General features: G+C 44.6%; 6 protein-coding genes across 14 annotated transcripts in view; 5 read left to right on the top strand and 1 right to left on the bottom strand.

The window, feature by feature from the left end:
- The window catches only part of LOC311609949 (uncharacterized protein), a 16430-nt gene extending 2102 nt beyond the window's left edge, over nt 1-14328 (top strand). The window contains exons 2-4 of the mRNA XM_084860750.1: nt 5143-5237; nt 9113-9239; nt 11471-14328. Coding sequence (XP_084716876.1) covers nt 5143-5237; nt 9113-9239; nt 11471-13002 — 1754 coding nt within the window. The 3' untranslated portion in view covers nt 13003-14328. The remainder of the gene's footprint in view (nt 1-5142; nt 5238-9112; nt 9240-11470) is intronic.
- A 13811-nt stretch (nt 14329-28139) lies between these two features.
- Nucleotides 28140-42941, top strand: LOC311609944 (uncharacterized protein). 3 transcript variants are annotated; one of them, XM_084860736.1, is made up of 6 exons: nt 28140-28303; nt 31857-31918; nt 33339-33465; nt 34738-34839; nt 40447-40740; nt 41107-42941. In XM_084860736.1, exons 2-6 carry the CDS (start codon nt 31859-31861, stop codon nt 42546-42548), a joined length of 2025 nt encoding a protein of 674 aa, XP_084716862.1. In that variant the 5' UTR covers nt 28140-28303; nt 31857-31858; the 3' UTR covers nt 42549-42941. The 3 variants fall into 3 exon arrangements, with proteins under 3 accessions (XP_084716862.1, XP_084716863.1, XP_084716864.1); XM_084860737.1 differs by lacking the exon at nt 28140-28303 and adding an exon at nt 28345-28519; XM_084860738.1 differs by lacking the exons at nt 28140-28303; nt 31857-31918 and having other exon boundaries at nt 33355-33465; nt 34636-34839.
- Nucleotides 42942-47896: 4955 nt separating this feature from the next.
- LOC311609945 (uncharacterized protein) lies at nt 47897-61094 on the top strand. 5 transcript variants are annotated; one of them, XM_084860742.1, is made up of 4 exons: nt 47897-48047; nt 51396-51440; nt 57136-57288; nt 58713-61094. In XM_084860742.1, the coding sequence occupies exon 4, from the start codon at nt 58811-58813 to the stop codon at nt 60593-60595; it is 1785 nt and encodes a 594-aa protein (XP_084716868.1). In that variant the 5' UTR covers nt 47897-48047; nt 51396-51440; nt 57136-57288; nt 58713-58810; the 3' UTR covers nt 60596-61094. The 5 variants fall into 5 exon arrangements, with proteins under 5 accessions (XP_084716868.1, XP_084716869.1, XP_084716865.1 ...); XM_084860739.1 differs by having other exon boundaries at nt 47898-48047; nt 57136-57262; XM_084860741.1 differs by having other exon boundaries at nt 48034-48051; nt 57136-57262.
- A 4375-nt stretch (nt 61095-65469) lies between these two features.
- On the top strand, nt 65470-97791 carry ZNF112 (zinc finger protein 112). 3 transcript variants are annotated; one of them, XM_084860702.1, is made up of 6 exons: nt 65470-65564; nt 71502-71553; nt 73454-73483; nt 77647-77773; nt 83910-84005; nt 93477-97791. In XM_084860702.1, the coding sequence occupies exons 3-6, from the start codon at nt 73469-73471 to the stop codon at nt 95951-95953; spliced, it is 2715 nt and encodes a 904-aa protein (XP_084716828.1). In that variant the 5' UTR covers nt 65470-65564; nt 71502-71553; nt 73454-73468; the 3' UTR covers nt 95954-97791. The 3 variants fall into 3 exon arrangements, with proteins under 3 accessions (XP_084716828.1, XP_084716829.1, XP_084716830.1); XM_084860703.1 differs by lacking the exon at nt 65470-65564 and adding an exon at nt 70129-70385; XM_084860704.1 differs by lacking the exons at nt 65470-65564; nt 71502-71553; nt 73454-73483; nt 77647-77773 and adding an exon at nt 81777-82701.
- Nucleotides 97792-101446: 3655 nt separating this feature from the next.
- Nucleotides 101447-118174, top strand: ZNF235 (zinc finger protein 235). Its single transcript, XM_084860730.1, has 5 exons — nt 101447-101516; nt 103776-103824; nt 106898-107024; nt 107916-108041; nt 113360-118174. The coding sequence occupies exons 2-5, from the start codon at nt 103810-103812 to the stop codon at nt 115324-115326; spliced, it is 2235 nt and encodes a 744-aa protein (XP_084716856.1). The 5' UTR covers nt 101447-101516; nt 103776-103809; the 3' UTR covers nt 115327-118174.
- A 4927-nt stretch (nt 118175-123101) lies between these two features.
- On the bottom strand, nt 123102-142355 carry LOC311609946 (uncharacterized protein). The gene is made up of 4 exons (XM_084860744.1): nt 142258-142355; nt 132606-132650; nt 128951-129077; nt 123102-126083 (listed from the first exon to the last, which is right to left on the bottom strand). Exons 1-4 carry the CDS (start codon nt 142300-142302, stop codon nt 124279-124281), a joined length of 2022 nt encoding a protein of 673 aa, XP_084716870.1. The 5' UTR covers nt 142303-142355; the 3' UTR covers nt 123102-124278.
- Nucleotides 142356-142659: the final 304 nt, after the last annotated feature.

A 142659-nucleotide genomic window follows, 5' to 3' on the forward strand; every position in this document is an offset into this window, starting at 1 on the left:
CTCATATTCCAAAATGTTGATTTAATTCTAGAATCCTCTATGTTACTGTTGAATCCTTGTAAATTATTCTTTTTTCAGATAGTATATGTTTAATTTCTGACTGGTCCTTTTTCATATCTTTAAAATTATCACTAAGATCCTTGAAATTCTCATTAAGTTCCTTGAAAGTCTTGAACCTCTCATTAAGATCCTTGAGCAAACTTATGATCGTTGTTTTGAACTCTGTATCTAGTTGTTTGCTTGCTCCCATTTCATTTTGTTCTTTTTCTGGAGATTTCTTCTATTCTTTCATTTGTCACATATTTCTTTATGCCACATTTTGGCTGCTTCCTTGTGTTTGTTTCTGTGTATTAATTTGAGTTGCTATGTCTCCTGGAATTGGTAGATTGGCCATGTGTAATAGGTGTCCTGTAGGGCCCAGTAACTCAGCCTCCCCAGAACCTGAGCTGGCCCTTTAGGTGTGCTACTGTGTGAGTTGTGTGCACAGTCTTGTAGTTGAGTCTTGATTGCAAGGAGTTGACTTCCAGGCCAATTGGCTGTGAGGACCAGCTGCGACTAAAGTGGAAGAGCCATTGTGCAGGAGACACTCTTATGGAGCAGGACTTGCTTTGGTGGGGCTTTGGTGTTCACTGAGTTTTCCCCTTGAGTGTGTGATGTGTAGAGTTGTAATTTGGTATGGTCTGAAGCTGTCCACCAGGTACACTGGCTCTGGGGCCTTCTGGGAGGTGCAAAGTCAGCCACTGCCTCGGAACACCCAGCAGGAGCTACAGAGGGATCTGCAGGTGGCTGCTATTTGTATTAGTATTGGGCTTGGAGGTGCCAGGCTAGGCCAAACTGAAACAAGGCAGGCTGGTGCTAGTACCAAGTTTTGAGCATGTTATTGATAGATATGGGGCATGTTGACACAAGCTGCTTCTTGAGAGATTTTAGGAAAGTCTGAAGCCTGAACCAGAACAGGCCATTCAGATGGGAAAGCCACTGCAAAGAACTTGGGTGGGGCTGCAAGTTGGATGGGGCAGGGTGTCAGGGAATCACCAGGGTGGAGTGAAGAGTGTGAGCCTCACTGATGGAAACTCAAATATGGCTGTCAGTCAGCTCTGGAATGAGGGAGGTCCCAGCATAGGAACAATGACCCCTTCGAGCACCCCTGTCTGGGGAAAAAGCTGCCCCCATGTTCCTGCCCCACTGCCAGACAATCTGGTTCTTCCCCATATGTCCCTGGTTTGCCTAGTGCTGTTGCCCAGCGCTGGAGCTCAGAGGGAGCAGGCCTGTGTATCTTCAGTGCTGGCCCTTTAAGAGCAACTGCCTGGGTCTCCCGTAGTCTCCATATCACTCAGCTACAATCCCTGGTGGTTTTTACACCCCAAAGATACAGGGACTTCTCTTCCTAGCCCTGGAACCCTGGGTGGGTGTTTGGTGTAGGGCTGGGACCCCTTGCTCTTCACGGGAGACCTCCTCAGCCAATATATCTATCCCTCCCGAGTAAAAAACAAACAAACAAAAAGACACCACATGTGTCTCGGACCAGCCTGTTTTGTGCCTCCGCCCCTCCTACCAGTCTTGATGCACTTTCTTCTTTACTTTTCTAGTTGTAGGACTTCCATTCAGCCAGATTTCAGGGGGTTCTGAATAATGGTGGTTCTGTATTTTAATTGTAACTTTGAAGTGGTTGTGGGAGGATGTGAGTACCAGCATTTACTTACACCACCAACTTAGTTCTCTCTGCTTATTCTCACATATAGTTAATTCTCGTTCTCACATCTCAGACCAACCACTAGTTTACTTCTGTCTCTGTATTTTTCAACCTTTTATTTAAATGGGATACTACAATATGTGGTCTTTTGAGACTGGCTCTTTAACATATAATGTTTCAAGATCATGTTGTAGTACAGTGGTTGGCAAACTGCGGCTCACAAGCCACATGCGGCTCGTTGGCCCCTCGAGTTTTTAGCAAAGGCCAGCTTAGGAGTATCCTAATTAAGTTAATAACAATGTACCTACCTATATAGTTTGAGTTTTAAAAAGTTGGCTCTCAAATTTCAGTCATTGATACTGTTGATATTTGGCTCTGTTGACTAATAAGTTTGTCGACCACTGTTGTAGTATATATCATAATTTCATTCCTTTTTTTGCCCATGAATATTTTATTGTGGATATACTACACTTTCTCTATCCATTCACCCACATAGGTATACATTTTAGTTGTTTCCTGTTTGGGTTTCTTATGAATAACAGTTTTATAAACACTTAGGTGTAAGTTTTTGCGTGGAGATATGTTTTCATTCCTCTTGGATAGATATCTAGAAGTGGAATTGCTTGATGATTGGTAACTTTAGGAATAACTTTTTGAGAAACTGCCCAAACTGTTTTTCACAAATCTTTTCCAGAATCTTGTGTTTCTTATCAGATACTAGAAACTTTTTTTTTTTTTTTTTTTTTTTTTTAGAAAACAGTTGTCTATGGTAATTTAAAAATGACTGATAAAATTTCACATTATTAGAGAAGACAGTGAGGCAGAGTCAACAGATTTTTCAGAAGTTATGAGTGACCTTCACAGAAAAGAACAATCATTTCAGAAGTACAGATACTATACAATGTCTTTTGGTAATGATCACATTATATAACAATTTTACATTTAAAATACCATCTTTTTTAAAGGAAAACAAGATGGTGGCATAGGTAAACACCTAAATTTCTGCCTTGCGCAATAATTTCAAAACTACAGCTAAAAGACAAAACGGACATTATCCAGAACCCCAGGAAAGCTGGCTGAGTGGAAATTCTACAACTAAAAGGAAAGAGAAAAGCACACTGAGACTCAGAGGAGCTGCAGAAGGCAGAGTTACTGAGACACACATGCATTGAGTACGCATCTGACTTTCTCAAGCAGGAAGGAGACAAAAGCTCCTGACTGTGCTGAATTCCAGTTCCTGGCAAGACTCTGGGGACCCATACTCATTTGGGGAGAAACTGGACTGTCTGGCAGCTGGCAAAACTCAAGGGCGGCTTTCTCTCAGAGATGCTTGCAGTGATTACTGTAGGACATTAAGACAGGGACCTCTTAGGGCAAGGCTGTCTGCTCGGCCCTGAGACTGCGCCCTGAGACTCCACCCCATCCAAGCTGAGCACAGAGGCTTTTGCAAGTCTTGTCTCATAAGGGTGTCTCCAGCACAGAAGTTCTACCAGCATAGACACAGCTGATCCTCATAGCCAATTGGCCTGGAGGTCTATTCCTCCCAGTGATATTAACAACAATCAAGGCTTAACTACAACAAGACTGTGCACACAGTCTACAAAGGGGTGCACCAAGAGTGTCACCTCAGGTAACTGGAGAGGCTGAGCCACTGGGCCCTATAGGACACCTAGCACACAAAGCCATTCTATCAACTAGGGAAGCAGCGAAAATGCGGAGACAAAGAAACATCACAAATGAAAGAAATGGAGGAAAGCAAAGGATTGGATATAGTTCAAAACCATGGTTATAAAGTTTTTCAAGCATTTCCTAGAAAAGGCTGATAAATTTAGCCAGACCCTTAAGGATATGAAAAAGGACCAACTAGAAATTAAGTATACACTGACTGAAATAAAAAATACTATACAGAGATCTAACAGCAGACTAGAGGATCATAAGAATCAAATCAAAGATTTGAAATACAAAGAAGCAAAAACACTCAAGCAGAAAAGCAAAAAGAAAAAAGGATCCAAAAATATGAAGATAGTGTAAGGAGCTTCTGGGACAACTTCAAGCATACCAACATCAGAATTATGGGGGTGCCAGAAGAAGAGAGAGAGCAAAATATTGAAAAATGATTTGAAGAAATAATGACCGAAAACTTCCCCCACCTGGTGAAAGAAATAGACTTACAAGTCCAGGTAGCGCACAGAACCCCAAACAAAAGGAATCGAAGGAGGACTACATCAAAACACATCATAATTAAAATTCCAAGAGCAAAAGACAAAGAGAGAATTTTTTTTTTAAGTTTTCAATCAAGCTTTTAATGAAAAGATCAAAGAGAGAATATTAAAAACAGCAAGAGAAAAACAGTTAGTTACCTACAAGAGAGCACCCATATGATTGTCAGCTGATTTCTCAACAGAAACTATGTAAGCCAGATGGGAGTGGCAAGAAATATTCAAAGTGATGAACAGCAAGAACCTACAACCAGCAAAGCTATCATGCAGAATTGAAGGTCAGCTAAAGAGCTTCACAGATAAGAAAAAGCTACAGGAGTTCATCACCACCAAATCAATATTATATGAAATGCTGAAGGGTATTCTTTAAGAAGAGGAAGAAGAAAAAAGGTAAAGATAAAAATTGTGAACAACAGATACATATCCATAAACAAGTGAATCTAAAAATCAAGTAAATAAAAAATCTGATGAACAGAATAAACTGGTGAATGTAATAGGATCAGGGGTATAGAAAGGGAGTGGACTGACAATTCTCGGGGGGAAAGGGGTGTGTGGAGTGCGGGAAGAGACTGGACAAAAATCGTACACTATGGATAAGGACAGTGTTGGGGTGGAAAGGGCAGAGGGTGGGGTGGGAACCAGGTGGAGGGGAGCTATGAGGGAAAAAAGGAACAATTGTAATAATCTGAATAATAAAGATTTATTAATTTTAAAAAAGGTTAATAAAGGCATCTTTTCTATAAATTTGAAAAAAAAATACATCTTTTTTACTACAGCTATAAAATTACGAAATCCTTTTAGTATTTAAAGTGCTTTCCAGCTCTGAAGAGTTCAATTAAATTGGAACTAATATTCTCTCAGTTGTATATATGGCACAGTTGAGGAAAAGAGATGTTATTAATTTGCCCAAGACAACCCATCTCAGTGAGGTGCTGAACTAGGATTTGAACCCATATATTGCTGCCCCAGGGATGATCCTTCCTCTGGACATTCTATTGTCTCAGTTTGTATCATACCAGAATCTCATTGGTGACCTTGGGTACCACAAGGCAGTGTTGGAGATGGTGTCAGTGTGTGTGTGGAGCGGGAATGGAGGCTGTGCTGAGATTTCGCCAAGCCGTGACAGAGCAGCCACCTCCAGAAAGGGGCTCCTTGGCTAATACACAGTGAGTGTTGATGGAGCTGAGCAGCACCCTGGCCAGCCTTTCATGTCCTTTTCTGTCTTTTCAGACACTCCCAGGCACGGGTCTGCCTGCCAGGACTCCATATCTCAGTCAGGAGCCTACATTTGCAGACGTAAGAAGAAAAGAATGACCACATTTAAGGTGCATATGGTTCACCCTTTTTACTGTTAAAATTCAGTCTCACTACTCAGATCATGTGCTTTTCCCTTTCTTGAGATGACTCAAGGAGAACACCAGGCATTTAAAGACCTGTTTACTTTGTATTTGCTTTTAGTGTTGGTCTTATTTTGTCATGTTTCATTTTACTTCAAAAATGTTTGGACAAATTAATAGAAATGACCACAAGTTCTCCAGCTTTATTACTTTGCTGCTGGGACATTAACCATTTTTTCTGCATATTCTCTTCCTCTTGTAGCCATAGCTTAATTAATATGCACAATTACATCTAATATTAAATAGGGCTTTTTAATGTCACATAACATTTACTTTTTATGATTAGTATTTCTACTATTGACATACTTTTTAATTTTTAACTACTTACCACTCATAGACATTAAGGTGGTTTAGGAGTTTCGTCGTTTTAAGTAACATTGCAGTGACGATTTTCCTACCTGCAACTTTTTTCCTCCAAAACAATTAATTCTCCAAATAACATGCCTATGTTTTGTCCTCAACATACTAGGAGCTTAATGTTGAAAAAGTACATTGATACATGCCCCTCTGAATTTTATAGATAGAATATTCAAATCTGTCATAGCACAGTAGGCACAAATATTGTTGGAGATTTTCACTCAGGAGGGGCTAGATTCTATCCTTCCTATGTCTGAGTCAGATCCTACATGTCTTTTACTTACTCATCTACTCTTCTTTATATATATATATATATATATATATATATATATATATATATATTTTACATATTGATTTTTTTATTTATCAATTTAGTTTTGTAAACAAAGACTGCAACATCTGTGACAGCAGCAACAAAAATATCTAGTATGATAAGTGACTGGAATTATTTCCATCATCTCTTTGCACCATTCAAGTTTTCCTCTTGTGTTCATAGAGCACATTGTTCATGAGTTTTTATGGATGAGACAGAAGAAATGCAAAGCTCTCATGAGCTTAGAGCTGGGTAAAATCCTCTTGCTGCTGCTGCCCAGTATCATGACAAAGTAGAGTTCAAATTATCAGTAGCCAGAGAGCTCCCATAGACTGCCAGTTGATTTTACAACAGAAGCTTTGCAGGCCATAACCCATGGACAAAGACAACAGTGTGGAGAAGGCTGGGTGGAGGGGGTAAAGGAAAGGGAAAAGGGGGCATCTGTAAACTAAAATATATTTTTATTGGTTTCAGAGAGGAAGGGAGAGGGAGAGAGAGAGAGAGAAACATCAATGATGAGTGATTTCCTACTGGGGATCAAGCCCACATCTTGGGCATATGCCCAGGGAATGGAAGTGACCACTGAGCCACACCAGCTGGGCTATTAATCTGCATTTATTCCTGCATATAATAATTCTTTTTTCAAAGTAATATATAACCTTATGTTTGTGTGTATGTTTTTAAATAATAGACTATTTTTTTATGGCAGTTTTGCATTCACATTAAAATCCAGCAGAAGATACACAGATTTCCCTATACCTCCTGCCCTCACACATGCACAGCCTCACCTATTTTTTTTTCCTGTTAATGCTCACCTGAGGATATTTTCCCATTGATTATTTTATAAAGAGAGTGGAATCGAGGGAAGAGGAGAGGGAGGGAGGGAGGGAGGAAAGGAGGAAGGAAAAGAGCGAGAGAAAAAAGCATTGATGTGAGAGAGACATCAGTTGGTTGATTACCACAAGCATTGAGATGGGGGCCAGGGAAGGAACCTGCAGCCCAGGTACATGCTCTGGGCTGGGAATCAAGCCCTTGTCCCTTCAGTCTGCAGACCGACATTCTAATCACTGAGCCACACTGGCCAGGGCCTCTCCCATTTGTAACATTCCCCACCAGATTTGTACATTTGTTAGAGTTGATAGAACCTGCATTGTCACCAGGAACCAGACTTTACATTAGGGTTCCCTCTTTTTTATTGATTTCAGAGAGGGATAGAAATATCAGTGATGAGGGAGAATTATTGATTAGCTGCTTCCTGCAAGGTCCCTACCGGATGTGCCATGACCAGGAATAGAACCGTGACCTCGTGGTTCATAGGTCAATGCTCAGCCACGGAGCCACGCTGGCCAGGCGTAGGGTTCTCTCTCTGTGTACACTCTGCAGGTTTGGACAGATATGTTGTGGCGTGTCCCCGCCATTGTACTCTCGTACACAGTAGCTTCGTGTTCTGAAATCCCAGTCCTTCTCTTCCTCCAGCCCCTGGCAACCCCTGACCTTTTCACAGGCTGCATAACTTTACCTCTTCTAGAATGTCATGTCATAAGTAACCTTTCAAACTGGCTTCTTTTACTTAGCAACATGCATTAAAATTACCTCCACGTCTTTCTGTGGCTTAATCGCTCATTTCTTTTTAGCACTAAATCATACTCTAGTCTGGATGTACCACAGTTTATCCAATCACCACCTGAAGGGTATTTTGGTTGCCTCCAGTTATATCCTAAGGTATAACCGTGGTTAAAGATGTCCACTCTTGCCCTGGATGGTGTGGTTCCGTTGGTTGAGCATGGTCCTGGGCACCAAAAGGTTGCTGGTTCGATTCCTGGTCAGGCCACATGGCCAAGTTGCTGGCTCCATACCCAGTAAGGGAGATGGAGGAGTGGGGTGCAGGAAGTAGCTGACCGATGTTTCACTCTCACGTGGATGTTTCTCTTTCTCCCTCTCCCCTCCTATCTCTTTAAAAATGAATTTAAAAATATATATAGAAATATATATTTAACTTTAGAAGACGTTTATTAAAGCTCGGGACAATGAAACAAAGGAAAGGCTGGGGAAATGAGTGTAGGCTGGTCTGCTTTGGCTCACTAAGACGTCAGAGAAAGGGGGCCGTGGGGACAGGCTCAGGGGGTTTGCCGGAGATGAACTCAGTGCCCGTTGCTGCCCTGGTTGCAAGCCTCACCGGCTCCCTTAGAGTTGAGGAGACGCACACCTTTCTCCCGACTCCGGCAGCCGAGGCCTGCAGAGGGGCCGCCTCCTGGGCCGGAGGGGAGAGGTCGAGCCCGGACTCCATCCTGAGCCTCCTGGCAGGGGTGCACGTGGCCCCGCAGCCCCTCACGTTCCCCACGTCTCGGGCTGAGACCCACGGTGGTCCGGGAGCTGTGGGTCACACGAGACGAGCTGCAGGAAGATGCTGGGGCGGAAACTGGAGCCCAGGCAGTGGGTTCCCAGATCCTCCCTGCAGTGGCTGCGCCTGGATAAAAATATTTTTTTAAAATGCCTCGTCTTGCCCTGGCCAGATAGCCCGGTCGGTTAGAGTATTGTGCCAATGGACCAAGGTTGCGAGTTTGATCTCTGGCCAGGACACATACAAGAGGCAACCAGTGAATGCATAAGTAAGTGTAACGACAATTTGGTGTTTCTCTCTCAAATCAATAAAAAAAGTAAAAGTCCAGTCTTGCTGGATATGCCAGGCACTTACTCCTTCGAGCTACTGGATAAGGAGGCTCTTTTTATTTTATTTTATTTTATTTTATTTTATTGATTTTTACAGACAGGAAGGAAGAAGGATAGAGAGCTAGAAATGTCGAGGAGAGAGAAACATCGACCAGCTGCCTCTTGCACACCCCCTACCCGGGATGTGCCCGCAGCCAAGGTACATGCCCTTGACCGGAATCGAACCCGGGACCTCTCAGTCAGCAGGCCGACGCTCTATCCACTGAGCCAAACCAGTTTCGGCTGGATAAGGAGGTTCTTGACTTCATGTTTCACTTAAATAGGTAGAAACTGAGAAACCTGCTTAAGTCGCACAGGAAATCAAGCAAGGGTCAAGGAATGTTAGCCATTCTCTTTGGAAGAACACACAGGCAGATAGCATCTGCTCGGTGCTGGTTGAGTTGACATGCGTTTGGTGCCGTAGGAGGAAGTGACCTTCCAGGACGTGGCTGTGATCTTCACGGAGGAGGAGCTGGAGCTGCTGGACGCTGCCCAGAAGAAGCTGTACCGGGACGTGATGCTGGAGAACTTGCGGAACCTGGTCTCCGTGGGTGAGGACGGGGCTGTGACGGAACGTCAGCTCCCAGGAGTAGCTGTGCATCCTTGGGTGTTCAAAGCTTTGGAGCCCTTGTAATGGTCCCCTGAGTTCTGGGGCCTGACTTTTCTAATATGTAGTGGACACAGCGAGTGAATTATTTTGGTTTTTACCAACAGGCAAGTTTGTGTTTTGTTAAGGAATTATAAATGCACAGTATACTGCTCTGTCTTATCAATTTTTGACTCTATCATGAGTTTTAAAACCAAATGAGACCTATTCTCAAAAAAAAAAAAAAAAAAAAAAAAAATTTTTAATCCTCACCCAAGGATATGTTTTTATTGATTTTTAGACAGAAAGAGAAACATTGGTCGGTTGCTTCCCACATGCACCCCGATCTGGGATTGAACCCAAAACCTAGATATGGGCCCTGACTGGGACTCGAGCCTGCAACCTTTTGGTGTACAGGACGATGCTCCAACCAACTGAGCCATCCACAGGGCCCTACTCTCAGTTTTTGTGTTTTTTGTGGGGTTTTTTTTTTTTAGAAATTTTAAATATATATTTTATTGATTTTTTAAATCAATAAAGAGTTGATTGAGTTAGAAACATCGATGAGAGAGAAACATCGACCAGCTGCCTCCTGCACAACCCCCACCGGGGATGTGCCTGCAACCAAGGTACATGCCCTTGACTGGAATCAAACCTGGGACCCTTCAGTCTGCAGGCCAACGCTCTATCCACTGAGCCAAACCAGTTAGGGCATGTATGGATCTTTTTAAAATTTTATCTTGACAGTATGTTTGCTAAAGCTGGGGACAGTGGAACAAAAGAACGACAAGATAGAAGCAGCAGGAGAGAGCCAAGGCAGTGCTGGAGGGAAGAAATGAGCCACAGTGGGGCTGCTGTCAGCTCACTGAAAAGTCAGGGAAAGGGGGCCTCGAAAGCAGGGTCCGGGGGTGAGCCCAGGATGAGCTGCTGCTGTCGTTGTGCCTCTGTCGCCAGTCTTGTGGGGACCGTTAGGGTTTAGGAGAGAAAGTACAGATGCACACCTGGGAGGGAAGAAGGCAGGGGTGCTCCGGAGATAGCCCGCCTATATGGGTCTTGACAAATGGCATTTCTTCAAAGTGGTCATTTAAAAAAACGTTTGAAAAACTCTGCTTCTGATTACTGGGAGAGTATGCCGTGGGAACCTAATTTTCCAGGAACATTTACCTAGAATGTTTTGGTGTTAAGCATGTGACTTTGGCCCTAACTGGTTTGGCTCAGTGAATAGAGCGTTGGCCTGCAGACTGAAGGGTTCCAGGTTCAATTTCGGTCAAGGGTATGTACCTTGGTTGTGGGCATATCCCCAGTATGGCGTGTGCAGGAGGCAGCTGATCAATTTTCTCTCTCATCTATGTTTCTAACTGTCTATCCCTCTCCCTTCCTCTCTGTAAAAAATCAGTAAAATATATATTTTTAAAAGGTGTGAAATTACACAGGGTATTGCCAGTCAGGGAACCTCACCTAAGCCTCAGTGTGATGGTTTCCATCACATGGTCATTATACCTGGAATAGTTTTTTGAGGTTATTCTGGCTCTTGATTCACACCACCAGGTAATGGAAAGCTTTATCAACAATCACATTCTGATCTTTCTGGTGTTGTTAGCCTCATTCCAAAATCATATTGTTATACCAGCCAGTGTGGCCCCAGACCCTCATATCTTTCCAGTCATGGCATTTCACATGCTTAGAGCTTCTCTCTCAGAAATGGAAGGCAAACACCAGGTCCCTTTTTGGCTAAGATATGTAATGTAAGGATGTGTATAATGTAAATCCAAATATATAATACAAAGTATTGAATATGTTACTGCTTTTCCTTAAAATTTGATTCATACTTCATTGTGTATATATTTGCTTCATAATTTTCTATTGAAGACTTTACACTGATTATAAAATTCAATAGAAACAGCAGCTGATTAACATGTATCATATTACTATATTTGTTATGAAATCTTTGATTTTAAGTTATACCTATATACATAGGAAACTTGGTGTGGTTCTAAATTTGTTTCATTGATGCTTAGTGGAGAAGAACCTGCTGGACCACTACTTAGTTTCTGTAAACCAGATACCATGACACATATCCAAAGGACAGTGAATACTCTGGATTTATTGAAATCTCATGCTCCACCTTATGTGTGAAATCTTGAAGACCGTGTACAAAGTCTTCAATTATCCACATCTTTAAATTCTCTCTTATAGGAGGCAAGATCCAATCTGAGGTGGACACCGTTCCAGATCCAGAACAACATGAAGAACTTTCCTGCTGGAAAATATGGCAACAAATTGCAAGTGACCTAATCAGGAGTCAAGACTCCATGATCGAGAGTTCTCAGTTCCCTAACCATAAAGATTCAACCAGCCAGGATGGGGCAGGACTGTCTATAACTCACACAGGCCAGACACCTCACTCGGGAAATGAATGTAACAGATTCTTTTGTGATGTCTTCAACTCTGACCTTCCTCAACAAATACACACAGGAGGGAAGTCTCATACTTGTGGGGAGTGTGGGAAAAGCTTCTTTTACAGCTCAGCATTCCGCATACATCAGAGAGTTCACTTGGGAGAGAAATGCTATAAGTGTGATAAGTGTGGTAAGGAATTCAGTCAGAGCTCACGTCTGCAAACCCATCAGCGAGTCCACACTGTAGAAAAGCCATTTAAATGTGAGCAGTGTGGGAAAGGCTTCAGTCGTAAGGCAACACTTAGTGACCACTGCAAACTGCACTCGGGGGAGAAACCTTATAAGTGTGAGGAATGTGGGCGGACCTTCCTTCATGCTTACCATCTTTACAACCACCAGAGAGTCCACACTGGGGAGAAACCGTTCAAATGTGACATATGTGGGAAGAACTTCCGTCAGAGGTCAGCGCTTAACAGCCATTGCGTGGTCCACACGGGAGAGAAGCCGTACAAATGTGACGAGTGCGGGAAGTGCTTCAGCTGGTGCTCACATCTTCATACCCACAAGAACATTCACACGGGACAGAAATCGTACAAGTGTGACAAGTGTGGAAAGGGCTTCTACTCCAAGGCAGATCTTTATTACCATCAGAGGATTCACACAGAAGAGAAACCCTATAATTGTGAGGAATGTGGGAAGAGCTACCGATGGGCCTCCCATCTTCTGGCCCATCAGCGAGTCCACAGTGGAGAAAAACCATTCCGATGTGAAGTGTGTGGGAAGAGATTCGGTCGGAAGGCATACCTACAAGCTCACCTGAAAGTCCACACAAGGGAAAAGCCATTCAAGTGTGAGGAGTGTGGGAAGAGCTACCAGACAAGCTTGGATCTTGAAGTGCATCGGAGCATCCACACCGGAGAGAGACCCTACACATGCTGGGTGTGTGGTAAGCACTTGAGCAGGGCCTCACACCTTAAACTTCATCTGAGACTCCACACTGGAGAGAAGCCATTCAAATGTGATGAGTGCGGTAAACTTTTCACTCAGCTTTCACATCTACAGTCTCATCAGAAAGTTCACACAAAAGTGAAGCCTTACAAGTGTGAGGTATGCAGTAAGCGCTTCAAGTCAAGGTCATACTTTAGAATTCATTCCAGAAGCCATGCCGGTGATAAACTTCATCCATTCTCAGAAGAAGGAAAACCTTTGTTTCATAAAGGGAATGTTTCAGCCAGGGCTCAACATATCCCAATGGTTCTGAGACTACACAAGCGCAGTGAGGGCATGAGGGCAGGGAGCGTGTTTGCTGCTGAACCTACACAACCTTAACATTGATGAGCACTTGCCAAAACCGGTTTGGCTCAGTGAATAGAGCTTCGGCCTGAGGACTGAAAGGTCCCAGGTTCGATTCCGGTTAAGGGCATGTACATTGGGTGCGGACACATCCCCAATAGGGGTGTGCAAGAGGCAGCTGGTTGATGTTCCTCTCTCATTGATGTTTCTAGCTCTCTCTCTCCCTCTCTGTAAAAAAATCAATAAAATATATTTTAAAAAAACAAAACATTGATGAGCACTTTGTATATATATTCAGCTCTCGTTTGTTAAATCAGTCAAGGGAAGGAAATATATAACGTTTAAAAACTGTATCTGGAAGAGGAAACCTGCAAAAAACAATTCGGGGAAACAAGCATGAGTTGGAATACAGAAATACCCCGGGCCCTGCATACCACAGCATTGTTTTGGTAGTACCCTTGCAGTTGGCTCCTGGCCTACCCTCTGCCTCTGTTCTGAGGTTGGGTTCTTATTATTTGGGTTTCTGTCTGGTGTTCCGTTAGTATATGTAGTATAAATTCATCTTTTGGTTTTTCTTATAGTCCAGACAGTTATAACTTTGCAATACCTGGCTACTGCACATGCCCCAATTGACATTTCTCAACGGTGTTAAGGCACGGGTTCAAAGTAACCCATTAAAAGGGTCAGATTTAGCACCAGTGATAATAGTTTTCATAATCTTGGATTCATTGAATTTTAAGTCTTTGTTTTTCCATGCATACTTTGATATGATTGCCTTTTAATTGTAGTATGTATTTCTTTATTTCCTTTTATTTATTTTTTTTGGTGGGGGGGGGGCGGAGGAGGGAGTAGGGGTTAATCCTCACCTGAGGATATTTCTTTTGTCAAACTTCTCCGGTGGGGGCTATGCCAGATTTGAAGGACATTTAGTATCTCAGCTTCCTATATTCTTCCCTCATCCCCATGAAATAAATACCAGAAAAAGTTGCTGGATTTGGTAATTTCATCAAATTACTGGCATAGGAATGCCATTTACATGCTTTTCTTTTTTGGTAAAAACACATCTTTGGAAAATATAACAACGTGTAATTTAGATGTCATAGTTTAAGAATTTGAGATGATGAGATTCAAATAATGAAAAATGGATACCATATCAGTAATGCCACACAATTTTTAGAATGGAAGTAACAAGTGTTCGTCAGTAAAAATTTGTTTAAATTATATATTTCCAAAATAACTTGGAGTCATTAGAGTGATGGCAAGGACATGTAATAACAGAAGAAGAACAATATGAGCTTTGTGAACTCAAACTGTGGAATTAAGTTCATGTGTGTGTGGATAAAAATAAAACGTGGAAAGTGATACTCGTAGTAATGGTCTTCTTTAGCAAGGAGTATTTGGCGGTATTTCCATTTTTAATTTTAATTTCTCAATGAGCATCAATTTGATCAAACTGGTAAATTATGTATAATGGAATTTGAAAAATGATTAATATGAATCATTTACAGTTATGGACTCCTAATAAGATTGTGCTATATTTATATTACCGTATAAGATCAAAATTAAGGAATAGGACTACATCAATATTCAAAATTTTTTTCTGGTTATTTGAATACACAAATAAGTTAATGCATGTGACACATCTTTAGGTATAAGCCAGGGAACCCGTAAATACTGGCGATAGATATAAAGGATACACATTTTGTGGAGGTTAAAAAGAATTCTGTACTTTTTTTAAATTTATGTTTTTTCTTGTTTTTTTATTTTTTTTATTTTAGAGAGAGAGAGAGAAACATCGATGTGAGAATAGTACATCTATCAGTGGCCTCCTGCACACCCTTTACCAGGTATCAAGCCCACAACCCTGTCATGTGCCCTGACTGGGAATCGAATCAGCAACCTTTGGTGCGTGAGACAACACCCAACCAACTGAACACCAGCCATTCAGTACTTACAGCCTAGCCAACGTGGCTCTGGTTGAGGGTCGACCTATGATCCAGGATGTCACTGTTTAATTCCTGGTCAGGGCACATACCTGAATGAAGAATAAAACCGGCTAGGGCTGTAGTATAGACATTTGACAAAATTTTTATCATACCTTTCTAATGCTTTTTTCCTCGTATGTTTTAACAATGATAATTTCCAAACACTGCCAAGAAAGAATAAACTAATGAACTTCCATATAATTTCATAATTTCATATGGTTGCCTGTTGCCCTCACTGGTTTGGCTCAGTAGATAGAGCATTGGCCTGCGGACTAAAAGGTCCCAGGTTCGATTCCAGTAACGGGCATGTACCTTGGTTGCGGGTACATCCCCAGTAGCAGGTGTGCAAGAGGCAGCTGGTCGATGTTTCTCTCTATCCCTCTCCTTTCCTCTCTGTAAAAACAAAATCAATAAAAATATATATTTAAAAAAAATAGTGTTTCCTGTTAAGTATTACTAGAAAATATTAGCTAACATACTATTCTATAATCCTGAATTTATTTTGTTCTGGTTTTCATTTAAAATCCTTATGTAATATTTTTGGACTCAGGGAAGGGCCACACAGACTGGCGGTGTATGTAGTTGATTTCCCCCCAAGTTTCAAAGTCCAATTTTATGCCTTAAGTTGTACATTTGTTTATAAACGTCTTAAATTTTTTTTTTTTTTAAATATATTTTATTGATTTTTTTATAGGGAGGAAGAGAGAGGGATAGAGAGCTAGAAACATCGATGAGAGAGAAACATCGATCAGCTGCCTCTTGCACACCCCCTACTATAGATGTACCCGCAACCCAGGTACGTGCCCCCGACCGGAATCAAACCTGGGACTTTTTTTTTTAATATATTTTATTGATTTTTTACAGAGAGGAAGGGAGAGGAATAGAGAGCCAGAAACATCGATGAGAGAGAATCATCATCATCGATCAGCTGCCTCATCTTAAAATTTTTTATAATACTTCTTTTTAAAATATATTTTAGTGGTTTTTTACAGAGTGGAAGGGAGTGGGATAGAGAGAAACATAGATCAGCTGCCTCCTGCACAGTCTCCCCCACCACCGGTTATGTGCCCGCAACTAAGGTACATTCACCTTCTGTTGTAATGGACTTTTTTATTTACAACTAAAGTTTTCCCAAACTCTATTTTGAAAGAGACAACCCAAAAGCTTCAGAAGGAACCAGGGATAGGTTCTTCTGCTTTCTTTTAAAACCAAGGAATTTTGCCACCTTTGGTTTTTTGGTGGGATTCATTATTCATTCAACATACATTTGCTGCATACTTACCCTGTTTCCCCGAAAATAAGACAGTGTCTTTTATTAATTTCTGCTCCCAAAGATGCGCTAGGCTTATTTTCAGGGGATGTCTTATTTTTCCATGAAGAAGAATACGGTACACATTTATTGTTAAATGAAAATAAAGGAAATTTATTACCTGTATACGGTATGGTAATACGGTAGTTGTCAACACAAACCAGACAATCTGTGAATCCTACAGTATCAAGAATTTACTCATTTATTCAATGACAATCATGTCATCATCTTCTGGAACATCATCATAACAATCCAATTCCTGAATTTCTTGTGAGTCCATTTCTTTCAGAATCAGGGGACCAAATCTCTCATGTTTAGCCTAGGGGGGGCCTTATTTTTGGGGGGATGTCTTATATTTCACTCAGAAGGAAACCTGTAAGTAGGTCTTATTTTCAGAGGGTGTCTTATTTTCAGGGAAACACGGTACTATGCTCTAGGCATGGTTATGTGCTCTGGGAAATGGGTTCAGTGTCAAGAGGCCGCTAATTGAGGTTTGGTTGTGTAGGAGGAAGTGACCTTCCAGGACGTGGCTGTGGTCTTCACGGAGGAGGAGCTGGGGCTGCTGGACGCTGCCCAGAGGAAGCTGTACTGGGACTGACGCTGGAGAACTTCCGGAACCTGGTCTCCGTGGGTGAGGACAGACCCTCGGTGCTCAGTGTCAGCTCCCAGAATTGGCTTGTGTCCTCGGGCATTCAAGGCACTGTGGATCTCCTACACAACCAAACCTCAGCCAGCGGCCTCCTGACAAAAGATAGCACTGGGAAAGTAGGATGGGCAGGAAATGGTCTCAGATTTTGAGCAACTTAAGTCAATGTGTAGACCTCCCAGCCCTTCTCTTCCAACTTCACACACTGATTCTCAGCCTCAGCAGAAGTACAGCAGTGAACACAGTCTTCTTATTTTTAAAAATATATATATTTTAGTGATTTTTTACAGAGAGGGAGAAGAGAGAGAGAGAGAGAGAGAGAGAGAGAGAGAGAGAGAGAGAGTTAGAAACATCAATGAGAGAGAATCATCGATCAGCTGCCTATTGCATACCCCCTACTGGGGATGGTGCCCGCAACCAAGGTATCGAACCCGGAATCGAACCCGGGACCTTTCAGTCCACAGGCTGACGCTCTATCCACTGAGCCAAACTGGTTTCGGCACAGTCCTCATATTTTTATTTTGTGTTCTCATTGGGTCTATTTAAAAGTAACCTCCAAGAACCCTAAATATGGCCCTGGCTGGTTTGACTCAGTGGATAGAGTGTCAGCCTGTGGACTAACGGGTCCCAGGTTTGATTCCAGCCAAGGGTACATGTCCTGGTTGCAGGCTTGATCAAAAGTAGGTGGTGTGCAGGAGGCAGCTAATCAATGATTCTCATCATTGATCTCTCTCTCTCTCTCTCTCTCTCTCTCTCTCTCTCTCTCTCTCTCTTCCTCTCTGAGATCAATAAAACATATTTTTAAAAAAGAATCGAAATATGCATCCCAGACTACATGTAATTTACTTTTAGGTGAATATTGCCAGTTGTCCCCAGAAGTGTTTAGTTTAGTAACTTAGTCCAAACATATAGCACCTGCCTTCTTCCTTTCTCACACATGAATCCTGGATGCTATGACTTTTTTTAAAGCAAAATGTCCTGTGTTACCTCAAGGCACATAACCTCTCTCAAAACTACTTTTTAAAAAAGTATTGATTTTTAGCCGAGACCGGTTTGGCTCAATGGACAGAGCGTCGGCTTGGGGACTGAAGGGACCCGGGTTCGATTCCGGTCAAGGGCATGTACCTTGGTTGCGGGCGCATCCCCAGTAGGGGGTGTGCAAGAGGCACCTGATCGATGACTCTCTCTCATCAATGTTTCTAGCTTTCTATCTCTCTCCCTTCCTCTCTGTACAAAATCAATAAAATATATTTTTTAAAAAAGTATTGATTTTTAGAGAGAAAGAGAGAGAGAGAGAGAAACACTGATTTGTTGTTCCACTTGTTTATGCATTCACTGGCTGTCTCTCATATATGCCCTGACCTGGAATTGAACCCAAAACCTTGGTGTATGGGGATGATGATATAGCCAACTGAGGTACCCAGCCAGAGCCATCTCTGGACATTTTAAACTAATGTTCCTTATTACTTTAGTCAAACTAGTTATTACACGAGAGAGAAAAATGACCACTAAATAAAATACACACAGGCCTGACTGAGGCATGGGGAAGATGCTCTTCCTGTGTGAAAACCTCTGATAATGTTTGTGTGAAGCAGCAGTGAGGGTTTGCTATGCGATGCTTATATTTGGATATTCCACCTAGAAAACAGCCAACTTGCCCGGGCTTGTGTGCCTACGTTGGTTGAGTCTCGTTTGGTGGCAGCCGATCAGTGATTCTCTCTCATCATTGATGTTTCTATCTCTCTCTCCCTCTCCCTTCCTCTCTGAAATAAATAAAAATATTTTTTAAAAAGAAGAGGAAGAAGCCGAAGCCGGTTTGGCTCAGTGGTAGAGTGTCGGTCTGCGGACTGAAAGGTCCCAGGTTCGATTCCGGTCAAGAGTATGTACATTGGTTGCGGGCACATCCCCGATAGGGGGTGTGCAAGAGGCAGCTGGTCGATGTTTCTCTCTCGTTGACGTTTCTAGCTCTCTATCTCCCTTCCTCTCTGTAAAAAATCAATAAAATATATATTAAAAAAAAAAAAAGAAGAGGAAGAAGAAAAAATATATGAACAACAAAATGGCAACAAATACATATCTATCAATAACTGAATCTAAGAATAAAAATAAATGAATAAGAAATCTAACGAACAGAATAAACTGGTGAATAAAACAGAATCAGAGGCATGAAAATGGAACAGACTAACAATTCTCAGAGGGAACAGGGGTAGGCAGGTGGGAAGAGATTAAACAAAGATCTTATATCCATAAGTGCATTACCTATGGATATAGACAATAGGGTGGTAAAGGCCTGGGGTGGGGCGGGAACTGGGTGGGAGGGAGCAATGGGGGGGTGGGGACATCTGTAATAATCTCAACAATAAAGATTTAAAAAATAGATAACAAGAAAAAAGAGAAGATGACGGCGGAAGAATCCAAGATGGCTGCTCGGGTAGGCAACTAGCCGCAGCCGCACACAACAATTTTAATAAAATACAACTAAAATATAAAATGGACATTACCCAGAACTACAGGAAAGTCGACTGACTGGAAATCCTACAACAAGAAGCAAGGAGAAAACCAGAAGGAAGCACGGAGGAGCTGTAAAAGCCTAAGGTACGGAGACACGCGGCGCGCGCGGAGAGGACGGAGCCGGAGAGGAGGGAGGCCGAGTGCCTGGCGGGCGTTCCCTAGCGGAAAGGAGATAAAACTCCGACTGTGCTGGGCCCCTGACTGCTCTGAACCCCAGTTCTGGGCCAGACCCCGGGGACTCAGGCTCAGCCATAGGGAGCTGGGCTGTAAGGCGGAACCCCGGGGTAGAGGAGAAAGGAGGTCCTGGAGGCGCGCACACTGCCCCCAGAGAAGGGACGGTCGGCTGTGCCGAGGGATTGCCCTGATGGGAAGGAGACTGGGGCTCCAGACTGCTGTGAACGCCACCTCCAACTCCACTTCCAACTGAACTGAACCCCAATACCGGGCTCATTGTGGGAGAGCATAGACTGTTTGGCAGCAGGCGAAAATCGAGGGCACCTTTCTCTCAGAGGCGCCGGCAGCGAGCACTGAAGGACCCGCATAGGGCGGGGCTGACGGAAGCCAAAGCTGCAGGCTCCACCCTGAAACCCTGTCCCATCTGTAACTGCGAAATGCGACAACAAAATAGATCACAAACGAAAGAAATGGAGGACAAAAAGCGTCTGGATATAGAGTTCAAATCTACGCTTATAAGGTTTTTCAAGAATTTCCTAGAAAAGATGGATAAGGCCTATGAGGATATGAAAAGAGATCAACTAGAATTAATAAGGAGTCAACAAGAAATGATAAGGGATCAACAAGAAATAAAGAATACATTGTCTGAAATAAAAAATATTCTACAGAGTCCTAAAAACAGAAGGGAAGATCGCAAGAATCAAGTCAAAGATTTGGAACATAAAGAGCCAGAAGACACTCCTCCACAGAAGCTAGAAGGCAAGAGAATCCAGAAAATTGAAGATAATGTAAGAAACCTCTGGGACAACTTCAAGCGAACCAACATCAGAATTATGGGGATTCCAGAAGATGAGAGAGAGCAAGATATCGAAAACATACTGAAAGAAATAGTGACAGAAAACTTCCCCCACCTGGTGAAAGAATTTGACTTACAAGTCCAGGAAGCGCACAGAACTCCAAACAAAAGGAATCCAAAGAGGACCACACCGAGACACATCATTATTAAAATTCCAAGAGCAAAAGATAAAGAGAGAATATTAAAAGAAGCAAGAGCAAAGAAGGTAGTTACCTATAAAGGAGCACCTATACGATTGTCAGCTGACTTCTCAACAGAAACCATGCAGGCCAGAAGGGAATGGCAAGAAATATTCAAGGTGATGAATAGCAAGAACCTACAGCCAAAAATAAGCTACCCAGCAAAGCTATCACTCAGAATTGAAGGTCAGATAAAGAGCTTCACTAATAAAAAAAAGCTAAAGGAGTTCATCACCACCAAACCAGAATTATATGAATTGCTGAAGGGGGTTCCTTCAGAAGAGAAAGTAAACAAAGATAAAAATTATGAACAACAAATACGTAATTATCAACAAGTGAATCTAAAAACCAAGGAAATTAAAAAAAATCTGATGAACAATATTAACTGTTGAATATAATAGAATCAGAGGTATGGAAGGGGAGTGAACTGACGATTCTTGGGGAAAAGGGGAGAGGGGGGCGTGGGAAGAGACTGAACATAAACTGTGCACCTATGGATGAGGACAATGGGGAGAGGGGAAAGGGCAGAGGGTGGGGTGGGAACCTGGTGGAGGAGAGCAATGGTGGGGGGAGGGAAGGAACATTTGTAATAATATGAAAAATAAAAACTTATTTAAAAAAAAAAAAAAAAGACATAGCTTTCAGTTATCATGGGAAGGTGGGATAGGTAAAAACAAAAAATTAAAAGGTATGTCAATTCAAGGGGAATGTGAAATAACCCTAAAAAAGAAACATTATATAAAACTAGTGGGAAGAAAAACCCAACTTAAAATTAGATGTACGTCATGAATATAAACACAGCTAGGATTGCACATGAGGAAAAGTATATTAGAAAATGAAAACAGCAGATCTGTTAGCAGGGAAACAGTAAAGTGGGAGAACTGTTCATTTTTAGTAATTTTTCTGTTCTGAAAAATAAATAATAAAACAAAAACTGAAAACAAATGCAAAGTAAACTCAAAACCCTAGAGCACAAAATGTCCTCAAATACCTGTTCTTCTTCTTGAGCTGTCCCAAGAAAAACGTGACAAATTGGTAATGAGGTGGAATTTTATTTTATTTTTAAATTTAATTCAATCAGCCGAAGCCGGTTTGGCTCAGTGGTAGAGCGTCGGTCTGCAGACTGAAAGGTCCCAGGTTCAATTCCGGGCAAGGGCATGTACCTTGGTTGCGGGCACATTCCTGGTAGTGGGTGTGCAGGAGGCAGCTGGTTGATGTTTCTCTCTCATCGATGTTTCTGGCTCTCTATTCCTCTCTCTTCCTCTCTGTAAAAAATCAATAAAATATATTTTTTAAAAATCAATTAAATATATATATTTTTAAAATTTAATTCAGTCTTCACCTGAGGATGTTTTCCCACTGATTTTTAGAGAGAGTGGAAGAGAGAGGGAAAGACAGAAATATCGATGTGAGAGAAACACATCAATTGGTTGCCTCCTGCATGCACCCCGACCAGGGCCCAGGCCGGGGAGGAGCCTGCAACCCAGGTATGTGCCCTTGACTGGAATCGACCCCTGGACTCTTTGGTCCACAGGCCGATGCTCTATCTACTGAGCCAAACCGGCTAGGGCATAAGGTAGAATTTTAAAAGTGAGAAAGGCATGTCCTACTCACCTTAAATTTGGTCATTTTTTCTCCTACTTCTGGAGGTATACAGAGTTCTGAGTAATACAGATCCCAGGAAGGCAGAACTGTGCCTGGCCGGGCCTGCAAAAGTATCATGAAAGGTGGCCCACATGCTGCTCACCTACATGGATGATTGTTGTGAATTAACATGTGAATATTTATAGCAGCATTATTTATAAATAACCTAAAACTGGGAACAACTGAAACGTTGACCTTTCTACTTAATAAAAGAGTAACATGTTAATTGACCGTACATTCGTGACACTCACCAGCCAATCAGGAGTGAGTATGCAAATTAACCCAGAAAAGATACTAGGTTAATTTGCATACACAGGCACTGAGCAGTCGGGAGGGATGCTGTGTTCCGCACCACCCCAGCTGCTCCGGGCCTCTGGGCAGCATGGGACGGCAGAACGGTGGCTCTGGGCCTGAGTGGAAAGACTCCTCCAGCCAGAACAAAGGCAGTGCCAGCAGCCAGGGGAAAGAAGGCCCATTCTTGCACAGCCTTCCAGCTGCTGGCAGGGGCCTTTCTTCATTTTGCGCCGCCTCCTGGTGATCTTAGTATGTCATAGCAAGTGATTGAACTCCTGATCTCCCGGTCGAACTCCCGAGGAGACACTTTGCAAGTTAGCCTTTTATATATATAGATGCAGTCACTGGCAGAAAGCTATAGTCCTCAGTGGGTCTGAGGGAATGAGTTGGTGAGCTTGAAATTGGGATGGAATGCAGGCGTGCGACCAGATGTCTTTAGGGCAGTTTCAGTTCTCTATGTGGTCTGACTACTGGTGTCCAGCAAGTTTTTTCTGGTCTTTTGTTTTACTGTGGTGGGAGTCGAACCCAAACCCTTTGGTGTGCAGCTCAATACTCTAATCATTGAGCCAAACAAGCCAGGGCTAATGGCATTTTTTATTTTTATTAAAGGCTAGTGCCCCGATGCACAGATTCATGCACATTGAAATTAATTAGAAGGTGGCTGGCAGGGCAGGACTGGGCAAGATGGGCTGGACATGCCCTGGAGCCAACTTTTGGCAATCACTCTCCAGCCTGGGGTGGTTCCATGATTTGAAGGGTGTCTGCAGAGTGAAGGGAGTCTCTCTGGCAGGTGGGGTCCCTCAGCCTGGCCTGCGAGGATTGGGCCAAAATTGACTGACAGCCACCGAGGGGTCCCGGATTGCGAGAGGACAGTTCTCCGGTGAGACACCCCAGAATCAAACTCCCCTCTTTCTGGTTCCGGGGTGTGTCACCCAAGAACCACAGTTGCCAAGTCACTGCAGCTTGGCAGTTCCTGTGTTGAGCATCTGCCCCTTAGTGGTTAGTGTGCATCATACCTACTGGATGGTTAGATGGTCATATAGCCTTTTATATAGATGTTTTTATTTATTTTAGGGAGAGATAGAAACATGGAACAGCTGCCTCTTGCACACCACACCACAATCTGGGCATGAAACTAAACTGGGAGTTGAATTGGTGACTGCTTGGTTCTTGGGTCAGTGCTCAACTATTAAGCCACACCAGCTGGGCTTAGAAATTAGTACTATAAAGAGCCGGGAAGTAAGTAAAAGACTATATGATTTGTCACAATTACTTAGTTCTGCCATTTTATAACAATAGTGGTCATGGCTGTTTCAATACAATTTTATTTACAAATAAAGTGGTGGCCAGATTTGACCCAGGAACTATAGTTGCCGATTCCTGGATTAAATTCTAAAAGAAGATTGGAATGTAGCCCTGAGCTGGGGCCGTATAAGTGTATTGATGGTGCTAAAACATGAAACTAAACTTCTTTGATGTTTACTAATATGTACAAAGAAAAAAAGCATATGGTGGCTTAATGGGTGTTTATTAGGTGCCACCAGACGTGTTGATTTGCTCCAGCAATAAAACCACATTTGGAGCTGCAACTAGACTCAATTCCTAATTAAGTTTACAATAATCCCATGTCATCATCCAAGATTCACCTGTATTCTGCACAGGTCAAATGAGTGAATTGTATGGGGATGGGATAGAAATCATGACTACTTCAACTTCCAATATACCGTTAGTGGCATTAATCTCTGTAACCCCTTTAGGAATATGGTACTGCTTTTGGCTTTCTATTTTGATATATGTGAGGCAGTTCTAGTGCTTACTTGTCCTTTCTTACCAAATAGCCATTATTCTGTGGGGCAGGGAACTAATATGAAGATTCCTCCAGTTGTTGAATATTTCTATTACAACTCTGCATTCTGGAACTTGGGGAAACAACCATGGATGGGTTCAGGGATCCGGTCAGACCACTACACAGTGGCCTGAGCAAAAACATCCATTATTTGTCTTTTATAAGCTCCTCTACTAACTGGTGGACTACAGTGCCATTTTGGGGGATTCCAGAAAACTTCAGTTCTAGTGTCCAGTAATAACTTCATATTCCAGTTATTTTACTTACCCAGTGCATCCCTCCATAAAATATGGATGTAAGTAACTTTGAGGAAGCCATCATAGACTCAATGTCCCATTGGCTCGGTCCTGTGCAGCCCTTCTCTTTTTTTTTTTTTTTTTTTTTTTATTAGCATCACAATGCGGTCTTATTTAATTTCATGATTGAATATGAAATAGATACAATTAATAATTAAAAATGGTAATTGTTTAAATGGAAGTTACGTTTACTTCATTATAAATATGCCCTGTAAATTTAGAAACAAATAGAATCTACATTAATATTAGACTAAATTCAACAAAAGAGCAAGTCTTCATTTTGGCCTTTAATTCCTATAAATATAGACCAAATAATGCATTGAGATACAGTTGCATGGGCAAGAAGTTCAGAAACAAGTAAGGAAGACAGAAAAGGACATACATAGTGAATGAATCAATCTCTAGTATAAACTAATTAGGGGCTCATTGCAGGAAGATTCCTGCAATAGGGCTTCCTGCTGTGGTCTCTGCCACCCTGCCTATTTCCCTCCCTTCTCCCCTGCCCCGCCTCCTTCCCTTCCTTCTCCCCCACCTGCCTGCTTCCCTCCATTCTCCACCACCCTGCTTGCTTGCTTCTCCTCAGTTTTGCTCCCTTCTGCAGTGCTTGGCTTTTTTTTTTTTTTTTTTTTTAATATATTTTATTGATTTTTTTATTTTTGCCCCCCACCCTCCCTCCCACACATCCCCTCCCTCCCCAGAGTTTTGTGTCCATTGGTTATACTTATATGCATGTATAAAAGTCCTTCGGTTGATCTATTATCTCCCCCAGATCTTCCTCCCCTCCCCGCTGTAATTTGACAGTCTACTTGTTGATTTACTGTCTCTATATCTATCTTTTGGTTCATCAGTTTATAATGCTCTTTGTTATCCACAAATGAGTGAGGTCATGTGGTGTTTCTCTTTCATTGATTGGCTTATTTCACTCAGCATGATGTTCTCCAGTTCCATCCAGTTTGCTGCAAATGATGAGAATTCCTTATTTTTTATGGCCGCATAGTATTCCATTGTGTAGATGTACCATGGTTTTTGGATCCAATCATCTGCTGACGGACACTTAGGCTGTTTCCAAATTCTGGCTATTGTAGATTGTGCTGCTATGAACATAGGGGTGCATATATCCTTTCTGATTGGTGTTTCTAGTTTCTTGGGATATATTCCTAGAAGTGGAATTACTGGGTCAAATGGGAGTTCCATTTTCAGTTTTTTGAGGAAACTCCACACTGTTCTCCACAGTGGTTGCACCAGTCTACATTCCCACCAGCAGTGCACGAGGGTTCCTTTTTCTCCGCAACCTCGCCAACAGTTGTCTTTGTTGATTTGTTGATGTTGGCCATTTGCATCTCTCGGACAATTAGTGACTTTGAGCATGTTTTCATGTGCCTTTTGGCCTTCCTTCTGTCTTCTTTTGAAAATGTTCTATTTAGGTCCATTGCCCATTTTTTAATTGGATTATTTATCTTCCTTTTATTTAGTTGTATAAGCTGTTTGTAGATGTTGGAGATTAAACCTTTATCAGTGGTATCATTTGCAAATATGTTCTCCCACACTGTGGGCTTTCTTGTTGTTTTGTTGATGGTTTCTTTTGCTGTAAAAAAGCTTTTTATTTTGATGTAGTCCCATTTGTTTATTTTCTCTTTAGCTTCCATTGCCCTAGGGGTAGTATCAGTGAAGAAGTTCTTTTGGCATACGTCTGAGATTTTGCTGCCTGTGGATGCTTCTAGTATTTTTATGGTTTCCCGTCTGATGTTTAAGTCCTGTATCCATTTTGAGTTTATTTTTGTGAATGGTGTAAGTTGGTGATCTAGTTTCATTCTTTTGCATGTGTCTGTCCAATTTTCCCAACACCATTTATTGAAGAAACTGTCTTGACTCCATTGTATATTCGTGCCTCCTTTGTCAAATATTAGTTGAGCATAGTGATTTGGGTTGATATCTGGGTTCTCAATTAGATTCCATTGATCTATATGTCTGTTCTTGTGCCAGTACCAGGCTGTTTTGAGAACAGTGGCTTTGTAATATAGTTTGAAGTCTGGTATTGAGATCCCTCCTACTTTACTCTTCTTTCTCAGGATTGCTGTGGCTATTCGGGGTCTTTTATTGTTCCAAATGAACTTTTGGAGAGTTCTTTCTAGGTCGGTGAAATATGTCGTTGGTATTTTAATGGGGAGTGCATTGAACCTATAGATTGCTTTAGGAAGTATGGACATTTTGATGATGTTGATCCTACCAATCCATGAACATGGTATGTTCTTCCATCTCCTTACATCTTCCTCTATCTCTTTTTTCAGTGTCGTGTAGTTTTCCCCATATAGGTCCTTTACTTCCTTAGTTAAAGTTATTCCTAGGTATCTTAATTTTTTTGGTGCGATGGTAAATGGAATTGCTTTTTTAGTCTCTGTTTCTGCAGTTTCTCTGTTGGTGTATAGAAAAGCCATGGATTTCTTGGCATTAATTTTGTATCCTGCTACATTACCAAATTCATTTATTAAGTCAATTAGTTTTTTAATGGAGTCTTTTGGGTTTTTTATGTACAATATCATGTCATCGGCAAATAAGGATAACTTTACTTCTTCTTTTCCAATTTGGATGCCTTTTATTTCCTCCTCTTGTCTAATTGCAATGGCTAGTACTTCCAGTACTATGTCAAACAGGAGTGGCGAGAGTGGGCATCCCTGTCTTGTTCCTGTTCTTAGAGGGAATGGTTTTAGTTTTTGCCCATTGAGTATAATGTTGGCTGTGGGTTTATCATATATAGCTTTTATTATGTTGAGGTATGATCCTTGTACTCCCACCTTGTTAAGAGTTTTTATCAGAAAAGCAGCCCTTCTCTTTTGATATCCCATTCCCTATCCCCTTTCCTTAAAGAAACTTGATTTTTCTTTATCCACTCTCTGATATGGCTATTTAGCCTGACCACGCACCATCCTCCCGATTAGCCATTCATAGTTTTGTCAGTGAGAAAAAGCTAAATTCTCCTGTCCTCAAGGAACTGCTTTCAGGCCTGCAATATAGGGAGAAGCCATTACAGGGATTTCTGGAAGTTGTAGACCGGTAATCCCAAGAGCTTGGTGATTTTTTATTTTTATTTTTAAAAATATATTTTATTGACTTCTAACAGAGAGGAAGAGAGAGGGAAAGAGTTAGAAACATAGATCAGCTGCCTCCTGCACACCCCCCCACTGGGGATGTGCCTGCAACAAAGGTACATGCCCTTGATCAGAATCGACCCTGGAACCTTTCAGTCCGCAGGCCGACGCGCTATCCACTGAGCCAAACCGTTTTCAGCTATTTTTATTTTTTAAATGGCATTAATAGGGCAGGGGTGGGAGACTTCGATATTCCTCCCGTGGCGGTTCTGGGAAATGTATTCCCCAGCCCTGTCGGGAGACCACGGGCTTCTGGGAAATGTAGTTCCGGCGGCGCCGTGTAGTCGGAGGCACTTCCGGCGGGAAGGCAAGGTCACCCCCTCCGTGTTTTCCGTCCGGGGGTGAGCGTGGACCGGGGGCTGCCCGGGCGGCGGTCTCGGGGCGGGGAGTCGGGGCCGCCCCGGAGGCGAAGAGGCTGAGGGCGGAGGCTCTCCTGCCCCGCGAACCGTCGGTAAGAAGCGGGGCGAGTTGTTCGGTCTGCGCCCTGCGCCCCCCTCTGGAGTAGAGCGGGGAGAGCACGGCCCGGGAGGGCTGTGATTAAGGAGACTAACGTGTCCGCAGCTCAGGCTTGGTGGCTTTGGTGGCGGTACAGGCCATTCCCTCCCAGTGGAGGGACAGCGAAGGCCGGGGTCCTCTGTCCTCCCCGTCCGCCTCCTGCCGGACCCGAGTGAGATTTCATCTGTTTCAGGAGCCGCGACTCTCCCCACGCGAGTGCCTGCACATGCCCTCCGGGGAGGCAGACGTGACCTCACAGCCCCCCTCAGCCTTTCCTTCACCCTGAATTCGCAAGGGGGGGAGCAAGGGCCTTCGGGGCCCCTCACAGCACCGCCCCGCCCCGCCACACACCCAGGACTTGCCTGGCCTGTCACCTCCGTTTCCAGTTAGAAAGTTTCCTTCACTCAGCAAATTACAGCTAGGAAAACGTTCAGATATTTGTTGAATCAATCTGAGGATGCTCAGTTTGCTTCTTAATGTGTACGTGTGTATTACTACCACACACATTTTAAAAATGCATTTGTATTTTAAATTAAGTACGCCTCACATTTATTTTGTTCGCTTGTCCTCAGTTTATTTCCTTTTATTTGCTCTCAAGGGGTTTTGAAATCATGGGCTTGGGTTACTTTTTTTTTTAAATTGATTTTCTTTTAAAAAAAATATTTTATTGCCGGCACCGGTTTGGCTCAGTGGATAGAGTGTCGGCCTGCGGACTGAAAGGTCCCGGATTTGATTCCTGTCAAAGGCACGTACCTTGGTTGCTGGCACATCCCCAGTGGGGGGGTGTGCAAGAGGCAGCTGGTCGGTGTTTCTCTCTCATCGACGTTTCTAACTCTCTGTCCCTCTCAATTCCTCTCTGTGTAAAATCAATAAAATATATTTTAATATATATATATATATATTTTATTGATTTTTTTTACAGCGAGGAAGAGAGAGGGATAGAGAGTTAGAAACATCAGTGAGAAACATCAAAACAGATCAACTGCCTCCTGCACATGGAATCAAACGCGGGACCCTTCGGTCTGCAGACAGATGCTCTATCCACTGAGCTATTTAAAAAAATAATTTTTAAAAATTATCTCACTCTTACCAATACTAAATTAGCATGGTTTTTCATGCTGAAAAATATAGAGTAAAAGTGTACTTAAAATTTGATGAGGCTGTCCACCACCACCTTTTTTTTAACTGTTGGCTGAGTTAAAAAGGTTATATATATATTTTTTAAAAATATATATTTTATTGATATTTTATAGAGAGGAAGAGAGAGGGATAGAGAGTTAGAAACATCAATGAGAGAGAATCATCGATCAGCTGCCTCCTGCACACCCCTATTGGGGATGTGCCCTCAACCAAGTACATGCCCTTGACCGGATCAAACCCAGGACCTTTCAGTCTGCAGGCTGACGCTCTATCCACTGAGCCAAACCGGTTTCGGCAAAAAAAGGTTATATTTTTTTTATTATAACCACTCTTCAAATTTGTCTAATAATTTTTGAGCATTTAAAGATGATATTAACAGCCGAAACCGGGTTGGCTCAGTGGTAGAGCATCGGTCGGCGGACTGAAAGGTCCCAGGTTGGATTCCGGTCAGGGACATGTGGTTGCGGGCACATCCCTGGTAGGGGGTGTGCAAGAGGCAGCTGGACAATGTTTCTCTCTCATCAATGTTTCTAGCTCTCTATCTCCCTTCCTTTCTGTAAAATAATCAATAAAATATATTTTTTAAAATAAAATAAAATAAAATAAAAATGATATTAACAAATATATTTACAATTCATTTTTTTTTAATTTTTTTATTTTTTTTACCATTGCTTCTTTCGGATTCATTTAGTCATAAATTTTCATCAGTGATGTTCAGCTAAACTGTCATTGGTTGTTTCTCCCTCATAAATAATCATTTAGGTGAGTGTAGAATTTAAGGTTGACTGTTATTTCCTGCATTTTTAAATTTATTTTTTAAAATATATGTTTTGTTGTTTTTTACAGAGAGGAAGGGAGAGGGATAGTTAGAAACTTCAATGAGAGAGAAACATCTAGAGAGCTCTCACCAGCTGAGCTCCCCAGCCAGGGCTAAACTGCATTTTTGACTTACGATATTTTCAGGTTTATAGAGTTTATCGGGACATAGCTGCAACTAAGCCGAGGACATCTGTACAGTTGATGATGCAACGTGTTATCTGCCCTTTTTGTAGCTACAAGATTCCTGGTTCTTAGAACTTTCCATCTGTTCATTTAGTCTTGGGAACTACTGCATGAGATGGATATAATGTACGATTCTTATCCTATCATAGTGCAGATATATAATAGATATAAGTGAGGTACTGAGAGGTTTGGTTTTGCTTTGTTAACATACTTTGCTGTTACACAGATGGTAAGTATCGTTTCCAGGATTTAAACCTAGGCCCCTAAATGTATAACACAGTGGTTCCCAGCGTGGGCGCAGGTAGCTCTCGGCGGGGAGCAATTGACTTTTAAGGGGGCAAGTGGAGAATGAGTTATTAACAGTGAAGTTTTTATATTTCCTATGGTACTAGGGGCCTCATATACAGTACGTGAATATATACTGTACTGTGACATATTGATGCATTTCAGTTCTCTATTATATGTTTTGAAACTTTATTTGCTATTTTTTTTCTCATCACTTCATATTGTTTTTTTAAACGATTTCTTAGTGAGTTCTTCAATTGTCCTTTTGTTCTTTTATTTTTCTCTTTCATGGATGCCTGGTTCTTTGGAAGCTTGTTTAGACCAAGTTGATGGCCTTTTAGATTTCCTCCAAGTGAATAGGAGCTCACTTTTTTTTTTCTTTTTGTAAAAAAAGGAGTTCACTTTTTGAATAATAATAATATGTCATGGGGGGGGGGGGGCTTCAGGATTTTAGAGGTGCTTAGGTGGGGCATGGCCAAAAGAAGGTTGGGAACCACTGGTATAACACAATTTGAGCTTGCTATAGCAACAAAGTCTATTTTTAAAAAAATATATCTTTATTGGCCGAAACTGGTTTGGCTCAATGGATAGAGCGTCAGTCTGTGGACTGAAGGGTCCCAGGTTTGATTCCAGTCAAGGGCATGTACCTTGGTTGCGGGCACATCCCTAGTAGGGGATGTGCAGGAGGCGGCTGGTTGATGTTTCTCATTGATGTTTCTAGCTCTCTATCCCTCTTCCTTCCTCTCTGTGGAAAATCAATAATATATATATATATATATATATATATATATATATATATTTTTTTTTTTTAAAGAAAATATATATATATGTATATATATTAAAAGAAAAAAATATATATATATATATTGATTCCAGAGAGTAAGAGAGAGGGAGAGAGAGAGAAAGAAAAGCATCAATGATGAGAATCATTGATTAGTTGCCTCCTGCACACCCCCTACTGGGGATCAGGCCCACAACTGGGGTATGTGCCCTTATGGAGAATTGAACCTCTTGGTTCATAGGTCGATGCTCAACCACTGAGCCACACCAGCCAGGCTCATGGCTTCTTTGTTCTTCCCCAGTTATGCCTTCTCAGGACTCTGACGTTCCCCGGAAGGAGCAGGAGAAAATGACCAGGTTCCCGGTAAGTAAGGCATTCCTTTTCGTCTCCTAAGATGTGATTTTGTTTCTCAGAGATTAGGCACATTTTTTTTCTCTTCCTTGGAAAGGTTCATGGAAATCAACCAATCTTGAGTGCATGTTGTGTGTCAGACTCTGTATGTGTGAGTGTGCGGGGGTGTGTGTGTGTGTGTGTGTTGTTTGTTTTATTTTATCTTTATTATTTCACAAAATAATCTGAAAAAGATAATACAAATCTGAAATAGACAAAAACAATTTCCATTGTTACTACCCTGTTTTACAAACTAGTAGTTTTCACTTTCCCATATCCCTTTCTCACGTGCACTCATTTGCAAAATTAGAATTAACATGATATACTTGCACATATTAGATAAAGGCTTTCTGTTGACAATTCTTATTAGGGTTAGTAAGGTAAACTCAAAGCAATATGAACAAAAGAAATGAATAGAAGTGCCACACAAAAAATAAAGTAAGTTTTATGTAGAAAATAATGATCACTAATAACTAAATGTGTGTAAATGTTAATAAAAACTTTACTTCACTTAGGTTGTCAAAATTTTTTTTAAGGAATTAATGTCCTATTTGTCCAGAGTCTAGAGATTCAGACATTTGTATTCTCACATGAAAGGTGACTTGGGAAAACCTTTAGAGAGGGAAATCTGCTGTTTGCCATTCTGCTTTCAAATTTGTAACTTCATATTCTATGACTTTGCAGTCGCTACTTCTTAGCTAAGATCTCTGTAAAAGGATCTTTGCAGCATTGGTTATAAATAAAAAATCAGTAATTATATATTTGTATTGATGAAAGGTAAATCATCACAACAATCGCCACCAAAAAAAAAAATATCAAAAAACAAAGACCAATGGTCAGTTCTAAGGAATACTATACTCTGCAATCCCAAAATGGAATGGAAGTCTATAACGGTACCAGTTGTTCAAACTTATTTAGTATTCATTATGTGCCAGGCACCATTTTAACTACTTTACATATATTCACTCATCTAATCCTTTCAAACATCTTGCAATGTAGACACCATTGTAGAGAAGAGGAAGTGGAGATTGTTAGAGGTTAAAGAATTCCTCCAGCATCTTGTAATTAACACCTTGGCATTTGAACTCCTTCATCACAGCCAGCTCCTTCATCAGCTGTGTCTTCAAAACACAGAGGAAGAGCTGTAAGCGATAGCCCTGTCTTGGAGGATTGCTGAAGGCCGGTGAACTTTGCAAACGTTAAAAACTGACAGATCCCAAGATTTGTAGGGAGACAGGGAGAGGTAGTGAGAGAGGGAACTGCTGACTAGAAACTGCCTGGGGTCCTCCATCTCTGAAACCATTTTTGTGGTAACCTGCTTTAACTTGTCGATGCTGCTGCTTTCCGTGGGCCTTTTACGGAAGATTTAGGTGGAATGTGTTCGGTGCCGTAGGAGGCGGTGACCTTCCAGGACGTGGCTGTGGTCTTCACGGAGGAGGAGCTGGGGCTGCTGGACGCTGCCCAGAGGAAGCTGTACCGGGACGTGACGCTGGAGAACTTCCGGAACCTGGTCTCCGTGGGTGAGGACGGGCCCTCTGCCACTGAATCTCAGCCCCTTTGAGAGTCTCTGTGTCCTCAGTTGTTCAGAGCATTGGACGTTTTGAAATAGTTCCCTGATCTTGAAGACAGTTTTCCTAACCCCTGGGGTTACAGGCAAAGTTTGTCTGGTCTTCCTGCTCAGGGAAAATCCTTGTCACCCTCCCTCCTCCGCGCCAAGGACATTTGGCAATGTCTGGAGACAGTTTGGGTTGTCATGGCTGGGGGAGGGGCGCTAGCAATGCTGCTAAACCGCTTTCAATGCCCAGGACAGCCCCACGGCAGAGAATTAGCCAGTCCAAATGATCAGCTTGCCTGGGCTGAGAAGCCCTATTTTAAATGAATTATAAATGGGCAGCTTCGCTTCTGTATTTGTCCTTCGAATACTTTGTCTTTCAAATTATGGTTGTGACTCATTGATAGGTCATGGAATCAACTTAGCACATTGCACAGGGGTGGGCAAAAGGAAGTGTACAACTGAGTGACATTCTTTTGATTTAAGGTTTTTCCGTTCGAGCAACTGTACACGTACTTTTGCCCACCCCTATACTGGCATTACTTTTTCCCCCCATGAAATAGTTCCTGTCCTTATTCTATTTTATTCTATCAGTGTTCTTTATCAAGACCTGCCTGCTCACATTGCAGCCTATACTGTGTCCATTGGCAGTGAGTGGTGTGAGCATGTGAGAAATTCAATGGAAACAGACAATGGTTCAATCTAATTTTAGCTAAATACTAGAGGCCCAGTGCATGAAATTCGTGCACTTGGGAGAGAGGTTTCCCTCAGCCCGACCTGCACCCTCTCTCAGTCCTCAGTCCGGAAGCCCTTGGGGGATGTCCGACTGCAGTGGAGGCAGGAGAGGTTCCCACTACTGCTGCTGCACCTGCCAGCCATGAGCCTGGCTCAGGACTTCTGACTGAGCGGCGCTCCCCTTGTGGGAGCACACTGACTACCAGGGGATAGCTCCTGCATTGATCATCTGCCCCCTGGTGGTCAGTGTGCATCATAGCGACTGACAGTTCTGCTGCTCCGTGGATTTGCGTATTAGCCTTTTATATAGGATAGACATGAACCAGGTCATGACCTCATGACCTAAATTTCTTTATTATTATAGATCATGATAAAAAAAGTTCTTTAAAATACCACTTTACAGGTTCTGAGGATTATGAAATTTGAACATAAATATATTTTAGCTCTCTGCACATCTTAAATATATATATCTGCCTTTTCATGGGACATCTTCCCTTCAAACCAGGTAAGGCAACCCAGTTGGAGGAAGAAGAAAACCCTTGGATGATGGAAAGAGAAACTCTAAAAAATGGGAATTCCAGCGAGCACCACATGGCTGTTCTGTCAGGTACCGGCGAATCTGCTCACTGCCTCTGCGATTACCACTCCTCTGAGAGTGCCATCATCTCTCGCCTGGACTGTGACAATAGTCTCCGCGCGAGCAGAAGGGATAGATGCAGAGGGTGAGGTCTCGGAGGGTCCCCTCCTGCTCCCTCTTCTAAGACGCTTAAGATTACTTTGGACCCATCCAGATAACCCAGGATAACCTCCCTCTCAAGAGCCTTAATTTAATCATATCTAAATATTAACCTGTTAACCGAGCGGGACCTATAAATACGTCAAACATAAACAATATTGGGAACAGGTAGGACGTATGAATACGTCCTTGAAATATATGTTGCGTCCTGAGAGGGATGGTATATATTTTTTTTTTTTTTTTTTTTTTTTTTCAAATCAATCTTTATTGTTCATATTATTACAAAGGTTCCTCATTTCTTCCCCCCTCCACCAGGTTCCCACCCCACCCTCCGCCCCCTCCCCATCCCCCATTGTCCTCATCCATAGGTGCACAGTTTATGTTCAGTCTCTTCCTCCCTCCCTTTCCCCGATAGTAAATCCCTTTTCAGATAGTAAATCTGTTACTTAGCATTATCTCATATCAATAATACCTCCACATGCCCAATGATACACTTCACACAAAAGACATTTCCAAATAGGTCAACCAGCCTCATCCAGGCCCCACCCAAGGCACTCACAGATCAACACCCCAGCGCTATACTAACTCAACACATCCAGATCTAAGCCTTCATCACTTGATTCAGCAGACCCTCAAGTTCCCGCAAAAGTTTCCAGCCATGTCTGAGAGGCAGCCGTGGGCAGGTACAGGCGAGGAGCGTGCTGTTTCGGGCCTGGCTGCTCCGGGCCTGGCCTCTGTTGCTCTGGTTCGTTCCACAACCAGCTGCTCCGGGTCTGGTCACTGCCGCTCCCGACCTAGTTGCTCTGGACTTGGCTGTTGCTGCTACAGGCCTGGCCGCACCCGACCCGGCTGCTCTGGGACCGGTTGCTCCGGTCCCGGCCGCTCCGGGCCTGGCCGCTCCCAGCCTGACAGCCGCTGCTCCGGGCCTGGCTGCTCCCAGCCTGGCAGCCATTGCTCCTGGCCTGGCCGCACCAGACCCGGCTGCTCCGGGCCTGGCCGCTCCCAGCCTGGCAGCCGCTGCTCCTGGCCTGGCCGCACCAGACCCGGCTGCTCCGGGCCTGGCCGCTCCCAGCCTGGCAGCCGCTGCTCCTGGCCTGGCCGCACCAGACCCGGCTGCTCCGGGCCTGGCCGCTCCCAGCCTGGCAGCCGCTGCTCCGGGCCTGGCCGCACAAGACCCGGCTGCTCCGGGCCTGGCCGCTCCCAGCCTGGCAGTCGCTGCTCCGGGCCTGGCCGCACCAGACCCGGCTGCTCCGGGCCTGGACGCTCCCAGCCTGGCAGCTGCTGCTCCGGGCCTGGCCGCTCCCAGCCTGGCAGCCGCTGCTCCTGGCCTGGCCGCACCAGACCCGGCTGCTCCGGGCCTGGCCGCTCCCAGCCTGGCAGCCGCTGCTCCAGGCCTGGCCGCACCAGACCCGGCTGCTCCGGGCCTGGCCGCTCCCAGCCTGGCAGCCGCTTCTCCAGGCCTGGCCACTCCCAGCCTGGCAGCCGCTGCTCCGGGCCTGGCCGCACCAGACCCGGCTGCTCCGGGCCTGGCCGCTCCCAGCCTGGCAGCCGCTGCTCCGGGCCTGGCCGCACCAGACCCGGCTGCTCCGGGCCTGGCCGCTCCCAGCCTGGCAGCCGCTGCTCCGGGCCTGGCCGCACCAGACCCGGCTGCTCCGGGCCTGGCCGCTCCCAGCCTGGCAGCCGCTGCTCCTGGCCTGGCCGCACCAGACCCGGCTGCTCCGGGCCTGGCCGCTCCCAGCCTGGCAGCCGCTGCTCCGGGCCTGGCCGCACCAGACCCGGCTGCTCCGGGCCTGGCCGCTCCCAGCCTGGCAGCCGCTGCTCCTGGCCTGGCCGCACCAGACCCGGCTGCTCCGGGCCTGGCCGCTCCCAGCCTGGCAGCTGCTGCTCCGGGCCTGGCCGCTCCCAGCCTGGCAGCCGCTGCTCCGGGCCTGGCCGCACCAGACCCGGCTGCTCCGGGCCTGGCCGCTCCCAGCCTGGCAGCCGCTGCTCCGGGCCTGGCCGCACCAGACCCGGCTGCTCCGGGCCTGGCCGCTCCCAGCCTGGCAGCCGCTGCTCCGGGCCTGGCCGCTCCCAGCCTGGCAGCCGCTGCTCCGGGCCTGGCCGCTCCCAGCCTGGCAGCTGCTGCTCCGGGCCTGGCCGCTCCCAGCCTGGCAGCCGCTGCTCCGGGCCTGGCCACACCAGACCCGGCTGCTCCGGACCTGGCTGCTCCCAGCCTGGCAGCTGCTGCTCCGGGCCTGGCCGCTCCTAGCCTGGCAGCCGCTGCTCCAGGCCTGGCCACACCAGACCCAGCTGCTCCGGGCCTGGCCGCTCCCAGCCTGGCCGCCGCTGCTCCGGGCCTGGCCGCACCCGACCCGGCTGCTCCGAGCCTGGCCGCTCCCAGCCTGGATTCTTCGTGGTTGTCTACTGCTGTTCTGGGCCTGGCTGCTCCCAACCCGGCTGCTCTGGTCCGGGCTTCTCCGGGCCCAGCCACTCCGTGTCTGGGTGTTCCTGGACTGGCCACCCTGGGCTTGGCCGCCTCTGCCTCAGGCCTGGCTGCCACTGCCCCAGGTCTGGCTGCTCCAGTGCTGGCCGTTGATGCTCTTGTTCTGGCTGCTGCTGTTCTGGGGCCTGGCCACTGCTGCTCCGGGCCCAGCTGCCACTGCCTTGTGCCTGGCCACTCTAGGCCTGGTCGCCGCTGTTCCAACATTCTGTCCCTTTTTTCTCTTCTTTTTTTTTTTTCTTTTTTTAAAAAAAAACAACAAAACGCATTTATATTGCAATGTTGGCTGGTGCGTTGAGTTCTGACTTAGTCTTTGATTTTTCAAGATCTTCTTTGTATTCTTTCTTAAGTAATTTTACTATCATTTGCTCTCACTTGATTTCTTCACATTGAGAACTTCTTTGGTTTCTTCCTCCTTGTCCTGGGAGCTCAGCAGGTTGGCCTGTGGCACCCCTTTGTTCTCCGCGGGCTCCCACGCTGCTCCAGCCTGTTGCCGGGGTCGGCGCCGCCCAGGAAGCAGCCCCCGTCCTTGGCTCCGTTGCCAGCGCTCAGCAGTCGAAGGCTCAGGGGCACCCCCCCCACTGGGGGCCCCGTCGCCCGGCTCCTTGCTGGCGCCCAGCTGGCCGGTGTCCGGCAGGGGCTCCTGCTCCTCGTGGCGTTCCTCCAGTCTGGAGCTTTCTTTCTCCCTCCCACTAGGGGAGTCCAGGATCAGAGTCAACAGACTGTCCTCTGCGCACAGTGTGCGCGACTCCGGGGGCTCGGCCTTTCGCCGCGCTCCCAGGACTCCACCTCACAGCCCCGTCTCCCCCTGCCCGAGCCTGGGTCCCCAGGGACTGGCCCAGACCTGGAGTTCGGGGAGGTCTGGACTGAGGCTCAGAGCTGCCGCCGGAGGCTTTGTTTCTTCCGGCTAGGGTAATCCAGCATCAGAGTCAACATTCAGTCCTCTGCACGCCATGTGCGCGCGACTCCGGGGGCCCCGCATTTCGCCGTCCCCCGGGATTGTCTCCCCCTGCCGGAGCCTGGGTCCCCAGGGTCTGGCACATAACTTGGGGCTCAGCGCTGCCGGTTCGGGGGTTCCGCCCAGGCTGGGGGTTCTATTTCCTTCCCGCTAGGGAACGCCAGGCAGCACCCAGCCCTCTCCTCCTCTCCGGCTGCGACCTCTCCGCGCGTGCGTGCGTGCGAGCGCGCAGCATGTCTCCATACCTTAGGCTTTTTTTCAGCTCCTCTGATTTTCCTTCTGGTTTTCTCCCTCCTTCCTATTGTAGAGTTTTCAGTCAGTCGACTACCTGTAGCTCTGGGCAATGTCCACTCTACATTTTAGTTGTATTCCTTTGAAATTGTTGTGAGCTGCTGCGGCTAGGTGTATACCCGAGCAGCCATCCTATTTTTTGTAATCTTTATAATTGTTTGTAAAATTTATAATTTTTTAATTTGATGTTTCCATTTTTTTGTTGGTATTCTTTTCTATTTGTTTGTAATTTTGTATTTTCCTTTGTGCTTTATATATAAATAAACGAAAAAAATATATATATTTCATTTATTTTAAGTATAAATAAAAAAATAATAATATAAAATTACGTCCACTGGGCGTGACGTACTGACACGTCCTAGTGAAAGAGTACGCGCCCGTTGTACGGTGCGTAATTAAAAAGGGAACTCCCCGGTTAACAGGTTAACATATCCCCAGGTCCTAGGGATTAGGGTGTGGACATCTTTGAGGGCCATTCAGTTAGCCAGCACTCCCAGAACTGTGCACATACCTGGTGAGACTTTTCTAGCCTGTATCATTAGAATCTAACTTTCCAATAAATTGTTAAGGATTTGGTACCCTTCTCCCCCACCTTAAACATTTTAAGCCAACGGCTTCTAACCATTTTTAGTCATGGTCTTCAATAAGAAATATTTTATGTCTTGACCCAGCATAAATATAATGTATGTGCATATTTACGTATGTGCCTGTAGCTGAAACAAGCATTTCACATAGTTGTGGTACTTGTGATACACTTCTCATGTTTTTGTTCTATTTTAAATATATGTCACAATTATGGAATCGGGTTCACAGTTCACTAATACCTCTCAGCAATTTGAATAATTCTGTTGCAGCCATGATAAAGCAGTAAAGAAAACTGCATGTTTTCCCTGTGACCATTCCATTCTAGTGGGTCTAAACGACAAGAAAAAATTAGGAAGTATATAGTCAACCAGGTAAGTGCTGTGTGGCAAAATAAAGCAGGAAAGGCAGATGGGAAGAATCAAAGGTGTATGGGGGGAGGAGGAATTATTTTGTATTGCTGATAAGGAAGGCCTCACCCAATGGAGTGACAGTTGAGCCGAGACCTGAGGAAACGAGAAACAGCAGGGTACACAGCTCTCCCGAGAAAGCTTCCCAAGGCGAGGAGGCCCCTCCCCCTTGTCAGGATTGCCTTTGAGAGTCTGCCCTGTGCCCTGTTTCTCTCCTCCTCCCACGTTCTTCTCACGCTGTACCAGATTAGTTTTCCCTTTTCCACTTCTCACCGAGACCTGATTTACTGCCAGGTTTAGAACAATGAATGTTACTTGTCCAACCATTTCCCAAATTTACTCTCAGAAGGTAATTTCTACCAGGACCTAAAATCCTGTTGCATGCCTCCAGTCTGAGCTTTTGTAGCCTCACGAGGTAGAATTTCACCACCTCATTAGGATGCTGTGGACCAGGTGAGCAGGCTTTCATTGATGTCACTGTAGGTGGGAATGGGGATTGTCTTCGTTGCTCTGCAGCCACCTGATTGCATTCTTCATTCAGCTCAGGTGTTAAATGTTAGATTTATGGTCTGAATGGGTCACCTTTACACTTAGTGGGTAAGCGTCTGAGGACTCCATTCTTTGCTTCAATTGCACGGAAAAGCAAGAAACGGACAAATGAGAGATGATCCTCCCCCTGATTTGTCCCATGGTCTCAGTGTGAAATGCTGGCATTTCTGAGCAAAGTGTTCACTTTGGAATCCTGCTTTTTCTTACAGGCAGCAAGGATCAAAATGAGCTGGAGATTCTTCAGAAAGTTGCATTAAAGTACCTTTCACATGAAAAGCTCTTCTGGCAGATCTGGAGACAGATCGCAAGTGATTCAACCAAGTGCCTTCAGAGGGAGAGTTCCCAGTCCCCACGCGGCAGTTCTGAGCAGACCCCTGGGAGTGGGAGCGGTGCGGTGAATCGTGAAGGAGGCGGCGCCTGTTGTGTTGAAAATGAAGACCGTTTCCGTGTCGAGGCTGCTCGTGGGAATGTACACCTGAGCGAGTCACAGAACCGGAATGGAGGTAAGCAGAGTCACGTGAAAGATAACCGGCATGCCTGTGAAGCCACGAGGAAACAGCTACTTAGCGATCATGTTAAAATTCACGCAGAACCGAAACCCCGCAAATCTAATGGCCGTGGTAACAGCATGAGCGATGGCGTCAGCCAGCATTCACCCTGCCGGCAGGAGCTGCATCTCTGCAGCGAGGGTGGGGGGGGCTCGCTGCTTCCAAGTCCCCAGACTGCACACCCTGCGGGGAGATGCTTGACTCAGAACTCACCCCCGCAGGCTCATCAGAGGACTCACCCAGGAGAGAAACGCACTAAACGTCCTGACTCCGGAGATTGTGTCAGTAAGAGTTCCTTTCCTTCTCATTCTAATCCTGCAGGAGAAAAGTCCCACAGGTGTGACAGCTGTGGCAAGGGATTCAGTAGCAGCACAGGTCTCGCCATTCACTACAGAAGCCACACCGGAGAGAAACCTTATAAATGCGAAGAGTGCGGTAAATGCTTTAGCCAGAGCTCGAACTTCCAGTGCCACCAGAGAGTCCACACCGACGAAAAGCCATACAAATGCGAAGAGTGTGGCAAGGGCTTCGGCTGGAGCGTGAATCTTCGTGTCCACCAGCGGGTCCACCGGGGGGAAAAGCCCTATGTCTGTAAGGAGTGTGGGAAGGGCTTCACGCAGGCCGCCCATTTTCACATCCATCAGAGGGTCCACACCGGGGAGAAGCCTTACAAGTGTGATGTCTGCGGGAAGGGCTTCAGCCACAACTCCCCACTAATATGCCATCGGAGACTCCACACCGGGGAGAAACCCTACAAGTGCGAGGTGTGTGGGAAAGGCTTCACTCGCAATACAGATCTTCACATCCACGTTCGGGTTCACACAGGAGAGAAGCCCTACAGGTGTAAGGAGTGTGGGAAGGGCTTCAGTCAGGCTTCGAACCTTCAAGTCCATCAGAATGTCCACACTGGGGAGAAACGATTCAAATGTGAGACGTGTGGGAAGAGCTTCAGTCAGTCTTCAAAGCTCCAGACCCACCAGAGAGTCCACACCGGGGAGAAACCCTACAAATGTGATGTGTGTGGCAAGGGCTTCAGTTACAGTTCCAATCTGAAACTGCACCAGGTGATTCACACTGGAGAGAAACCATACAAGTGCGAGGAGTGTGGGAAGGGCTTCAGTTGGAGATCAAATCTTCACGCTCATCAGAAAGTCCACTCGGGAGAGAAGCCCTATAAGTGTAAGGAGTGTGATAAGAGCTTCAGCCAGTCCATAGATTTCCGGGTCCATCAGAGAGTCCACACGGGGGAGAAGCCGTACACGTGTGGCGTGTGCGGGAAGGGCTTCAGTCAGTCCTCCGGCCTCCAGTCTCATCAGAGAGTCCACACGGGGGAGAAGCCGTACACGTGTGATGTCTGCGGCAAGGGCTTCCGGTACAGCTCGCAGTTCATATACCATCAGAGGGGCCACACTGGGGAGAAGCCTTACAGATGTGAGGAGTGCGGGAAAGGCTTTGGGAGGAGCTTGAACCTTCGCCATCACCAGAGGGTGCACACTGGAGAGAAGCCCCACAAGTGTGAGGAGTGTGGGAAGTCCTTTAGCCTCCCCTCCAATCTCAGAGTCCATCTGAGTGTGCACCTGAGGGAGAAGCTCTTCAAATGTGAGGAGTGTGGGAAGGGCTTCAGCCAGAGTTCACGCCTTCAGGCCCACCTGAGAGTTCACACTGGAGAGAAGCCATACAAGTGTGACGTTTGTGGGAAGGACTTCAGTCACCGTTCACGTCTCACGTCCCACCAGAAAGTCCACTCTGGCAAGAATCCCTGAGCATGAGGAATGCGTCCGTGCCTTCGGTCAGGTTGTGCGTCTAGTTTTTGGAGAGTCCGTGCTCGGGATAAAACACTGTAATGTATTGAGAGTGGAAAGGGGTTTCTTCACTTGGAATCTCTTAAGTCCAGGAATAGGACTGATATTCAGGGGAGATACATGTAACCCTCTTGGTACAATCCAATTGATGTAAATGATCTTTCAAAATGAGTACACGCCAAAAAAGAATGTGTGAAAAGGATATTTGCCATATACAAGGTAGTTTGGGGCTATCAGGGAAGGTTTTGGATTATTTTCTCATGAACTTCCAATTTGTATGTACTTACAGTGACCATTATTTTTTTACTAAAGCTTAAAAGTTATGAAAAATGAATAAAGTAACTTACAAAATTACCTGTAGTCAAGGACTCATAATATGAATGCTTTATTTCATACAGTATATTGGATTAAAATTAGGAATATATCCCCAGAGGTGAGTCTTTGTTCTTCCGAAGTGAATTTGTGTCTGCTGCAGATATATATATATATATATATATATATATATATATATATATATATATATGAGCATTAATTGCATTATTGATTATAAAAACACACATAGAAATAATCATTGTCAAAAGTATTTTACAATTCATTGATCCAGAGGAACTCTCTGCAGACATCAAATGGGAGAAGGTAAATTTGTAGTAAAAGATGTTGGATGATGTCCAGAATATATTCATTTGGACAACAAATCTTGGGATTTTCATGTGATCACATTTATTTTTTTTTTTAAAAAAGGTATAGATGCATTAGGTAGATATTCTAGTTACCTCTAAATGGAATTTTGCAATTTTTTGTGTTCCAATAAAACTTTATTATGAATACTGAAATTTGAATTTTAAAAATATATATATTTTATTGATTTTTCACAGAGAGGAAGGAAGAGGGATAGAGAGCTAGAAACGTCCATGAGAGAGAAACATCGACCAGCTGCCTCCTGCACAACCCCCACTGGGGATGTGCCCACAACCAAGGTACATGCCCTTGACTGGAATCGAACCTGGGACCTTTCAGTCCACAGACCGACGCTCCATCCACTGAGCCAAACCGGTTTCGGCTGAAATTTGAATTTATTATATATTTTTAAGATGTCATGAAATATTCTTTTCATTTCCCCCCATCTGTTAAAAATGTAGAATCCATTCTTGGTTATTTTTGTGGGGTATTTTTGTTGTTAATCCTCACATGAGGATATTTTTTTCATTGATTTTTAGAGAAAGTAAGAGAAAAACATTGATGTGAGATACACATGGATTGGCTGCCTCCTGCACATGCCCTGACTGGGGTCAGGGATTAAACCTGAAACCAAGGTATGTGTCCTTGACTGGAAATTGAACCCACAACCCTTCATGCCAGAGCTGATGCTCTAACCACTGAGAACACCATCCAGGGTATATAAACCATTCTTAGTTCATGGGCCATACTCAGTGAGATGGCAGGCTGGATTTGGCACACAAGCTATAGTTTGCCAACTTCTAATGTCGTTGATCATACTTAAAATTTTTTTTTAAATTACAGTTGACATTCAGTATCACAGCAATACAGTATAGTGATTAGACATAAAACTTAAGAAGTGATCCCCAATAAGTCTAGTTTCAGCTGACACCATATGTAGTTATTAAAATACTGGAGGCTCAGTGTGCGAAATTGCGTGCAGTAGCCCGCCACAGCTGGCAGCACCGCTCACCCATCTGCTGCTGCACACTGCACTGGCTGCCCTGCCCACCCACTGCCCACCGTGCTGCGATCAGAGCCTGTGGGCTGCAGGAGTGGGACTGAGAGGTGCTCAGTGCACCTCATGGTGATCAGTCTTTTGGTCATCCTGGTTGTCACGTCACAGACACTGGCTATCTATCTATAGATTATTGACTATAGTAGAGGCCTAGTGCACAAAAATTGAGCTCTGGGGAGGGTGTGTCCCTCAGCCTGGCCTGTGCCCTCTTGCAGTCTGGGACCCCTTGCTCCTTAATGCCCGCCTGCTCGCTGCTCCTTCCACCACCACCGCTGTGCTTGACCCTCAGAAGCCATGACCCTGGCTTCTGAGTGGCATGCCCTCTGTGGGAGTGCACTGACCACCAGGGGGCAGCTCCTGTGTTGAGCCACATGGGCTGGGCTTATTCATTTTTTTTCAGAAAGAATAGTTATGGTGGTTAAGCCCAGCCCATGTGCTCAGTGGGGTCAGTGCGCATCACTGGTCACTCTGCTCGTTTTGTAACGGTCGCATAGGCTTTTATTATATAGATCCCCCATGCTGTACTTCACACCCCAAGACTACTTTGTAACTGCCATTTTGTACGTCTTCCACCCAGTGTCCTAACCCCTGCATTTCTTTAAACATTGTTTTGAAATAATTTAAACCTTCCTGTAAAAATTATATAAAATCTCAAGCTCTCTATTAAGGATTACCCAATTGGTAATGTGTTTGACTCATTATTCTATGCAAGTGAATTTGTACATATATTGATACTTCTGTGTACATGCACATTTTTTAAAAAACACTTCCCTTTCTCTTTTTTTTTGAAATTTATTTTTTGGTAGGTGATGGAATTAAAATCAACTTATGGGATCTTCAAGGTGTATATTGTCTCTGGCAGAATTTAATTATTCTTCATAGGAATACCTAGTTCTTCCTATGCCAGTTACCAAAATTTTTCCTCATTCCCACTACTTTGCAGTACCATGTTTAAAGAAAAGCAGTGATGTATATATAATTATAGTTCTGTTTTGGTTCTCAATTTTCTTTGATCTATTTTTCAATACTTTTGCCAAGCCGAAACCGGTTTGGCTCAATGGATAGAGTGTCGGCTTGGGGACTGAAGGGACCCGGGTTCAATTCCGGTCAAGGGCATGTACCTTGGTTGCAGGCATATCCCCAGTAGGGGATGTGCAAGAGGCAGCTGATCGATGACTCTTTCTCGTCGATGTTTCTAACCCTCTATCTCTCTCCCTTCCTCTCTGTACAAAATCAATAAAATATATTTTAAAAAAAATACTTTTACCAAAACCACAGTACTTCAGTTACTATAGCTTCGCAATGAGTCTTTTTTTTTAAATAAATTTTTATTGATTTCAAAGAGGGAGAGAGAGATAGAAACACCAATGATGAGAGAGAATCATTGATCAGCTGCCTCCTGCACACCCCCTACTGAGGATCAAGCCTGCATGTGCCCTGACGGTGAATCGAACCATGAACTCCTGGTTCATAGGTCGACGCTCAACTACTGAGTCATACCAGCCAGGCTTGCAATGAGTCTTGATATTTAGTAGAGGATGTGTTTTTATCTTGTTCTCTTTTAGGATATCTTGGCAGCTTCCAGGAGATACAAACAGAACCACCCATAAACTATTCTTTCTGGAAAAACAAACAAAAACACACAAATAAGCCCAGCCCATGTGTCTCAGTGGTGTAGTATTCAGTTCCTAATCAGGGCACAGACCCAGGTTGTATGCTCGATCCCCATTAAGGGGTATGTAAGGGGTAGTGATTAATGATTCTATCATCATTGATGTTCCTATATCTCCTCCTTTCTCTGAAATCAATAAAAATATATATATTTTTAAAAAATGAATCAAATTGAGCCTCTAACTCTAATTATTGTTTTATAGGCAATATGGAGAAATATTTGCAATAACATAAATGTAACTGGAGGGCATTATGTTAAGTGAAATAAGCAAGACAGAGAAAGACAAATACTGCCTAGTAGAATTACATGTGGAATCTAAGGGTGAGGTGGGGGGAGGGGGGTGGGGGGTGAGGGAGGGGAGAAGAGTTAGTCAAACTCAGAAACAGTAAAATGGTGGTGGTTGCCTGGGGCGGAGGAAGTGAGGTGCAAACCTTCAGTTATAAGATGATTAAGGTCTGAGGATCTGATGTATTCCATGTTGATTGCAGTTGAAATTTGCTGAGTAGATCGTAAAGGTTATCACCACAAAGTTAGCAATGTGAGTTGATGGATGTGTAAGTTAGATTGTAAGTACATTCACAATGTTCTTACTATACATATATCAATTCATAGCATACACTTTAACAAAAAATTTATTGATTGACTCTAGAGAGTGAGGGGAAGGCAGAGAAACATTGATTTGTTGCTCCACCCATTCATTAGTTGCTCCTTGTATGTGCCCTGACCAGGGATCAAATCTGCAACCTTGGTGTATCAGGGCAAAACCAACTGGACTACCTGGCTGGAGACTAAATATAGGGTGTCCCTCCAAAACGTATACACACACTTTGAATAATTACAAAGGCAGTGCTTATTAAAATACATTCCATTTTCAAAATTGAGCTATCAGTGCTTGCTTTGACAGCATCCATACTAATTTGGAACAATACAGAGAAGATGAGCATGGCCCCTGCGAAAGGATGACATGCAAATCCGTGAAGCGTTCCCTATTTAAAAAACAAATTGAGCTATCAGGTGTTAAAGTGTTAGGATACCTCTTTAACAGTGCCCTAAAAAAGTTGAATTTGTTAGTTACTTGAGTGCGACCCCATACATCCATACCTATTTTTTTAATATATTTTATTGATTTTTGTACAGAGAGGAAGGGAGGGAGATAGAGAGTTAGAAACATCGATGAGAGAGAGTCATCGATCAGCTGCCTCTTGCACACCCTCCACTGAGGATGTGCCCGCAACCAAGGTACATGCTCTTGACCAGAATCGAACCCAGGACCTTTCAGTCCCCAAGCCGACGCTCTATCCATTGAGCCAAACCGGTTTCGGCCATACCTATTTTTTGAATAATCATGGCTCTTGTAGAAAAATAAAACATCCTATCATATTTATGATGTCAAGAGCAGGCTGGATATAGATTATGAGACGTTTTATGGTGAGCTAAAGAAAGAAACATTTTCACAGACATTCTAGGCTTTTCCAACTTACAGCATTTCCTTCACTTTCTTGACTATCTTTTCTTTTGCTTGCCAGAAAGTGAAATGATCTATTTCATTTAAAAATGAATATTTAAAACCAAGACGCATGGGAAATTTTTGGTTTTTGTTCTGTGGGGTGGTGAGAGGTCACTTTCCCTTTTTGTGTGCCCAGCATTTTCGAGTGAATAGCTCACACAAGATAAACCGTCAGAGATTTAGGGCCATCTAGGAGCTACCAAACAGACTTTGACTTTGAGATCCTTTAATTTTTGCCCTGTTCATCCATATTTACTTTTCAGTCACACTTATTAATACTGTGATTTTTTTTTAATTTAGAAAAAAGGAAAGGGGGAAAAAAGTCAAGCTCTCATAGTGCCTAAGCACTGACTGAACTGAACCATCTTAGGTATTTATTTTTTATTTTTATTTTATTTTTTTGGAAGTGGCAACCTAATAGAAGCGCTACCTTGTGGAGGATTCTGGGAAATGTAGTCCAGAGGCGCTGGGCAGTGCGATCCACTTCCGCTCTGGGAGGGAGTAGCTGCAGTGGGATGGGCGCGAGTCGCCACGCTCTCCTAGGAGGTAGGTGAGTGGGTGGGTGAGTGAGTGGGTGAGTGAGTGAGTGGGTGGGTGGATGGCGTGGGCGTGGGTCCCGTAGGTGCCCCCCTGGCCCTTGGGGAATGGAAGCGGCGGGTGGCAGGTTCGCGCGTGGGGTTGGGGGTCGGCCGGGTCGGGAACCTGTGTCAGCGTCTCTGGGCCGATTCCCTCCCCCCCCCTTGCTCTCGCTTACTCCGTACCTTTCCAGTTATAGGATCTTTGTAGAGTTATTGGTTTGTCTGTTTCTCCTGGCCAGAGAGGAGCGGACAGCGGCGTCACCGGACAGGGACCGAGGTGACAGTACTGTCCCACCGGCTGGGCTCAGTCACCCCCCCAGCCAGCGGTGGTGGTGGTGGTGGGGTCTGGATTGGTAAGATTTCACAGCAGGAATCCAGGCGATGCTCAGAGGCTATTTGTTAAAGCTGGGGCAGGTGGCGTTCAGGAGAAAGAAAATAGCAAGTTCACCCGGGAGGAGACGTGACCCAGAGAGAGCTGGGGCCCGCTTCGTTTATCTCCTGGGGTTTAATCTGCTTCCTGGCGGGACTTTTAGGGGAAGCCACAGGGGAGGATCTCAAAAACATATTCAGCCCTAACCGGTTTGGCTCAGTGGATAGAGCGTCGGCCTGCGGACCCAAGGGTCCCAGGTTCGATTCCGGTCAAGGGCATGTACCTTGGTGGCCGACACATCCCTGGTGGGGAGTGTGCAGGAGGCAGCTGATCGATGTTTCTCTCTCATCGATGTTTCTAACTCTCTATCCCTCTCCCTTCCTCTCTGTAATAAATCAATAAAAATTAAAAATAAAAACCCCACCATATTCATCAGCTTTCCCAGGTGTGCACTTTCATGGTCGTGGTCTCCACTGATAGGTCAGCGCCGGGCCTCGGGTCATTCATCATGGCAGCTGGCCCTGGCCTCCCTGGCCTGGTTTTGCAGCTTTTCTGGGCCCGGAGCTGAAGTACAACTGATGCCCTGATGTTCTCACTAGAGAGGGAAGGTCAGGGGGGAGGGCTACACCGATGACCAGCGATAGGAAACATCACCCGTGGCCAGGTCTGGCCCCAGTTCTCCCCGGGGCTTCCCACCGGTGTGACCTCTGTATCTGGCTGTAAATCACTCTGCCGGTTGGTTCAGTTATCTGTTTGTTTTCCCATTCCACTTGCCAAGGAGTTTTCCTAGCTTCTTACTGCCCTGCCTCAGGAGGACCTCCCCAGAGGGCTCCTTGTAAGATTAGGGGAAAGTGAGCCAAGACCGGTTTGGCTCAATGGATAGAGCGTCGGCTTGGGGACTGAAAGGTCCCGGGTTCGATTCCGGTCAAGGGCATGTACCTTGGTTGCGGGCATATCCCCAGTAGGGGGTGTGCAAGAGGCAGCTGATCGATGACTCTCTCTCATCGATGTTTCTAACTCTCTATCTCTCTCACTTCCTCTCTGTACAAAATCAATAAAATATATTAAAAAAAAAAAAAAGATTAGGGGAAAGTGAAAGATGTCAAAGTGCTTAGCAGCGATCCCAGCACAAGCTACTAGAGAGGGGGGCCTGGTTGTTATCAGTCTGTTATTTCTTTCTGAGAAGTGCTCAGTCCCTGAGGCTTCGGTGCTGAGCCTGCGGGCGGTCTGAGCTCCAGCGCCAGCCCCAGCTCCGCTGGCCCTTGTCTGTCCACAGCGGGGAGCGGGGTGCTCCTGGATTGCTAAGGACTTCCCACTCCCCGATCCCGTCTGAAAGGAGGAAGTGGGTCCTCCCAGCTGGTGCCTGGAGGATGTCCTCTGTGACTCATCCTGGAGCAGTGACACAATTGCAATATCTTCCAGCCTCCTTTTCTTTCTTTCTTTCTTTCTTTCTTTCTTTCTTTCTTTCTTTCTTTCTTTCTTTCTTTTTTCTTTCTTTCTTTCTTTTTTTTTTTTTAAATATATTCTACCGATTTTCCACAGAGAAGAAAGGAGAGGTATAGAGCCAGAAACATCGATGAGAGAGAAACCGACCAGCTGCCTCCTACACCCCCATCCCCCATGGGATGTGCCTGCAACCAAGGTACATGCCCTTGACCAGAATCGAACCTGCAGACCGACACTCTATCCACTGAGCAAAACCGGTTTCAGCTAGATTCTAATTATTGAGTTAATTTGTGCTCATCATAGAGAATTCAAGGAATAGCTGAAGGAAGCCAAACGCTACCTATGACCCCACCTGTAGAGATAACTATAAGGATGTTAATGTATTTCTCTTTACTTGTTTCTATGTATGTATATATTCTCCAGGCTTCTCAAAACTTGTATCATAGTTGTCGTCCTTGTGACAACTGTGATCATGAACCTTTTCAAACACAGGTGCAGAGACAATAATATACTAATGAATTATCATGTCTGATCACAGTCTCCAACTATAGTCAGCTTTTGTCCATCTTGTGATATAGTCCTCCCCCGTTTTCACATTTGCTTTGGTGTTTTATTGCCAACTCCACACATGGAGGCTAGAGGGTGTGTGTTGGATTATTATAAATATACGGAGGGCAAGGGAGAGGAGACACAAATGATTCCCAAGTCCTCACCTGGTAACTAGGAGCTACATTCTATAGTTATGTTTCCTACCTGCTTCCTCTAGTGTGATATCAGCTTCATGGGTGGCAGGTGAGACAGCTGGCTGGTGCGTGTGTCAACGGGCAGCTGGACACCAGGGCCAGCAGCCCTGAGAGAGCGTGTTCTGAATTGGATGTTGTAAAGGCTCTGAGAGGTGGATGCACTGCTCTCATTCCCACCACAGTCCTTCTGCCTGAAGTAGGAAGGCCCATGAACATGAGAGCTATCAGGCACTGCATGCTTCTTTGAATGTACTGACAACGCTGTGAGCTAGATAACGGTGCTGTAGATGTGGAACAGGCGCAATGAGCTGGTGCGGTGGTTGGCAAACTTCTGTTCGTGAGCCACATGCAGTTCCCGAGCCACATGCGGCTTGGGAGCCATGGTTTGCTGCTCTGTTGATTAATGAGTTTACTGACCACTGAGCTAGTGGGTGAGAAGGATCAGTAGTGGAATCCTGACAATATGCCCCACCCAGGCTTTTGGCCTCCGAGTCTGCTTCCATTGTCATGGCCAGTACATCCCAGTGCCCTTCATTCCCACGGTACCCGGATGGGAGTGCTGACCTTTGGAGCGTCAGGGACTCTGTGCTGGCTTTACTGCCTGGAGCCGGGCAGGGGTTCCCGGCACCCGGCCCCTGGCTGAGAGGCACTGCTGGGGGCCACAGGAGGGTCCCTTTAAAATTCACACAGAGCGGCCACGTGTGCCAGGGCCCGCGTCTCATGGCTTCTCTCTCCTTTGCCACCTCTGCCTTCCCAGGGTTCTGTGCTTCTCCAGGAGCAGGAGGAAATGGCCATGTCCCAAGTGAGTGGAGTTTTTATTTTCATTTCTTAAAGGTCTCTTCTCAGAGTTTAGACACAGCGTCTTTCTCTCCCTTGGGAAGGATGGAAGACGGGTGTGTGTTATGTGCCAGTGACTATCATTTGTATGGGTTTTATTTTTGTTTTTGTCTTTAGCTTTTGTTTTTACTTTTGGTTTTATCATTTTCATTTTATAAAAGTGCAGAAATTCATAGATATACATTTTTTTAAAATATGTTTTTATTGATTTCAGAGAGGAAGGGAGAGGGAGAGCGATACCAGTAGAAACATCAATGATGAGAGAGAATCATTGGTCGGCTGCCTCCTACATGCCCCACAATGGGATTGAGCCCGCAATCCGGGCATGTGCCCTTGACCGGAATTGAACCTGGAACCCTTCAGTCTTAAGTCTGATGTTCTATCCACTGAGTCATACCAGCTAGGGCTAAAAAATATTTTTTAAAACCACATTACTAGGGGGTGGGAGTGGCTGGGGAGAGGTCAGTGATGGAAAAAGAAGACATATGTAAGACTTTAAACTAGGGGTGTCGAACTCAATCAGAGAAGGGGCCAAAATCTAAAATCCAGCCTAAATCGCGGGCCGAATGGTTTACTGAACAGTCATAAACTGACAATGTCATAAACTGACAGCGGAGTGCAGTGATGACAGCGCGGTGCGGGCCACATTGCAAGGCCTGGCGGGCTGGATTTGGCCCGCGGGCCTTGTGTTTAACACATGTGCTTTAAACAATGAAGAATATTATAAAAAGCCACATTACTACATTGCTACATCAGCTATTTTCCCATGCTATATTTTATATAATTATAACCACAGCACATGTACAATTTTAAATCTTATGTTTTCACTTAATGTTAGTAGCTTTGTTGTGATTTGGCATTATTTTATGTACTTCTTTTAAAAAATATATATATTTTATTGATTTTTTTTACAGAGAGAAAGGGAGAGGGATAGAGAGCAAGAAACATTGGTGAGAGAGAGACATCCAGCAGCTGCCTCTTGCGCACCCCCTACTGGGGATGTGCCTGCAACCAAGGTACATGCCCTTGACCGGAATCAAACCCGGGACCTTTCAATCCTCAGGCCGACCCTCTATCCACTGAGCCACGCCGGTTTCGGCGTATTTTATGTACTTCTTTCAGAAGAGTTTCTATTTTTCGTGTGAACTTCAAAAGCTACAAACATGTATATGCCCCAATGTGCCGCTGAATGAATTCTGTTTTGATTCGTAACATTTTTGCATGGGTTTTAAACTTGAAATATAACTTATTTACAAAAATTAGACATCTTAAGTGTTAGGTTGGTGACGGCGCTATGCCCCGTTTTGAAAGCTGAATTATTACATTGGACCACCACCCAAAACTCGAAATAGATCGTTTACATTATCCCCAGATGTTCTCTCCTGTGTCTCGGGCTGGCTGTGAAAGACCTGAGTTTATTATGTGAACTTACATGTGCATGGGGTGGGGAGAGGGTGGTTGCCAGTGAAGTCTCTGCAACACAGGATTTCCTAGTGCTGGGCTATATAGAGTACAGAACACAGCAACCAGCCATAGCGTTTCACTCTAGGCTCACACCCAGAAATGTTTTCTTTCTTTTTTTTAATTTTATTTTTTAAATATTTTATTGATATTTTACAGAAAGGAAGGGAGAGAGATAGTTAGAAACACCGATGAGAGAATCATCGATTAGCTGCCTCTTGCACACTCCCTACTGGGGATGTGCCCACAACCGAGGTACATGCCCTTGACCGGAATCGAACCTGGAACCTTTCAGTCTGCAGGCCGACGCTCTATCCACTGAGCCAAACCGGTTTCCGCCAGAAACGTTTTCCTTTTGGCCCTTCCTGACCGAGGCCTTGGCCAGGTTCCCAGAGTCCCAGGGTGTACGTTCAGGTGACCTTCATTATGTTCCCACAGGGGGGAGTTGGAGGGGGCCATGCTCTCTGGTACCACAGAATCTTCCGTGTCAGTTTTCTACCCCTCGGAGGCATCTGCTGTCCTGATCTGTCATCACATGATTAGTTTACTTGTTTACAAATTTAATATACTTAATTCGTACGGTATGTACTCTTGTGCCTGGCTTTTTTTCACTCAGCATGTTTTTTGCGATTCCTCTATGTGGTATGCATCACTACAGTATTCCTTTTTATTGTTGAGTTGTATTACATTTTATGAATATATATGACACTTTAAAAAAAAATTTATTTTATTGATTTTTTTCACAGAGAGGGATAGAGAGTTAGAAACATCGATGAGAGAGAATCATCGATCAGCTGCCTCTTTTACACCTCCTACTGGGGATGTGCCCGCAACCAAGGTACATGCCCTTGCCCGGAATCGAACCCAGGACCTTTCAGTCCGCAGGCCGACGCTCTATCCACTGAGCCAAACCGGTCCCAGCTATATATGACACTTTGTTTATCCTTTGGAAGAAAAGACAAAATTCTCCCTTTGAAGGACATTTGGGTTCTTTGGCAGCTTTTGATATACATAAATGTCCTGTTAGCATTCTTGGGCAGGTCTTCTTATGGATATGTTTTCATGTCTCTTGGGTAAGCATCTAGAAGTGGAATGACACAGCTTGTAGGGTAGGTGAATGTAAGCAGTTACCCAAAGAGGGGATACCATTTACAGCCCACCACAGCATCTGAGAGTTTCAGTTGCTCTACATCTTTTCCATAATTTGATGTAGATCTTTTTATTTCAGTCACTGGAGACCCAGTGCATGAAATTTGTGCATAGTAGGATGCCTAGTGGCTGCCAGCTGCCAATGGGGCCTTCCTTCGTTCCACGCCACCCCCTGGTGGTCAGCATATGTCATAGTGAGCGATTGAACTCTTGGTTGAACTCTCAAGGTTTCACTTTGCATATTAGGCTTTTATATATATAAATAGACTAGAGGCCTGGTGCATGAAAATTCATGCACTCAGAGGGGGGTCCCTCATCCTGGCCTGTGCCCTCTCGCAGTCCAGGAGCCCTCAGGGGATGTCAACTGACAGCTTAGGTCTGCTCCCCCTGGGGAAGGGGTCCAAGCTGCAGTCTGGCCTCCCTCTGCAGGAGACGACCATGGTGGGCCTATCTGGGGATGGCAAGCAGCCAGCCCCACCCTGAATCACCCCGCTGCTGCTGCTGCCCATGGCCTATCTCTGCAGGTGACTGGGCAGATGATCAGGGGATGGCACCAGCTCTTATTACCCCACCGCTGGTTGCTGCTGCCACCCCACCCCATCGCCATCCCCTCCCTCTGCCTGCTGGCACATGCCTTGGCTGGCCCAGTGCCACCTGCTCGCCAGCCCTCCCCCCTGCCTGCCAACCTGTCAGTCCACCGTTCGGTCAATTTGCATATTACACTTTTATTATATCGGATTCTAATGAATGGCATCTCACTATCACTGTAAATAAGCAATAAAAAAGAGAAATAGAGCCGGGACCGGTTTGGCTCAATGGATAGAGCGTCGGCTTGGGGACTGAAGGGTCCCGGGTTCGATTCCGGTCAAGGGCATGTACCTTGGTTGTGGGCATATCCCCAGTAGGGGGTGTGCAAGAGGCAGCTGATCGATGACTCTCTCTCATCGATGTTTCTGGCTCTCTATCTCTCTCCCTTCCTCTCTGTACAAAATCAATAAAATATATTTTTTTTAAAAAAGAGAGAAATAGAAACTATTTAATATTAATAAAAGAGAGAAAATAGACTGGGGAAGAAAAAACAGCTTCATGGATCCATGGGACTATACTATAACGTATCTAACATTCCTGTTGCCAGGGGTCTTAATCCAGCATCTACAAGGGTTCAGGAATCTTGAGAAGGTACTGTGTGTAAATTAATCAAGAGTCCAGAGACAGCCGGGACCAGGTTGGCTCAGTGGATAGAGCGTCGGCCTGGGGACTGAAAGGTCCCGGGTTCGATTCCGGTCAAGGACATGTACCTTGATTTTGGGCGCATCCCCAGTAGGGGGTGTGCAAGAGGCAGCTGATTGATGATTCTCTCTCATCGATATTTCTAACTCTCTATCCCTCTCTCTTCCTCTCTGTGAAAAATCAATAAAATATATTAAAAAAAAAAAAAAAAAAAAGAGTCCAGAGACAAAACGTAATTTTGGAAGGTATTTTGGGGAGCCAGAGAAGACTTAGCTAAAGGAACTAAGTTCTTTCTTGTCTCAGGACCCCTTGCTCTTTATTTACATAATTTGTCTTAAGGCAAGGTAGATATACACATTAAAGGGTAAGGTTTGGTACACAGAATCCATTGTCAGATTGGGGAAACTGCCTACAGCTGTTCAGGTGTTTGGCCAGTAGGAGGCAATAACATGTAGCTTGAAATGCCCTCAGCTGTTTGGCAGCAAACAATCATTTATGTATCCTTTTCAGGTTTAGGGAAATGCCCTTAGCCATTTCCAACAGGCAGTAACATACATGATTCAGCCCTTGCTGAGTCCCCAAATTCCATCAACCTTTTGATGAAACTCTTGCATTTATGACATGCTGGAATTGGCTTCCGACACCTGTCATCGGAGATCCAGGAGAAGAGGAGGAAGACGGTGTGACTGAAGAACTATTTGAAGAAATTTGGTGGAAAATTTCCCTAACTTCTAAGGGACATAAACCTACAGATTCAATAAACTGGGTTAACTCCAAGTAGGAATTGATAAAAGGAAAGATAAAATCCATCAGAGTCTGTTGGGAGTAAATTAACAAATTGGAACAATTTGGTAGTACCGTGTTTCTCCGAAAATAAGACATCCTCCAAAAAATAAGACCTATTTACAGGTTTCCTTCTGAGTGAAATATAAGGCATCCCCCCAAAAATAAGGTCCCCCCCCCCCAGGCTAAACATGAGAGATTTGGTCCACTGATTCTGAAAGAAATGGACTCACAAGAAATTCACCAGGAAATTCAGGAATTGGATTGTTATGATGATGTTCCAGAAGATGATGACATGATTGTCATTGAATAAATGAGTAAATTCTTGATACTGTAGGATTCACAGTTTATCTGGTTTGTGTTGACAACTACCGTACTACCGTACCGTATACAGGTAATAAATTTCCTTTATTTTCATTTAACAATAAATGTGTACCATATTCTTCTTCATGGAAAAATAAGACATCCCCTGAAAATAAGACCTAGCGCATCTTTGGGAGCAAAAATTAATATAAGACACTGTCTTATTTTCAGGGAAACAGGGTACTAATCAAAACGTATATCCCCCCACGATTGAAGAGTTCCAGTTCCAGGGTGCTTATATAGGAATACTCACAAATGACATCAAGTGAAATTAACAGGGATTGTTTTCAATTGCACAATTTTTCACATATGTTTTTATCAATTTTTTTTGAGAGAGAAAGGAAATGAAAGGGTGAGGGAGAAGCATCAATCGGCTGCCTCCTGCAAGTCCCCTACTAGGGATTGAGCCCACAACCATGCATGTGCCCTCACTAGAAATTGAACCCGAGACCTTATGGTGTTCAACCAAAGAGGGTAAATTGCACACACTTTGGACGGGAAAATCAGTGTATGACATTGACATGCCGGGTTGAGAAGAGGGGGAAGGTCCTTAAAGTAGACTCAGGGCCAGCAGAATCCAGGACAGCTTCCCCCGTCCCCTCTGCCCCTCGGGGCTGCCCTCTCCCCGTGGCCGCTGGTCGTAAAGCCGAGGTTTCCTGTGTTCGGGGCCGTAGGAGGCGGTGACCTTCCAGGACGTGGCTGTGGTCTTCACGGAGGAGGAGCTGGGGCTGCTGGACGCTGCCCAGAGGAAGCTGTACCGGGACGTGACGCTGGAGAACTTCCGGAACCTGGTCTCCGTGGGTGAGGACGGGGCCCTGTGACGGAACGTCAGCTCCCAGGAGCACTTTGATTTCAAATGTTTAAGACTTTGGGACTTCTGAAATGTGCCCCAAACCTAGGATCTCAATTTCCCAAGTCCTGTAAGATATCCTGTCTGTACCTTTCCTTTTCCTTTGCAAATTGCAGTAGTGACATCTTGATGGGGTTTAAAATCAGTGGGTGTGTTACATCTTTATTGTAGTGAACAAAATAGAATAAAGACAGCACCGCTCCTTGTCGTAACTGCATACAGTATAACCAAAATTGTGAATAAATCAGGAAAGGATGATTATTTGATTGCCTGTTGTATTTTTTAAAATATATTTTTTATTGATTTCAGAGAGGAAAAGAGAGGGAGAGAGGGAGAGAAATAGCAGTGATGATAGGGAATCATTGATCAGCTGCCTCCTGCACACCTCCCACTGGGGATTGAGCCCGCAGCCCCGGCATGTGCCCTTGATCAGAATCAAACCCGGGACCTTCCAGTCCACAGTCCAATGCTCTATCCATTCAGCCAGCTAGGGTTATTCTTAAACTTAGTAGCTTACAACAACAAGCATTTATTTATACTTTTGTCAGTCAGGAATCTGGTGATAGCTTATCTGGATGATAAGGGTCAGAATCTCATAAACTTGTCAAGGAGTCCAGCAGAGCTTCAGGCCTTTGAAGGTTTAATGGAACTAAAGTTTCAGCTTCCAAGATGCTCTCATTCACATGATGGTTGGGAGAAGGCCTCAGTTCCTAGCCAGTGGGCCTCTCCATTGAGCCCCTGAGTGTCTTCCAAACATGGCAGTTAGTTTCCCCCACTGGTTACACCTATGACAGAGGAAGGCAGAAACCACAATGTCTTTTATAATGGAAGTGATATATTCTCACTTCTGCTGTATTCTATTGGCTTCACAGACCAATCCTGACACATTGTGAGAAGGGATTTGAAAGGATATAGACATCAGGAGGCAGAATCATTGGGGACCATCCTGTGTGCTTGGTACCAGGGCACCTTCTCATATGTACAAATACATATACATGTACAAAGCATGGAAGAGAATATTAGCTGTTCACATTGATCATAAAATTCAGTGGCAACAATTATCTTAGGAATTTTACTCCCATAAGATATAGAAATGAGTTTTCTATTTTTTTCCAGTTCTTCACCAGTTGAATGTTATCTATCCTTTTTACTTTTGCTAAAAAGTTTCCTGCTATGTAGCTATCTATTTCTAATTTTTATTTCATAAGTAAGTCTTGTTATAGTTCCAAGTGAGTCTCCTTAACACTTAGTGGATAGTTTTCATAGGCATGAGAAAGCCAATGACTAAGTCCAAGCTGATCGAATATGGTCTCCCAGTGTGGTTGACTGGTGAAAATATTTTTATTTCTGAGTAAATATTCATTTGTCCTCATTTTCATCTCTGAATTCTTATCTTTTCAGGACACTGGAATCAAAACGAGATAAAGACTCTTCAGGAAGTTGAATTAAGGGACCTTTTTCATGAAGACTTTGTATGCTGGCCAATATGGGAACAAATTATGACTAAGTTAACCAGAAATCAAGACTTGATAATAAATCTACAAGGCAAGAAATCTGATTTGCCAATCCAAGGCGATTCCTTCTGTCAGTTGTGGGCAACAGAATCCACTCAGGTTTCTGAAGATGAGAACTATGCAATAAAGGTTCAAGGGGAAGTTCAAAGTGACAAGAGTATAAAAAATCAAGAGTTTCCAAGTAAGACCACCTGGGATTTCTGGAGAGAGGCACAGAATTATCAGAGTAGGTGTCAGCAGTTTGATGGGAAGTGTAAACTGTGTAAGTGTGATGGTTGTGATATTAAAAGGACCTCTCATGATCATGATGATGATCAGGAAGTACATAAAGGTGAGAAGTCGTGTAGCCACAATAATTGTGGGAAATGTTTCATCAAGACTTCATGTCAGCATAATGGAATCCATGTAGGAGAGCAAAATTCTCACGAGAATGGACAAGGCTTCAGTTCTGGCCCCAGTCTTGAACTTCATAAGCAGTTATACCGTGGAGCAAAATCTCATAAGTGTAGCCAGTGTGGGGGTGGCATCAGTTATAGCTTGCTGCTTTGCACTCATCAAAGTGTTCTCACAGAAGAGACATTCAGTAGGAATGGTGAGTGTGGTGAAGACTTCTGTCAAAGCTTACCTCTGCAAATCCGTCAGAGAGTCCACACAGTAGAGAAACCCTATAAATGTGCTGTGTGTGGGAAAGGCTTCGGTCGGAGTTCACATCTTAAAGTTCACCACCGAGTCCACGCTAGAGAGAAACCCTACACATGTGCCGTGTGTGAAAAGGGCTTCAGACTAAGTTCTCAGCTTCATGTCCATCAGCGAGTCCACACTGGAGAGAACCCATACAAACGTGAGGCATGTGGCACAGGCTTCATTCGTAGTTCACATCTTCAAGAACATCAACAAGTCCACACTGGAGACAAACCCTACAAATGCCCTGTGTGTAGTAAGAGCTTCAGCCAGACCTCGAGTCTTCAGGCCCATCAGCGAATCCACACGGGAGAGAAACCCTACAAATGCACTGTGTGTGGAAAGAGCTTCAGTCAGAAATCACATCTGCAAGTTCATCAGCGAGTCCACACGGGAGAGAAACCCTACAAATGCGCTGTGTGTGGGAAAGGCTTCATGTGGAGCTCGTATCTTCACGTTCATGAGAGGATCCACACAGAAGAGAAACCTTACACATGCGGGGTGTGTGGGAAGAGCTTCAGCCAGAGTTCACATCTTCAGGCCCATCAGCGAATCCACACCGGAGAGAAGCCGTACCGATGTGCTGTGTGTGGTAAGAGCTTCAGTCGGAGTTCGCATCTTCAAGGCCATCAGCGATTCCACACAGGGGAGAAACCCTACAGTTGTGCTGTGTGTGGGAAGAGCTTCAGTCAGACCTCAAGCCTTCAGTACCATCAACGTGTCCACCGTGGTGAGAAACCCTACAAATGTGCTGTGTGTGGTAAAGGCTTCATGGTGACCTCAAGTCTTCATGTTCATCAGAGGACCCACACAGGAGAGAAACCCTACAAATGTAGCGTGTGTGGGAAGAGCTTTAGTCAGACCTCAAGTCTCCAGACTCATCAGCGCGTCCACACAGGAGAGAAACCCTACAAATGTGCTGTGTGTGTAAAGAGCTTCAGTCGGAGTTCATACCTTCAATCCCACCAGCGAGTCCACACTGGAGAGAAACACTACAAATGTACTGTGGGTGGTAAGAGCTTCAGCCATACCTCAAGTCTTCAAGACCATCAGCGAATCCACACTGTTGAGAATCCCTACAAATGTTAAGAGTGTGGGAAAGGCTTCATGTAGAGCCTGTATTTTCAGATTTATCCGAGGATCCACACAGGGGAGAATCCCTATAAATGTCACCTGTGAGACAGTACTTCAGTCTCACTAAATCTCGTCTTCAAGCTCATCACTAAGTCCACACTTGAGCAAATCCATAAATATGTGAGACATGTGTAAGGGCTTTTGTCATAGTTCATGTCTAAAAGAATTCCATTTAGTCCGTACTGGACAGTCACCCTGGTAGTGTGCTGTGTGTGTGGTAAGAGCCTCAGTCAGACATCACATGTGCAGGCTCATCAGCGAGTCCACACAGGAGAGGAGCCATACAAATGTGAGTCTTGTGGTAAGGGCTTTAGTCACCGTTCACATCTTCAAGGACATCGGTGAGTTTACACTGGAGAGAAACCCTACGCATGTGCTGTGCATGGGAAGGGCTTCAGTTGGAGTTCACTTCTTCAAGCCCATTGGCGAGTCCCCAGTGGAGTCAAAACCTATGGATGTGCTGTGTGTGGCAAGGACTTCAGTCAGACATCACATCTGCAAGTTCTTCAGTGAGGCCACACGGGAGAGAAACCCTGCAAGTGTGCTGGGTGTGGAAAAGGCTTCATGTGGGGATCTTACCTTCATATTCACCAGAGGATCAGAAGCCCTATCATTGTGGCGTGTACGATAAGAGCGTCAGTCATTCCTCAAGTCAGACATCAAATCTGCAAGTGTATCAGAGAATCCACACAAAATGGAAACTATAAAAATGTGAGACACGTCGTAAAGGCTCTACTCACAGTTCACGTCTTCAAGAACATCAATGAGTCTGCACAAAAGAGAAACGCTACACATGGGCTGGTTGTGGTAAGAGTTTCCAATTAGACCGCAGTCTCCAAACTCATCAAGTCCAACTGCAGAGAAACACTACAGAGTTCTGTGTGTGCCGAGAGGTTCAATCAGACTGCACTTCTGCCAGGTCATCCGTGAGTTCACAGTGGAGAGAAACCCTACAGAAGTGCTGTGTGTGAGAAAGGTGCTGTGTGGAGATCGTATCTTCATGTTCATCAGAGGATCCACACAGGACAGAGACCCTATAAATGTGACATGTGTGGTAAGAACTTCAGGCAGAACTCAAGTCTTCATGCTCATCGGGGACAAGGTAGAAGTTATACAAATGTGAGATATGTTTCATAATTAGGTTTTTGTGTTTACATATAAAATTCCTTTCTAAATATTTCTTTTTAAAATATTTTTTATTGATTTTAGAGAGAGGAAGAGAAAGGGAGAGATAGAAACATCAATGAGAGAGAAACATTGATCGGCTGCCCCCTGCACATGTGTTACTAAGGATCAAGCCCAAAACCCAGGCATGTGCCCTGACCAGGAATCAATCTGTGACCTCCTGGTTCATAAGTCAACACTCAGCCATGGAGCCACACCTGCTGGGCTTAATATTTCTTTTTACTTAACTTTTTATAATAGCTTTTAAAAAAATATTTTTAAAGTGATACTATAAAAAGACTATAATTTATCATGCAGGTAGATGTCGTACACATTCAGTAATTATTAACAGTTGGGTTACATATACCTAAAGAACAAGTATTATTATTACAAATAGTAGTAGTAACATTAATTTGTAGGTATATAGGCCTTGTTGGTATCTCAGAATGGCTGTCTATTTCTGATGTTTGGGCTTTTCATTCTTGAAAAGTTTTTGATCTCCACTGTAGATAGAGGTAAGTGTCAGAGTCAGGGTCAGATGTCCATTCGTGGTTAGGCACCTGATTAGGTAAGATCTCTTCCAACACTGTTGTAGAAAGTCTTTAGTTAATGTATTTTTAAAATCTCCAGGTTGTAATTGATGGTCTTAGAAGTCTTCAGAGTTTTATAAATTTTTATCTAATTTTAAGATATGATCTCTTTGGAAACCTGTAATTTAGAGTAAGTCAGAGTCTTTTTTTATGGATTTTTCTAAAGATATATTTGTAAATGTATAAAATAAAATGACTGTTTGTAAATGATAAAACAGAATGGCGTGGTTATAAACTTGATTTCAATGCAATTGATAAAAAACAACACTTTCTTATAAGGTACAATATTCAAACAACATTTTTTTTTGTAAATAAGTTATACATGGCTTATTGGAAGTGTGTATTGAGCATTGGAAGTAATTTATTTCCAATGTGTAGATCACAAATATCCAGAGTACCGCTGCCAGACTCCCCATAGAGAACCACGGCTCTTGGCTTGCCCTGTGTCACTGACAGGACATCTGCTATCCCTGGGAGCTGCCTGTTTGAACTTGGCTTTAAATGTTTGCAAGTTTTCCCTAGGGCAGAGTGAAATATTATATTTAGAATATCCATTTAAAAATATATATATATTTTATTGATTTTTCTTACAGAGAGGAAGGGAGAGGGATAGAGAGCTAGAAACGTTGATGAGAGAGAAACATCGACCAGCTGCCTCTTGCACACCCCCTACTGGGGATGTGCCCACAACCAAGGTACATGCCCTTGACTGGAATAGAACCTGGGACCTCTCAGTCCGCAGGCCGACGCTCTATCCACTGAGCCACACCGGTTTCAGCTAGAATATCCATTTTTTAAAAATGTACATAAATAGGCCGAAACCATTTTGGCTCAGTGGGTAGAGTGTCTGCCTGCAGACTGAAAGGTCCCAGGTTCGATTCTGGTCAAGGGCATGTACCTTGGTTGCGGGCACATCCCCAGTGGGGGGTATGCAAGAGGCAGCTGATCGATGTTTCTCTCACATCAATGTTTCTAACTCTCTATCCTTCTCTCTTCCTCTCCGTAAAATATTAAAAAAATATTGTAATAAAATAAAATGTACATAAATAGGACCTTATTACTATTAGTATTAATTTTGATTTTGGAAAGCTTTCTGTGTAATTTTAAGAATATTAAATAGGCTGATATTTTTAAAACTCTCTTTAAAAGGAGAGAGAACAACTGAGTGTCAGCCCATGAACCAGGAGGTCATGGGTTTGGTTTCCAGTCAGGGCACATGATAGGTGGTGGGCCCGATCTTGAACTTCATCAGAATTTTCTCCTAGGAGCAAAACTCCATATGTGTAATGTGTGGGGAGACATTTAAAGCTCCCCTGTGCAAATTCATCAGAAAGTTATCACAGGAGAGAAACCTTACAAATGTAAAGAGTGTGGGAGTGGCTTCATGAGGAGTTCACATTTTCAGTCTGCAGGCCGACACTCTATCTATAGAGTCTATCCACTAAGCCAAACCAGCTAGGGTACAGGCAGGCCTTTTGATTCTAGAATGTATATAGGCATTTAAAGGGCCAAGAATAGGAAAGAATCTAGAATAACTACACAACTGAAGGTGTTATGGTATCAAATGTCAAACCTATTTTAAAATTACAGTTATTAAAACAGTGGTAATACACGATGGTGGCCATCAGACCAGTGAAGCAATAGAGTTCAGTTCTGGTAGCTCTCCTGATATACAACAGCTCTCCTGCTGCTGCAGTGCTAGTGAAGGAAAGACGATCACACCAATAAATGCCCAAGGGGAAAAGAAATGAACCTTGACTTCTATCTCACACCAAATACACAAATCAACCCATACCGATACTCGGCCTAAAAGTGCAAGTTGAAACAATAGTCAATATGGTACCAGTGGATACATGCAACTCTTCAAATTTATTTTGTTTTTAAATCTTATTGTTGAGAGTATTACAAATGTCCCCCCTTTTCTCCCCATTACCCCCTTCACACAGCTCTCACCTTACCCAGGCCTTCACCATCCTATTGTCTGTGTCCATAGGTAATGCATATATGCATAGAAGTTTTTTGGTTAACCTCTTCCCATTTTCCCCTCCCGCCCCCTTCTGAGATTCATCAGTCTGTTGCATGTTTCCATGCCTTTGGTTCTATTTTATTCATTAACTTATTTTGTTCATTAGATTCCTTTTTTGGTTTATTTTGATTTTTAGATTCAATTGTCAATAGATATTTATTCATTGCCATTTTGCAGTTCACATTTCTTCCTCCTCCTCTTCTTCCTACTTCTCTGCTTAAAGAATAGCCTTCAACATTTCATGTAATATTGCCTTGGTGATGATGAACTCCTATAGCTTTTTCTTGTCTGTGAAGTTCTTTATTTTGCCTTCAATTCTAAATGATAGCTTTACTATGGTAGAGTAATCTTGGCTCTAGATCCTTTGCTTTTTATTTTGGAAATTTACCAGTATGGTCAAATACTCTAAGAATAGGATAACATTCCATAGAACCATCACCGAGCTTTAACCCTCATGCTAATCTAGTTCCATCTACCCCCTCACCCCCGTCAAGTTTGCAGAAAAAAGGGAGAAGGTGACCACGCTCACCTAACAGTATAGAATTCAGGCTGACTCTGCTAAAGACTATCCAAATACTGACTCCCCAAAAGAAAAAGCAGCTTGGCGGAAAGGGCTGCCCGCAGGAGACTGGGAAGTGTAGTCCACAGTTTGAGAGGCAATCACACTCCGGGGGAAAAAAAAAAAAAAAAAAAAAAAAAAAGCCGCCTTTAAGGCATGCAAACACAAGCACACAATACAGTTCTCTATGTTCGGAAGCATTTCGGCTCCAGGAAAGCGGGGTTATGGCATTCGTTCCGGATCCGTAAACTGTGAAATACAATCCAGACTCTAGGTAGAGCAGCCGGCACTTCCACCCCAGGAAGGTGACGAAACGGCCTGGGAATTCTGGGAAGTGTAGTCTGGGAACACCGTAGCTGGATGATTTCCGCTCCGGGAGGCTGAGGCTGCGGTCCAGCTCCCCTCGGGAATTCTGGGAAGTGTAGTCTGGGAACGCCGTAGCTGGATGATTTCCGCTCCGGGAGGCTGAGGCTGCGGTCCAGCTCCCGTCGGGAATTCTGGGAAGCGTAGTCCAGGAGGCCTCTGTGGGCAGAGTCACTTCCGCCCCAGGTACTCGAGGCCGCGGCCTTCCTGCCTCCCGGAAAGGTGAGCCCTCAGCTCCCCGCGTGAGCCTCTCCCGCGCCCTCGCCGACCTCCCCGCGCTCCGCTGTGGGCCGGCGGAGAGCAGAGCGGGCCGCCCTCGCGAGGAGGAAGAGAGCCGCCTGCGGCCACGGGCGGGCTGTGCTCCCTCTGAATGAGCCCGCGGGACGGCGGGGCCGTTCGCGCATCCCCCCCGGGTGCCTGGCTGGGATGCAGGGCCTCCCGGGCGCCGTCCTTTCCCCGCACCGTTTCCCCGACCTCCGGCCGGCGCCGCCCCTGCCTAGCGAAATGACAACCTTAATGTCTCTGACCGCGTCTCCTCTTTAAGCTGGTGTGAGTGTGTCTGCCTCTGATGAGAGCGTCGAAGGGAAAGACCGAGAGCCTGTCTTTCGGGACCAGCCCGTTGTCATTTCTGGCCCCGAGCTCCCCGAACCTGGTGTGAGCCCGGGATGGGGCCGGCGCCCCTGGCCCCGCTCTCATCTCTCATCTCTCATCTCTGAAGGAAGCGGGCAGGACCCGGATTTCTTTTATTTTCTTTAAAAAAAATAAAAATATTTTATTGATTTTTTTACAGAGAGGAAGAGAGAGGGATAGAGAGTTAGAAACATCGATGAGAGAGAAGCATCGATCAGCTGCCTCTTGCACACCCCCCACCGGGGATGTGCCCGCAACCAAGGTACATGCCCTTGACCAGAATCGAACCCTGGACCTTTCAGTCCAAAGGCCGATGCTCTAGCCACTGAGCCAAAAACGTTTTGGCAGTACCCGGATTTCTATTGTGCTTTTCACTTTAATGTTTTGGAGAGCGTCACGCCTGGCTGTGGTCTGGGGTGTCCACTGATCATGGGTTAGGGGAGCTGATGATTCAGTTCTCATTTCTCTCCGCCCCTTTGCCATCCTGGCCTGGACCCCTTCAAAAAAGGCTGCGGGGAGGAGGCCAGGACCCGTATGCATTGACATTTAATCCTTCACAAGAGCGCAGTGAGGCTCAGGGGTACTGCTGTCCTTCTGTTAAAGATGAGGAAACGGAGACACTGGAGCAAAAGCGGTTTGTCCTAAATCGCAGTGAGATGCTGAGCTGGGATTGGAGCTGAGGCAGTTCCCATCTGTTGTCCTAGTTCTTAGCATGTTTAGTATCTGCTTGAGAAGGCATGTTTTGGATTTTTGTAGAGCGCCATGAAAGCTGTGTCTGTGTGCTCTGAGTGTTGTTTTTATATATAACTTTTTTCTTTCCTCATCTGCAATTTAATTATACTTTATTTGAAATTATATTTATAGTTCAAATTCTGATTATAGAAATTATTGCACATTTTATTTATTTATTTATAAATATATTTTATTGATCCTTCACAGAGAGGAAGGGAGAGGGACAGAAAGCTAGAAACATCAATGAGAGAGAAACATCGACCAGCTGCCTCCTGCACCTACAACAACCGAGGCACACGCCCCAAGCGGAACCGAACCCAGGACCCTCAAGTCCCCAGGCCGACGCTCTATCCACTGAGCCAAACCGGTCAGGGCATGATTGCACATTTTAAAGAATGAAAAAAATACACAAAGTATAAAGAAAAAGATTTAATTATTCAGGTACCACAGGATACAGAGATATAATAGTAATACTTTAATGTTTTCCTGTTCCATAGATTTTTGGATTTTTACTTAAGTTTTACAAAATATGTATCATAGGTGTTCCCTTTAAGTTTTTACCATGGAAATTTACAATCATAGCCAAATGTAATAATAAAATAATGAAATTCAACCCTGGTTAATATGCCAGTCTTGTATCAACCCCTCCCCTACAAATTTTCATGTTTCGGTATTTTAAAGCAAATCCCCAACGTTGAGTCAGTATGGTAGTGATTGATTTATTGCTGTAATTGTTAAAAATGGATTATCATACTTCGTTTATGAAAGATGAAATAGAGAGGGGGCCGGAGGCCAGGATGGCAGGACACAGGCTTTGTTGGAGGGAAGAGACCCTCTGCCGGCTGCTTCCAGACAGAGGGGCAGAAGAGAGCGAGGGCCTGGGTACAAGCACCTTTAAGGATAGGGGGCGGGGCTTAGGCACTCAGCACATGCTGATTGGTGATTAGGGACCTAGATTGGGGGGCGTGGCTTAGGGTATTTGGCAGGTGCTGATTGGTGTTTCAGAGCTCAGGAATGTCTGGCCACAGGTGGGGTTTACATCTGTCCATCAACCAGAGCAAGGGAGGATCTATGAGTTTACACCCAAGACCAAGAAAAGGCTGTGCTGGCAGCTACTCTAAAGGTGTTCAGTCTTTGCAGCTTGGAGGATGGTGCTTGAGAAGGTGAAGGGGCACAAGAGTGTTGTACTTAAGCTGAAACCGGTTTGGCTCAATGGATAGAGCGTCGGCTTGGGGACTGAAGGGACCCCGGTTCGGTTCCTGTCAAGGGCATGTACCTTGGTTGCGGGCATATCCCCAGTAGGGCGTGTGCAAGAGGCAGCTGATCGATGACTCTCTCATCGATGTTTCTAACTCTATCTCTCTCCCTCTCTGTACAAAATCAATTATATATATATATATATGTATATATATATATATATATATATATATATATATTATTAAAAAAAAAAAAAGTGTCGTACGTCAGCGAAGGATGGTGAGGAATCTTGTTTTCTCGGACCCAGTTGGACTTGTCTGTGTCTTGTGGCTCTTGGTTTCTTTTTTAAATTAAAATATATTTTTATTGATTTCAGAGAGGAAGGAAGAGTGAAAGGGAGAGAGAAACATCAATGATGAGAGAGGATCACTGATTGGCTGCCTTCTGCACGCCCCACACTGGGGATCAAGCCCGCAGCCCAGGCTTGTGCCCTTGACCGGGAATCAAACCTGGGACTTTTCAGTCCACAGGCCGATGCTCTGTCCACTGAGCCAAGCCAGCGAGGGCTCTGTGTTTCCTATTTCTCTCCTTCCACACACGGACAGTTCTTCTGGTGCTGGGGACGTGCCAGCGCGAAGTACACGGTTGGCAAGGGTTTGCAGTTAGAGTAGGTACTCAAAGGACAGCTGGCATGAAGGGTCTGCAGTTCAGTTTCTGAAATATCCTTTTTTAAAAAAATGGTTCATGTCAGCCGGGACCGGTTTGGCTCAGTGGATAGAGCGTCGGCCTGGGGACTGAAAGGTCCCGGGTTCGATTCCGGTCAAGGGCATGTACCTTGGTTGCGGGCGCATCCCCAGTAGGGGGTGTGCAAGAGGCAGCTGATGGATGATTCTCTCTCATTGATGTTTCTAACTCTCTATCCCTCTCTCTTCCTCTCTGTGAAAAATCAATAAAATATATATATTTTTAAAATGGTTCATGTCAGACTGAGCCATTTTTTAAAAAAAGGAAACAGCACCCATTTTTTGTCAATCACATTCTTTAAAAAAAATTTTTTAAATATATTTATTTTTTTAGAATGAGGGAAGGGAGAGGGACGGAGACATAGAAACATCTATCGGCTACCTCCTGCACACCTCCCCTGGGGCTCAGACACACAACCTGGGCATGGGCCCTGACCAGGAATCAGTCTGGTAACCCCTGATTGGTTCATGGGTTGCCACTCAGTCACGGAGTCACACCGGCTGCTCAGAACCTTTTTTTTTTAAATTATTGATTTCAGAGGAAGGAGGAGAGAGAAACATCGATTTGCTGCCTCGCCTCCTGCACGCCTCCTACTGGGGATTGAACCCACAACCTGGGCACGGGCCCTGATCTGGAATTGAACCAGCGACCTTCTGGTTCATGGGATGATGCTCAACCAACTGAGCCACACTGACCAGGCCAGATAGAACCGTTTGAGGCTCCATTTTTTTTTTTTCCCCTCGTGAGTTGTTTTATTTTTTTTAATTAATTTTTTGTTGTTGAAAGTATTTCATATGTCTCCTTCCCCCCCTCCATTAACCCCTTCTACCTCATCCCCACCGCTGCCCCACCTACTTTCTGTGTCCATGGCTTATGCATATACGCATACAAGTTCTTTGGTTCCTCTCTTCTCACCCACCCTCCCCTGCCTTCCCTCTGAGGTTCAACAGTCTGTTCATGCTTCTGTGACTCTGGTTCTATTTTTGAAGGTGATCCATAAATGTTGGGTAGGTGAAACAGTTTATTTGGATCATTAGATTCCACATATGAGTGAGATCATATGATACTTGTCTTTCTCTTAGCATGATACTATCCAGGTCCCTCCATGCTGTCTCTTTTTTTTATATATATATATTGTATATATATTTTATTGATTTTGTACAGAGAGGAAGGGAGAGAGATAGAGAGCTAGAAACATCGATGAGAGAGAGTCATCGATCAGCTGCCTCCTACATACCCCCCACTGGGGATATGCCCGCAACCAAGGTACATGCCCTTGACCGGAATCGAACCCGGGTCCCTTCAGTCCCCAAGCTGACGCTCTATCCATTGAGCCAAACCAGTCTCGGCCCATGCTGTCTCAAAGGAAAAGAGATCCTTCTTTTTTACAGCTACGTAATATTCCCTGGTGTAGATGTGCGGCAGCTTTTTATCCACTCCTTTTCTGATGGGCACTTGGGATGTTTCCAGATCTCAGCTATTGTAAGTTGTGTTGCTATGAACATAGGGGTGTATGCATTCTTTCTGATTGGTGTTTTGGATTTCTTAGGATATATTCCTAGAAGTGGGATCACTGGGCCAAATGGCAGTTCCATATTAGATTTTTCGAGGAAACGCCAGTCTGTTTTCCATAATGGCTGCACCAGTCTGCATTCCCACCAGCAGTGTGCTAGGGCTCCCTTCTCTCCACATTTGAGGCTGCATTCTTTCAGTAGGATGTCTTTGAAATTCATCCAAGTTGTATGTATTATTACTTCATTTGTTTTTATTACTGGTTAATATAGTAATTACTAGAGGCCTGGTGCATAAAATTGGTGCACTGGGGGGGGGGGGTGTTCCTCAGCTCGACCTGAGCCCTCTCGCAGTCCAGGAGCCCTTGGGGGGTGTCCGAATGACGGGGAGCGGGCCTAAGCTGGCAGTTGGACATCTTTAGCACTGCCTCAGAGGCTCCCTCCACCACTGCTGCACTCGCCAGCCATGAGCCCAACTGCCCACCAGGGGGCAGCTCCTGTGGGAGTGTACTGACCATCAGGGGGCAGCTCCTGTGGTGAGCATCTGCCCTCTGATGATCACTGCCTGTCATAGTGACTGGTCAATTTGCATATTAGCCTTTTATTATATAGGATGGACATACAATGTTTATCCATTCACCCATTGAAAGCTATTTGTGTTGTATCCACGTTTTGGCAGTAATGAATAGGCTGCTGTAAACATATGTGTACAAGTTCTTATGCTTATTTCCCCAAAATACATAATCAGGAATGGGATTGCTGGGTAATATGGGTAGTGTATATTTAACTTTATAAAAAACAGCCAAACCATGTAATGACTTTTGAGAGTTCCAGTTGCTCCACATCCTTGTCAGCAGTTATTGTCTTTTTTAATTTTAGACATTCTAATAGGTGTGTGTTGGTATCTCATTATAATGTCCATTTCCCTAATGATTAATGATGTCCATCAGATATATTTTCTTTTCAGCTTTTTTGCCAATATTCCTAGCTGTAAAAACTGTCCCGATATCTCGGGTGATGAGGATTAAATGAGGCATTTCCTCTAAAGCACAGGATTTGGTTCTTCTCATCACCTTTCTGCTTCCTCCTTTGCCCCAGGTGCCCTCTGACCCGCAGTCTGTTGGAGTACTCTGATTAGCTCTTAGTAGCCAGTACAGCTCTGTCATCCTCCGGGGCTAAGATCAAGCCACATTTGCCCCACTGAGCCCATTCCAGCCCCTCCCTTATCCAGCCTGGGTTTGAGGGCCCCTTCCATGTTCTCCCAAAGCACCCTCCTTAACCTCCCCTCTGTCATCGATCAGTGTGTGGTATAATTGCTAATTATCTAATTGTTCTCTCACCCTAGGCTCTGGATCTGGGATTTACATCCCTTTTAGAAGGTGATCCATAAATGTTGGGTAAGTGAAAGAAAACAGCTCTTTTGTTGCTAATTGTGTGGCCAAGTTACTATCTGTTCTTAGTAGTTATGCATACATTTTGTGGCTTCTATAGCAGGGCCTTGTGGGTAGGGACTGGGAGGGGGTGGGTGCTCTACTAGAGAAGCATAAAGCCTCCGACAGTGGGGCTAAAAGGCTCTGCCTTGCCCGGCCAGCGTGGCTCAGTAATTGAGTGACAACCTACGAACCAGGAGGTCACGGTTCGATTCCCAGTCAGGGCTCATACCCAGGTTTCGGGTTTGATCCCCAGTGTGAGACATGCAGGAGGCAGCCAGTCAATGAATCTCTCTCATCATTGATGTTTCTGTCTCTGTCTCTCCCTTCTTCTCTGAAATCAATAAAAAATAAAAATAATAGAAACAAATAAAAGGCTCTGCCTTATCTGTAGCCCATTTTTTTAGCTCTTTGTCTTTAGATCTTGTCATTGCCTGGGGACAGTAAATAAAGTAAATATCTGTTGAGAACATTGAATTATTTTGAGGAAGAACCCAAGAAATTTAACTCCTGCTTTCCAAATCCTTCCAGGGGTTGAGCGCTGAGCCAACACTTTTCAGAGATGAAAAATGTCATAGCATCAGGGACTTTTTACATCTTTCAGGATATCCTTGTGGGAAGAGGGGGTACTATTTGAGCCTCTTCCTGCGTTAGGAGGTATATTCACCAGCCACTAAATTTTTAAAGAATGGTCTCAGTGTTTAAACATGTGTTATTACTCAGGCCACAGACCAAATTATTAAGTAAGAAGCCAAATCCCTGCCACCTAGATGTCTTACAAGACACAGTTGCAAGGACAGCTTTATGATGCAGAGTAGTATTCGGCAGCTACAGGAAAACAGGAAACATTGGCCTGTTTTCCTCCATGGCTGAGATCCTCTGCTCACACATATGTCCCTATCGGCAGTCATAATGTTGGTGCCATTATCCTAATATCATGGATCACAGACATGAAGCATAGAGCGGTTTATTAATTTAACCATTATTTTTATATCCGTAGCAGTGTCAATATATAGTAAATGTAAAGCCAATATACAGCAGTATCAGATCTAGAGAGGAATTGTCAACAAGAGTCCATTTTTGTTGTTGAAAATATCCACTGGAGGACATTTTCCCCATTAATTTTAGAGAAAGTGAAAGGAAGAGGGCGGGGGAGAGGGGAAAGAGAAACATCCATGTGAGAGCCTCATTAATTGGTTTTCTCCTACACCTGTCCAACCAGGGTGTGGAACCAGCAACCCAGCTACGTGTCCTTGAGCAGAATCGAACCCGAGACCCTTAAGTTCTTGGGCTGATGCTCTAACCATTGGGAAATGCTGTCTAGGGCAATCGAGTCCACTTTTTATTTATTTTTTATTAATATATTTTTATTGACTTTAGAGAGGAAAGGAGAGGGAGAGGGAGAGAGAAACATCAAAGATGAGAGAGAATCATTGATCAGCTGCCTCCTGCATGCCCGCCACTGGGGATCAAGCCGGCAACCTGGGCATGTGCCTTGACTACAATAGAATCATGACCTCCTGGTTGCAGGTCAATGCTCTACCCTTGAGCCACACCGGCCAGGGCAGAGTCCACTTTTAACCAGTACATTCCTCCACTTCTCCTTTCCCACATTTCGCAGGATCAGAAAGAATACCTCAGGAGCCACAGGTTGGGTTCAGCCTTCTGGGTACAGCGTGGAGGCTGTCTCATGCACTCAGGCATCCTTCCGAATAGCTAATGGTAGCTGGAATCCAGCACACTCTGCCTGCTAAGGTGCATGTGGCAGTGTTGGCCTGGGGGGACGGACAACCTTTCCCAGTTTGCACAAAGATCTATTTCCCTTTCTCCCATGGCTTCTTTCTTACCTTGTTCTGCCTTCCCCTAGGAAAAGAAGGAGAAAATGACCAAGTTCCAGGTGAGTGGCATTTTCATTTCTGTCACTTAGCAGGTTATTTCATTTCTCTGTGTGTGGATACCTTTTTCCTCTTCCTTGATCAGTATAAAGAATGACACTAGACATTTAATACCATTTATAAGGCATGCTTTTTTGTTTCATTTGAAAATTTTCTTAATCACTTTATTTCACAAATAATAGTCTAAAAAAGGCTAGCAATTAAAAAAAAAAGAAAAGAGCTGAAACCGGTTTGGCTCAGTGGTAGAGCGTCGGTCTGCAGACTGAAGGATCCCGGGTTCGATTCCGGTCAAGGGCATGTACCTTGGTTGGGGGCACATCTCCGGAAGGGGGTGTGCAAGAGGCAGCTGGTCGATGTTTCTCTCTCATCGATGTTTCTAACTCTCTATCTCTCTCCCTTCCTCTCTGTAAAAAATTCAATAAAATATATTAAAAAAAAAAGAAAAAAGAAAAGAAAAATCCACAAGCTATTACCCTGCTTACAAATCATCTTCCCTCACCCCCGCCACAGCCATTTTGTATGTACATTCATAACTGTACTTGAAATAATAGATACAATTTTGAATAGGGTTTTTATTTTCATTTAAAGTTATAGCACATAATTTTGGTCACCTAGTATCACTTCAATGAATGTTCTCCCCCCACCCCCGCTCTTCAACTATTTCCCACTCACAGATTTTTAAGTTCTTGAGGATTCCTGCAGTTTTCCACAGCAGTATCAGTTTTCTACATATAATCCTCACTGAAAAAAAGTAATTCTGAGAGAATTCTAATATAATTTGTCCTTATGTTTCAGGGACTTAAAACTAAAAAGCATGTATTGTGTATTGTGGGGTTTTTTTGTCCCTGAGGTAGTTTGTAAAAAGATTACCTAAAAATGGTTTTGTCCCACAGGATCACACTGAATGAAGCTGACCTCAGAAAAAAATAGTGTTAGATGTTTTCATACAAAAGGAGCTAGCTAGATCCTCTCCCCCCGGGAAGGACCTGAGGCTCTCTCTGTGTATGTCTGCTTGCATGCCTTTATGTGTTTCATCATTCATATATTAATTTATTTTATTAGAGTAATATAGGTACTTAATTTAAAGACTTTAGTCATAGTGTAGGATGTAGGTACTTTCCACCTGCATTGACGAGGACTCGGAATCGTCTGTAATGTTATCATGAACATAGAGGTTCATGTATGTTCAGGTCCTCCTCGGGTTCTTACAGAAGATCAGCATCCGGCCCACCCCAAAGCCTTTCTCATCCGGACCAAGAGTATCAGACATACTGATTGGCATAAAGAGAAGCGGAAACTTTTAAAACCACCCACAGTTCTCATTCAGAGACCAAGACCTGAATTTGTGATTTTTTATTTATTTTTTTATTTTTTAAATATATTTTATTGATTTTTGTACAGAGTGGAAGGGAGATAGAGAGTTCGAAACATCAGTGAGAGAGAGTCATTGATCAGCTGCCTCTTGCACACCCTTTACTGGGGATATGCCCGCAACCAAGGTACATGCCCTTGACCGGAATCGAACCTGGGACCTTTCAGTCCCCAAGCCGACACTCTATCCATTGAGCCAAACTGGTCCCGGCTGAATTTGTGATGTTTAGAGCTCTAGCCAGAAATGCAGAATTGAACAGGTCTCTGTTGAAAAAATGTAACTTTCCTGCCCTGGCCAGGTAGCCCATTTGTTTGGAGCGTCATCCTGCACACCAGAAGGTTGCAGGTTTGATTCCTGGTCAGGGCACATACCTAGGTTGTGGGTTCCGTCCCCTGTAAGGGCACATAGGAAGGCAGCCGATTGCTGTTTCTCATGTCGATGTTTCTTTCTCCCTGTCTCTCCATTCCACTCTCTAAAAATCAATAAAAACACCCTTGAGTGAAAATTAAAGAAAACAGATCTTTAAGTTTCCCTATAGCAAAAAGTTACAAGACAAATAGCAAAGTAAAGTGAAAAATATTTATAGCAAACATGGACAAAAAGGCCTTAATGGCCCCAAAATTAGCATTATTACAAAACAAGAACTAGAGATGACTAGCAAATAAACAAAAAGAGAATGATCTTCATTACTAATCAATTTTGTGAAAATGTTATGAAATGACTGCTTCTTACTTCCCAAATTTACTTCTGATATTATCAAAGAATTTTCTTTTTTTAAGTATTCGTGTCCAGTGTTGGCCAGGGTATAGAGGTTTAGGAATTTACATTCTTTTGGAAGAAGAATAAATTGAAAAAAACCTTTAAAAAATTTTTTTAATTGATTTCAGAGAGGAAGGGAGAGGGAGAGAGAGAGAAACTTCAATGATGAGAGAGAGTCATCGATTGGCTGCCTCCTGCAGGCCCCCCCAGTGGGGATTGAGCCCACAACCCGGGCTTGTGCCCCCAACTGGAATCGAACCCAGGACCCTTCAGTCCGCAGGCTGACACTCTATCCACTGAGCCAAACCGGCCAGGGCTGGAAAAACCTTTTTGAAGAAAAAAACCTGCTGTTTAAGATTTTAAAACTTTAAAGATGATTCTTCAAATTACCAATTTCTAATTTTTGGGATTTATTTTAAGGAGATAATCAACAGATTTCCAGGGACTGAGTTCTCTGTGAAAGGGTCTTTTTGCAAATTGTCTATAATAATTTAAAACTAAAGTAAGCATGCATTATTAGTATATATCAGTATATTCTACTAGGGGTGTCGAACTCAATCAGAGAAGGGGCCAAAATCTAAAATCCAGCCTGAATTGCGGGCCGAATGGTTTACTGAACAGTCATAAACTGACAATGTCATAAACTGACAGCGGAGTGCAGTGATGACAGCGCGGTGCGGGCCACATTGCATCGCCTGGCGGGCTGGATTTGGCCCGCGGGCCTTGTGTTTGACACATGTGTATCTAGACCATCAATTCCTTGAATGGCAATGCAGCCCTGAAATGGGATACAGCAATCACAATAGTAACTGACACTTATTGGGTTTTACTGTGTGCCAAACACTGTTCCTAAGGCCTTTGCCTGCAGTCACTCATGCTATTGCCGGGGCCCTGAGGTGTAGGCATCAGAAGCACATGAGGAGCTTGTCTGAGGCCACTCAGCCAGCATCACGTTCCAGCGTGAGCACAGGCAGGGCTGGGCCGCGCCACAGCTCCATGACACCGCACACTCCTGATGGCTCCGAGTCTGGTCTGTATACTTAAACCATCAGGCGGCTGGTGCCTGTAAGTTAACAATTAAGTGGAGAACTAAATCTTTTCTGGAGCATTACTGATAAAATTTAAAATATTCGCAACTCACTAAACTGATCTCATGACAAAAGGGGCAGGGCCACAATGTGCTCATTTGTAGTTGAGAGGATAAACATTTTGCCTTTGTCACACAGGGAGTATTAGGACTTTTAGCTGCAATAACGTCACAATTATTAGGTGATATTATTGGTAAAATTTCAAATGTTAGCTCATGGCCCTCGGCGGACTGGCTCAGTGGATAGAGCGTTGGCCTGCAGACTGAAGGGTCCTGGGTTAGATTCCGGTCAAGGGCACGTGCCTCTGTTGCAGGCTCCCGGCCCTGGTTGGGGCATAGGGGAGGCAACCAGTTGATGTTCTCTCTCACATCGGTGTTTCTCTCTTTCTCCCTCTCCCTTTCACTCTAAAAATCAATGGAGCCGAAACCGGTTTGGCTCAGTGGTAGAGTGTCGGTCTGCGGACTGAAAGGTCCCAGATTCGATTCCGGTCAAGGGCATGTACATTGGTTGCGGCCACATCCCCGGTAGGGGGTGTGCAAGAGGCAGCTGGTCGATGTTTCTCTCTCATCGACATTTCTAGCTCTCTATCCCTCTTTCCTTCTCTCTGTAAAAAATCAATAAAATATATTTAAAAAAAAATAAAAAACAATGGAAAATGTATTCTCAGGTGAAGATTTAAAAAAACAATTTAAAATAAATGAATGAAATATTCGCTTGTGATACAGCAGAGTTCCAGGGACTTCCCTAGAGCTGTGCTATAAAAGGCAGCACTTTTAAGGATTAGGATTTCCTTTCTCGCAGCCCTTTTGATGGATGGAATTAGCCGTGTGGAAGGCAAATAGAAAGCAGCTCCTTAAACGTGGCTCAGAGGCCAGAACACTTTCCTGTATTTAGACTCTCACTGCTGCTCTTCCATAAACATAGTCTGTGTGTGTTTGGTGCATAGGAGGCGGTGACCTTCCAGGACGTGGCTGTGGTCTTCACGGAGGAGGAGCTGGGGCTGCTGGACGCTGCCCAGAGGAAGCTGTACCGGGACGTGACGCTGGAGAACTTCCGGAACCTGGTCTCCGTGGGTGAGGACGGGGCCCTGTGTACAGTCAGTGTCAGCTCCTGAGCCGCTGAAAGCTCAGGGAGTCCTGCCGCCGTCCTCTGAGTCCTAATGACCCCGTGTGACCAAGGCAAGCTTTTCTGTCCTCTGAACGGCCAGTGAGCACATGGGGCCCTGGTGTGCCATGAGGTCAGCTTAGTGAGCTGCTCCAGCGTCTTGTTTCTCAGGATGTCAGTCATGTGTATTAACTGGACTTTTCAGGGGTATTTTGTTTCTCACTTTAACAGTGTAATTCAGTCCAAGCCGGTTTGGCTCAGTGGTAGAGCGTCGGTCTGCGGACTGAAAGGTCCCGGGTTCGATTCCGGTCAAGGGCATGTACATTGGTTGCGGGCACATCCCCGGTAGGGGGTGTGAAAGAAGCAGCTGGTCGATGTTTCTCTCTCATCGACATTTCTAGCTCTCTATCTCTCTCTCCCTTCCTCTCTGTAAAAAATCAATAAAATATATTTAAAAAAACAAAAAACAAAAAAAACCCCAACAGTGTAAGTAATTCAAAGTTTCAGAACATTTCCAAAAGTAAAAATAGGAAATAAGAACACCCACTTAGCTTTTACCCAGATCCGCCTGAAATAACATTTTACACCTTTGCTTTATCATGTGTGCTCAGATTCTTTATCTTTTATGGTTTATGAATATACATGTAAATGTATGTCTGTTCATAACATTTTTTTCCTGAGCCATTTGTGGGTAACTTACATACTCCAGCTCCCTTTACCTCCAAATACTTCAGTGTACGTGTAGAGTTTGGGAATCCCCAAGACTACACTCTCTCAGACACCAACTGCAAGTTCAGGGGTCTCCGGTAATACCGAGGCTTGGTGATTATCTGGAAAGCCCCTCAGAGCTCACTGACAGCTGTTACGCTCCTGGTTACGGTTTGTTACCTGGAAACGAAATAGCCAGCCAAGGGGGGCGATGCCCGGGGCAGAGGCCAGGAGAGTCTCCCGCTCAGGCCCCCGGCGTCTTCTCCCAGGGGAGCCGCGGGCAGCACGGACTGCCCAGCGAAGTGTTGGACAGCACACACGGTGTAGTACATCCGGGCCTGGGTACCCCAGTTTCCTGGGGTCTTGGTCAGGTATATGTGGTTAGACACCTGTGTGGCTACTTCGTTTCCAGCCCCTCTGGAAATCAAGCACGTGGCCCAAACCCCACCATCAGTCACATTGTTAAGCTATCTGATCTGGCCCAGGCCGCTGGCTAAGAAAGACACTATCACTGAGTAGGACATTCCGAGGGCTTCGAGACCACCTCCCGAGAGCTGAGGGCAAAGACCACGCTTCGCTTTAGGCAAGGTTAATTCTTCGCTGAACAGTGTATTCTGAGGAAGTTAGAAGATTTTCCTACACATCCCCAGTGCAGATAGAATACTTTTATCCATTCTATCATGTATGCTCTTAATTTTATGAACAGAGCCCATTCTCATAGCATTTTTTTTCTCTTTCCAGAGCAAGATCTAGTCTAGGATCTAGTCAGGCTGTCATGGCTCTTTGACCTCCTTTAATTAAGAACCTTTTCACAGCATTTCTTTGTTTTTTATGGTAGTGACGTTTTTGAAGAACTTTGTTGCCTGTTCCCCAATTCTGATAGAACCTTCCTAGTCTTTCCTCCTAATGAGATCCAGTGATCCTCTCTGGCTGGCCTCTGCATTGGGAGCGGTGTGTCCTTTAGAGGCATCACCTCTAGAGGTGCACCCCCATCCTATGTGGGCGATTTTAATTTGATCATCATCAAGACACTGTCCAGTTTCTCCACAATAAAATCACTGCTGTTTTCCTCTTGCAATCATAGGCAACATTTTAAAAAATATATATTTTATTGATTTTTTTTTTACAGAGAGGAAGGGAGCAGGAGAGAGAGTTAGGAACATCGATGAGAGAGAAACATCGACCAGCTGCCTCCTGCACACCCCCCACCAGGGATGTACCCACAACCAAGGTACATGCCCTTGACTGGAATTGAACCTGGGACCCTTGAGTCCGCAGGCCGACGCTGTGTACACTGAGCCAAACCGGTTAGGGCCAAAGGCAACATTTTTTAAGACCACACTAATATTTAGCATCCAATGATGATTCTTGCCTTCTTCAGTCTTTACACGATAGTTACAAAATGATGATGTTTTGGCTTAGCACTTCCCTCATATTTAGCAGAACTTGATGTTCTATACCTGGCAGGACCCCCCGTTCATTATTTGTTATTTTAGGGGGTTGTGAAATATTTTTTAATATGACTTATAATTTACTGCTATAATTGTTTTGGTGCTAAATTGTCCCAAACCTGGCCAACCTTTTAAGTGGACTCCTGTGCCCTTGCAATATGCCCCGTTTCCTTATAACACTTTCTTCTGTTATGCTTATCTTTTCCTTTGCCCCAGCTCTGGAATCAACCACTTATTTTATTAGAGAACGGTATTTAACACCAAGGTCTGGATGTTGAGAATTGTCATTGTCATTGTCATTTTGTTTCTTGGTATCAGGGGATAGAGCCAGGAGGTGGTGGTGGGGGGTGTATGTGCATGCACACACATGTTCATATACATAACATACAAACTACATGTGAATATGCACATATGAGTAGATGTTCAGTTGTATTAAAAATAAGACATTGATTTAAATGTACCTGAAATATCATTTCTGACCCATGAGATTGGCAAAAAAATTAAAACATTTTTTGGGCAAAGCTGTGGGAAATAAAACAACTTTCATACATTCAAAATAGAAATACAAAATGATACAGCCACAAATGGGAATTTGACAGTATATAACAAAACTGTCTGTTAGTGATTAGAATCCTCGCAATGGTTAGAACCTGTGCTCAGAAAGGTTGCGGTTTCATTTCCTGTCAAGGCCGCATGCCTGGGTACAGGTTTACCCCCCAGCACAATGAATGCGGGAGACGACAATTCGCTGTGCCTCTTTCACACTGATCTCTCTCTTTCTCTCTTTTTTCCTCTCTCTCCTCCTCCCTCCCTCCCTGCCACTCTAAAACAAAATCAATGGAAAAAAAATACCCTCTTGTTTGTATTAACAAAACAAAAAACAAACAAGAAAATAACAAAAAACTACGTATTAACCCTTTTCTAGCAATTCACTTCTAGAAATTTTTCCTAAAGAGAGCAAAGTACAAAAGACCATTAATAGCATACTATAATTTTTTTAAAATTTATTTTTTATTTATTTGGGAAAGGGAGAAAGAAACATCTCCTGCACACCCCACTGGGGATCATGCCTACAACTTGGGCACGTGCCTTGTCTGGGAATTGAACCTTGACCTCCTGGTTCATAGGTCGACACTCAACCACTGAGCCACTGTGGCTGGACGTATACTGTAATTTCTGTAAAGAAGAAGAAATAACTAAATATATATATCTCTGCTTATCTTTATAAGAAGAAACACAAAAGGATTAATTGAAAAATAAAGTTTTTATAGGGCGGGGTTGGGGGTGAGTAACAGTGGGAAAGGAATGTGGAAGAGTCACACCTCTTTGAGTATAGCTTCTTGTCTAGTTTGGACTTTAGAAAATATGTTAGTTCAACACATTATAAAAATTAAATTAGAATGCAAAGGGATGATAATCAACTAAAATAAAAATGAAACAAATGAATTCAGTTTTATTTGAAATTAATACCATAACCAGATTGAAGAGAAAAGAAAGAACTCATGGAAGTAGCTAAGAGAACACAATATATTACTACACTGAGTGGCCAGATTATTATGATCTCAGAACGCATAATAATCTGACCACTCAGTATATATGCTATATAATAAAATGCTAATATGCAAATTGTCCCCTAGATCAGGAGTTCGACCAGCAGGCAGGCCAGCCACCCACCCATGTCCTCACCCCCTGGCCGGGCCAGCCAGACCCACCCAAGCATGAATTCATGCACCAGACCTATATATGTATTGGGTGGCCAGATTATTATGCGTTCAGAGATCATCATAATCTGGCCACTCAGTGTATATACCCTTAGTTTTAGGTACAGTGAGAGGGGGAGCAGAGAATGAATTACAATCCTGAATATTTTCCAATGGGTCTGTTTTTATAGTGATATATGGAAGAAACAGTTCTGAAACTTTTACATTTATTTATTTATTTAGAGGCAGGAAGCAGTGGGGGGAGATATTTGTCATCCTACTTATTTATGCATTCATTAGTTGATTCTTATATGTGTCCTGACCCGGGAAAGGAACCCCACAACCTTTGGTCAATGGGGAAGACGCTAATCAACTGAGCTGAAACTATTCTAGATGTAGCACAGGTGCCAGGCAGTTCAGGGGAGAGGTGCAGTCTTTTCAGCAGGTGGAGCAGAAACCTTGGACGTCTATATGCATCTATTTGCATGTTTTCCACCTCACCAAAAAAACAAACAAACTCAAAATAGATAAGAGATCTACTGTGAATCTAAAATTATGAAACTTCTAAAGCAGTGGTTCTCAACCTTCCTAATGTTGCGACCCTTTAATACAGTTCCTCATGTTGTGGTGACCCCCAATGATAAAATTATTTCCACTACTTCATAACTGTAATTTTGCTACTGTTATGAATCGTAATGCAAATATTTGTGTTTTCAGATGGTCTTAGGCGACCCCTGTGAAAGGGTTGTTCAACCCCCAAAGGGTCACAACCCACAGGTTAAGAACCGCTGTTCTAGAAGGAAACAGGAAAAAAATCTTCATGACCTTCAAGAGTTCTTAGATGGGACACCAAAAGCATGATTCAGAAAAGAAAATGAGGAGAAAACCAAGATGGCGACGTAGGTAAACAACTAACCTGCCTCCTTGTACAACAATTTCAAAATTACAATTAAAAGACAAAACGTCTGTCACCCAGAACCATGGGAAAGCTGGCTGACAGAGAAAGGAGCACAAGCGCTGAAAAGCTGAAAAGCCTAGGTATGGAGGCACGCAAATCGGGCTGGTGGTGGGCGACTGGGCACTCGGCTTTTTTTCAACCCGAAGGGGAACAAGCTCCCGATCCCTTTGAAATCCAGTGTCTGGGGTCACGCAGGGGACCCAGGTGCCTACGGGGAGAAGCTGGTCTGTTGGCCATCAGGCCCGAAAGTGAGGATGACTTTTTAGCAGAGGTGCTCACGGCAATCATTGTTTATTGCGCTGGAGCCTGGGGGTGTGGGGACTTGGAAACACGGGCAAGAGAAGCAAGAAGAGAAGAGAATCCAGAAAGTTGAAGATAGTGTAAGAAGCCTCTGGAACAACTTCAAGCAAACCAACATCAGAATTATGGGGGTACCAGAAGAAGAGAGAGAGCAAGACACTGAAAACCTATTTGAAGAAATAATGTCACCTGGTGAAAGAAATAGACTTACAAGTCCAGGAAGCACACAGAACCCCAAACAAAAGGAATCCAAAGAGGTCCACACCAAGACACATCATAATTAAAATGCCAAGAGCAAAAGACAAAGAGAATCTTATAAGCAGCAAGAGAAGAACAGTTAGTTACCTGCAAGGGAGCACCCATACGATTATCAGCTGATTTCTCAACAGAAACTATGCAGGCCAGATGGGAATGACAAGAAATATTCGAAGTGCTGAATAGCAAGAACCTACAACCAAGATTACTCAGCAAAGTTATCATTCAGAATTGAAGGGCAGATAAAGAGCTTCACAGATCAGAAGAAGCTAAAGGAGTACATCACCACCAAAACCAGTATTAGTGAAATGCTAAAAGGTGTTCTTTAAAAAGAGGAAAAAGAAGAAAAAAATAAAGATAAAAATTATGAACAACAAATACATATCTATGAACAAGTGAATCTAAAAGTCAAGTGAATTAAAAATCTGAGGAACAGAATAAACTGGTGAATATAATAGAATCAGGGGCATAGAAAGGGAGGGGATTGATAATTCTTGGGAAAGGGGTGTCTGTGTGAGGAGTATGGACAAAAATCACACACCTATGGATGAGGACAGTGGGGGAGGGGAGGGTGAAGTAAGGAGGGTAGGGTGGGGACCGGGTGGAGGGGAGTTATGGGGGGAGGAGGGAAAGGAGAAACAATTGTAATAACCTGAACAATAAAGATTTATTTTTAAAAAATGATAAATGGACTTCAAAATTTAAAAATTGTGCTCTCCTTGCCTTTTTATAGGGACTCAGCTCTTCAAACCAGACCTTATATTCCAGCTGGAGAGAGAAGAAAAGCGTTTGATGGCGGAGACAGAAACCCAGAGAGATGGGTGTTCAGGTGAGAACTTCCCAGCAATAACCCAGCAGCCAGAGCCCCTCCTCCAGTACGTGAGAGCATATCACGTCCCTCACCTCTGAAGGCTTTCCACTTCCCACGGGGAGAATCTAAAGTACTTCCTGTGGCCGTCAGGCCGTCAGATTCCCTTGCCCTCGCACCCTCCAGCTTTCCTGTCTTCCCACTGCCACTTGTTTGTATTCATTCTGTCCCAGCCGCACTGTCCCACTGCTGCCCCTCAGACCTATCATATGTGCTCTGCTTCAGGTTCCTTGTCTTGGTTTTCTCTCTGCCTTCAGGGAATGAATTGGTTAATAGACGCATCGTCTTCACTGTCACCAGTCCTCCCTGAGATAGCCAGCTAGTAGGTATAGAATAAATCAGTGTAATCAAAGGACACTCCAGAATGCTATTTTGTCATCTGACGAATGCTAGTCCTAATTCTGTTTAGGTGTCCTTGAATATTCATAGATGGGTAACCATTATTCCTAAAAGAGTAAGAATCACTAATCAACTAGAAAAATTATTGAACATGATCGATGCTAACATTGTAACTGAGCTTCCCATGCATCAATTGCATGTGAGACAGTTTTGCATTGGTGATAACTTCCTTATTCACATGCCCAGCTCTTCATCTTCCCATTCTGTTCTGCTGCCCCTCCCACTTTCCAGTCCCTCCATAGTCTCTGCATTTAACTGACATTTGGAAGTAGACCTTTCAAGTTTGACATTGATGTGAGCACAAATATCCAGGTAATGTTTCTTCTACTCTGATCTCCTTTTCTGTCCCAAGGTGAATGTCATTCCCTGCAGCGAGAAAGAGAAATGGCTGTGTTTCTCTGCTCCTGCTCCTCATAACCTTGTTTTTGTTTTCATAACATTATAGATTTTCCCCTGTGGACTGAGTTAAAACTAATTCTAAAACGATAGCTTTGTGGCATGGAGTTGGATGTTGGAGCCATTGTTAATGTGGATAATTGGAAAAATAAAACTCTTGCTGCAGCCAGTTTGACTCAGCAGATAGAGCGTCAGCTGTGGACTGAGGGTCCCCGGTTTGATTCCAGTCAAGGGCACGTGCCTGGGTTGTAGGGGGTGTGCAGGAGTCAAATGATCAATGATTCTCTCAACATTGGTGTTTTTATCTCTCCCTTCCCCTTTCTCTCTGAAATCAATAAAAATATATTTTTAAAAATATGAAAAGTAGAACTTCTTCTCAAGCTCACATGAAACATGGACCATAAAACATACTTTAACAAATTTGAAAGAATAAAAATAATAAAAGCTCTCAGACCACAATGGAATTAAGTAGATATTAGTAAATTAAATTACTGGAAAATTCCCATATACATAGAGATTAAACACTTTTCTTAATAACACATGGGTAAAACAAAAAAATCTCGAGAAATTAAAATAATATTTTGGACAAAACAAAAAGGAAAACAACATCAGAATTTTGGCATGCAGCTAAAGCAGTGCTTAGAAGAAAATTGATTCCATGCATTAAACAAGAAGGAAGTTTTCAAACATCTAAGCATCCGCCTTAGGAAACTAGAAAAAGAAGAGCAAATTGAATCCAGAGTAAGCAGATGAAAAGGATGATAACTGGGGCAGAAAGCAATACAATTGGAAATAGGAACTCAGTAGAAGAAAACCAGTGAAGCCAAAAACTGGTTCTTGGAAAAAAGATGCATAAAATTGACATGCAAATTTAGCCAGGCTAATTAAAAAGAAAGAGGACACAAATTATGAATATTAGAAATGAAGGAGGAGACATGACCTAAGAACCCATGAGCTTCAAAAGGATATTAAAAGAATACTAGGGTCCTCGCCAGTTAGGCTCAGTGGCTACAGCACTGGGCTGTGGACCAAAGGGTCCCGGGTTCCATTCTGGTCAAGGGCATATGCCTTGGTTCCATGCTTCTCGGCCCAGGCCTTGGTCAGGGTTTGTGCAAGAGGCAACCAATCAATATGTTTCTCTTACATCAATATTTCTCTCTGTCTTTCCCTCTCTCCCACTCTCTCTAAAAATCAGTACAGCCCTGGCCGGCTTGGCTCAGTGGATAGAGTGTCAGCCTACAAACTGAGGGGTCCCGGGTTCAATTCCAGCCAAGGGCACATGCCTGGGTTGCAGGCTTAATCCCCAGTGGGGGGCATGCAGGAGGCGGCTGACCAATGATTCTCTCACATCACTGATTTTTTTTTCTCTCTCTCTCCTCCCTTCCTCTCTGAAATCAATAAAGAAATGTTTAAAAAATAAAAAATAAAAATCAATAGAAAAATATCATTGGATAAAGATTTAAAAAATAAAAATAATGTAGATTTTTAAAAATAAAATAATACTTATAAAAAAATTCCCTGAGCACAAATAATAACCTAGGTGAAATGGACTAATTCCTTGAAAGACAATTTGCCAAAACTTACACAATAAAAAAAAAAACCAATATGAATAGGCCTATATCTGTTAAAGAAATTAAGTGGATAATTAATAACTTTCTAAAACAAACTTAGAATTAATTGAGTTCTGAGAAAAAGAAGTAGAAACAGACAAAAGGTCCAATAAGGTAAATATGTTCTGTTAAAGCAAGGTAAGCCTCAGATGTGGTTAAGAGTGTAGCCCACACAGCAGCTTAAGTATTAGTGTATAATGAAAATATTATTGTTACTGTATCTTCTGTCGAGAAAATGCCTTAATTTCTCTTACTATCTAAATCTGTTTAAAACAACCATTTTTAACCGGTGTGTCACAAGAATTTTTAAAACAAGCAATACCTAACTACTTAGTCAGAAGCACTGACCTCCTTTTTCTTAAATTGTCAAATAAAAAAAATGACAATTGCCAACACAACAATAGCTGTTTGGTGTGAATAATCAAAATTATATCTGTTTTTGGTCAGATCAGCAAAAAATACATTTTTTGGTATGCTTAATGTCCATTGCTAGCTACACATTTCCTCCATCTTTCAGGTAATTTGTGGATACTGTCCCAGTAAAACTTTCCTTGTTTTGAGGCAAACCATTCAGATTTTACTAGGTGTACCAGTAAATAATGCGGATTTTTTTCAATAGATGGAGTTACACATATGTTGATATATGTGTGATTTGATATGTATGCTGTTTTGTTGTATTGACAGCAAGCTTCAAAACTTCATGTCAAATTTGCTGAAGGTGTTAACATCATAGATATTTTTACACTTAAAAATGTTAATTCGTGCCAAAAAAAGAGCATTTGTGGGAAGTTGCAATTCATTACTTTATTTTGAAGAAAAGTGCTGCTGAAAGTTATCATATACTTCGGGAAGCTTATGGTGAACATGTTCCATCTCAAGATACTTGTGAACGCTGGTTTAAACACTTTAAAAGTGATGATTTCAATGTAAAAGACAAAGAACGTTCAGGTCATACGAAAAAGTTTGAAGACCAACAATTACAAGCATTATTGGATGAAGATACATTTCAAACTCAAAAACAACTTGCAGAAAGATTAAACGTTGCTCAGCAAACAATTTCTGATCGTTTACAAGCAATGGGAAAGATTTTAAAGGGAGGAAAATGGGTGCCACATCAACTGAACGAAAGACAAATGGAAAACCGAAAAGTCATCAGTAAAATGTTGCTTCTATGGCACGAAAGAAAGTCTTTTTTGCATCGAATTGTGACTGGCAATGAAAAGTGGATTTATTTTGAGAATCCCAAAATCATGGGTTGATCCAGGTCAATCATCAACCTCAACTGCAAGGCCAAATCTCTTCGGAAAGAAGACAATGCTCTGTGTTTGGTGGGATCGGGAAGGTGTGGTCTATTATGAGCTTCTAAAACCAGGTGAAACTGTTAATACTGATCGCTACCGACAACAGATAATCAGTTTGAACCTTGCTTTGATTGTGAAACGACCAGAATGGGCCAGAAGACACGGCAAAGTAATTTTGCTTCATGATGACTCACCATCACACACTTCAAAACCAGTTAAAGACACGCTCAGAGATCTTGCCTGGGAAGTATGAACCCACCCGCCATATTCACCAGACCTTGCTCCTTCACATTAACACTTGTTCCAATCGATGGCACGGGAACTTTCTCAGCAGCACTTCAAAACGTACGAAGAAGTGGAAAATGGGGTCTCTGAATGAATGGTTTGCTTCAAAACAAAGAAAAGTTCTTTGGAATGGTATCCACAAATTACCTCAAAGATGGGGGAAATGTGTAGCTAGCAAAGGAGATTACTTTGAATAAAGCATTTTTGAGGTTTCTCCTGAAATTACTGTATTTTCTTTGATTACAATCCGCATTATTAACCAGTACATCAGGTATGACATCTTCATTATTAAATGAATTAATGCACGACTGATATGGCTGACTTTCTCAAACTCTAAACTTTAGGATTACTAAGGAGATGTAAATCCTCCTTCAAGTGATGTCTTTCAGTGCTCTTTTGCAGTGTATATTTTCTCCATCAAAAAAAGTTGATTTATTTATATGTGCTGCCAAAGTGAGCACTGAAAAAAAAAGTTGATTTATTTAAAGTTAATGTTAAATGTGTGATCTTTTCCATGAGAAGCTAAATCTAAATGAAATCACATTTTTCCTCTCTATGCCTTTAACATTAAAAACACTAATCGGCCGAAACCAGTTTGGCTCAGTGGTAGAGCGTCAGTCTGCGGACTGAAAGGTCCCAGGTTCGATTCTGGTCAGGGGCGTGTACGTTGGTTGCGGGCACATCCCCGGTAGGGGGTGTGCAAGAGGCAGCTGGTCGGTGTTTCTCATCGACGTTTCTACCTCTCTATCTCTCTCCCTTCCTCTCTGTAAAATTCAATAAAAATATATTTAAATAAATAAATAAATAACGCTAATCATAAAAATACTTAAGTCTCTTTTGTGTATTTGAGAGATTCTTATAAGTTTTGTACAAGTTTCTGTTGACATTTGTAAGAAATTGGGCTTTCACCAACAAGCTGCTTTCAGGTCCTGAAGCCACCATGGCAGCTCCAAAAGACACAAACTATTAAACTGGATCTTTTTGGATGAATATTGAATGTTTTTGATGACACCAAAACAAAACTATAAGCATTACGATTAACTCTAGCTAAAGGCCCAAACTTTTTTTTATTAATTTTTTAAAATTAAATTATTATCTGTGTACATATACCATTGACCTCCCCCTCCCATACATGCCCCCCCCTTCCCAGAGTTTTGTGTCCATTGGCTGTACTTATATGCATGTATATAAGTCCTTCAGTTGATCTCTTATCTCCCCCAGATCTCCCTACCCTCCCGGCTGTAATTTGACAGTCTGCCTGTTGCTTTACTGTCTCTATATCTATTTTTTGGTTCTTCAGTTTATAATGTTCTTTATCATCCATAAATAAGTGAGGTCATGTGGTGTTTCTCTTTCATTGACTGGCTTGTTTCACTCAGCATGATGTTCTCCAATTCCATCCAGGTTGCTGCAAATGATGAGAATTTCTTCTTTTTTATGGCAGCATAGTATTCCATTGTGTAGATGTACTATAGTTTTTGGACCCAATCATCTGCTGACGGGCACCTAGGCTGTTTCCAAATTCTGGCTATTGTAGATTGTGCTGCTATGAACATAGGGGTGCATATATCCTTTCTGATTGGTGTTTCTAGTTTCTTGGGATATATTCCTAGGAGTGGGATTACTGGGTCAAATGGGAGTTTCATTTTCAGTTCTTTGAGGAAACTCCACACTGTTCTCCACAGTGGTTGCACCAGTCTGCATTCCCACCAGCAGTGCACGAGGGTTCCTTTTTCTCCGCAACCTCGCCAACACTTGTCGTTTGTTGATTTGTTGATGTTGCCATTCTGACAGGTGTGAGATGGTACCGCATTGTTGTTTTGATTTGCATCTCTCCGATAATTAGTGACCTTGAGCATATTTTTATGTGGGCCCAAACTTTTTACATATAAGCTATTTACTTTATCGGACATGCCTCCTATAGTATGCTTCATTTCACTTTCAGGTGATAAAATATTAATGTAATAACTGAAGATTTACTTTTGAGAAGCCAGAAACATCACTAAGAATATTTTTAAGGATTGAAATCTTAAAAATGTGCCATAAGTGTTACCCTGGGATCAGTGCAGGGTAGTTCCCAAGTAGAATGTCACACTCATCAGTATGGCCTTTTCCTTTGTCCTCGTTATTATTATTATTTTTAATATTTTTTACTCTAATCAACATTTTTGTTTTCACCCAAAGTTCAAATACTTTTATTAAATTAATTAATTAATTAATTAAAATATATTTTATTGATTTTTTTACAGAGAGGAAATGAGAGGGAGAGAGAGTTAAAAACATGGATGAGAGAGAATCATCGATCAGCTGCCTTTTCACACCTCCTACTGGGGATGTGCCCGCAACCAAGGTACCGTATTTTTCGGACCATAAGACGCACCTTTTTTCCCCCCAGAAGTGGGGGGAAAAAGTCCCTGCGTCTTATGGTCCAAATATAGCCTACACATATACTGTAAAAAAAAAAGTTTTTTTACTTGCCCGGCTCTGTGTGGTCTCTGTGTGCTTGCCCGGCTCTAAAATGGTTCTAAATGCTGCTGTTTACTTTACGGGGTTGATTACATGTTTTTATGACTGTGATGTTGCGTTTTAATGCACATAAAATATTTTAGGACACTATTTGTTTCAGAATCTTTTTTTCTTCATTTCCCTTCTCTAAAAACTGGTGTGTCTTATGGTCCGGTGCTTCTTATGGTCCGAAAAATACGGTACATGCCCTTGACCATAATCGAATCTGGGACCTTTCAGTCCGCAGGCCGATGCTCTATCCACTGAGCCAAACCGGTTTTGGCTGTCCTTGTTATTAATTCAAAGATAAGGACAGACTACAGGTAAGATTTTGTATGAGAAAATACATAGCAACATAAAGGTTATTTTAAATATATATAAAGGTTATTTTAAATTAAAAAAAATATATATATATATATATATTTTTTTTTTGAGAGAGAGAGAGAAACTAAGGGAGAGGAAGAGAGAGATAGAAAAATCAATGTGAGAATAATTGATTGGCTACCTCCTGCACACCCCCTACTGGGAATCTAGCTCAAAAGCTGGACATGTGTCCTGACCAGGAATTGAACCATGACCTAGTTCATGGGTCATGTTCAACCATGAACCACACTGGCTGGCTAAACGTTATTTTAGAAAGGAAAAAAAATCGCCTGGCCAGGTGGCTCAATTAGAATGTCATCTGGTACACCAATAAAGGTTGCAGGTTCGGTTACAAGTCATGGCACATACCTAATATGAAGGTTACATCCCTGGTTGGGGCAGGTACAGAAGGCAACTGATTGATGTTTCTCACATTAATCTCTCTCTCAAAAATAAAAAATTTATCCTCAAGTGAAGATTTAAAATATCTATAATAATAAAAGTATAAAATGCTAATTAGACTGTGCAGCCAAACTACCTTCTGGATGAAGCCAGGGCGCTGTGAGGGTCGAGCCCCTTGCACAAATTTTGTGCATTGGGCCTCTAGTTTAAGAATCCCTAAACATTAAAGTAACTTTACAATAAAATGGTGCAAGCCAAAATCAGTGTTCACTTAGTTTTGTTTGTTTGATAAGTTGCCTTAAAAGACACCTACAGGTGCCATGAAATTTGCCTCTGCTACCTCCCTCAGCCTCCATTTTTTCTGATGTCTTTGAAATTCTGTTTCACATTCTGATCTGCACCATGGCCCTTGGTAATTGTGAGACATCCTTTGAAAGGAGTTAAAGCTGATAAAGGCTTACAGTGACTTAGAAGAACTTATTATTCTCATGATGTAAATACCTTATGATAGTCCACATGATGCTTCAAACATTGATTAAAGATCTATATTTGCCCTCGTCTGCACAGAATTTAACAAACTCAAACATTATCATGCATGTGCTAGAGATAAAAAGTTATTATCAGGACAAAAAAGATTTGTCCACTTGAAAAACATTCTAATTTGAGACTATCCCCTTCTATTTTTTTCTCGGCCTCTCCAGGCAATCCATGATAATGTATATGGTTTTACTAAACCTTTGAATAGGGCCACCACGTTCAATAGCTAGCTGTGTTGCAAAGTCCTGACTTTGAAACATGTATCCCCAATTATATGATTTGTGATGTAGCCAAAAAAGAGCCATTTTCTTTAAAACATTATATATATCCTATATAATAAAAGGCTAATATGCAAATAGACTGAACAGCAAAATAAACACCAGTTGCTATGACGCGCGCTGAATACCAAGGGCCGTGTGTGGAACATGGTGGGCATCGGCTGCAGTGGGATGGTAGAGTAGGTGAGCAGGGGCACCAGACCAAGGCAGGGTGCCAGTCGATGTCATCAGGGTGAGCCTTTGATGGTTACTGCAAATTCTTTGTTCCCACGTGCCGCAGTCCCAGTATTTGCACCCGCTGCTGGCCCCGGCCCCGTTTGCATCCACTGCCAACACCAGAGCCACTGCTCACACCCAATGCTGGTGCCCAGTGCCCAGTGCCATTCCCAATCACGCGTCACCATCAGTGGGTGTGAGTGGTGGCTGCTGGCTCTGATCACCTCTGAGGGCTTTTCCATCTCCCCCTGCTCCTGAGGGGCGATTGGGGCAGTAGTTGCCACTTGCACCTGTTGACGATGCCGGCCCCACTCCCACTCACTTCTGATGCTGGCCCAATTGCTTCTTGTCTTCAGCAGGTGCAAACAGGCTGGTGCCATCAGCACATGAAAGCGGCAGTGGAGGGAGTGGGGCTGCCTGCAGACAGGGGACCAGGGGGCCATGGCGGGAGGACCAGAAGATGGGCTGAGATCTGCCCCTGTGCCTACTGCAGCCTCACAGCCCACAGTTCCTTTCAAGGTGCACGAATTCGTGCACTGAGCTCCTAGAGTGTGTGTGTGTGTGTGTGTGTGTGTGTGTGTTTTATAATTGTATTGATTTCAGAGAGGAAGGGAGAGATAAGAGAAACATCAATGAGAAAAGATCATTGATTAGCTGCCTCCTGCACATCCCCTACTGGGTATCGAACCTGAAACCTAGGCATACACCCTTGACCAGAATCGAACCTGGGACCCTTCAGTTCTCAGGCTGACACTATCCACTGAGCCAAACCAGCTAGGGCAAAAAGTATATTTTTATTTATTTCAGAGAGGAAAGGAGAGGGAGAGAAAAAAAATCATTAACGATGAGAGACAAACATTGATCAGCTGCCTCCTGCATGCCATCTACTGGGGATTGAGCCCACAACTCGGGCATGTGTCCTGACCAGGAATCGAACCATGACTTCCTGGTTCATAGGTCAATGCTCAACCTCTGAACCCCACCGCTAGACAGAAGAGCCACTTTTTTTTTTTTTTTTAAGTATTCTTAGAGGTGTTCACATGAATATTCCTCCAGTTCATTGAAGTTTCATGTTATAACCTTGAAATATGAATAAAAGCATTCACTATGTACATTTCTAAATTCTCTTTATCCTTATAGGAATCAAGAACCAACATAACATGAAAAGTTTTCAAGAAGTGGAATTAAGCTATCTTTCTCCCAAAGAGCTCTCCTCCTGGAAGACCTGGCAACAGGGTACAAGTGGGTTAACCAGGTGTCAAGATTCCATGAAAACTTTTCAAAGGAATACTTCTAAGTTGCAAAAACAAGGTGATTCCCCCTGCCGGGTTTGGGCAGGAATACCAATGCAGATTTCTGAAGATGGAAACTATATATTGACTCCTGGAGAGGATGGTTCCAATTACATAAAAAATCAAGAGTTTCCATCTTGGAGATCCCAGCATTCCTGGAGGAAAATGTATCTGGCAGAGCCACATAGTTATCACTGTAGATGTCAGCAAGTTTCCATGAAAAATAGTTTCTGTGAGCGTGATGGTGTCAGTTGGATCTCACATCACAATGACGACCTGAGAGTACACAGAACAGAAAAAAACCACAACTGCCATGACTGTGGAGAAGACATCATGAAGATGTCACTGCATAATCAAGATTTAATTCAAACAAGGCAAAAGCCCTGCCCCTATAATGATTGCAGAAAAGTCATCAGGGATGACTTCAGCTCTGAGGTTCATCAACAGTTAGAAGGGGAATCCCATGCATACAGTCCATGTGGAAAGAGCGGTCATTATAATTCAGTTCTTCATACTCATCAATGTGTTCATAGAAAAGATGATTGCATTTTTGAGACTTCACATCTGCAATCCCATTACAAAGAACATACAGAAGAGAAGCCATGTATATGTGAATGTGGTGAGAACTTGAATCAGAGCCCCTCTCTTAACATGTATGGACTTACTCACACAGGAAAGATATCCTATAATTATAAGAAAGCCTTCAGTCACAGCTTAGACCTCAATGGTATTTTTAGGGTTAACCCTGGGCAGGAACCCCATGAACATAAGGAAAATGGGAATGTCCTTAATAACACTCATCTGCAAGTCCATCAGAAAACTCACACTGAAGAGAAACTATGCACCGATTTAGAGTATGAGGGAGGTTTCATTTGTAGCTCAGACCTTAATATTCAGCATAGAATTCACATGGAGGAGATTCCCTGTAATTCAGAGGAGTGTGCTGATGGCTTCCGTCTGCCCTCACATTTTCAGAACCTTCAGATAGTCCATCCTAGGGAACAACCATATAAACATTATTCATATGGTAACAGCGTCAGCCAAAATTTGTATCTTCAAGGCCACCAGAAAACTCACATTGGAGAGAAACCATGTAAGGAGTACGGAAATGGCTTCAAGTTGAATTTAAAGCTTAAAGGTCACCAGAGAATACGCACTGGAGAGAAGCCATACAAATGCAGTGCTTGTGGTAAAGACTTCAGTCATAGATCAGTTTTTAATGTCCATCAGAGAGTCCACACAGGAGAGAAACCTTATAAATGTGAGGAGTGTGATAAAGGATTCAGTCGCAGTTCATACCTTCAAGCCCATCAGAGAGTCCACACTGGAGAAAAGCCATACAAATGTGAAGAGTGTGGGAGGGGCTTCAGTCGCAATGCATACCTTCAGGGCCACCAGAGAGTTCACACTGGTGAAAAACCATATAAGTGTGAGGAGTGCGGGAAGGGCTTCAGTCGGAGTTCACACCTCCAAGGCCATCAGAGAGTCCACACTGGAGAGAAACCTTACAAATGTGAGGCGTGTGGGAAGGGATTCAGTTGGAGCTTTAACCTTCAAATTCATCAGAGGGTTCACACAGGGGAGAAACCCTATAAATGTGGGGAATGTGATAAGGGCTTCAGTAAGGCCTCGACTCTTCTGGCACATCAGAGAGTTCACACAGGAGAGAAGCCATACCAATGTGGTGAGTGTGGTAAGAGCTTCAGTCAGAGGTCATACCTTCAAAGCCACCAGAGTGTCCACACTGGAGAGAGACCGTACATATGTGAGGTGTGTGGGAAGGGCTTCAGTCAGAGAGCGTATCTTCAGGGTCATCAGAGGGTCCACACTAGAGTGAAGCCATATAAATGTGACGTGTGCGGGAAGGGCTTTAGTCAGAGTTCACGCCTTGAAGCACATCGGAGGGTTCACACGGAAGGGAAACCATACAAATGTGAGGTTTGTACGAAGCGCTTCAGTGAGAGCTCACGTCTTCAAGCACATCAGAGGATCCACGTAGATGGGAGGGCCTACAAGTGTGAACAGTGTGGCAAGGGTTTCAGTGGATTTTCAAGTCTTCAAGCCCATCACAGAGTCCACACTGGGGAAAAGCCATACACATGTGAGGTGTGTGGAAAGGGCTTCAGTCAGAGATCAAATCTCCAGGCTCACCAGAGAGTCCACACAGGAGAGAAACCATACAAATGTGATGCATGTGGGAAGGGTTTTCGTTGGAGCTCAGGCCTCCTAATTCATCAAAGAGTCCATAGTGATACATTTTATAAAAGTGAGGCGTATGGTAAGCATTATCCATCAGATAACCCGTACACAAATGAGATCCTATAAAATGGTATTTTGTTTTGAAGTCCTCAAATGGAAGCTGAAATTTCCCATTTATCAGAGTTCTTAGAGTAGAAGAAGATTATCTTTAATGAAAATGTGATGTTTTAACCACGTGGTCGGCAAACTGCAGCTCGTGAGCCACATGTGGCTCTTTGGCCCCTTGAGTATGGCTCTTCCACAAAATACCACAGCCTGGGTGAGTCTATTTTGAAGAAGTGGCATTAGAAGAAGTTTAAGTTTAAAAAATTTGGCTCTCAAAAGAAATTTGATATTTGGCTCTGTTGACTAATGAGTTTGTCGACCACTTTTTAACCCAACCTCACAATAGGAGACCACACAGCAGATATCTAATGAGAGAGGTTTCATAAGGGATGTATAGCATCAGTCACTGCACATGACTGACTAGTTGCACTAGGGCTTATAAAGTACAGTCGGGAATTTAACAAAAGTACAATGATGAGCGAGCTTAAGTCCATATCCACTAGAACGTAAGCTTAATGGGAGGAGCTGCATTCACTGCCTAACTCAATGTAGGTGCTCAGTACTTTTTGCTAAATGACAAAGTGTGTGTTGAAATTTTTATTAAGCTCATCCCCTTCCCCCACCCCCCAAAAAAGACATGTATTTGAGAGACTGCAAGTAACCTTAATATAATCAAGTATTGAAACATGGAACATCAAGTAGTATTTCAATCTGAAATGACATGAATTTGTAACCCTGTTAGGATTTATTTCTGTCCTATATGCTATCTATCGATAAATAGGGATGAGCTGAATTTCTTACCATCTCTCACTTTTATATACTATCAGTTTAAATTTTAGCTGTGTGTGTGTGTGTGTGTGTGTGTGTGTGTGTGTGCGCGTGTGTGTGCGCGCGCCAGTATGTACATAAGTGCACTTTAATTGACAGTGCAAACTGATTATGTTTCTGGTTAACTTTGCAAAAATGGAACACTCCATTTTACATAATTGAATTTTTACTCCTGCCTGGGTCTTAAGGCAGAATTTTACTGTAATGTTTGGATAGTGTCAGAAATTGTTACTAATGAAAAATACTTTCTTAATAAATGTCAAAATTACAATGTTTTTAATCTCCATTTTTCCATCAAAACTCTTTGATCTGACTGGTTTCTGAGTTACAGCCTTTACTCAATTTCACCTCCTTAGGCAGGATCTGGAATGAGTTTGGAGAACTTTAATTTTGTCAAATTTTCCATCCCCATACTTCTCCCACTCACACAAAGAAAGGGAAAATATTGAATTTTAGAAACTTTTAATCAAACACATTATGAGGATATGATTGCCTTTTACTTGTTGGTCTCTTTAAGAATATTGTATGTTGTTGGTGGGAATGAAAAATATAAGCTTGTTAGAGGAGAGTTAGTCACACAATATATGTCAAATATGCACTCTGGCCAGTTCATTAGAATGTTGTCCCCAATAAGCCAAGGTCATGGGCTCAATCTCCTTTCAGGGCAAATACAAGAAAGCCAGCTGTCTGGCCAGTATGGCTCAGTGGGTTAGAATGTCATTCTGTGCCCTATGATGTCCTGGGTTTGATTCCCAGACAAGGCATGTACCTTAGTTGCAGGTTTTGAAGCATAGTAACCTCCATCTTGTATTAAAAAAACTGCAGTTTGAAATCTCTGCTATTGTTAGATAGTCCCTAGTCTTGTAAACTCTGTCATTATAAACTGTCACTTTAAGCCGAAACCGGTTTGGCTCAGTGGATAGAGCATCAGCCTGCAGACTGAAAGGTCCCAGATTCGATTCCGGTCAAGGGCATGTACCTTGGTTGTGGGCACATCCCCAGTGGGGGGTGTGCAAGAGGCAGCTGATTGATGATTCTCTCTCATCAATGTTTCTAACTCTCTACCCCTCTCTCTTCCTCTCTGTAAAAAAAATCAATAAAATATATTTTAAAAAAATTAAAAATAAACTCACTTTAAGATAGTCTGTTATTCTGTAAAATGACTTTTTAGTTCAAATAATAGAAAAAGATAAACTTAACTGTCTGACCTTGCAAGCTAGCCATCCAATGTAATAGACAGACTCATACAGATAATAATTATGCCAAGTACAAACTCATTATGTACTCAAGATTACAACTGTCTGAAACAATAATCTACACAGAGGTCTTTGTGAAACCTGCAAACAAAGACGCTCAAAAAGCATAAATATGAGACACTTCCTCTCTGTTGGGGCTCAGAGATTTGGAAAGAGACACCTCCCTCTGGGCCAAGCACAATAAATGACTCTAATTAATTGGCTCACCCTTTTTCCTCCCCTCCTTTCCTCCCACTTTTTTTAAAAATCAATGGGAAAAATCATTGGGCGAGAATTTTAAAAAAAGCAACCAATGAAGGCATAAATAACTGGAATAACAAATGGATATTTCCCTTCCTCGATCTCTAAAATCAATTAAAAAAATTAAAAAAATTTTTAAAAAAGTCAAATATGCATCCCCATCTGGAAATCATAAAGAATTTATGATAATACTAGAGGACTGGTGCATAAAATTCATGCATGATGGAGGGGTGTCCAGACCAGCCTGCCCCCTCTCCAATCTGGGACTCCTTGAGGAATGTCTGACTGCAGACATTATGACCAAAATAAATTCTCTAGATTTTTGATACAGATAAATTAGGTGTTAGCAACTTCATCTTACTGTGAAAAATGTTTAGGTCTCAAAGCCTGTGTGGGCTAGATAGTCCTGGTGCAATTCACTAGCATTATAAATTGGTGCATCGCAGTTTTTCTCTCAGATTAAGCCATGTTGGATGAATGGGGTGACCAAGGCCCTGGCTTAACATAGCTTCTAAGGTGCTAAGTTCAAATCGCACAGAATCAGAAACTCAGGGCTTCTAATTCTCTTCTTTACTGTTGTAATTTCCAAGAGAATATCATGAGAGCGCGTGGTATTTTTTTTTTTATCAGTTGGGATACTTTTATTTGGAAATAACAGAAAATGTAACTCAGAGTTGTTTAAACCAACAATCTCAGTTCATATATTTGTGAAAAAGATACAGGTTGGTTAAGACTTGTTCTGGGTCAGGCATCAGGGCTTTCTATTACTTTAATCTTCTCAGCTCTGTTCTTTTCTGTAAACCTTTAGATTGGTCACAGATGATAGTATCACCTGCTATTTTGCTCACAGCCAAAGGGAGAAAGCTTCTGCCTCATTTTTAGTGTTATGTAGTCCTAGCTCTCCCAAAATGCATAAGATTCTTGACCTCTAGTAGCTATTCAAGACAGAGGCTAAAACAGGACAATAAGGAATATACCTGACCCCCTTAAATGGGCTATTTTGCTTCCAGTGACAAGCAACAGGTTACACTGGGGAAACAGCAAGAATATGGGCAGAGAATTTTGTGGCACAAGTGCACAGGGACAGCCAAAAACGGAGAGAGCAGCAGAAACATTGAGAGAAACTTTCCAGCCAAAACCGGTTTGGCTCAGTGGTAGAGCGTCGGTCTGCGGACTGAGAGGTCCCAGGTTCGATTCTAGTCAGGGGGCATGTACATTGGTTTGCAGGCACATCCCCGGTAGGGAGTGTGCAAGAGGCAGCTGGTCGATGATTCTCTCTCATCAACCTTTCTAGCTCTCTATCTCTCTCCCTTCCTGTCTGTAAAAAAAATCAATAAAATATATTTTTAAAAAAACCAAAAAACTTTCCAGCACTTCAGTCGCCATGCTAAGCACCAGGTAACATTAGAAAAATAACATGAGGTGTTGGACTGAAGGTAACTATTCCAACAGCAGAATCCAATTCCAACCTTATTCCTGACCGGGTTTGTTCAACACCCCCCCCCCCCCCCCAACATCCTAGCACAGCAGGTGTGCCTCTTTCCAGGGAAATATACTATTTACTTCACTCTCTGCTTTTTGATAGATGTCATCTGGCATTCAATAAAAAATATTACAAGATAAAGAATGAACAACCATCTGCTAAGAGACATTAATCAATAAAACACACTTTAGAAAGAACCATATTTTTGAAAGGTCAGAGAATGTTATGTGCCTGGCTGATGTGATAAATGTTGACGTGAAAAGGGTGAACAATATTCATGAACAGATGGGGGATTTCAGTGGAAATTAATCGAATGGGAAGTGCTAAAAAAGAAAATGTTAGCACAAAGGATGCTTCCTTTTGTTCTTCGACGCCCCCTGGTGGTCAGCACATGTCATAACGAGCGATCAAACTCCCAGTGTCCCAGTCGAACTCCAGAGGGGACCCTTTGCCTATTAGCCATATATATAGACTAGAGGCCCGGTGCATGGATTCATGCAAGGGTGGGATCCCTCTAGGTGGCCTGTAGGGATTGGGCTGAAACCTGCAGTCCAACGCTGCCTGCAGTTCCTACCTGCCGCTCCCGCTCATCCTGGCCCCACTGTGCCTGCCCCAGGCTCACACCCAATCAGGCCCCATTGGGAGAGACTAGCGCTGCTGTTGTAGCAGCACTCGCCAGCCCTGAGCCCTGCGTCTGGTGCCCTTCCAAGCGGAGTGGTCTGTGGAATTGGGCTGAAACCAGCTCTCTGACATCCCCGATTGTAAGAGGGCACAGGCCAGGCTGAGGGACCTCACTGGTGCACTATCGGGCCAGGGAGGGTCTGCAGGAGGGCTCCAAGGTGTTTCCGCCCATCTCTCTCAGTCCTGATCAGCCAAACCCCAGAAGCAACCTACCAGTAAGGGCATCTGCCCCCTGGTGGTCAGTGCATGTCATAGTGAGCAACCTTAGCATATCATTAGCATGTTACACTTTGATTGGTTGTTTGGTTGTTCTGCCATTCAGTCTATTTGCATATTACCCGTTTATTATATAGGAGGATATCCAAAGTATGTAATGATATGTCTGAAGCCGAACCCAAATTAAAAAACAATTCAGGATATTATATATGCACACATCACAATATTTTCTTAAAATTACCTGCAATGGAGGTGCTTTTGCTTGACATAACTAATATATTTTTTTAATTCAAGATTTTTCTCTATTTCAGCCTAATCAATGTTTGTATTGCCATTTTGTAAATTTTTAGCATATCTGAATGAAGAATTTCATTCAGCAAAACATGTCAAGAAATATTAGCTGCCTTTGGATTAGAGGAGGTAAAGGAATTAAACACTATTCTAAACTCCCCCTCCCTCCCTCCACTCCCGGCTTGCACAGTTTGGACCCTGAAGATTGAGACTTCCTACATGCTTAGCTACGTTCCTACACAGCTGTCATTACCAAATCTTCGCTTTTTTTTTCCTTTATGTGGCCGCATTTTTTAAAATCCGCAATTATTTTTCTCATAAGCTTTAAGAAATGAATAAAGCAAAAAAGAACCTAACAGTTAAGCGCCAGATAGGGGACTCAATAGGAATCCTCTCTAACTCAAAACGAGCCAACCGGTAGGAAGAGCGGTCCTGCGAGCTGCATTCTGGGAAACGTAGTTCGGGGGGGCTTGTGGAAACGAGGCGCTTCCTCTCGGGGCTTCTGGGAAGTGTAGTTCGGGAGCGGTGTGCAGCCGGAGGTACTTCCGCTCTCGGGAGGCGAGGTTGGGGCAGGGATTCTGGCAGTTAGGTGAGTTAACTCCGCGTCCGGGCGCTCTCTCGGAAGCTTCTTTGCCTTGGCGCGGGGAGAGCGGGGACTCGGTCTTCCCTCCCGAGGAAGGGAGGCCGCGGCCAGCGGCGGAGGGCGGGCGTGGAGGCGGCGGCGGGGAGCATCCGCTCAGCTGCGCCTCCCGAGCCGGGGGCGGGCGTGCGTGGTCCTTGGAGTTTGAGGGTCTCCCGCTCTCTGCTCCCCCAGGTCCTTCCTGCAGGGCCCGCCCAGCCGGCTCTCCTCCTCCTCCTCTCGGTGAAAAATTGGGCCAGTTCCTTGATCTCTCCTTGCCTCAGTTTCCTAACGGCAAAAAAAGGGTTACTTCTTCCCAAAGGTAACCCAATGGACCCTTTCTAGGCTCTTGTGTAGGAAGGAGAGTGAGCTTCAGCCGGTCCTGGAGCAGGTCCTCTGTGGAGACAGTGGTGCGATTGGAGACAAATAGTGTTAACAACATGCATCTGCTTGCAAGGAAACCGTTGAGACCTGTGGGAATTAAGTGAGGTTGTCTATAAGAAGCTTAAACATAGTGTGTCGGGCATGGTAAACTGTTGGCCGCTAACCGTACATTGGATTGTAAAACTCAGAAAGGCGCCCTGCCCTCCGGGAGACGCTGTGAGCCCGGGATGGAGCGGCGCGCACCGAGGATGCCTGGATGGGGGCTGCTGTCTCTGCACCTGGACCCTTTCTAGGCTCGGGTTTAGGAAGGAGAGTGAGCTTCAGCCGGTCCTGGAGCAGGTCCTCTGTGGAGACAGTGATGCGATTGGAGAGAAAAATAGTGTTAACAACATGCATCTGGATTGCAAGGAAGCAGTTGTGGCCTCGGCTTTGCAGAGTGCCTCACCCACCACACGTGCGTCGGGACCTTAAGTGTGCCGGGTTGTGTAATACAGTGTTTCCCAACCTTCTCTCATGATGAGAATCACCTGGTGGAGTTGTTAAAACACAGATTCCTGAATCCTAACTAAGAAGTGCTAAACTAGAATTTTTGGGAACATATAGGTAAAATTGTATACTTAACCAGTGCTCTAAGACAGATTTTATATACAGAGCACTAAGTTAGGTATGCAATTTTACCTATATGTTCTCAGAAATTCTAGTTTAGCACTTCTTAGTTGGGATTTAGGAATCTGTGTTTTAACAACTCCACCAGGTGATTCTCATCATGAGAGAAGTTTGGGAAACACTGATTTAAATGCAACAGGATTCATTAGGCTTGGGTTTTTATTAGCCATTATTTACCTTCTTGCATATGGGAGAAGAAACTCTGTCTAGACTCTTCCAGCTTCTTAACATTTGCAAGTAATTATACCTGTTAGGAGGAGAAAATCCGTGGCAATTTAACTGTCGTTACTAACAGAAGGAATTATCTGTGAGACAACCAGTCAGAATTAGATTTTTTTCCAAGGGTAATGATAACTCATGGGACAGAACAATCATATCTCTCTCTCTCTCTCTCTCTCTCTCTTTTAATATATTTTATTGATTTCTTTACAGAGAGGAAGAGAAAGGGATAGAGAGCTAGAAACATCAATGAGAGAGAAACATCGACCAGCTGCCTCCTGCACACCCCTTACTGGGAATGTGCCCACAACCAAGGTACATGCCCTTGACTGGAATCGAACCTGAGACCTTTCGGTCCACAGGCCGACGCTCTATCCACTGAGCCAAACCGGTTTCGGTAGAACAATCATCTCTGAATTCTGGGTTTCTTAAAAGAATTATTTTCTGGAAAGTCACACTCTCTCCCTTTTTTTTTTAAAAAAAAAAAAAAATCACATTCTCAAGGACAATTTTTTGAATCCTAAACTACTTGTCTTTAGCTGCAAGAAACAGGGAATACTGGCGTTAGTATCATCCCCACTTACAGAGAGACAAATGACTTGCTCAAGATTGACACTGCTGATGAGTAGAAAGTGATACTCAGACATGCCAGGATTTGAACCCAGGCGTTTGGGCCCCATTAAGTGATGCTGCCTGCCTGCCTTGCATTTCCTCTGATACCCAGGTTCAGGGACACTCTGGAAGCGACCAGACGCACTTGGGGTGGGACTGTTTTGAGTAGATAATGTTGATGGACAGTGGCAGCTGGCTGGGGCCCCGGGAAGCTGGAGTCCCGCCCCTTTTCCCATTAAGCTTCCGGGTCACGGCCTGTGCCTCGAGAAGGACTGTGAGGTGCCCTGTGGACTGCCAGCATCCCTAGCACCTCTCTCATGTCTTCCCTTCCCGGTTTTGCCTTCCCAGAATTCTGCCTTTCCTCAAACGGAAGAGGAGAAAAATGATCAAGTTCCAGGTGAGTTGGGTATGCCTTTCTCTTTCTTTCTTTCTTTCTTTCTTTCTTTCTTTCTTTCTTTCTTTCTTCCTTCCTTCCTTCCTTCCTTCCTTCCTTCCTTCCTTCCTTCCTTCCTTCCTTCCTTCCTTCCTTCCTTCCTTCCTTCCTTTCTTTCTCTTTCTTTCTTTCTTTCTTTCTTTCTTTCTTTCTTTCTTTCTTTCTTTTTCTTTTAATATGTTTTATTGATTTTTTTACAGAGAGGAAGGGAGAGAGATAGAGAGTTAGAAACATCAGTGAGAGAGAGTCATCGATCAGCTGCCTCCTGCACACACCCCCCCCCCCCCACTGGGGATGTGCCCACAACTAAGGCACACGCCCCCGACTGGAATCGAACCTGGGACCCTTAAGTCTGCAGGCCACGCTCTATCCACTGAGCCACACCGGTTTTGGCTGCCTTTCTGTTTCTTAAAATGACATCTCATTTCACAAGGTTGGATACATATTTCTGCCTGGGAAGCTTAAAAGGGAACCAAAGGCACTTGACAAGTTGTTGTATGCCAGGCTCTTGCTTTTTGCTTATTTCCAAACTAGAGGCCTGGTGAACGAAATTCGTGTATGGGGGTATGTGTGTCCCCCAGCCCAGCCTGCACCCTCTCCAATCTGGGACCCCTCGAGGGATGTCGGACTGCCCGTTTAGGATCAGGGCTAAACGGACAGTTGGATATCCCTCTCCCAACTGCTTGCCTGCCTGCCTGCCTTCCTTCCTTCCTGATTGCCCCTAATCCCTTCTGCCTGCTAGCCTGATCACCCCCTAACCACTCCCCTGCCAACCTGATTGATGCCTAACTGCTCCCCTGACAGCCTGTTTGCCCCTAGCTGACCTCCCCTGCAGGTCTGGTCACCCCTAACTGTCCACTGTCCTCCCTTGCAGACATGGTCCCTCCCAACTGCCATCTTGTGTCCACTTGGGGGCAGAATCTTTGATAACATAGGGGCAGCTATCTTGATCTTGGGTGTTGGAGTAATGGTCAGTCTACATATTACTCTTTTATTAGATAGGATAGAGGCCTGGTGCACAGGTGGGGACCAGCTGGTTTTCCCTGAAGGGTGTCCTGGATCAGAGTGGGGTTCCTTTGGGCGTGGGGCAGCCTGGGCGAGGGGCCTGTGGTGGTTTGTAGGCCATCCACGCCCCCTGGTGAACCAAGCGAATGCCCTGGTATCTGGGATTTATTTATGTTCTACATTTGAAACTTTGTAATCTTGAGCAGAGCCAAGCCTCCTGCACATTCTGTGACTGCAGCCATTTTTGGGGGGTTTATTTTTCTTCTGTAATTGAAACTCTGTAGCCTTGAGTGGAGGCCAAGGCAGGCCAGGGCTGCAGAAGCTTGGCTTCCTCCATCGCTGGGGGCAACTCTAGCCTCCTGCTCTCTCCAGGTCCGTGGCTGTCGCCATTTTTGTTGGGATTTATTTATCTTCTATAATTGAAACTTTGTAGCTCTTCTTGTTTGAAAACAACTAAAATTCTTTGCTCTGAGTTCAGTATTATCTGGACTTGGTTGCATCAAGCCATTCTCAAAACATTTTTTCCCACAAAATGTGAGGCACCATATATCAGAAAACAGTCCCTACTACTTTAAGGAGAGAAAAAAAAAAAATGAATTCTCAGACCTCCTGTTTAGGAAGAAAGGTTTTATGTTGGAAAACTGTCATTGCAAACAACTTTAAAATGGTAAAGTTTATAAACCACAAAAATAGAGGGGAAATATTAGGTGCAGACTAAAAGAGGCTACATAGTAAACCTGACAAGCTCAGGGGAGGACTGCATGGCAGACTTAACAATCCAGAGACTGAAAGGAACCACAGAGGATGGTCTCCCTAAAATTAAGGCCTTTTAACTAAAAGCAGTTTATGGCAGGTAGTCATGTCCTACGCTAGAATCTCCAAAAGACAGTCTTTACCTTAAATGAGCCTGTCTCCTGTCCTTTTGCATCTGCGATAACACACTCTGCAATGTCAAAGTGATTTCCTTTTCCAGACCTCTCAAAGCACAAACTTTAATTCTGAGTTAAACCACGTATGCATTATCGTTAAGTGTCTGTTGTTTTTTTCATTGACATGTTAGCATATTTTAAAGACGTACATCCTTGGTCTAGCACCACCAGGGACTTGCCAGGCCTTTATTCTGTGGAATAGCTGTGTAAGGATATACATAGTCTTGTTCGCATTTTATTTATTATTTATTTATTTATTTATTTATTTATTTAATATATTTTGTTGATATTTTACAGAGAGGAAGGGAGAGGGATAGAGAGTTAGAAACATCGATCAGCTGCCTCCTGATGGTACTGCCCTGGGAGAGAAGGAGATGGCACCATTACATACTGTGGGATCTAAATTAACTCAGTTTCCTACAGTATCTGGCACTGTCAGTCTGATTGTAAGACGTGTGCATGCCATGATTTAACAGTGACTGTTCTAGAGGCTTTATTTATTTATAATTGATTTGAGAGAGAGAGAGAGAGAGAGATAACTTGCTGTTCCACTTCTTTATGCACTCATTGATTGATTCTTGTATGTGCCTTGACCAGGGATTGAACCTGCAACCTTGGGTTTTTGGGACGATGCTATAATCCCGTGGTTGACAAACTACACCTCGCGAGCCACATGCGGCTCTTTGGCCCCTTGAGTGTGGCTCTTCCACAAAATACCACGGCCTGGACGAGTCTCTTTTGAAGAAGTGGCTTTAGAAGAAGTTTAAGTTTAAAAACTGTGGCTCTCCAAAGACATTTCAATCGTTGTCCTGTTGCTTTTTGGCTCTGGTGTCTAATGAGTTTGCCGACCACGGCTCTAACCAACTGAGCTACCAGCCCGGGCTCCAGAGGCTTCATTTAACAACACAGAGGGCGCCGTGTGAAATGTGCACAAGGTTTTCCATGTGTCTCTTCGTTTCCTCCTCTCCCTCCCTTCACGGGTGATTGTGGAAGGGGAGGAGGAGAAACTACAAAAATGAGGTATTCGGGTCCCTTAGAGTCACCTTCTCAGGGCTGCCCTCCCCCAGATGTGAAACAGAGGTTTCCTGTGTTCGGGGCCGTAGGAGGCGGTGACCTTCCAGGACGTGGCTGTGGTCTTCACGGAGGAGGAGCTGGGGCTGCTGGACGCTGCCCAGAGGAAGCTGTACCGGGACGTGACGCTGGAGAACTTCCGGAACCTGGTCTCCGTGGGTGAGGACGGGCCCTGTGCAGTGTGGCTTCGTCCATTGAGCTGGGTTTCTCCATTGGCACTGTTGCCATGTGGGCAGATAACTATGGTGGGGACCATCCTGTGCATTTTATTTTTAAAAAATATATTTTATTGATTTTTTACAGAGAGAAAGGGAGAGGGATAGAGAGCTAGAAACATCGATGAGAGAATCATTGATCAGCTGCCTCTTGCACACCCCCCACTGGGGATGTGCCCGCAACCAAGGTACATGCCCTTGCCCGGAATCGAACCTGGGACCCGTCAGTCCCCAGGCCGACACTCTATCCACTGAGCCAAACCGGTCCCGGCTGTCCTGTGCATTTCAGGCTGTTTGCTGGCATCCCTGGCCCCTGCCCACGGCGTCATGGCCTCAGGGCCCGTGGAGACCAGTTTCCCAGTCTCTCTGGAACGTGGGGACAGGAGGTTTCCAGTCTTTGTTCCAAGGCAAACACTTGTCTTTTGTAAATTAACTGTAAATGGCCAGTTAGCTTGTCTGTACCTGGCTCTTATTTCACATACCTTTTTAAAAAATCCTTACCAGAGGATATGTTTTTATTGATTTTGGAGAGAGAAGAAGCAAGAGGGAGAGAGAGGAGAGAAACATCGGTCGCACCCTCCCCACCCCCGCATACACAATCCAATCCGTATAGGATGACCTCCACCAGCCAGAGCTCATAGATCTTTCATTAAACCTGTGGGTAATGACCCATGGGTGAGTCATTAAATTAATTTAGTAAGTGGCATCAAAATGTTTGATTAACACTGTTTTGGAAGAGGGATAGAGCCTTTTATCACAGGATTAGAACCCTAGTTTTTTATTTTTTTTAGTGCTTTGTACCTTTAACGTCCCACTTAACTCTTACCTCTCACAGGACTCTGGTCCTCTAAGCCAGCTGTGGTCTCCCTGTTGGAGAGAGAGGAGGAGCTCTGGGTGACGGAGATGCACACGCAGAGGGGTGGGCGTTCCGCGGAGAACTGTGCGGCCAGAGCCCTCGAAGGTAAGAGCTGTTAGTCCATCTCTCCTCTGGGTGCTTCGTTCTCCACAGCGACCGGACAGACCCTGTGACTGGTGTTTTCAAACCACAGAAGGTAGCGCAGTCGGTTAGAGCATCGTCCGGAAACACCATGGCTGCAGGTTCAATCCCAGGTCCGGGCATATATAAGAATCAACCAATGAATGACTAAATGAGTGGAATAACAAGTTGATGTCTCTCTCTGTCTCTGTGTCTCTCTCAAGTCAATCAATAACAAACAAACATCAGTCACAGTATGTCTCTCCTCTCTCCACAGCCTCCCCGGCTGTCCATCTCCCTCAGGACAATAGCCAGAGTATTGGAGGGCAGGAAGGCCCTGTGGTGTCGGCCCGTTCACCTGGCTGTGCCACTGTGCATCTTTCTCCTTTCATTTCCCTCCCCCAAGGCTGCCAGCTTTACCTGTTCCTGATATCTGGCGATTGTGCTTCTGCATCAGGATCTTTTACTTTCTGTTCTCTGGCTGGGATGCCGCTTTCCTATAAAACCCCAACCTCTCCCTTACTCCTTCACGTCTGCTCAGAAGCCATTTCACCAAGTCCTTCTGTGACTGCTCCACTGGCCGTGGCCGACCGGCCGGTGTGACCACGTTGGCTGAGTGTCGTCCTGACCGTTCGATTCCCAGTCAGGGCACGTAGCCCAGGTGTTGGCTCCATCCCCAGGCTGGGAAGCAACCTGTTGTGTCTCTCACACCGACGTTTCTCTCTCTCCCTCTCCCTGTCTCTCAAATCAGTAAAAATATATTTTAAAAATAAAATACTGTCTTCCCTTTACTCTCCACATCTTTAACTCGCATTAATTTGAGTTTAAGCATTAAAACATTACCATACCTGTGTGTGTGTGTGTGTGTGTGTGTGTGTGTGGTGCTAAAATATACATAACATAAAATTTATCATTTTAAGTGTACAGTTCAATAGTATTAAGTGCATTGATATTGTTATGTAGAACTTTCCCCCAAATGGAATCACTGTACTCATTAAACAGTGACTCCCCATTCTCCCTCCTCCCTGTCCCAGTAACCACTGGTCTACTTTCCTTCTTTCTTCATATATTTGACTATCCCAAGTACCTCATTATAAGAGGAATCATATAGTATTTGTACTTTAAAAAAATATATTTTAATGATTTTTTACAGAGAAGAAGGGAGAGGGATAGTCAGAAATATCGATGAGAAACATCGATCAGCTGCCTCCTGCACGCCCCCTACTGGGGATGTGCCCTCAACCAAGGTACATGCCCTTGACCGGAATCAAACCCGGGACCCTTCAGTCCTCAGGCCGATGCTCTATTCACTGAGCCAAACCGGTTTTGGCTGAAATTGTTTTCTTAATTTCCTTCTGGTTATTATGAATAATGTTGCTGTAAGTAAGGGTGTTCAAATTCCTGCTTTCCTTTCTTTTGTGTATATACCCAGAGTAGTATTGCTGGGTCATATGGTAATTCTATTTTTAGATTTTGAGGAACCTCCATTCTGTTTTCCACAGTAGGTTAGGACTTACCTTCCCACCAGCAATGCACAAGGGTTCCAGTTTGCCACATCCTCACCAATACCAGTCTCTTCTTCCCCTTCTCCCCCTCGCCTTTTTGTGTATAGTAGCCATCTTAATGGGTGTGAAGTGGTAACTCGTTGTTTTGTTTTTCATTTATTTAATGATTAGTGATGTTGAGCATCTTTTCATGTGTCTATTGCTCATTAGCATATCTTTAGGGAAATGTCTATTCAAGTCTGGTGCTCGTTTTTTTTCCAATTACAATTTACACGCAATATTATTTTGTATTAGTTTCAGGTGTATGGCATGGTGGTCAGACAGTCATACATTTCACAAAGAATTCCCCCATATATTTTGCTCATTTTTGAATCAGGATTTTTTTTTAATTTTACTTTTTATTATTTTTTAAATATATCTTTATTGATTTCAGGGAGGAAGGGAAGAAGGGGGGAGAGAGAGAAAGAGAAACATCAATGATGAGAGATAGTCATTGATCAGTTGCCTCCTGCACGCCCCCCACTGGGGATTGAGCCTGCAACTTGGGCATGTGCCCTGCCCGGGAATCGAACCGTGACCTCCTGGTTCATAGGTTGATGCTCAGCCCTGAGCCATGCTGGGAAGGCAGGATGTATTTTTGTTGTGGGTGAGTTTTAGGAGTTCTCTGTATCCTGAATATTAATCCCATAGCAGGTACATGATTTGCAAGTATTTTTCTCTCATTCTGTTTGTGGCCTTGTTACTCTCTTTATAGGCCTTGTTGCTCTTTGGATGCATAAAAGTTCATTTTCATGAAGGCTAGTTTATGTTTTTCTTTTGTTGCCTGTGCCTTTGGTGCATATTTAAGAATGCATTGCCAAATCCATTGTTGTGAGGTTTTTGCTCTGTTTTCTTCTAAGAGTTTTACAGTGGTTTTTTTTTTTTCAGTTTGTTATTTCCCCCCCATATATATATATATATATATATATATATATATATATATATATATATATATATTGACTCAGAGAGGAAGGGAGAGGGAGAGGGAGAGAGAGAGAAACATCAGTGATAAATGAGAACCATCACTCGGCTGCCTTCACGCCCCCCATTCGGGACCCAGCCCACAACCTGGGCATGTGCCCTGACCGGGAATTGAACCATGATCTCCTGGTTCATAGGTCCACACTCAACCACTGAGCCATGCCTGCCAGGTGAGTTTCATAGTTTTAGCTCTGTGTTTAGGTCATTGATGCATTTTGTTCTAATATTTGCTTTAAAAATAAAAATAAAAAAAAAATAATAAAATATATATATATATATATATATATATGTATTGATTTCAGAGAGGAAGGGAGAGGGAGAGATAGAAACATCAATGATGAGAACCACTGATTGGCTGCCTCCTGCACGGCCCCCACTGGGGACCAAACCTGCAACTTGGGCATGTTCCTTTGACTGGAATCAAACCCGGGACCCTTCAGTCCGCTGGCTGCCACTCTGTCCACTGAGCCAAACCAACCGGGGCTGAGATGAATGTAGTGTAAGGAAGGGTCCAACTTCATTCTTTTTTTTTTTCTTTTTCTTTTTTTTTTTTTTTAAATATTTTTATTTCAGAGAGGAAGGGAGAGGGTGAGAGACCAATGATGAGAGAGAATCTTTGATTGTCTGCCTCCTCCACGCCCCCTGTTGGGGATTAAACATGCAACCTGGCATATGCCCTCACCAGGAATTGAATCGTGACCTCTGGGTTCATAGGTCACCACTGAGCCATGCAGGCTGGGCCCTGTACATTATTCTTCCTTTTAATTAGTCTATCCTTCACTTCTGACTGGCGCTTTTTTATGCTGTTGAGGTTCTCACTGGGTTTTGAATTCTGCATCTAGTAGATTGCTTGTCTCCATTTTGTTTCGTTCTCTTTCTAGAGTTGTAGTCTCTCTCTCATTTGGGACATGTTGCTTTGTCTCCTCATTTTGGCAGCCTTCCTGTCTTTGTTTCTGTGTGTTAGACAGAGCTGCTGCGTTTAGCTCACTTGGTTGAGTGGCCTATGTGTTAGGTGTTCTGAAGAGTCCAATGGAACAGCTGCCTCAATTGCCCAAGGTAGGCCCTTGCGGTGTGCCCACAACGTGAGGTGTGTGCACCTTCCTCTTGTAGTTGAGTCTTGGTTACTGTTGGCACATCAGTTGGAAGTGTTTACCCCCAGGCTGATCAGCTGCAAAGACTGGCTGCAACCACTGATCTTTGTACCTCCGACCTCAGATCTCCAAGGAGTATCAGCTATGCAGGGTCCCCCCATAGAGCAGGACTGACTGAGCAGGGATCTCGTGCTGCATCACCCCCTGGAGCGTGTTGCTTGTGGAGGTGGTGGAGTGGGGACGCATGCCCTTCCTACCAGTCTCGATGTGGCTTCTTCTTTAGTTCCCTCGTTGTAGTACTTCCATTTAGCCAGATTCAGGTGGTTCTGAATGATGGTTGTTCTGTCCTTTAAATTTTGATGTGGTTGTGGGAGGGGGTGAGTACAGCATTTATTTGTGCCACCATCTTGACCGGAAGTCACACACACTGTTTTTTATACTGTATTTTTACTGTACCTTGTCTGTGTTTAGATACACGTATGCTTACCGTTGTATTATAATCACCTACACTGTTTAGTACAAGAACATGCTGTGCAGGTTAGTTGCGTAGGAGCAGTAGGCTGTATCATATAGCCTCGCTAGATTTCTGTAAGTGCACTCTACGATGTCTGTATAATGACATTACCCATATCTCAAAATGTATCCCTTTTAAGTGTGTGTTTGTCTTGGAGACCTGTGGTGTGTATAAATGTCCCTTTAAGTACTCTTTTAGTCGCAAGTCACAAATGCATTATCATTTAGTTCAGAATGCCCTTTAGAATGTCTCTTGGTTTTGTGGTGCAGTTTATTTAGTAGTGTGTTAATTCTGATTTAACTCAGTTGTGGTTAGAACATGACTTGTATGACTTGAGTCCTTTTGCAATTGTTACAACTCGTTTCATGACCCAGAATACGGTATCTTTTGGAATAGGTTCCATGAGCACCTGAGGAGTTTTCTGATGTTGGTTGATGGTACTGTTCAAGTTTTCTATATTTTCACTCATTTTCTACTTATTTTGCTAGTTATTGAGAAAGTCAATTTGGACACCAACTCCAGGTGTACAGTGAAGGGCTGTCATTGAGGCATATACAATAGTTAGCAGATTTATGCAGATACTATGAATCAGTAGTTATAGCTGAAGAAGAGACTTAAAATTTATATATATATTATTGATTTTTTTACAGAGAGGAGAGAAATACAGAGTTAGAAACATCGATCAGCTGCCTCCTGCACACCCCCTACTGGGGATGTGCCTGCAACCTAGGTACATGCCCTTGACCGGAATCGAACCTGGGACCCTTCAGTCCGCAGGCTAATGCTCTATCCATTGAGCCAAACCGGTTAGGGTAAGAGGAGACTTTTAATTTACTATTTTTATAGGCAATAAAGTCAGTTTCTCCTTTTCTGAAAACTCCTTGGGATGCTTTTATGTTGCTCTGCAGCTGGCTGATATCTGCCTCTTACCCTGTTAGACCTGTTGTTCTAAATAAATCTCATCAATGCTCAGCCTGCAGTGGTACCAAATGTAACAGCATTTTAAGTGTGGCTTTTTCTCAATCGGATGCTCTCTTGTTTGCTTTGACCATTTTCAGAAACCTCAGTTATTTTTGCTGGCCTTGTGTGTTTTTTTATATTTCAGTGGGGAAGCAAGGACTTGGGCTTCCTGGCTTTCTTGCTGATGTCACTCTCTGTCCTTGGTTCTTTCAGGAGGCAGGAATGGAAATGAGATGGAGACGCTTGAGGAAGCAGGAGTCAGGTGCCTTTCTTTGGGAGAGCTTTCGTGCTGGCAAATCAGGGGACATGTTGTGAGTAAGTTAACGAAAAGCCACGTCTCCATGCTAGATGATCAAGAAAAGAGTTCTCCGTTTCCCACACAACAGACTTCCCCCAGTCAGGAGGGGACAGGAGTCTCCACTCAGGAAGACAGCTGCGAGATGAGTCTTACAGAGAATCATCCCAGCATTGATGAGAGTCAAGCATTTACAACAGGGAGAGACCAGGATTCTTGGAGTCACATATATCTGAACGAGACACGGAATTACCAGAGAAGTTGTAAGCAGATGCCAATGAGAAACAAGTTATGTGTGTTTGCTCCACGTGCTAACATCTTCAGTTGTCGTTCACGCCATCACGATGACGACAGAATACACAAGAGAGAGAAAGCTCCCAGCAATGAAGGTTGTAGTGAAGACATCTCAACTGTATCATCTCTTGCCCAGCTCGGTATAATCCACATGGGACAGAAGACCCACCAGGGCAGTGAACGTGGAAAAGGATTCAGTGATAGCTCCAGACTCGGAGTTCATCAGCAGGCACACGTGGCAAAGGCCCGTAACTGTGGTGCCCGTGAGGATGCCAGTTACAGCTCAGCCATTCCCCTTCCACAGTACGTTCACGCGAGAAAAAAACGCTACTGGTGCCACGAGTGCGGGAAGTGCTTCAGTCAGAGCTCGAACCTGCAAACCCATCAGCGGGTCCACACGGGGGAGAAGCCCTATTCCTGCGCAGAGTGTGGGAAGAGCTTCAATCAGACCTCACACCTTTACGCTCACTTGCCTGTTCACACCGGGGAGAAGCCCTACAGGTGTGAGAGCTGTGGGAAGGGCTTCAGTCGCAGCACAGATCTTAACATTCACTGCAGAGTCCACACCGGGGAGAAGCCTTACAAATGCGAGATATGCGGAAAGGGCTTCACCCAGCGGTCACACCTCCAGGCCCACGAGAGAATCCACACCGGAGAGAAGCCGTATAAGTGTGCCGACTGTGGGAAGCGCTTCAGTTGTAGCTCAAATCTTCACACCCACCAGAGAGTCCACACCGAGGAGAAGCCGTACAGATGCGATGAGTGTGGGAAGTGCTTCAGTTTGAGCTTCAACCTTCACAGCCACCAGCGCGTCCACACGGGAGAGAAACCGTACAAATGTGGAGAGTGCGGGAAAGGTTTCAGTTCGGCCTCGAGCTTCCAGAGCCACCAGCGGGTTCACACGGGAGAGAAGCCGTTCCGCTGCAACGTGTGTGGGAAAGGCTTCAGCCAGAGTTCGTATTTTCAGGCCCATCAGAGAGTCCACACCGGAGAGAAGCCCTACAAGTGCGAGGTGTGTGGGAAGCGCTTCAACTGGAGTTTGAATCTTCACAATCACCAGAGGGTCCACACGGGAGAGAAGCCCTATAAATGTGAGGCGTGTGGGAAGGGCTTCAGTCAGGCTTCCAACCTTCAGGCCCATCAGAGCGTCCACACCGGGGAGAAACCCTACAAATGTGCGGCATGCCAGAAGCGATTCAGCCAGTCTTCGCACCTCCAAGCCCACCAGCGAGTCCACACGGGCGAGAAACCGTTCACGTGCGACACCTGCGGGAAGGCCTTCAGCCAGAGGTCCAACCTTCAGGTCCATCAGATCATCCACACGGGGGAGAAGCCGTTCAGGTGTGGGCAGTGTGGGAAGGCGTTCAGCTGGAGTGCCGGGCTCAGCGCCCACCAGAGGGTGCACACCGGAGAGAAGCCCTACACGTGTCAGCAGTGCGGGAAGGGCTTCAGCCAGGCCTCCCACTTCCACACACACCAGAGGGTCCACACGGGGGAGAGGCCTTACATATGTGACGTCTGCTGCAAGGGCTTCAGCCAGAGATCCCATCTCGTATATCATCAGAGAGTTCACACTGGAGGGGACCCGTAGGAATGCGAGGGGTGGCGCAGCCTTCAGTTCGAGTTCACGTCTTGAGCCCCATTAGAGAGTTTGTGTTGGAGCATGTGGAAAGCTCCTTCAGAACTCGGGAGCTTCCAGGCACAGCCTCTGCCAAGCAGCTCTGTACAATGTGCCTCAGCAGCTCGGTTGGGGGATGAATTCTTTATAAACATCAGATTCCACCTGAGAGAAAACTGGTTTTATAAAATGGGAAATGGTTACACCAGAGTTTTCACTGTCCCAGTTCCAAAGAACACAGCAGAGGGAGCTTCCATTTCACTGCCCAGAAGAGCGGGCGTAGGAGTGAGATTTTGTGCGGCACTCGAACAAAAGTATGTTTGGCAGATTTGACGGACAAATAAAATTTAAGTCAACTACAATGTGCCCTCATGTAATAGAGGTGCTTTTCACCACTACCAGTGTGTTTACCTTGTAGAACTGCTTGGCTTGTCCTAGTCCCATCAATTACTGAACAAAGTAGAGAAAACCACTATAATTAGGACAGGTATTTGAAAATTAAAGTCAGTTCCCTGCCTTAAAATCATAACAGAATATGCAGAAAGAATCATGTAATGCTGCCATCCACAATAATACAAATTAATTTCAACAAGACTTCTGAATGGCTCCCACCCACCACTCAGCCTCAGTTTTTTTGTACAGTGTATTATCTGTGTGTACAGTGTAATACTTAATCATTCGTTTGCATTTTATAGACTAAAAAGTACTGGTTTTTATTAATCTAATAACATGATACTGAATTTACACAATTAGAAACTTTGAACCCTAATTCATTAGGGTACAGTTTTACTGTAACTCTCTGAAAATGTTAAAAGTAGTTTCATGACAAAAGGCTTTAGTAAACTTGAATTGTGAATAATTGGTTTCTTCTCATTTTCACACATACTTAGGTCAAAGTGCCTGTGCATGGCTCTTTATTCATTCCAGTCTTTAAACAGCAGTCTTGTCACACTCCACCCTCATTCTTCCTGCTGAAATGGGGAGGGGGACGCAGGACAAGAAAGTTTTTAAATTTTTATTGAAATTTCACTAACAATTTAGGTAAATTGTCATTTTCACAGCATTCTGTGTTCAGTGCTTCCTCTTGGTAGAAGTGGACATTAGCTGGTCAATATGTATCAAAACACCCTTCGACCCAGCAACCTCGGTTTTGCTTAGGAGACTATAGAACAAGTTAGATCGTACACAAAGATGTTTATATTGAATTCAATAAAAAAATGATTTTTTGAGAAAAGGAAATAAGTATCTGTAAAATATTTAAATTTTGTTTGAATATTATTTTTTTATTAAATTATTACCTGTGTACATATACCATTGCCCCCCCCCCTTGTTTGAATATTATACAACCATGAAAAATGTGGTGTGATGGTGGTCTCCTCGAAGTTACAACACGCTGGACCCCTATAACTCACAGGATTTCCTGCTCAGTGTGTTCATGTCTGAGAGCGGACACATCTGAGTGATCGATGGAGATGGTGAGGGCGGGAGGCGAAGGCGCGGACAGACGCTGTGCCCAGTCTAGCAGTTGCTGAAGCCCCAGCAGACACAGTGTTGTTCAAGGATGGGGGTCAACCCCACAGGGCAAACCAGAGGGGCTGGGACAGCGATGGGGCCGGGGGAGCTGGCACACACCGAGACTGGCACAGGGACAAGATCAGAGAAGCAGTGCAGAGGGCTCCGCGTTCCACAGCCTGCTGGCACCACCAGACAGGACCTCACAAACGTGAAAACCCACCCACCCACCCCACCCCCGAGGCCTGCTGGGTAGACAAAGTGCTGAAAACTCCGTCCACGGGGTCTGTACTCCCCGTGGCTAACCCCCTGGGAAGGACAGGGCTGCGGATGTGTGACCCTCTTCCCCTGCCCGCCCCTCCCCACCCGGCAGGGAGCAGCCTGGAGGCAGCTGGTCCTCGCAGTGCGGCTCTGCCGGCGGCCCTGGCTAACGGGAAGGCAGGGTTGTCATCTAGACTGAGGTGACTATAGATTGTAAAAAGGACACCCACCTCCTCAGGGACTATGGGGCAGAGCCAACACTGCCCGCAGAGATCCCAGCAGCCCCGGGAGAGCAAAGAGGAGGAAATAAAAGCTGTGCTCAGCACCACCTCCCGGAATAGAAACTTCCTATCAGCCTCTACACGGAAGTGTAAATCCTCAGTCTTCTCTCCCACAGATGTCCAGGCAGAGAGATGTTCCAGGCACAGTGAGTAACACGGTACCTCTGCTCTGGCTGGCTCCCTCAGGGGGTTAGAGCAGTGGTCGGCAAACTCATTAACCAACAGAGCCAAATAGCAACAGCACAACGATTGAAATTCCTTTTGAGAGCCAATTTTTTAAAACTTAAACTTCTAACGCCACTTCTTCAAAATAGACTCGCCCAGGCCGTGGCATTTTGTGGAAGAGCCACACTCAAGGGGCCAAAGAGCCGCATGTGGCTCGAGAGCCGCAGTTTGCTGACCACGGGCCGTTGGAGCATTGTCTCAGTATGCCAACGCAGCAGGCTGGATTCCCGGTCAGGATGCACACGAGAACCAACCAATGAATGCGTAAATCAGTGGGACAACAAAGCAATAATTACCCGCCCCCCGCCCCATCCCATCAATCAACATATCCTCAAGTAGTGTTTACAAATAATAAAAAATACAGATTTCCAGAATACATACATAATACGTTAATCCTCACCAGAGACTGTGTTTATTGATTTTAGAGAGAAACATTGAGAAAAACATTGATATGAGAAACATGGATTGGTGAGCTATATGTGCCCTGAGCAGGGATCGAACCTGCAACCTTTTGGTGTACGGGCAACACTCCAACCAGCTGAGCTGCCCGGCCAAGGCTAGAATCTCTCTCTATATATATATTTAAATATATTTTATTGATTTTTTTACAGAGAGGAAGGGAGAGAGAGCTAGAAACATCGATGAGAAACATCGACCAGCTGCCTCTTGCACACCCCCTACCGGGGATGTCCCCGCAACCAACGTACATGCCCTTGACCGGAATCGAACCCGGGACCTTTCAGTCTGCAGACCGACGCTCTACCACTGAGCCAAACCGGTTTTGGCAGAATCTATATTTTTAAGTGAAACAACTGTATGTTGTTTACAGGGGAAGCTTTCGTGAAGACACAGGTAGGTGAGGCACAGACCCTGCCTCCTTTCCCGTTACACAGCCCACAGCCTCTTCTCCCTCATCCAGCTGACGAGGTGAATCAGAACAGAATTCCCAGCGTGACCTGCTCTCCCCACACAGGCGGCATCGCTGGAATCAGTGCTCAGGTGTGATCCTACCCTGACTGTGCTTCATTCGGTGCAAGTAGTGGCAGGCAGCCTCAGGCCCATCTATCAATACTATCAACACTGGTGCAGGTATTGATTATAAACCATCGTCTAGCACTACACCAATCATTAGTACCTGAGCTATCGTACAGAGAAATACAGTGACAGGTCTGTTAGCAAAAAATAACCTGCGCAAAATTGCTGGGTCTTCTGTTCCCCTCCATCCCAGTCTTCCTGTAGGTAAGTTACCCGATGGTGAATGGTCATATTCTGTTATTGGCTGCTTCATTTGCCTTTCCGAAGGCACGCACTCATTACAGCGGCCAGGACACCTTTGTCAGACACCATGCAAACATTAATCAAAGGACAGCTGTAGCTGTTAGAAACATGAAAATTAAAGCTGTGAGATACCACTCTCCAACCAACAGAATAGGTCAATTTAAGAATACTGGCAACATTGCCCTGGCCTGGTGGATTGGGGCATTGGATGGGGCGTCATCCTATGCACTGAAAAGCAGCCGGCACACGCCCACATGGCGGTTTCCACCCCTGGTCAGGGCATGTACGGGAGGATTGATGTTTTTCTCACATCGATGTTTCCTCCTTTCCTCCGTCCTCTCTCTAAAAAGCAAAAGAAACATATTTTTGGGTGACGATTAAGAAACAAAAATGTGTCCCAGCCGGTGTGGCTCAGTGGATGGTGCGTCGGCCTGCGGACTGAAGGGTCCCAGGTTCGATTCCCGTCAGGGGCACATACTCTGGCTGTGGGCTCGAACTCCAGTGTGGGGCGTGCAGGAGGCAGCCAATCAGTGATTCTCTCTCAGCCATTGATGTTTCTATCTCTAACTCTCCTCTGAAATCAATAAAAATATATTAAAAAAAAGAAAGAAAAATGCTGGCAATATCAAGTGCTAATGAGAAGAGGGAGAATTGCATCTCTTACAAGTTACTGGCAGGCGTGAAACTGTACAGTCGCTCCAGAAAAGAGTTTGGGAATCTTAAAAAAAAACAAAACTAAACATACAACTACCTTATGATCTGGACATCGTGCACCTGGGGATTCATCCTGTAGAAATGAAAATGCATCCACACAGAAGCCTACAGACAAATGTTCATAGCAGCTCTATTTTTAAAAAAATATATTTTATTGATTTTTTTTTACAGAGAGGAAGGGAGAGAGAGAGAGAGAGCTAGAAACGTTGATGAGAGAGAAACATCGACCAGCTGCCTCTTGCACACCCCCTACCGGGGATGTGCCCACAACCAAGGTACATGCCCTTGACCGGAATCGAACCTGGGACCTTTCAGTCCGCAGACCGATACTCTATCCACTGAGCCAAACAGGCTTCGGCCATAGCAGCTCTATTTTTAACAGGCAATGTTCTAGTAAGAGAGCACATATTTAGTGGGTAGGGTTGGAGGATCTGACTAGTTCAAAGGGGGGACCCAGGTGGGCCAGTTCTGAATTCTGATTATAGTCAGTTACCAAAATCTACACAAGGGATAACATTTCATAGTCACATACTAGCACACATGCGCACATACATGTACATGCACACACACACACACAGTGCATGCAAACACTTGATGAAAATATGCAGCTATCATCTGGCCTCTGACTCAGCATCTGCACCTCTGGACGTGCACCCAGAGAAAAGGAAACCCATGTCCACACGGAAACCGACACACACATGCTCACGGCAGCTTTATCTGTAACAGCCAGAAATACAACCAGCACGAACGTCCTTCAACAGGTAAGGGTCTAATCAAACCGTGACACGTACACACCATAAAATACTACTCAGTAATAAAATGGGCAGACTACATACAATTGGGATGAATAGCCAGAGAATTTTGAGGTGGGGGTAGCCAATTCAAAAGGTTTAATGTGGCAAGATTCTATTTATGTAACATTCCAGAAATGACAAAATCATAGAAATGGACAACAGATCAATGGGCAGAGCGGGTTAGGGGTGGGGTGAGGAGGGGCAGGAAGGTAAGTGTGGTTACAAATGGGCAAGAATTGTCAATATCTTGACTGTCGTGGTGGGTACATGAATCTACACAGGTGATAAAATTGTACGGCACTTAATTCACGACTGAGTACAAGTGAAACTAAAGAAATATGATTGAGATCAGTGGGTTGTATAAATGATAATGCCTTGCTTGTAATATGCAAAATGTTACCATTTGGGGAAAGCGGGCAGAGTGTACAAGATATATGTCTTTGTTAAGTCTTACAACTGTATGTCAACCTGATCTCAATAGAAATTTCAATTAAAAAGTGGGTGAAAACAAAGATTTGTAGTTTAGCTGGCAACATTGTGTCAATGCCAATTCCTGGTTTTAAGGCCAGAAATGTACAATGGTGGGAAGGGTACTTGTGAGTACATTGTTTTTTTTGCAATGTCTTGTGTCTTAAGACATAGTAAACTTCAGAGTAAAGAAAATTACCAATGATAAATTTTATAATGATACAGGATCAATTCATTAAGTGAACACAATTCTAAACGTGTAAACACCTAACAAGAGAATTTCAAAATAGTTAAAAGAAAAAGTTGGTAAATATGAAAGGAGAAATAGACAAATCCACAATTATATATGGAGACCTCAATATTCTTCTTTCAGTAATATACAGAATTATTAGGCAGACTGTCAGCAAAGATACAGAGAAGCTGAACTATGCCATCAACCAACTCGATATAATTGACATTTATGTAGAATATTCCACCTGGTGACAATGAAAATGACAACAGAACAGACATTCTTTTGAAGGACACATGTAACAGTCACCAAGACAGAACAAACCTCCATGAATTTAAAATAATTAAAATCATATAACATACTTTCAGAGCACAAAAGAATTAACTAGAAACCAATAGCAGAAAGGAAACAGAAACATCTCTAGACATTGGAAATTAAACAAAATACTTATAAATGACCCATGGATCAAAGAAGGTGATGCAAGAGAAATTAGAAAAATATTTAAAAGAAAATAGCCCTGCTGGATAGCTTGATGGGTTTGAGTGTTGTCCCCATACTCCACTCATGGTTGTGTGTAGTACATGGTCGAGGCATATACAGGAGCCAACCAGTAAGAGCATAGAGAGATGGAACAACAAATTGATCTCCCTCACTCTTTCTCAAATTAAAAAAAAAAAAAAATTTTAATTTTTAAAAATAATTTCCACTCTGTAAAAAATCAGTAAAATAAAAATATATTATTTATGTGTATCAGTGGAATTGTTTGTATTAGTGCTTCAAATTATTTTACTTGTTCAAAACTCAGGAAAATTTTAAAAGTCAAATTTACTCTGAAAATAATATTTTAAGAACCTCCAAAATACTGAATACATTAAAATGGCAAATCGCAACTCACGTATAAATACTTGTGTAACTCTATAAATACTTGTGTTTGCATATGATATAATTAGGGGAAAACGTCACGTCTGTACGGGTCTGAAAGGGACAATGGAGGTTCGGAAACAACTGCTTTCGAAGTATTTGGAAACGGGATTGTCCTAAGGTTAACAGGACGTTGGTTCTTTAAATAAATCTCCTATTAGCGGGCTGGAGTGAGAAAATGTGGAAATCAACTCAACCGGAAGGGAGGAGGTGAGAGAGCCACAGAAGAATTGACCCAGATCATCTCAGCCAGGCCTCGCCCTCACCCACCCGTCCTGCTTTAGGCACACTGACAAAGCCTCCTTTGGTTTCCGCTGTTCGTCTTGGCTTTCTATTTCTTACAATTGAAACTGTCCTGACACAAACCACCCTGAGCTCTGGCAGGCCACCCTACTGTCTTTGTCCAAGGACAAAGCTGAGCATCACTGGCCCCGGATTTCTGATGGGGCCAACATAAAACTTGATATATCGTGGATCGTAAGCATCCAGTGCCTGGAAGTTAATCCAGTGCCTGGAAGTTAAGGTCCAAGAAAAGTAATTGTGGGAGACCATCCCCTACCTCTAGTAAACATACACCTGTTTAAGCAAGCAAACCTAAACTCCACGGAGGCACCTGAGAAGTACTGGGCGGTACCAAGAGTGCAGTGCGCCTCAAAAGCCTAGTTCCACATCCAAAGTCCTGTTCTGATATGTTCCCCATCTATACCTCTTTCTAATGAAGCTGTAGGGAATTAAAATCAAGTGTTCCTGTTTTCATGCTGTCTGCTCCTGTCACAAAATAAGGGAAATGTATGCTGTTAACTCCAGATGATACATGGCACCGAGAATGTCTTAAATGATAAGATACACACTTCCATCCATCACTGCTTGAAAAGTAAAGCTGAGCACAGGTCAGGAGCCAATTACAAAAATCTTACATTCAAACTGCACATTGCACGATTTTGTGTATTTCTAGTAAGTGATCATTTGCTTGAATTAATATCTACGGTTTCTTACAAAAACCCTTTCCTAGCACAATTATAACTAATTGGGGTTGAACTCATTAAAATTTTCAAGTAGTTATTCTATTTATTTTATTTTTTTAATATATTTTATTGATTTTGTACAGAGAGGAAGGGAGAGAGATAGAGAGTTAGAAACATTGATGAGAGAGAGTCATCGACCAGCTGCCTCTTGCACACCCCCCACTGGGGATATGCCCGCAACCAAGGTACATGCCCTTGACTGGAATCGAACCCGGGACCTTTCCGTCTCCAAGCAGACGCTCTATCCATTGAGCCAAACCGGTCTCGGCAGTTATTCTATTTATAACAGGTATTCTTCCTCATCAAGTTAGACATTTCCAGGCACCTTCGATCTGTTCGGCAGTGGTTTGAGGTCACAGTCATTCAGCAGTAAGTAAACTTCCTGACCCCATGGAACTTACATTCTCATGGACGTGGATTTCCATCGTTTCATCATTGCTAAGGTCCCGATCTTCTTTATTTTTAAGACCTCTTTCCTGTGTAGATTTTAGGGAAAGTAGAGTTTCTGACAAACAAACAGAACTACACTTACAGGGTTTCTCTGGGGTGCATTCTCTTAAGAACTGACATTTTAAGCTCTGCTAGAATACTGACCATTCATGTACAAAAGAGGTCTCTTCCAATGGGATACAGATGATTGAAAAAAACAAAAAAAAAAAAAACAAAAAAAAAAAACATACACACAAAAAACCACCAAAACCCAACTCATGCCTAAATTCTTAAAACACAACTTTCTCTGCAGTGTAGATTATCTGCTCCAAGTCTAAGTTCTGAAGAACACTTTTATCACCCTCATCACTTGTAGTGGACGTATCTCCATTATATGTACTATGATGAACCTGAAGACTCGAGGTCTGACTGAAGCCTGTCCCTCACACAGCACATCTGCAGGATTTTTCCCCATGGTGCACTTGATGTTCCTGAAGACGTGAAGTGTGGGAAGATGTTCCTAAAGCCCGTACCACATGTCTCACATTCCCATGGCTTCTTCCCAGTGTGAACTTGCTGACGAGCTTGAAGACTTGAGATCTGACTGAAGATCTTCCACACGCATTTTGTAGGGTTTTGCTCCCGTGTGGATCCTCTGATGACCATGAAGACACGAGTCGTTCATAAAGCCTTTCCCACACTCTTCACATCAGTAGGGCTTCTTGGCAGTGTGGGCTCGCTCATGGTGTTGAAGAGGTCACCTCCAACTGACGCTCTTCCCACACAGCTCATGTGTAGGGTTTGTCTCTTCCGTGGATCCGCTGATGGGCTTGCAGATGTGAACTCCGACTGAAGCCTTTCCCACACACAGCACATTTGTAGGGCTTCTCTCCGGTGTGGACTCGCTCATGGTCTTGGAGATGTGAACTCCGTCTGAAGCTCTTCCCACACACGGTGCATTTGTAGGGCTTCTCTCCCGTGTGGACTCGCTCATGGTCTTGGAGATGTGAACCCCAACTGAAGCTCTTCCCACACGCGGCGCATTTGTAGGGTTTCTCCCTCGTGTGGACGCGCTGATGAGCTTGGAGACTTGAGATTCGACTGAAGCTCTTCCCACACTCGGCACAGTTGAAGGGTTTCTCTCCTGTGTGGATCCTCTGGTGGGCATGAAGACACGAGCTCCACATGAAGCCTTTCCCACACTCATCGCATTTGTAGGTTTTCTCGCCAGTGTGCACACGCTGATGGTACTGAAGCTGGGAGTTCCAGCTGAAGCTGTCCCCACACTCACCGCATCGGTAGGGTTTCTCTCCAGTGTGGACTCGCTGGTGAACTTGAAGATTTGAACTCCGACTGAAGCTCTTATCACACACGGAACATTTGTAGGGCTTCTCTCCCGTGTGGACTCGCTGATGGTCGTGAAGATGTGCGCTCCGACCGAAGCTCTTCCCACACACAGCACATCTGTACAGTGCGTCTCCCGTGTGGACTCGCTGATGGTCTTGAAGAAGTGAACTCTGACTGAAGCCCTTCCCACACACAGCGCACTTGTAGGGTTTTTCTCCGGTGTGGATTCGTTGATGAGACTGAAGAGTTGAGGTGTGACTGAAGCTCTTACCACACACAGCACAACTGTAGGGTTTCTCTCCGGTGTGGACTCGCTGATGGACTTGAAGCTGTGAACTCCGACTGAAGCACTTACCACACGCGGCACACGTGTAGGGTGTGTCTCTTGTGTGGACTCGCTCATGGGCTTGCAGATAGGAACTCCGACTTAAGCCCTTCCCACAAACACCACATTTGTAGGGTTTCTCTCCCGTGTTGACTCTCTGATGAATTTGCAAATGTGCGTTTTCACCAACGCCCTCACCACCCTCATCATTCCTACTGCATTTCTCTTCTATGGGAACACTCTGACGAGTGCAAAGCACTGAACTATAACTGACACCCTCCCCACACTCACTACAAATATGGGGTTCTGCTTCTAGGTGCAACTCCTGACGAACTTCAGGACTGGACCCACGGCCTTTTCTATTCTCATCAGAGGTTTGCTTTCCTGAGCTGATCACACTATGATGGAGTGATTTCTTCATGAAGTCTTCTCCACAATTCTTGTGGCTACAGGACTTCACACCTTTCTGTCCTTCCTGATCATCCTCGTGGTTGTGAGAGGTCCTTCTCACATCACAATGATCACACTTGTACAGTTTACATCTTCCATCATTCTGCTGGCACCTCTTCTGATAATTCTGTGACTCTCTGAGGTACATTTTCTTCCAGAAATTCCTGTTGGTCTTAACTGGAAACTCTTGACTTTTGATACTATTAGAACTTTTAACTTTCCCTGGAAACTTTATGGCACAGTTCTCATCTTCAGAAACGTGAGTCGATTCTCCAGCCCACAAATGAAAGGAGGAATCACCTTCTTTGGACAAATCAGACATCTTGCCTTGCAGATTTTTTATCCTGTCTTGGCTTCTGGTTAACTTACTTATAAGCTGTTCCCATATTTGCCAGCACACAGGGTCTTCATGGAAAAGATACCTTAACCCAACTTCTTGAAGAGTTTCTATCTCATTTTGATTCCAGTGTCCTGGAAGGATAAAGAGAATTCAGAAATGAAAATGAAGACAAACAAATGTCTGCTCAAAGATTAAAATATTTCTCAGTTCAACTACTTTGGGAGACCATATTGAATCAGCTGGAGATTGTCATTGGCTTTTACATGCCTATGAAAACAACGATGTGATGAATAGGCACCTAGCTGCTAAGTGTTAAGGAGAATTGTTTGGAACAAGACTTAGATATGAGGTCAAAATGAGAAATACGTGGCTATAGATAAGGGATTTTCTCAGCAAAAGGGAAAATATGTAATATTCAATTGGGGAACATTATAACTGGAAGAAGCTAGAAAATTCATCCCCATAACTGTCACATCTCATGGGAGTAAAAATCCTATAACTGTTGCCACTTACTTTGGCTGAATTTTATGATAAATGTAAATGGCTAATATTATCTTCCATGCTTTGTACATATGTATTTGCACATATGAGAAGGTGCCCTGGTAGCCAACATACAGATGGTTCCCAATGATCCCGCCTCCTGACGTCCATATCCTATCAAATCCCTTCCCACAATGCATCGGGATTGGTCTGTGAAGGCAATAGAATATGGCAGAAGTGAAAGGCCGTCACTTCCAAGGTTAGGTCATAGAAGACACTGTGGTTTCTGCCTTCCAGTCTCTCAGGTGTAAGCAGCTGGGGGAAACCAGCTGCCATGTTATGTCGCTCAGGAGCTCAAGGGAGAGGCCATGGCAAGGAACTGAGACCTTCTGTCAACAACCATGTAAATGAGTCCATCTGGGAACTCAATACGTCGGTCCCATTAAGCCTTCAAAAGCCCAAAGCTCTGCTGGATTCCTTGACAGAAACTTTATGAGATCCTGACCCATTTCATACAATTATGCTTCCTCCAGATTCTTGACTCACAGAAGTATAAATAAACTAGAGGCCTGATGCACAAAATTTTGTGCAAGGGGCTCAGCCCTCGCAGCCTTGGCTTCGTTTGGAAAGTTGCCTGGAAGGACATCTGGAAGGTTGTTCGGCTGTCCGGTCTAATTAGCATATTACACTTTTATTATTATAGATGCTTGTTGTTGTAAGCTGCTGAGTTTAAGAGTAGTTTGTGATACAGGTATACAAGTACCATGAAAATGATAATTAGGTTAGAAATTCATCAGAAGAGTAGTAATGTTCTGAGATAATCATTTCGCCACACTGTTTCTCCCTCCACTTGTGAGCTATCTCCAGGAGGAGTGAAAACAATGAGATCCAACTACCACCATTCTCAGTGAGCTTTTGTTTATAAGGGAGAAGAAACCCTTTAGTTTGTGTACCTGTGGAGGGAAAACAGACCTGTCAGGACATTCTTCATGGGTGGAACAGGGCAACTAGATGGATAAAATGTAAAATCTTGGGATATTTTGATGTTGCCAAGAAGAGCTTTTTAATATATATATATATATATATATATATATATATATATATATATATATATATATATATATATATATATATATTTTTTTTTTTTTTTAATTGTTTTCAGACAGGTAGGAAGAGGGAGAGAGAAATAGAAACATCAATGATGAGAATAACCACTGAACCACTGACTCCTGCATGCCCTCTACCAGGGATTGAGCCTGGAACCAGGGCATGTGCCCCTGACTGGAATCGAACCTGGGACCTTTCAGTCCACAGGCCGACGCTCTATCCACTGAGCCAAACCGGCCAGGGCCAAAAAGAATGTTTAATAAGGGAGATGGAGTTGAATATGCTATAAGATTTGTTCAGCTTCCTGAGAGGTGTATCCGTTTGTCAAAATTCATCAAATCGAGTGCTTAGATGTACATATGGAAATGTTACCTCAATAAAAAGAAGTTAAACCAATAAGTCATTTCAGTCCCCGAAAATTCACGGAGGCATAAGTTTATAACCTATGCAGTTTTCTGTATATCATATATAATAAAAGGCTAACAAGCAAATCCAAACGGTAGAATGACTGGTTGCTATGACATGTACAGACCACCTGGGTGCAGACCCTCGATTTAGGATCTGCCCCCTGGTGGTCAGAGTGCTCCCACGGGGGCTCACAGCTGGCGAGGGCAGTGGCATTGGTGGGAGCCTCTCCTGCTCCTGCAGCAGAGTTCAGGATGCCCGACTGATGGACATCCCCGAGGAGTCTCGGAGTGTGAGAGGGTGCAGGCTGGCCCGAGTGTCCTCCCCCAAGGGCACAAATTTTGTGCACCGGGCCTCTCGTATTTCAATAAAATGTTAGCCCCAAATTTAAAAATAATAGTAAAGATCTGTTCAAGAAGGCAAAGCAGCCCTGCCTGGGTAGCTCAATACACCACAGTTGTGGGTTTGAATCTTGGTGAGGACACATGCAAGAATCAACCACTGAATGCCTCAACAAGGGGAACAGAAAATCAGTGGTTTTCTTCCTCTCTCTCTCCCTCTTCCTTCCTCTATGAAAGCCATAAAAATATATGTGTGTGTGGGGGGGGGGAGATGAATGAAGGAAGAAGGAAGTGAAGGGGAGGGGAGGGAGGGGGGAGGGTGGTAGGCAGGGAGGATATCACTGGGCAAGCGGATGGGCCACTGCTCACCAGGATCTACTCTGATCCTGGTTACAGTCACTGAGGTTCCGACAGGGAGCGGTGCTGCCTTGGTTCTGCTTTGTTCACTACAATAGAGATGTGACTCACCCACTGATTTTAAACCCCGCCAAGGTGTCGCTACTGCAATTTTCAAAAAGAAGGAAAGGTACAGACAGGGTATCTCACAGGACTTGGGAAACTGAGATCCCAGGTTTGGGGCACATTTCAGAAGTCCCAAAGTCTTAAACATTTGAAATCAAAGTGCTCCTGGGAGCTGACGTTCCGTCACAGGGCCCCGTCCTCACCCACGGAGACCAGGTTCCGGAGGTTCTCCAGCGTCACGTCCCGGTACAGCTTCCTCTGGGCAGCGTCCAGCAGCCCCAGCTCCTCCTCCGTGAAGACCACAGCCACGTCCTGGAAGGTCACCGCCTCCTACGGCCCCGAACACAGGAAACCTCGGCTTTACGACCAGCGGCCACGGGGAGAGGGCAGCCCCGAGGGGCAGAGGGGACGGGGGAAGCTGTCCTGGATTCTGCCGGCCCTGAGTCTACTTTAAGGACCTTCCCCCTCTTCTCAACCCGGCATGTCAGTGTCATACACTGATTTCCCCGTCCAAAGGGTGTGCGATTACAAACAACCCGTTTAGTTTACTTGGTGTCACCTGTGAGTAGGAAGGAAAGATTCCCCCGAGACTTTACCTGCAGTGATGGTGCAGGGGTTTCATAAGAGGATGAATAAACTAAACCTTTATGTGGAAAAAAAAATACACAGAAACCTTAACCCACATAAATACATAGAAAGAGGAAACTTTTTAAGAAACATTAATTTGCCGAAACCGGTTTGGCTCAGTGGATAGAACGTCGGCCTGCGGACTGAAAGATCCCAGGTTCGATTCCGGTCAAGGGCATGTGCCTTGGTTGCGGGCGCATCCCCGGTAGGGGGTGTGCAGGAGGCAGCTGATCTCTCTTATCAATGTTTCTGGCTCTCTATCCCTCTCTCTCCTTTCTGTAAAAAATCAATAAGATATATTTTTTTTTAAAAAAAAAAAAAAAGAAAGAAAAGAAACATTAATTTATTGAAATATGATGTAGTCATTAAAAATGCAGGGGAAAGAGCCCTAACTGGTTTGGCTCAGTGGATAGAGAGTTGGCCTGTGGACTCAAGGGTCCCAGGTTCAATTTCGATCAGGGGCATATACCTTGGTTGCGGGCACATCCCCAGTAGGGGTGTGCAGGAGGCAGCTGATTGATGTTTCTCTCTCATCAACGTTTCTAACTCTCCCTCTCTGTAAAAAATCAATAAAATATACTTTTTAAAATGCAGAGGAGAGAAACTCCTGATTCTGGCTAGAACAGGGAAACTGGTGCTGAACATTCCCTCTTCTCACAAGTAAGTAGGAAACACAAGGACAAAATATATGAACTGTTTTCAACATTGAAGCACACTCCTTTAATCCCTGAGATCAAGGAAACAAGTGAGATGAGCCCTATGATCGCTGTCAATTTCTGCTTATATATAATTTAAAAAATGTTTTATTGATTTCAGAGAAGGGAGAGGGAGAGGGAGAGAGAGAAAGAAAGAGAGAGGGAGTGAGAGGGAGTGAGAGGGAGTGAGAGGGAGAGAGAGAGAGAGAGAGAGAGAGAGAGAGAGAGAGAGAGAGAGAAGAGAGAGAGAGAGAGAGAGAGAGAGAGAGAGAGAGAGAGAGAGAGAGAGAGGGGAACATCAATGACGTAAGAGAATCATTCATAGCTGCCTCCTACACACCCTGGGGATTAAACCTGCAACCCAAGCATGTGCCCTGACCAGGAATCGAACTGTGACCTCTTGGTTCCTAGGTTGATGCTCAACCACCCCCGCGGGCCGGGCTGCCTGTAGATAATGTCTGAGCTGCAGGTGCAGGACGGGGGAGCCTCGCACAGCCTCTCGGACTCGGACTCGGAGGCAGCCATCCGAGAACGGGGAGGCCACAGGAGCTGGAGATCCCGGGCGGAGCTCCAGGAGGAGGGAGCCGTGCGGAGGAGGAGCACTCGGACCGCACAGGCACCCTGCACCCCTGTGAGCCCGCCCCGAGACGGACCGGAGCGGGCACAGGCTGGGGAAGCACAGGCCGCCCGGAGCGGCGGGGGAGCCATGGGCTGAAGGGTGCCCAGAGCCCAGGAGGACTCAGAGGTGGATTCCAAACAGCAATGTGGAAAGCCCTCACTGGTACTAGGGACCTTCAGCAGCAGCCCCTGCAGGACCAGCTTGCTTTATTTATTTATTTATTTATTTACTTATTTATTATTGATATTTTACAGAGAGGAAGGGAGAGGGAGAGAGAGCTAGAAACGTCGATGAGAGAGAAACATCGACCAGCCGCCTCTTGCACACCCCTGACCGGCGATGTGCCCGCAACCAAGGTACATGCCCTTGACCGGAATCAAACCTGGGACCTTTCAGTCCGCAGGCCGACGCTCTACCACTGAGCCAAACCGGTTTCGGCAGGACCAGCTTTAGTGAAAAGGCTAAGCTGTCTCTGGAAGGGAGGATCTCAGCCAACACTCCTGCATGGACACCTGTTTGCTGTGGCGGGGGTGGGGTTGTCCTGGACATGGCAGGACGTTCTGCAGCATCCCCTGCTTCTGTCTAGTAATTGCCAGTGGTACCCACCCCTCTAGTCATGACAGTGAGAAATCTCTACAGAATGGCCACGTGTCCATGGTGGGGCACACCCTCGGAATTTGAGAATCATTGCTCTAGGTCAGGGGTCGGCAAGCTCATTCGTCAACAGAGCCAAATATCCCAGTACGACGATTGAAATTTGTTTTGAGAGCCACATTTTTTAAACTTAAAACTATACAGGTAGGTACACTGCTATTGGCTTAATTAGGGCACTCCTAAGCTGGCCTTTGGCAAACACTCAAGGGGCCGAAGAGCCGCATGTGGCTCGCGAGCCGCGGTTTGCCGACCACTGCTCTAGGATAAAGGTCACTCTAGACTCATCCTAACAAAGCTAAAAATAAGGCTCAAAGGAATCAAACTGGCCGAAACCGGTTTGGCTCAGTGGATAGAGCATCGGCCTGCGGACTGAAAGGTCCCAGGTTTGATTCCGGTCAAGGGCATGTACCTTGGTTGCGGGCACATCCCTGGTGGGGGGTGTGCAGGAGGCAGCTGGTCGATGTTTCTCTCTAATCGACGTTTCTAGCTCTCTATCTCTCTCCCTTCCTTTATGTAAAAAAATCAATAAAATATATTTTTAAAAAATAAAATATATTTAAAAAAAAAAAAAAAAGAAACTGAACCAATGGACCACACAACCATCTGAGCATAAATAGAAATGGAGTTTTACAAAATGAGACACTCATTCATGATAAAAACTCCAAGTAGAAACTTCCCAACCCCAACAAAGGCATCTACAAAAACCCATCAGGTAATGCCTTCTCTCCGATATTAGGAGCAAGGTGAGGCTGCACCCTCTGGCAGTCTGGGCCCCTCAGGGATGTCTGCCGGCTGGCTTCCGGTCGGACATCCCCCGGGGGTCCTCAGCCTGCTGCAGAGGCTCCCGCCCACCACTGTGCTCTCCAGCCCCGAGCCCAGCTCCTGTGGGAGCTCCTGCGCTGAGCGTCTGCCCTCTGATGGTCAGTGAGCATCATAGCGACTAGTTGTTCCACCGTTCGGTCAATTTGCATATCAGGGTTTTATTATGTCGGATAGAGCATAGGGGAAAACAGCTGACGTAGCAGTGTAGTAATGTGGCTTTTAAAACTTTTTTTTTTTTATATCTATGAATCTGTGCACCGTTTATTTGTGAAATGAAGATGGTAAAATAAAACAAAAACAAAAACAGAACCCACATAAAAGGCCAGCTGGTTACAGGCACATAACACACACCTGTCTTCCATCCTCCCCAAGGGAGAGGAAGATGCTGTGTCTAACCTCTGAGAAGAGACCTTTAAGAGATCAAATCAAAACTCCACTCACCTGGGGCGTGGCCATTTCGTCCTGCTCCTGGAGAAGCACGGAACCCTGGGAAGGCAGAGGAGGCAAAGGAGAGAGAAGCCGTGAGACGCGGGCCCTGGCACACGGGGCCGCTGTGTGAATTTTAAAGGGACCCTCCTGTGGCCCACAGCAGTGCCTCTCAGCCAGGGGCCCGGTGCCACGCAGTAAGGCCAGCACAGAGTCCCTGACGCTCCAAGGGTCAGCACTCCCATCCGGGTACCGTGGGAATGAAGGGCGCTGGGATGTACTGGCCATGACAATGGAAACAGACTCAGGGGCCGAAGGCCTGGGTGGGGCCTATCGCCAGGACCCCACTATTGATCCTTCCCACCCACTAGCTCTTTGTGCCTGTTCCACATCTGTCACGTGCGGATAGCACCGTTATCCAGCTCACAGCTTTGTCAATAATTCAAATAAGCCGAAACCGGTGTGGCTCAGTGGATAGAGCGTCAGCATGCAGACTGAAGGGTCCCAGGTTCGATTCTGGTCAAGGGCATGTGCCTTGGTTGCGGGCACATCCCCAGTAGGGAGTGTGCAGGAGGCAGCTGGTCGATGTTTCTCTCTCACTGATGTTTCTAACTCTCTGTCCCTCTCCCTTCCTCTCTGTAAAAAATCAATAAAAATATTTAAAAAAAATAATTCAAATAAGCATGCAATACCTGATAGCTACTCATGTTCATGGGCCTTCCTACCTCAGGCAGAAGCAGTCTAGTCGGGAGAGAGCAATGCATCCACCTCTCAAAGCCTTTGAAGCAATACCCATCCTTAAGGCCCAGTTCCCTGGCTCTGCCTCTTCCGGTGGCTGCCCTCCCCTGCTCTGCTCCGTAATGGAGCTTTGCAAGGAGACCTGACACGTCACAGTATTAAGCGAGAGAGAGCAAGCAGGTGGGGCCTGGGGCGCCTGGCTAGCCAGCCACCTGCCAGCCCCTGCTCTCCTGCCTGCTGCCTGCCAGCCACTCTGAGAAGCCTCCCACCACCAGGAGATCATGAACACGTCTTTCTATCCTTAGATTTTAGCGTAGCTGCCTGCCAGCCACTCTGAGAAGCCTCCCACCACCAGGAGATCATGAACACGTCTTTCTATCCTTAGATTTTAGCGTAGAATAAATACTCAGAACCCATGGGATCAAAGACTGACTAAAGGCACACTCCCTGGGCAGCCGGAAGGACTGGGATGGTCAGTGTCTGAGGTTCCTCTGAGCTGAGCCATCCTGAGCCTGTAGCTCCCACATGGGGGGAGGAGAGGATGGCCTACATTTCCCAACGCCTCTCTCTGGGTTTCTGATTTTACCGGCGTTGCTCAAACAACATCAAGGTCACCTGTAAAAGTGACATACGCATAAAAGGGTCAATCCTGGGCTTCATAAGGCAAAGCCCACTGATTTAATGTCAAAAGTGATGCTCTGATGGATCTCACACGAGGTGTTTACTGAAATGTCCTTCTCCTCATTGTCCTTCCATGGACCCCCCACCCCCCACTCCCGGCCCTCTCCCATTCCCTCCCTTTCTGTGTCAGTGCCACTCCTTTCTAACTACTCCTGTAGGCTGTCATTTACCTTCCTTGTATGTATCCATCTTTTTAATGAAGCCCCATTGTTCTGGTCACTACTTTCTCCAGTTCATTGGCATGTAGCAGGCACTCAAAACAGATTTGTTAAAAAATAAAATAAGCCAAAACCGGCTTGGCTCAATGGATAGAGCGTCGGCCTGCGGACTGAAAGGTCCCGGGTTCAATTCCGGTCAAGGGCATGTACCTGGGTTGTGGGCACATCCCCAGTAGGGGGTGTGCAAGAGGCCGCTGATGGATGTTTCTAACTCTCTATACCTCTCTCTTCCTCTTTGTAAAAAAAAAAAAAAACCACAATAAAATATATTTTAAAAAATAAATAATAAATAAAATAATGAATGACTTAAAATATATTTTTTAAAAATAAATAATAAATAAAATAATGAATCTATAGCTGATAAAGACACATCCTGTATCACATTAGCTGAGAGCCTCCTTACTAATCCCAGAATTAACTCATCCAGTCAACAAATCCTTATTGAACGTGGGCCCGGCACATTCAAATCCCTGGTCCCATGAAGCTGATATCACACTAGAGGAGGCAGGTAGAAACATAACTACAGAATGAATAGAATGTATCAGCCAGTCCCAGACACTGTGAAGAAAAATACGGCAGGAAAAAAGGGAGACGAACAAACGGGAGGTGCTGTTTGGGAGGGAGGGTGTCAGTGCCAGTGCTGTAGTTACTAGTCCAGTCACATTTGCAGATCAGTTATCCTCCTGGGCCTCGTCTCTATGTTGTTTTGAGGAAGAAATTAGTTAATACACAAAAGCACTGGAAATTCTGTCTGACTCATCATATGCTCCCAAGAAATGCTAACTATCATTGACCTCATGTAATGATAAATGATACAGAAATGATGCACTTGTCCGGATTCGTCCGTAAGTGAACTTGTGAGTGAGATAAAGGGCCAGAGATACCCAATGGATCCTTTTCTTTAAAAAAAATATATATAAATTTTATTGATTTTTTACAGAGAGGAAGGGAGAGGGATAGAGAGCTAGAAACATTGATGAGAGAGAATCATCGACCAGCTGCCTCCTGCACACCCCCCACCGGGGTTGTGCCCACAACCAAGGTACATGCCCTTGACCGGAATCGAACCTGGGACCTCTCGGTCCGAAGGCCAACGCTCTATCCACTGAGCCAAACCGGTTGGAAGGCCATATGGATCCTTTTCATAGTTTTATCCCCTAATCCGCCTCCAGGAAACCAGAACACGCTCTCTCAGGGCTGCTGGCCCTGGTGTCCAGCTGCCCGTGGACACACGCACCAGCCACACACACTTATTGAATAGCTTCCCTCTGCAAACCTCGTCACAGCGCTGGGCCCGCTGAAAAGAACGACACAATCCCCACAACATAGGCACCGATAGCTCAGGGGGAGACCAAGAGCAAACTGAATTCCAAATGAGCAAACACAATCCAGCGCCTCCGCTTTCACTGCCGCGCTCCGGACCCCAGCGTCTCACCTGCCACCATGAAGCTGATATCACACTAGAGGAAGCAGGTAGGAAACATAACTATAGAATGTAGCTCCTAGTTACCAGGTGAGGACTTGGGAATCATTCGTGTCTCCTCTCCCTTGCCCTCCGTATATTTATAATAATCCAACACACACCCTCTGGACTCCATGTGTGGAGCTGGCAATAAAACACCAAAGCAAAAGTAAAGAGAGGGGAGGACTATATCACAAGATGGACAAAGGGTTGGCAGCCTTTGAAGGCTGTGCTGGCTCCGTGGGAATTCACTGGTATGTTATTTCTCCCCACTCGTGTTTGAAAAGGTTCAGGATCACAAGAGACCAAAGCACTACGACTAGGACAAAGGAAAAATAAAGACACACAGAAACGACTGAAGAGAAACACATTCACGTCCCTATCGCTATGGCTACACCTGGGATTACGGATAATGTTTGGCTTCCTTCAGCTATTTTTCAAATCCTCACACACGAACTCTATAGTCAGAATGTGAGCATAATGCCGTGTTACAAACAAGGAATTAATTAGATGAGCACAGACTTCAAGAGCCCTAAGGTCCTAAATTATTTCCCATGACCCTCCCTCCCTCAGTCCCCGGAATTACCGTTGCTTAGGGCTGAAGGAGAGGATGGCAGGAAGGTCCGGCACCAGGCTGCCTGGGCTCACAGTCTCAGTTCTGTGTCTTCCCTGTTCCCTTAAACGCTCCACCTACCAGCGTTCTTTGTTATGAGATTAAACGAATTAAAGCAAATAAAACCTATGGAAGCCTGTCACTCAACAGGTTAAATATTGTTACTCGTTCATCAGCACTTGTCTCATCCAAGTTCCCCTTCTCTCTTTAAATGCTTGAACGTTTGTCCAATAGAAAGAAAAAAAACTTGCTAATGAGCAAAGGAAGTCTGCTTCCTACTGAGAGCAGAAAGGACACACACACACACACACACACACACACACACACACGATGGGACAAGGTTCCCAGGGGCCAGGGGCCACTCCTCCTCCCCTCTGCGCCGCTCTGAGAAGTCAGGCTGAGAGGAAGGAGGCTGGAAGATATTACAAGTGTGTCTGGCCCAGGATGAGTCACAGAGGACATCCTCCAGGCACCAGCCGGGAGGACCCACTTCCTCCTTCCACAAAGGGGGTGGGGGGTCCTTAGCAATCGGGAAGGGCTGCGCTCCCCCGGGGCAGAGGGGGGCCATGGGCTGCAGCTGGCGCTCAGGCTCATCACAGAAGCTTCCAGGGATGAGTGCTTCTCCAACAGAAATAATTCTATATAATAGCCGAAACCAGTTTGGCTCAGTGGATAGAGTGTCGGCCTGCAGACTGAAAGGTCCCGGGTTCGATTCCAGTCAAGGGCATGTATCTTGGTTGTGGGCACATCCCCAGTAGGGGGTGTGCAAGAGGCAGCTGATCGGTGATTCTCTCATCAATGTTTCTAACTCTCTATCCCTCTCTCTTCTCTCTGTAATAAATCAATAAAAAAAAAAGAAAAAAAGAATTCTATATAATAAAGAGGTAATATGCAAATTGACAAGATGGCGGCCTACGACCAGGCCAGCAGTGGGGTTAGGGAGGGATGACCAAACAACTGAACAGCAAGCTGTGTGGGTCAACCAGGCCGGCAGGGGGGGAAGGGGGCATACAGTTGGGGGCGGCCAGGTTGGCAGGGGGGCTGTTGGGGGTAAACTGGCTGGCAGTGGTGGGTTGGGGCGGGGGCAGCTAGGGGAGACCAGGCTGGCACACAGAAACAGTGAGGGGCAATTAGGCCAGCAGGGCAAGGGGGAGCAGTTAGGGGCGATCAGGCAGGCAGGCGGTCGAGTGATTAGGAGCCAGTGGTCCAAGATTGTGAGAGGGATGTCCGACTTCACTGGGATCGGGTCTAAACCGGGGGTTGGACATCCCCGGAGGGTCCCACATGGGAGAGGGAGCGGGCTGGGCTGAGGGGGAACCACCTGCACCCCGTTCACCAAATTCCTGGATCGGCCTCTAGTGCAGTGTTTCCCAACCTTCTCTCATGATGAGAATCACCTGGTGGAGTTGTTAAAACACAGATTCCTGAATCCCAACTAAGAAGTGCTAAACTAGAATTTTTGGGGACATATAGGTAAAATTGTATACTTAACTAGTGCTCTAACACAGATGTTATATACAGAGCACTAAGTTAGGTATGCAATTTTACCTATATGTCCTCAAAAATTCTAGTTTAGCACTTCTTAGTTGGGATTCAGGAATCTGTGTTTTAACAACTCCACCAGGTGATTCTCATCATGAGAGAAGGTTGGGAAACACTGCTCTAGTGGATTGATAACATCTGAGCCTTATATCTTTTTACTTCGCCTAAACCTCACAACACCCCTCCTAGGGAGGCACTCCGAGGTGGATAGTAGGGGGAGGGGAGGGAAACTCAGCAAGTGGAATGGGGTTACAGAGAGAAACCTCAACAAACTGCACCGAAGGGGCCACATGCTCACCTGATAAGCTCAGGGGAGCCCACGTGGCAGCGTTACAGACTCAGAGACTAAAGTAACCACAAGGGAGGGTCTGAAATGAAAACTTTATTTTTTTTAATTTTAATTTTTAAAAAATATATTTTGATCCAAGATGGCTGCTCGGGTAGGCAACTAGCCGCAGCCGCACACAACAATTTTAATAAAATACAACTAAAATATAAAATGGACATTACCCAGAACTACAGGAAAGTCGACTGACTGGAAATCCTACAACAAGAAGCAAGGAGAAAACCAGAAGGAAGCGCGGAGGAGCTGTAAAAGCGCAAGGTACGGAGACACGCGGCGCGCGCGGAGAGGACGGAGCCGGAGAGGAGGGAGGCCGAGTGCCTGGCGGGCGTTCCCTAGCGGAAAGGAGATAAACACTCCGACTGTGCTGGGCCCCTGACTGCTCTGAACCCCCGTTCTGGGCCAGACCCCGGGGAACCAGGCTCAGCCATAGGGAGCTGGGCTGTAAGTCGGAACCCGGGGAAGCGGAGAAAGGAGGTCCCGGAGGCGCGCACACTGCCCCCAGAGAAGGGACGGTCGGCTGTGCCGCGGGATTGCCCTGACGGGAAGGAGACTGGGGCTCCAGACTGCTGTGAACGCCACCTCCAACTCCACTTCCAACTGAACTGAACCCCAATACCGGGCTCATTGTGGGAGAGCATAGACTGTTTGGCAGCAGGCGAAAATCGAGGGCACCTTTCTCTCAGAGGCGCCGCAGCGAGCACTGAAGGACCCGCATAGGGCGGGGCTGACGGAAGCCAAAGCTGCAGGCTCCACCCTGAAACCCCGTCCCATCTGTAACTGCGAAATGCGACAACAAAATAGATCACAAACGAAAGCAATGGAGGACAAAAAGCGTCTGGATATAGAGTTCAAATCTACGCTTATAAGGTTTTTCAAGAATTTCCTAGAAAAGATGGATAAGGCCTATGAGGATATGAAAAGAGACCATCAAGAAATGATAAGGGAACAACAAGAAATAAAGAATACATTGTCTGAAATAAAAAATATTCTACAGAGTCCTAAAAACAGAAGGGAAGATCGCAAGAATCAAGTCAAAGATTTGGAACATAAAGAGCCAGAAGACACTCCTCCACAGAAGCTAGAAGGCAAGAGAATCCAGAAAATTGAAGATAATGTAAGAAACCTCTGGGACAACTTCAAGCGAACCAACATCAGAATTATGGGGGTTCCAGAAGATGAGAGAGAGCAAGATATCGAAAACATACTGAAAGAAATAGTGACAGAAAACTTCCCCCACCTGGTGAAAGAATTTGACTTACAAGTCCAGGAAGTGCACAGAACTCCAAACAAAAGGAATCCAAAGAGGACCACACCGAGACACATCATTATTAAAATTCCAAGAGCAAAAGATAAAGAGAGAATATTAAAAGAAGCAAGAGCAAAGAAGGTAGTAACTTATAAAGGAGCACCTATACGATTGTCAGCTGACTTCTCAACAGAAACCATGCAGGCCAGAAGGGAATGGCAAGAAATATACAAGGTGATGAATAGCAAGAACCTACAGCCAAAAATAAGCTACCCAGCGAAGCTATCACTCAGAATCGAAGGCCAGATAAAGAGCTTCACTAATAAAAAAAAGCTAAAGGAGTTCATCACCACCAAACCAGAATTATATGAATTGCTGAAGGGGGTTCTTTCAGAAGAGAAAGTAAACAAAGATAAAAATTATGAACAACAAATACGTAATTATCAACAAGTGAATCTAAAAACCAAGGAAATTAAAAAAATCTGATGAACAATATTAACTGTTGAATATAATAGAATCAGAGGTATGGAAGGGGAGTGAACTGACGATTCTTGGGGAAAAGGGGAGAGGGGGGCGTGGGAAGAGACTGAACATAAACTGTGCACCTATGGATGAGGACAATGGGGAGAGGGGAAAGGGCAGAGGGTGGGGTGGGAACCTGGTGGAGGAGAGCAATGGTGGGGGGGGGGGGGAAGGAACATTTGTAATAATATGAAAAATAAAAACTTATTTAAAAAAAAATAAATAAAAAAAAATATATATATATATATATTTTATTGATTTTTTTACAGAGAGGAAGGGAGAGAGATAGAGAGCTAGAAACGTCGATGAGAGAGACATCGACCAGCTGCCTCTTGCACACCCCCCACCGGGGATGTGCCCGCAACCAATGCACATGCCCCTGACCGGAATCGAACCTGGGACCTTTCAGTCCGCAGGCCAACGCTCTACCACTGAGCCAAACCAGTTTCGGCTGAAATTAAAACTTTAAAAAAGTATGTTTTTATTAATTTTAGAGAGGAAGGAAGAAGAGGGGAGAGAGAGAGTGGGGGGGGGGGGGGAGAGAAAGAAACATCAATGCTGCCAAAACCGGTTTGGCTCAGTGGTAGAGCCTCGGTCTGCGGACTGAAAGGTCCCGGGTTCGATTCCGGTCAAGGGCATGTACATTGGTTGCAGGCACATCCCCGGTGGGGGGTGTGCAGAAGGCAGCTGGTCAATGTTTCTCTCTCATTGACGTTTCTAGCTCTCCATCTCTCTCCCTTCCTCCCTGTAAAAAATCAATAAAATATATATATTTTTTAAAAAAAGAAACATCAATGCTTACAGAGAATCATTGATCGGCTGCCTCCTGCACACCCCCTACTGGGGATCAAGCCAGAAATATGGGCATGTCCTTGGAATCAAACCTGGACCCTTCAGTTCACAGGCTGATGCTCTATTCAAAGAGCCAAACCAGCTAGGGCTGAAATTAAAACTTTTTAACTAAAAGCACTTTATGGCTTGTGCTAGGCTAGAATCTCTCCTGACAAAATCTCTTTACCATAGCAGGGTCTCTAAGGTAACATTCCTTTGAAATGCCAGGGTAACTTCCCTTTTTCCAGACCGGCAGGGTTCAGCCAATGCACCAGAGCCGAGACTACAAATCCCATGGTTATTTTTATCCGGTTAATTGCTGACTGGTAGGTATCCCGTACCCATCTATGAAAAGACGTGTCTATTGTTTACTGGTTTCCCGCCTTGCTTTCTCCCACCTCCGCAATCCATCCCCAAGGCACTTCATGCAACCCACCTGCATCTTCTCCTGGTTGTAATGCAGTAATTAAGGTGCAAAAACTGCCGTTCTCGGGAGCAAAACCTCAAGCCGGTGAGATTTGCTTCCTGACAGTTGTTGCTAGTTTGCCTCATAAACGTATATTCTCTATAAGTTTGAGTTTTTCTTTTGTTGATAAAACTGATACCACAATGTACAGCCAGATAGAGAAGGTCACCCAGGTGGAAAGAGGGCCGTTCCTGGGTTAGCCCTCCCCCCTGACCTTCCCTCTCTAGAGAGAACATCCAGGATTCCGTTGTACTTCAGCTCCAGGCCCAGAAAAGCTGCAAAGCCAAGGAGGCCAGGCAGGGCCGGCTGCAGTGACTAATGACCCAGGCCGGCGCTGGCCTATCAGTGGAGACCCAACCCTGACAGGGCACAGCTGGAAAGCTGAGGAATATTCTAATGAGACCCCCAGCGAGGAACCTCTCTCCCCCAGCCCCCTAAAAACCCCGCCTCTGGACAGCAGCTGAGACCCCTCCGCAGAAAGGAAGCCAGCACACCTTGTATCTGGCATGGATTTTTTATTTTCTTTCTCCTGAACTCTTAACGGTCCGCAGCATTCATAAATAGATTCCTAACATAACCTCCATCCTGCTGTGAAATCTACCCCCCCCCACCCCCCCCCCCGCCAATCCCCCTCCCTCCCTCCTACCCTCCCTCAGGAAGCCACGAACCCACACCCTGGCTGGCTGGGGGGTGGCTGGCCGGTCCGCATCCAGTGCCACCAGTATGCCCTGCAGGCACGCTAAGGTGGGAGCAATGGAGCCATGAAATAACGCTTCAAAGGTGCCGTCAGGAGGCGGCAGGGCGAGCAGAAGGGAGGGAGGCGAGGGGACCGGGCCCAGAGACCTCAGCCCTAGGACCCCCGCCGGCCCCCACCTCCAGCCCAGGAGCAGGCCCAGACCAGCGCACCGGCTTCCACTCCTCGGAGCGAGACGGCCCCCAGGCCCCCGCGCCCAGGCCCCGCGCCCGGACAGGCCGGGGAGGCCCGAGGCTCCCGTCACTCACCTCCGGACAGAAGGCACCGCTAACGGCCCGCGTCCTCCGCACCATCCCCCCGCGAAACCAGGGCTGCAGCGCCCCCTGCCTGGAGCGGAAGTGGCTCTGACTGCCCTGGACTACAACTCCCAGAATCCTCCGCAGGGAGCGCTTTCTTAGGTCACCGCTTAAAAAACACATAAAAAATAAACCGATGAACCAAGAGACAGATATAGAGACAGTAAGTAAAGCAACAGGCAGACTGTCAAATTACAGTGGGGAGGGGAGGAAGATCTGGGGGAGATAAGAGATCAACCGAAGGACTTGTATACATGCATATAAGTACAACCAATGGACATAAAACTCTGGGGAGGGAGGGTATGTATGAGAGGGAGGGAGGGGGGCAAAAAAAAAAATCAATAAAATATATTA

Source organism: Pipistrellus hanaki (genome assembly GCF_964339955.1).
Source record: "Pipistrellus hanaki genome assembly, chromosome: 15".
Taxonomy (NCBI): domain Eukaryota; kingdom Metazoa; phylum Chordata; class Mammalia; order Chiroptera; family Vespertilionidae; genus Pipistrellus; species Pipistrellus hanaki.

What these genes read in the sequence shown, in the direction of transcription:
- LOC311609945 (XM_084860739.1), top strand. An exon ending in CCGGAACCTGGTCTCCGTGG is followed by an intron (nt 57,263 to 58,712) that starts GTGAGGACGGGG and finishes TTATCTTTTCAG; the next exon opens with GACACTGGAATCAAAACGAG.
- LOC311609946 (XM_084860744.1), bottom strand. Translation starts at nt 142,302, where the DNA reads ATGGTGCGGAGGACGCGGGCCGTTAGCGGTGCCTTCTGTCCGGAG. An exon ending in GCGGTGCCTTCTGTCCGGAG is followed by an intron (nt 132,651 to 142,257) that starts GTGAGTGACGGG and finishes CTGCCTTCCCAG; the next exon opens with GGTTCCGTGCTTCTCCAGGA. An exon ending in ACGAAATGGCCACGCCCCAG is followed by an intron (nt 129,078 to 132,605) that starts GTGAGTGGAGTT and finishes TCGGGGCCGTAG; the next exon opens with GAGGCGGTGACCTTCCAGGA.
- ZNF112 (XM_084860702.1), top strand. An exon ending in CCGGAACCTGGTCTCCGTGG is followed by an intron (nt 77,774 to 83,909) that starts GTGAGGACGGGG and finishes GCCTTTTTATAG; the next exon opens with GGACTCAGCTCTTCAAACCA. An exon ending in CCAGAGAGATGGGTGTTCAG is followed by an intron (nt 84,006 to 93,476) that starts GTGAGAACTTCC and finishes TTATCCTTATAG; the next exon opens with GAATCAAGAACCAACATAAC.
- LOC311609944 (XM_084860736.1), top strand. Translation starts at nt 31,859, where the DNA reads ATGCCTTCTCAGGACTCTGACGTTCCCCGGAAGGAGCAGGAGAAAATG. An exon ending in AGAAAATGACCAGGTTCCCG is followed by an intron (nt 31,919 to 33,338) that starts GTAAGTAAGGCA and finishes TCGGTGCCGTAG; the next exon opens with GAGGCGGTGACCTTCCAGGA. An exon ending in CCGGAACCTGGTCTCCGTGG is followed by an intron (nt 33,466 to 34,737) that starts GTGAGGACGGGC and finishes CCTTCAAACCAG; the next exon opens with GTAAGGCAACCCAGTTGGAG.
- ZNF235 (XM_084860730.1), top strand. An exon ending in CCGGAACCTGGTCTCCGTGG is followed by an intron (nt 107,025 to 107,915) that starts GTGAGGACGGGC and finishes TACCTCTCACAG; the next exon opens with GACTCTGGTCCTCTAAGCCA. An exon ending in TGCGGCCAGAGCCCTCGAAG is followed by an intron (nt 108,042 to 113,359) that starts GTAAGAGCTGTT and finishes TGGTTCTTTCAG; the next exon opens with GAGGCAGGAATGGAAATGAG.